The 144,179-nt window shown below is 39.2% G+C and overlaps 1 protein-coding gene across 4 annotated transcripts; it reads right to left on the minus strand.

Annotated features, from left to right (window-relative positions):
* Nucleotides 1-60,435: 60,435 nt before the first annotated feature.
* SREK1 (splicing regulatory glutamic acid and lysine rich protein 1) lies at nucleotides 60,436-98,668 on the minus strand. 4 transcript variants are annotated; one of them, XM_058563966.1, is made up of 12 exons: nucleotides 98,381-98,668; nucleotides 91,354-91,487; nucleotides 85,516-85,631; nucleotides 81,346-81,510; nucleotides 81,029-81,207; nucleotides 79,387-79,517; nucleotides 78,396-78,510; nucleotides 73,350-73,469; nucleotides 72,588-72,974; nucleotides 68,775-68,870; nucleotides 63,729-63,870; nucleotides 60,436-62,622 (listed from the first exon to the last, which is right to left on the minus strand). In XM_058563966.1, the coding sequence occupies exons 1-12, from the start codon at nucleotides 98,539-98,541 to the stop codon at nucleotides 62,473-62,475; spliced, it is 1,896 nt and encodes a 631-aa protein (XP_058419949.1). In that variant the 5' UTR covers nucleotides 98,542-98,668; the 3' UTR covers nucleotides 60,436-62,472. The 4 variants fall into 4 exon arrangements, with proteins under 4 accessions (XP_058419949.1, XP_058419947.1, XP_058419950.1 ...); XM_058563964.1 differs by having other exon boundaries at nucleotides 63,729-63,873; nucleotides 98,381-98,666; XM_058563967.1 differs by lacking the exons at nucleotides 91,354-91,487; nucleotides 98,381-98,668 and adding an exon at nucleotides 85,914-85,977 and having other exon boundaries at nucleotides 63,729-63,873.
* Nucleotides 98,669-144,179: the final 45,511 nt, after the last annotated feature.

A 144,179-nucleotide genomic window follows, 5' to 3' on the forward strand; every position in this document is an offset into this window, starting at 1 on the left:
CAATTCCCCAGACATGCTTTCTAACTGCTGTAGGTTTTCCCAGAAAGTAGAGAAGTGAGGAGAGGGGAAGAGGTCTATGTTTGCATACTTGAATATTATCAACTAGTAATTCTTAATTACTAATTTTCCCTTAACATTCTGCTAGAAGAAAATAAGTTACATAGTTTCCTGACTCTAAGAACTTGTAACCTAAAGTGGGCAACAGCAAACTAGGCAAATATAAATACACTTATTTAAACAAGATTTAGAGCAGAGATTGTACACCTAGAGGGACCAGGCTGGTGATGTAAAAGTGTGAAGCAATTTATGTCTGATGCAATAGGGGACAGTGGGGACTGTGGAAAACTAAAACATTTTGTTAGCCAAAATAAACATACCTGTAGGTGAAAACAGATATGCACGCCAGATGCAGTTTGCAACTCAGAATTAAATGCCAGGAGAAATGCTTCTTGAGTTATCCAGCTAGTTAAAGGCAGAACAAAAATTCAAATTTAGGCCTTTTAATTCTCAGACCAGTGTTTTCTCCACTATACCACACCTTCCTTTTGTCAAAGATCACGGTAAATTCCCTTCATAATAGATGTTGGCATCATCCTCTCCCATTACTCTCACTGCTGCCTGTCGGATCATGCTCCACATACCCCATCATCAGACTCCTTCTCTAAAACACCACTTTTATAACGACCTTCCCTGCTCAAGAAGCAACAGAGGCCCCACCTGCCTCAGCAGGCTATTGAGGACCTCTCTAATTAGGCCCCACTTAACCCAAATCAAACTGCCTTGGACCAGAATAGGTAGATTCCTGATGCTCACCTAGCCTCCTCGTTCATACTTTAACCCTTATTCTTCACATTTCTCCCTTCTGGAAAGTTCTCCCCACTCATTATCCAAATCTTTGGCAAATGAACCAATATCAGTCTCAGTTCTTCACTCTAAGACGAGGAACGTGCAAATGAGCTTCCTCCAACCCCTCTCACTTTCTCTTCTTGGCCTGGGATGATGCTAACCTTGAGGAAAGTCTACCCTTCAGAAGCCAGTGGTTCTTCCATTTCCCTAAAGAGCTCAGTGACAGAATAACCAGGGGACCCAAGAGAGAGGTAGGTGCTCAGCTGCAGAGGGACTTAGTTCACAAACAGGGAGAAGTTGCTCATGTAGGACATGAACCCGTTTCTCTGACTCATGGATCAATGTTCTCCGAAGGACAGCACTATCAGCCACGGATCATTCCCAGAAAGAGAAAAACAAGCGACTTGGTTGATGGATGGAGCGCCCTCCCATCACCCAAATCTGGCACCTCTTTTGTGGGTACACAGAGAAGGGGCTAGGAAGAGAACCCAAGGACACTGAAAGAGAAGTGGCATCTGGTGTCATTTTTCAAAAAACCACCAAAACATGCCTGGCATGCTTCATGCTTTAATGCCCAGAACATCACCTAGCGGTTAACTCTCCAGGTTTATGCTCCTTTTTACTACTTATATTTTATGGTACTTAACTTCTCTAATTTTCAAGTTGGCTCAGGTGTAATAATGAAATTGTAGGTCAGGAATAATTTTTACACATGATTAACAAGCTGAAAGAACAGTGCCTTTCCCAAAAACCAATTGTTCACCTAAAGCAATTAGCCAGTGGTTCCCAGTTTCTAAATATTCTCCTTACAACCTATCTCTCCCTGCCCAAACGGGGCCTGCTCTGGCATGTGGACCTCAGCGTGGGCACCGTCCGCATGTGCAGGTTTTGGAGCAAGCAGAGGTGCTCGCCTTTCATCTACCGTCCCCGAGACTCGGTTGTTGGACTGAGGCTTTCATCAGCCAGCCCGGCTGGAATCCTCTCCGTGCCAGCGCGAGCCTGCCAGACATTCATATCAAAACGCCACAGGCTTTATTTAACTCTCCCTGGAAAGAGGTATAAAGGTTACAAAATAATGAGGAAGAGCTCTGTTGAGCAGGGACCCAAGAGTCACAACCTCTTTGTTAAAACTGACAAAAGATGTGGGAGATAAACTCTACGAGGAACAGAACCAGAGCTATTTACCCTGCACAAGGGGAAGATAGACGGGAGCAAAATCGCAGGATTCGTACATATGAAGGGAGATTATAATAGGGGATGCTGAGCAGCTGTTCCTGATGCCTCTGAGGACAAGTCAGAAATGGCTTTAATAGCAGCAAAAGGGTTTGCAGGTATTTGAGTATGTTGGAAAGAATAGAAATTAAGACTTAGAAAATTCGAGTTCTAATTCCTGCTCCTCCCTTGACTAGTGGATCAGCCTCGGTACCTCTGTTTCCTGGGAAATTAGAATGGGATGGCCACCTCCCCACCTAGTGCCACGGGATTATTGTGAGAGTAAAAAGCAATGACAAGCACAAAACTGAGTTTAAAAAATGAAAAGTGTTGACAAAATTTAAGAAATTGTTACCTCAGCTTCAACAAAAAATAGGTGAGCAGTTTGATGTCATTTTCAGCAGTACTGCACTGACTTACCTGGTGACCTCATCAGGTAGGATATATTCAGCCCTGTACATATGTTTATTTCTCAAAAGAAAAACAGATAGAGTGTGTACATGAGTGAGTGTGCACATGTGTGTGTTTGTAGACACAAAGAGTCCTGATGATGTCACTTTTTACATTTTCTTTTAGAGGCTGCTTTATGCCTAAAATCCAAGTAACATCATAAGAAATGCTGAAGTGCGTGAGAGAACAACTTGGTTTATGGGTCTTGTTGCTGAGTACTAATGTCCAGAACTTCGTTATCATGGGACTTTCACAGTCCTTGCCAAAACCACCAAAATATAATATCCCAGCAGCTGATATTATTTTATATCTGGAAACCCCAAAAGAATCCATGGTAAAACTACTACAAATAATAGTAAAATAGCAGATTATAAAATTAATAGGTCAGAATGGAAGAGAATGCCCCATTTATGATATCAAAATATAAAATAAAATACCTAGGTGTGAACTTAATGAGAAATGCTCAAAACCTGTATGAGGAAGACTACAAAACACTCCTTTAAGTCCTAAATGTAGACTCCAAGAAATATAAAGACATACCATGTTTTGGCATGTCAGTTCTCATGAAGGTTATATATAAATTTAACACAAACTCAATACAAAATACTATCAGAATTATGGGGGGACACAAAGCAAGTTTACTATTAAGTTGATCTGGAAGAACAAACAAGCAAGATTAGCCAGGAAAAAAAAAAACGCCTAAAAAAGGAAAACAATGTGTGGAGTACAGGGGACTAGCTTATATAAAATAAAGCCTCTATAATTAAAAACAGTGTGGTATTGGTACACGACTACAGAAACCAATGGAACAGAGTAGAAAATTCAGACATAGACCTACTTTTGCTTGGAAATTTAGTTTGCAATACAGGGGCATCTCAAATCAATGAGAAAAGATAAGGAGTACTGAGAGTGCAGCTGGCTGGCTTTATGAAAAAGATAAAATTGAATCCATTTCTCATGTACTATGTTACAATCCAAGTGGACTAGAGATTTAAATGTAAAACACAAAGCTGTAAAAAGACCAGAAGAGGTCCAGCCCAATGGCGTAGTGGTTAAGTTCACGCTCTCCGCTTTGGGGACCCAGGGTTCACAGCCAGGGCATGGACCTACACACTGCTCATCAAGCCATGCTGTGGCAGTGTCCCACATACAAAAAAGAGAAAGATTGGTAACAGATGTTAGCTCAGGGATAATCTTCCTCATCAAAAAAAATATATATATACCAGAAAAAAACATAGGTAAATTGCTTCAGAATTAGAGAGAGGGGAAATTTTTCTCACTATGGTTGAAAAGCCAGAGATAAGTAAGAGAAAAGGTTAATAAATTTGAAAATGTAATAATCAAAAACTTTTGAATAGGTGAAAACACTACGAACAAAGTAAAATACCAAATGATGAACTGGGCAAAACTATTTGCAACTATGAACACAAAGCATTAACATCTCTAATATATAAAGAACTTCTAAGAATACAAGAATAAAGGTCCAACAACCCTGAAAGAAAAATAGGCTAGGTGATGTCAGAGAAATGGCAGAATAAGAAACTGCAAAGGTCCACTCCTCCGTAAAAGCAACCACAACACAGGCAAAAACTGTCAGAATCAACTTTTTTAAAAACTCTGGAAACAAATCAAAAGCTTTCTGCAACTTTAGGAGCACTTACTCAACAGAAAGAGCTGACTCTCAGTTACAACAGTGAGCTTCGTGGCATTCTAATTTACCCAAGGCCCACTGCCTGTTCCTCAGATTAACAGCAGCCTTGAAAGTAACAGCTCACATTCCCAGTTCCAGTACTGATATCAGAGCGAGCAGAACAGACCTCATTTGCAAAGAATTGTTCTTAATTCATCTGTCTGGTGGTTCCATGGAAGACCAGCTCAGAAGGCATGTTTTATCTCACCTAACTGGAACTCACCCAGCACTAGAACCACTACCCAAGGGGTATTTGTCAAAAACATTTACAGGCAAATGTTTTGGTTGTTGCTGTCTGCAGCAATGGGTAACAGTTGGAACAAACAATAGACTCACTAAAAAGCTTGGAGGAAAGACTGGGAAATGATACACTTTGGGGAATAAGGGCTTTAAGAAGCTACAATGTATTCCTGACTATCTAGAAGGCCACACACATTAATAGGACTGTGCGCATGTTAGGAAAGACCTGAGAAGGCCTTACACTCTCACTCCTGGCTGACCTTGACTCTCTACATAAGCAGGAAGTGAAGGCTAGGGCAGAGCTCTAAACTGCCTGGCTGAGTATTGAAGGTGTCCCCCAATACACACAGAGAGCACCTGGGCAAAAACTGAAAGATATCTTGTTTCCAAACATCTAAGGAAATCTGTATCCAGTCATTAACTGACCACTAAGCTAACAGAACAGAAACTTCAGTGGTCACAAGTGACAAAAATGGAGACTTTTAAAAATTGGTTCAGAAAAGTTACTAAAAAACAAACAACAATTAAAACAAGCAGAAAAAACAAACCCTGGGGAAGATGAAGAATTTTATTTCCAGAGTTACCACAATTAAAATATTCAAAATGTCCACTTTTCATCAAAAAATTATGAGATATTGAAAGAAACAAGAAAATAGGATGTGGAGAAAAGGGAAATCTCATACACTGCTAGTGGGAATATAAACTGGTGCAGCCACTATGGAAAACAGTACAGAGATTCCTCAAAAAGTTAGGAATAGAACTACCAATGATCCAGCTATTCCACTGCTGGGTATTTATCCAAAGAACACGAAAACATGAATGTGTAAAGATATATACACTCCTATGTTCATTGCAGCATTATTCACAATAGCCAAGACTTGGAAACAACCTAAGTGTTCATCAATGGATGAACGGATAAAGAAGGTGTGGTATATATCCACAATGGAATACTACTCAGCTATAAAAAAAAAAAAGATGAAATCTTGCCATTTGTGACAACATGGATGGACCTTGAGGGTATTTTGTATTATGCTAAGTGAAATAAGTCAGACAGAGAAAGTCAAACACTGTATGATCTCACTCATAAGTAGAAGATGAAAACAACAACAACAACAACAAACAAACAAACACATAGATACAGAGATTAGATTGGTGGTTACCAGAAGGGAAGAGGGGAGTGAGGGGGGTGAAAGGGGTGACAGGGCAAATGTGTATCATGATGGATGGTAATTAGTCTTTGGGTGGTGAACATGATATAGTCTACACAGAAATGGAAATATAGTTATGTACATTTGACATTTACATAATATTATAAACCAATGTTACCTCAATAAAAAATAAATAAATAAAACTGCAAAAGAAAAGGAAAATATGGTCCATACACAGGGGAATAAAACAATCAATAGAAACTATCCCTCATGTAGCCCAGACATTGGCGTTACTAGAAAAAGATTTTGAATCAGCTATTTTAAATATGTTCAAAGAGCTAAAGGAAGCTGTGCCTAAAGAACTAAGGGAAATCATGAGGACAATGTCTCACCAAATAAGAATATCAATAAAGAGAGAAATTATTAAAAGGAACCAAATAGAAATTCTGGAGTTGAAAAGTACAATAAATGAAATTAAAATTTTACTAGGGGCTTAACAGCAGATTACTGCAGACAAAAGAAAGAATCAGCAAACTTGAAGACAGGTTAGTTGAGGTCATCCAATCTGAGAAACAGAAAGAAAAAAGAATGAAGGGAAATGAAAGAATCTAAGAAACCTGGGGGACATCACCAATCATACCAACATATGCATAATGAGAGTCCCAGAAGAAGAAGAAAAATAACAAGGGAAAGAAAGAATATTTGAAGAAATAATGGCAAAAAATAATTGGCAAAGGTCCCCCCCCAAAATCTCTTAGCATCAAACAAAATATTTTTGTTAAATGCCTTTTGTTACTTAAAGACGTTAACTGTAACTGTTTCTTCATAGTTAGAAAAAGTATGTTTAGGAAGAAGTCAACAAAGAATTATTGCTTTGCAAAACCACATTGGAATCTAAGCCTTTTCTTCTAGAGATAAGTGTAGAATCACTGTCAATAGCTCATTACGCTGCTTCCTTTTGGCATCATCTTTCTGTTCTTGCTGACAGGAAACGTTTCTGTCATACCCCAAACTGGTGTGGAAAAATATCCCCAGGAGGATTCAGCTCTCAGAGTGAGTGTTCTTAGCTGATCACCAAAGCAGAATATTAACAGGAAGACAGAAATCAAACCACGGGCTGTCTCTACATGACAACAAAACAAACAGCTGAATACAGTCAGTCTAAGGGCTTTTCTCAATCTCATGAAACCTAGGGGGTTTTTCCACTGTATTGGTTTTTCTTCTCTGAATTGATAGAGCTGATGAGAGATCTGGTATCATGTGGCTGAGCCAGAGTATGTATTTATTTAGCATCTCAAATGGTTGGTCATATGATTTAGGTTCAAATGCCCTCTCAGTTCTTACTAAATCAGTGCAAGGAAACCTGGCATCGCTTCACAGTCAAAGAGCTGCCCGAGTTAGCCTCATGGCGGGAGGGAAAATTCAGCAGATACCACAGCGTTGAGAGGAGATTTGCTGCTTCACAACTCTTCCTTGTGTGTCTGCAGAGGCCGTCTTCCAGATGCAAGGAAATTGGCTCCATGTGTCTGGTCTTTTCTGCTTTGAAAAGGGTTCCTGGGAAGTCTTTAGCAATCAGAAATCTTTATGACACTTTCTAATTCATCTCTCTGTTTCTCCAGAAACAGGGTTGAGTTTTGCCAGAAGCACTGAAAACATATGTAAATTAAAGGTCACTCTAATCCTAAAACCGAACTTTTTTTCCATTTCAAATGACCACTTCATTTTTTTGTTACTGCCTTCCTGTTAGTTCTTCTTAAAAACAATTACTTTTTTCTTTTTAAAATTTTATTGCCTCTCGAAAATCCTAGAATTAGGCAGGGATGCAAATATATAACCAGATTCGGTTTGAATCACCCCGACTCCTGAATATATTCCCTGCACATGGGGCTTCCCTGCATCACCAGCCTACTACATGGAACAGAATCGTCTATTCACTTGTCTAGTTGTGTGAACATGGGCAACTCAACCTCTCTGTGCTTTGGTTTTCTCACCTGTAAAGTGGGGAAGAATCAGAGTATTTACCTCATGATATTGAGGAATGGCACATACTAAGCATTCTATAAATATTTTCTGATATTATTATTATTATTATTATTAGACTATAAACACCTTGAACAGGAGCACTAATTCTCCATGCCATGGTGCCTGGCTTATAGTAGGGGCTCAATAAATATCGGATGGGTGGTTGAATGAATGAATAAATGGACAACTATTTAAATGAGCAAGCAGCTGTGAGAACGACAAGAATGCAACCCGTAGTCCCACTGAGTGTAGGATGGGAACTTGCTAGATCTTTCTGGCAAGACATTCCTTGGTGCTTCTATGTCCAATGCAAAAGCCATGTATGTGAATAGGAATGGGGGTGATGGTGGGACTCCATGTTTTATTTGTTGATGTAGTTAATATAATAATGTATTTATTTGTATATTTGATGCTGAAAGAGGATGATGACTGTCCAGCTACAGATAGACCTGGTACCTGCTGGAGAAGTCTGAAGACACAGAAGAGATCCCAGGAACCTTGAAGAGGATTCTGGAAGCGATAGCTATTGAGAGCTGAAGGTGCTGTAACTGAAGCTACTGCTACTGACCAATTTGCCACGGGAGGAGTTTCCCCAGAAAGACATCAAGAACCACTGCGAGGGAATAAACTGTGCTGGGACATGCTGTCATTGGGAGAGCCTTGCCAAGAGCCACTGTGGTCCCCATTGGGAGCCACACACCGAGTGACAGGTAGGGAGACCGCTGTGCTTCAGGCTCCAGCCTCTCTGCCTTGCAACCCTTGACTTTCCTGTAGAGGGTAGAGATTGTGGGCATCTCAGTGACTTCCTTCTAAAAGAGAGAATGGTGGGATCCTGGGCCAGCCGGTCACAGAGGGCTCAGATTCTTGGGGAAGGATGTGAGTCCCTATCTCCACTTTTGTACTCCGTTGTAGGTGAGGGAAATTTCCTGATTACCAATTGCTATTTAATCCCTTACTTGTTTGCTTTTTCTCCTTAAGAATTAAAATTATAATACTAATTTAAAGAACAAATCATGAAAATTTGTTATATTTATTCCTTTTTTGCTAGAAGCTCACCCAGTAAGTATGGGCAAGTTATTGAACTTGGCCTTCTTCTAACGCAGTTTTTCTATCTATGAACTTAGACTCCCTTTCCGTTAAATATGGATAGTGTTGATCTCTACCTGCTGAGTCTCCCCTGTGTGCTGGTGTTTTATATTCATGGAAGCTCAGCAAGGAACAAAACATAGAATTCAGTACAGAGATTCTGTCCATTGGGTTTTCATTCAAAATTCAACAGGAAGACCAAACTCCTGCAAAAGAAAAGGATGAGGTGACTCAGGGGAGGCAAGTAAGGTCATACAGTAATGATGCTCGGATGTGGGCTGCCAGGGCTCTGAGGGCCAAAGGATGATCTTTTCAAAGAAGGCGAGTCTGGAAATGTGAACAGTGCACGCCAAGGTCACGCTGAGTGAGTTTTGCAGCCCCCAAGTCCATGGAGTCTGAGGTATGCAAACACAATCAACTCCCATTCGCCAGGAACCAGATTTGCATTTTTGTGCTCATCTTTATGAGATGGGGACAAATGGAGATTATACAACCGCATATGGGTTATTTATCCAAAAAGCAACTAAATCGACAGCATAATGTCAAGTGCTTCATGTGTGAAGATGATGCCAAGTATTGTCAGAGAGTGCAGAGCTTGCTAAACAAGCTCCCTGCCCTCACAGAGTTGCCCATATTGTTGGTGAAAGAGATTAACTAAAAACAAGGACAGAATTGAACAATAGTATAAAATAGGTGCTAAGGACCGGTATCAGCCAAAAAGACTGCAGGATTTATGGAAAGGAGGACCTGATGGTGCACTTGGAAGGTTTTGTATCAAGTTGGAATTTTGGCTGGACCTTGAAGACTGGGTTGAATTTGGGTCAGTGGAGAGGAGGAATGGTGCACAGGAGCCAGCTCATGCTGTCTCGTGAGGGCTGCTTGTCACATTCTTGGGGAATATTGTGAGCTGGTTGTTAAATGCAGCCGTTACTAAAAATGAAATTACAAAAACTTACAATTAGGCACCGGCCCGGTGGCGTAGTGGTTAAGTTCGCACTCTCCACTTTGGCATCCCAGGGTTTGCAGGGTTTGGATCCTGGGTGCAGACCTACCCACTGCTCATTAAGCCATGCTGTGGCGGCGACCCACATACAAAATAGAGGAGGATTGGCACAGATGTTAGCTCAGGGCCAGTCTTCCTCAAGCAAAAAGAGGACTGGCAACAGGTATTAGCTCAGGGCCAAACTTCCTCACCAAAAACAAAAACCTTACAATTAAATAAATTCTATTTTATTTATAAATTAATTTATATTTATAATGGATAACAATATTACATATTATTGAAATAAATACTCATAACTCATCATTTCTTAGTTATTTTTCTGTTATCTGTGCTCGTGAGGTTTTTCATATCTGTTGCACCCGTGTGGTGGAATGCTATTCAATAATGTGCTACTGCACATCTCTTCCTGACTCCACACTAGAAGCATTGACACAGCAGAAATCTGCAAACACTATGAATCAGGGCTTGAGTCATCGTTTTGTTGATCATTTAGACTTAAGAAAGTAACGGAAAAATATTAATAATGCAGATTAAACTTTAAAATATATCATGTTGGTAGTTGTTACATTGTGAATGACACCCCAAAAATTGAAGAAATCTTCTTCCAGCACTGGAAAATTATTATCCTATTCAGCAAACATGTCCCTCACGTCATTGATGAACAGTGACATCCCAACATGCTCATTAATGTAAATAAAAATATCAACAAACATTTATGTCAGAACTACAGTGAGAAAGTCAGTTATGAAACATTTACCAGCCTACTACTGCTGGAAAGCCCCATCATAAAGAAATAGCAGCATGTGCAAAATGGCAGAGGCTGAAACACTCATATTGAAGGAGTAGTGTGGTGCAGTAAGAATAACGTGGGCTATAGTCATGGGTTCAGATCCCAGTTCTGCTATTTACTACTTGTTCAAACTTGGGAGAGCTACATAATGTTACTGAGCCTAAGTTTCCTCATATGTAAGATAGATAACAAGCCAACCATACAGTATTCTTATGAGAACTAAAAGAACATAGTATTAAGTGCCTAGAACAGTGCCTGAAACAGATACATGTCACACACCCAATATTGATACTAACTATTATAGTGAAATATTCTAAAACCCATAGAAAATAGGTTGACTGAGAAGTGGGTTTGTTTAGGGGATGGGTGAAAGCATTGGGTCTTAAATTTCAGACAAGGGATGTGGAATTTATTATATTAACGTTGGGGGGGGGTCTCTAAAGGTTTCTGAACAGGACACTAATGTGAGTGAGATAGTATCCTAGGAAGATGGTGATGGCTGTAGTTTGTGATCCAACTCTTTCTCCTACATATGAACAGACATCTAGTGTAGCACCGAACAATAAACTTAGTTATATCCATAACAATGTCCTGGAGATACTGGCAGATCCCCAAATGCCTTCTGGATCAAAGAAAGCTTAAGTCATGCTTAATAGTATAATTTTGGCATTAAGTGTACCTCAGAATATTCTAATTCTTTAGAAATTTATAACGTATACCTGGTAGCTATAGTACAGTAGTCACCCTTCATCTGCAGGGAATATGTTCCAAGACCCCCAGTGGACGCCTGAAACCACGGATAGTACAGGACCCTATACATGCTGTGTTGTTTCCTATACATACATACCTCTGACAAAGTTTAATTGATAAATTAGGCACAGTAAGAGATTAAGAACAATAACTAATAATAAAATAGAACAATTATAATAATATACTGCAATAAAAGTTACCATAGATCTTAGCAACCTCAGCATATGATTTTTTTTTCCTTATTAAAAGTCCAGAACTTTCATCTTTTCACTTTATGGCTTCTCTTTGGCATATCCGAATTACCAGCATCACTACTCTTGCACTTTGGGGCCATTATTAAGTAAAATAAGGGTTACTTCAACACAAGCACTGTGACAGTAGATCTGATAACCGAGAGGGCTACTAAGTGACTAATGGGTAGGTAGCGTATATAGCATGGATATGCTGGACAAAGGGATGACTCACATCCCTGGTAGAATGAAGTGGGATGGCACAAGATTTCATCACGCTACTCAGAATAGCACACAATTTAAAACTTATGAGTTGTCCACTTCTGGAATTTTCCATTTAATATTTTCAGACCACAGTTGACCACGGATAACTGAAACCACAGAAAGCAAAACAGGGGATAAGGGGCGAGTACTGCAATACCCAATTAAGCAAGAACACCAGACTCATTCTCACTATTTTTCCTGCCCATCACTCTTTCAATGAATTGATGGCCAAGACCTGTGGTTCTACCTCCTTAATATCTCTTGACCCTACCTGCCATTGACCTTCCCCGTTGCCCTGCTGTAGGTCAATGTTCACAACCTTGGCCTCACATTGGAATCACCTAGAAAGCTTTAATAAAAATATACTGCGTCTGGGTTCTGCTTCCAGAGACTGTGGTTTACTTGATCTGAAGTGAGGCTTGAACATGAATATTTTGAAAGCTCTCGGGGCTTCTACTGTGCAGCCAAGCCTCAGTTCATGCTCTCGTTGATGCTCATCTGAGCCATTGTCATCTGCCTGGGCCCCCTCTCTCAGTTTTGATTTCTTCAAATCCCTTCTTCATCCTGCTTTCAGAATGATCTTTTAAAAACACTAATCTTATCATGCCACTCTTGCCTTCAAACTCTTCAGTACCTCCTCAGTACCTATCTAATAAAACCCACACTCATTAACAGCAACCTCCTTTGACAACACACACACACAAAGACCCTAACAAAGGGGTTACGACAAATCCAAGGGATAAGATTTGAACCAAAGAGTAATCTAGCTTTAGAAAAATGTTGCAGACTCAGATGTTTAAAGACATTTTCTAAAACCCTTGTTCAAATATACACCCCCATGTAACTGCTGTGCAATGCTGAATGCAATTGAGAGCTTTGGGAGGGAAACAAGTCCAGCTGTAAGAAGCAGCGCTCAGCCCCTGTGGTCCCCAGCAAGGTGTGGGGAAATGGGGAGAAATGATAGCTCAGCTAAATCCACTTCTGACTCTCAATACATTCTCTGATTTCCCTTCTGTTATGGGTTTAATCGTGTCCCCCCCGGAATTCACATGTTGAGGTCTTAACTCCCAGTAGCTCAGAATGTAACTTTATTTTTGAGGTACAGTCTTTACAGAGATAATCAAATTAAAATGAGGTCATTAGTGTGAGCCCTATTCCAATATGACTGGTGTCCTAAAAGGGGGAAATTTGGAGACAGACACACACTCAGGAGAACACCATGTGAAGATGGAGGCAGAGATTGGGGTGATGCTTCTACAAGCTAAGGACGCCCAAGACTGCCAGCAAACCACCCGAAGCTAGGGGAGAGGCATGGAACAGAGGCTTTCTTACATCTGTTGGAAGGAACCAATCCTGCCAAGACCTCAGTCTTGGACTTCTAGCCTCCAGAACTCTGAGACAATAAATTTCTGTCATTTAAGCCACCCAGTTTGTGGTATTCTATTGTGGCGGCCCCAGCAAACTTTACACCTCCCAAGGCAGCTTCTTGATCTGACCCCTGCCTCTGCCTCCAGCCATGTCCCACCTCCCATCCCCAGACATTACAATCCAGCAGTATCAATCTACTTCGTGCCTCTGGGCTTGTGTCCAGACTGCTCACTCTACCTGGAATGCCCACGTTCCAGCCTGTGTCCACCTGGAGAGTACAGATGAGTCCTGGAATACTCAGCTCAGCTCTCCCTTCTTCTGTTTCCCTAGTCCCTACATCCTACTCTCCCCCAGCCAAACTTCACAGAACTAACCATTCCTCCTTAGATCTACCACTACTGTTGTTTGTATCCAACATCCCTTCACATCGTCTCAGCCTCATCTCTTACTCCAGCTACTGCTGCAGCAAGTACTCCTGGGCAAGTACTCCACATCAACCAGCTTTGCTCAGGTCTGATCTGACTGTCCCTCTCCTCAGCCCTCTCATTTCCTGGTCCAGGCCTTCTCTGATACCAAGGTTGGAGCATCCATAGAAACCCACTGGACACGCGCATGGACCAACTGGAAGAAACGCAGGGGAGGTAACCCCTGTGGAGCCACTCATGGATAAAGTTTCCCCTTTCATCCCCTGTGCAGACAGTTCTGATTCATATTTCATAAAGCTCCTCAGAAGTTCCAGCAGATTGAACACCAATGGCTTGAGCAGCGGCCAACTGCAAAAGCATTCTCGTGTATTGGTTTTCTCTCCTTCCCTGTTTCACTCCCCTGGTCCCTCCCTTACTACTGCTCCCTGGAATCATTTCCAAATAAACTGCCTACATGCATGTGTTTGTCTCAGGCTCCATCAAGCTAGGACATTGTGTTTATTTTGGGTTGGATTGGATTAAACCATACGAAATTGCCAGTATTTGACCATTCTTGACCTATGGCAATTTCATATGATCTGACTAATGAGTATTTGTTTGTATTTAAGTCTTTTCCAACAAAATGTAAGCTTCTTGAGGTCAGGAGCAGTACCATTCATTTCTCATCCCCAGCATCAACCACTGTGCCTGGTACAGAGTGGTCCCTCAATAAATGTTGAATGAGTGTGTAATGACCTTCTCAGCACAGATAAGGAAAAGATTAAGGGAAGGATTCTTCTGTAAACGTTAGGACAATAAAGTTAGATTCCCCACCTCACATTTGTCACCAAAGTAAAATCAATATGAGTTCAAGATTTAAATGTAAAAAAAGAAACAATTTTTTAAAGTACTAAGAAAATAGTTTATAGCCTAGTGGGAAAGGTAGTTATACAAACCAAAGTTCCCATGTGGAGTAGGAAGGCCTCCACTAGCAGAAGCGTGGGGTGCTAGAAGAGCATCTGAGTCAGGCCCGGGGACTCCCAGGGGAAGTGAACTCTAAGCGGAGTTCTAAAAGACAAGTAGAAATTGGCCAGGAGAAGGGCTGATGAGAGCGGTGTTCCAGGCGTAGGGAAGAGCGGCATGGAGGTAAGAGAGACAACTGGAAGAAATGAAAGCAATTGTCTCAAAGCTCTCCATGGAGATACTAACTAATCCATGGCAATTATAATAGCCTGGCTTTGGGGAAGGCATGTCAAGTCTCACGTGAATGACAGCTGTTTTCTTGGGACAGGAACTCAGAGGTAGACTTGGAGTCCGTGTCGTCTTCTTGAGAGTGGACTGGGACCTTTGTGTGGGGCCAAATGGTTGCTGAATCCCTGGGGTTATTGCAGCCTTAGTCTGCACACTGGCACCAGCTTTCACAGGTACATGTACATAGTGGTCTGGCCCACTAGTAAAGGCGCATCCCAATTTCAGGGTTGGATCCTGCACCAAATATACATTTATAAACACTGTCCATTCCCTTCTGATGGCTTGTGAGGAAGCTGCTTAGTAAGTCACCCCGTTGTGGCCCAGGAGCTCTTTGAACTGCCGTGACCCAGCGTGGCTGAGAAACAGGATCCAACACAGGGCCAGAGACCAGGGAATAAAGCAGGCTCACTATTTTTCAGTTTAGAGTTGAGTTCATTGGAGACTCTGGGTGCTACGTTTAATGTCTGTGACAATCGAAATCTTTCCCCTACACAAAGTCCAATGCTTATGTCATGTTTACCCTAATGGATTGCTCTACACAATAAAAAGATGGCAAATGGAATCAATATACTTCACTTTATAATAACCATGCAATATTTCACAATGTATCTTTAAAATTCACTTGAAGTAATAAGGTCTGTATTTTGTCAAGAAATCCTTTAACACAAGACAGAGTGAAGTGACAAAATGCTATGATATTCTAAAGAGGACCAACCAGTATATTCCATACCCCCTTCAAGAGTAGATGTGATTGAGCACGAGTCCTGATAAGAGCTTTTATGGTAGGCTCATCATTTGTCATTCATAATAATGAGGAAAAGTCTCTTGGCTTAAGAAACTTGGTCTGTCACTAGAGGGTAAGCATAAAAACTCCAATATTTTTTAAATCTTCTATTTTAAAACACCTGTCTTTGGTCACTTATCTACTTTTCTCAGACATCTGATAGGATAAATTGGAAGAAACTGATCAAATACTATCCTTGGTAGAAGAATTTTACCCAAAGAATTTCTATGGTCGTATATTTTCCAAGTTACAACTGTGTGTTATTTACAACTCATGTCAAAAATGCCTTGGGGCTTTTGCTCCTCAATTCCACAGCAGTTTACTTCTTCAAAATTGTACGCATGTTTTACTGCAAGATCCATGGCAATAAAGCAAGAAACCAGAAAAATCGGCATTTGATATCAACAGTTTAGCATTCTCTGCTCTTGGGACAATCCAGAGGAGATCACAGAACGGATCTTGGTGACTTGCAGTAGCTACAAATCACTGTGATCTGAATGATAATAGTCTCCTCTTCAATAATACATTACAGACTCAGTACACTTGGGCCTCCTCAGGATTTCTCAGTAGGAACCAAATTAGGCCAGCACACACCACATTTTTCTTGTCACACAGCCTCCATCAACACGTTTATGATCTCTTTACAACACACAATGGAGGGCACACCTATGCATCATGCCCACATTTATCCACAAGTGCTCAGATAGACACATAAGCCAATACATTCCAAAAAACTAAGTAAAAGAACTAAGAAAAATTCTTATCCGAGGGGTGAATGCATGGCTGCTCACATTCAAGGTCTGTCCTAATAGAAACTGAGTGAAAAACAGACAAAAGCAAGCTAGTGCAGGTCAGCTGTGAAGGTCAGGGAGATGAAAGGGCTGCCGTAGCCGATAGTATCAAAAGAAGACCTACCGAGACTCTTGGCATTAACTGAGAATGAGTCCCCAGACCATCGGAGGACCCCGTATTCAAGCAGGTCTCTATAGGATAGGATTCCCCAATAAAAAGCAATAAAATACAAATAGAAATGCAATGCCCCTTCAGACCCAAGAAAAGGACAACAAAGCCACGCTGAAATGTCAATGCCGGTTGCTGGGAGTCCTGTTGGGGACCTAGCCAGACCCCACTGCGCCCATCCTGTCCAGCACACGCATGCCTTCTCCCCAACTTCCTGTATGATTCACATGCTGCAGGAACAATTCAAATTTGTCCCTCAGTACAAATACTAGACAAATACTAGATGGCGTGGTTATAAAAATAAAGGCTAACAGGTATGGAGTGCCAAATGGATACCAGGCAATGTGCTAAAAATTGTCTACATATGATCTCATTTAATCTTCATCTCAACTGAATGAGGCAAATACTATTATATTACCCCTTATTTTATAGATGAGAATCTTGTTTAGTGAATTAGACACTTCAGCAAGTGTCTGTCCAGTTCACGATCATTTTCCCATCTCTTTGAACTCTCCCACCTTCGTCCCACAATCCAGAGAGGTGCCTCCCCAGGAAATATGTTTGTACCACTTGATTCTGTCCATTGAGCCATTCAAATTTCAGATTTGAATGCAGAGCAAGAGAGACTGAAAGTTGGTTGCTGAGTCTTAGCAGCTGAGATCCAGGCAGCCCTTGGAGCCTGTGAGAGACCTTCCAGCAAGCTCCTTTTTCCTAAGCTAGACTGAGTTCTTTCTGCTCCTTGCTGTGGCCTCCGTGCCTCTGATGGCAGGAGACAAGGGGGAGGCCCCCCCACCTCCACTTCAGGAACTGAGAGAGAGCTCTACACCCCGAGGAAGACTTTATTCTCTCCAGCCTCAGCACTGTCATTAGCAGGAGCCAAGAGGGAGCCCCAGAACTCCGCATGCTCTGGCAAGACCCCCAGCCCTCCTCCCTCCCCCTGCTACTCACACCCTAGCTACCACCTTCTGCTTTGTGACCACTAGGTCCTTTATCTCCGCTACATCAGCAGCCACAAGAAGCCCAGGGCTCCAAAACATCTGTACATCTCCTTCTCTGACCCCCGTCTCCAGCCATCACCCACCCCCAGCTCTGAAATCCTCTACTACACCTGTGGGACCACACAACCAGCCCTCAGGGAAATCTCTGCTGTCCTCGGCCTCCCCAACTCATTTCCATCATCTCTGCTCTCACTGAAACCTGAGGAAACTGCTTCTCCTGCAGCTGTTTCAAGCAGCAGCCACTTTCTCCCTCACACCCCTTAAACCACTGGGCTGGAGATGGGGTAGCTGTCTTCTGCTCCTCACTGCCATTTCTAGACCTTTCTTCTTCCTAAACTCCCTGCTCCCAGGCTTTGTTTCTTATGTCATCACACTGTTCCCACCCACTGCCCCTCCTTGCTGTGATCACCTACCGAGCCCCCGGCCCAACATCACTCTCCTCATTCCGCTAAGATTTTGGCTCCTGGCTCACTGCCACTTTCTCCAACAGTACTCTAATAAAAATTCTTGGATATTTTAATATCCTCACAATGGTCTTGCCAATATGCTATCTTTTCAGGTCCTTAAGATCTTGTCCTCCACCCTACCTCAGCCACCCACTCCTATGGTCACACCCAGGACATACCATCGATTTCAAATATTTCATCTATATATCGAACTGCCGAGTTAATACCCCCATTTGTCTAGCGGCCATCTCAAACTTAGCACATCCAAAATCAAATTCCTGATCTTTCCCCCAGACCTGCTCCAACTGCTGTCTTCCCTTCTCAGTTAAGGGCTACCCCTTCTAGGTGTGCAACCAAAAACTTTCATTTTTCTCATGCCCCACATCCAGTCTGTCAAGAAATCCTGTTGGATCTACCTTCGAAATAGTTCCAGGGGCTGGCCAGGTGGCGTAGTGGTTAAGTTTGTGCACTCCGCCTCGGCATCCTGGGGTTTGTGGGTTCTGATCCTGGTCGCGGACATGCACACCGTTCATCAAGCCATGCTGTGGAGGCATCCCAAACACAAAATAGAGGAAGACGGGCACGGATGTTAGCTCAGGGCCAATCTTCCTCAAGCAAAAAGAGAAATATTGGCAGTAGATGTTAGCTCAAAGCCAATCTTCCTCACCAAAAAAAAAAAAAAAAAGATATTTCCAGAATCCAACCACATCTCACCAACTCACCACAACTGCCTTGATCTGAAGCACCATCATCTCTCACCTGGATTACTGCAGTAGCCTCCTAACCAGGCACACTGGTTCTACCCTCAGCCGCTCTCTCTGCCTCCAGTCTCGTCTCAATACTGTACCCAAAGGGCACCATTTAAGACATACATCAGGTTGTGTCCTTCTCTCCTCAAAAGCTCTCCAGTGGCCTTCCATCACATTAAAGTAAAAGCCAGTCTTTGAGGTAACTTATGAGACCTTAGATGTGGGTCCTCCAGCACCTCCCAGACCTCCTCTCCTGCTGTACCCCTTTGTCGATTCTGCTCCAGTCTTTCTGGCCTCCTTGCTGTTCCTTCAACATGCTGGACACACTTCTACCTCAGAGCCTTGCTCTTTCTCTCACCTCAAACTGGAATGTTCTTTCTTGCAGATTTTCACTATCTTTACTCAAACATCACCTTCTCCTTGAGGGCTTCCCTGACAACCCAACTTAAAATTGCAGCCTCTATGCCCTCTCTCCCTGTCTTGAAATTTCCTGTCCCCCTTTCTTACTTTATTTTTCTTCATGACACTTACTGTCATCTTCATGCTATAAACTTTTACTTCTTTTTTTAGTGTCTGCCTCCACCTGGTGGAATGCCAACTCCACCAAGGCAAGCGTTTTTGTGTTTTATTCACTGCTGGGTCCTCCACACACAGGACGATGTCTGGCATATAGTAGGTACTCAATAAATGTTTTTGAATTAATGAGTGAATAAATGAGGACAAGTAGATTTAGGCAGAGTAAGCAATTTCTCAAAGGCCCTGTTTATCTGAGCATGCGTTTCTCTGAGGCAATGCTCTCTCCACTAATGGACTCCTTGCCTCCCCTAACCGTGTGCGCTTAGGATGGACACAATCAGAAACACTAAATCCTCAAATGATAAGTTTGTTGTGCCCTTATTTGAAAGAAGAAGAATAAAAAAGAGTCTGCTTTGGGCCGCCCTGTGGCTTAGTGGTTAAGCGCGCGCACTCCGCTGCTGGCGGCCCGGGTTCGAATCCCGGGTGCGCACCGATGCACAGCTTCTCCGGCCATGCTGAGGCCGCGGCCCACATACAGCAACTAGAAGGATGTGCAGCTATGACATACAACTATCTACTGGGGCTTTGGGGGAAAAAAATAAATAAATAAAATTACAAATAAAGCCACTAGAAACATTTGTTTAAAAAAAAAAAAGTCTCCTTGGAATTGTTTAAATGTGGGCAAACTTTGTAACAGGTCAGATAGCAAATAATTCATGCTTTTCAGGCTGTTTGGTCTCTGTCTCAACTACTCCACTCTGCTATTGTAGCACAAAAGCATCCTTAGAAAATACAGGTAGATGTGGCTGTGCTCCAATGAAACTGTATTTACAAAAGACACATGATGGACTGGATCTGACCCCCAGCCCATAATTTACTAATCCCTGGTTTCAATCTATAAAAATGCAGTTAAGCTGAAGGTGTACTTGTGTTCCAAATCTTAGGCAATTACAGGAAGCAGTGCGATAAAGTGAAAAGAGCACCAACTTTGATTAGAACCAGTTCTGGGTTCAAATTCCAGCCCTGCCGTGTGCTGGCTGTGACATGGGCAAATGACCCAACCCCTTTGACATTCAGATTGCTCAGCTGTCCAAAGGGATAAAGAACCCTTATCTGGCAGGGCTGTTCTGAGGCATGATTGAGATGATGTGTGTATAGCAGCCACCAAATTGTACATAGCAGCTGCTCAATAGTGATGGTTATTATTATTAGGCGGCTCCTCTGAGTCCCCACTAGAATGTGCATTTCCTGGGGTCCAGGCATCTCTTTTTTCACTTTGAGGTCCCCTTAGCACCTAGTTCTGGCCTGGAGATGTTGGTACTGAGCATTTTGTGGAGGACACATCACTTTACACAATGCCTGGTAAACTACTGAACTCAAGAAGTAACACAGACTTTTAAAAAAAGAGTTCTAGAAGAGTTTAAACCCATGAGGATTCAGGACATGGTGGCTGTGGAATCATGATGATCACAGTATTGGGGGAATATTAAACCAACGCACTTTTCGTCCTTGTTCTGAGTCCTCGGTTGTCCCGTGGGAGATACTGCAGATCGTCTCTGGCATTTCCATTCCACCCCCCGGGAGCCTTGCTGCACCCACTAGAGGCTGGAAAACAAGGCTGCATTTCCCTGACTCCTCAGATCTCAGGCTCTCCTGTTACCTGGCTTCCACCAGGCAGACACATCACAGAGACTTGCAAATCCCCAGTGTGGTGGCTTTTCCGCTGGCAGAACACAGGGCACACATTGTGCTGGCTTGGATGCTGGCCGAGGCTGGATGGTCCTGCACTTGAGACAAGTTTCCTGATTTCCTGGCAGAGGCAGCAGCACCCGTGGTGGGCTAATTCTACAGTGTTGTTCTGGGAGTCACTTCTGGAAGCTCAGCCTAGAGCCTCTATCTCTAGCGTGTCCAACAAAACACATTCAATCTGTTTATGTTAAAACTAGCCAGAGTGATTGCTGCCAACTGGAGCTGATCCTACTCCTTTTTTTTTTTTTTAATTTTATTTATTTATTTTTTCCCCCAAAGCCCCAGTAGATAGTTGTATGTCATAGATGCACATCCTTCTAGTTGCTGTACGTGGGACGCGGCCTCAGCATGGCCGGAGAAGTGGTGCATCGATGAGGGCCCGGGATCCGAACCCGGGCCACCAGCAGCGGAGCACACGCACTTAACCACTAAGCCATGGGACCGGCACTGATCCTGCTCCTTTATCAGGAGCCTCGCTGGCCAATTCAGATCATCACGCTTCTTTCATAGTGTAGAATTCATTCGAGATATGACCCCAGACAGGTTCCTATTAAACAGGAAGAAGAAGATAGATTCATCCTTTCTAACGGGGTGTGAGAAGGACACAGGGAGGACAAGCAGGCAATGGGGCACGTGCCTTCTATCCATTCCTCTCTGGGCAACATCCAGAAGGAGAAGGCACACTAGACAGAGTGCAGCCCAGCCATAGCAGGGAGCCTTCACGCCCTGCTCCCCACTGGGAGTTCACCATGGATCAGAGCCCTGGCACATACCCCACATCAACATGGGGTGATCACAGAGCTGGCTCCCCTGTGGCCTTGAGGTTTTCAGAAATTTTCACATACCTGTAGAAGAATGAGCAGCAGTGAACAAGCTGGAGAACAATATGCAGGACACTATAATTTTTGTATTTAAAAATGGGCTGTCTAAAGTGTAATTTGGGTACAAAACTTTAGTTGTGTCAAAAAAAGGTCTGATGTTATATGTCAAATTGTGAGCAGTGGTTACATCCCACAGGAGATGGGAGGAAGTCGGAGGGGAGGAACCTTCACTTTTTTGGTTATAATGTTCAGTACTGTGTGAGTTTTAAAAAGTGAACATGGACTTCTTTTGTAATTAAAAAATTTCTTTTTGCCTTCTCTTTCTTCAGAGCTGTTAGCCAAATGGAAACAGGTAGGTGTGGGCAGCTAACGTCAGGAGGTGTTGAACGTGATCTGCTCAAGGGAACTTGGTATTCAAACTTGGCTGTTACACGGACACATTAATATTCTAAAAGTTTCCCCTCTGTATTTCTGGGAAAAAGTATATTGGTGACATTAGAATGATAAAGCAGGCCTGTACCCTAGACTAGAAGTTCTCAAACCGAAGCAAACATCAGAATCACCTGGCGGGCTTGTTAAAACACAGATTGCTGGGCCCACCTCTGGAGTTTCTGTTTCAGTAGTCTGGGGTCAAGCCCAAGAATGTGCATTTCCAGCAGGTTCCCAGGGGTGCTGAGGCTGCTAATGGGTGGAACACACTTTGAGACCCTCTGCTCTAGACCCTCACTACCCAACATGTAATCCCAGGGCCAGCTGTATTAGCATCACCTGGGAACTTGCTAGAAAGGCAGAATCTTTGGCTTCCTCCCAGACCTACTGAAGCAGAAGCTGCATTCTGACAAGAGCCCCGCTGGTTCACACGCACACGGCAGCTGGAGAGCCCTGCTCTAGACGTCCGGAGCCTTCAGCCCCAGCACTTTGAGATGTTTCCTCTAAGCACGAGCTTAGAGGGCTCCCCTCCAAGTCCTGGCCCTGTGGGGCTGAGGCAGGACAGTGCCCTCTCGGTGGCCTTGGGGACAGGGGAGAGGAGGAAGGAGATCCCGTCCATGACAGGAGAGACCTCGGCCACAGCCTCCGAGTGACATGTAGCAGGGAAACTCTTTCTCTTCTTAGGCACATTCCCGTAGCCCGTGTGGAGCTGTCTGCTCAACAGCGCTGCTGAGTTACATCCTCCTGACGACACAGAGAGGCAGAGGGCTGGACCCCATTCTGGCCGGAGCCCCCCAACAGCACCAGGCTGGCGACTCCACCTCGCTGGTCCTTCACCTCTGTCAGGCTCTCTCAGAAATGTGCGGTCTGCAAAACTACTCCTCAAACAGAATACAACTCAGCCAAACTGAAGGGCCTCTGGACATTTCAGAGACAAAACTAGCACGATTTCCACCACTTAATTTCATCCCAGAGCTCACATGACGAGATCAATGATGCAGGCCACGTCAGACCCAGTGTCATTGCCTTCTGGTGGTCAAGTGGGCTACGTGTGGATCGCCAACACCACCTGATTAGGCCAACCAGCTTCGTCACATACATACCTTGTTCCTACAGTCCCGGGAGACTCAAAGAGTAACTGCTGCCCTCTCACCCCCACCCAGACTTGCCTCCAACCCCCTCCTGCTGCAGAGATGGCCCCGCCTGTAGGATCCCATTCAACTCCGCAGGAGACAACCTCATCAAGTCTGACCTCTTCCCCTGGAAGACCAACCAGGAGAGGAAAATGGAAATTACGAACAAACAAAAAGGCTTTCAGCTGATTAGATCGGCTGTTTTTCTCTATTAATCTACAAAGATGCGTTTCTCCATAACTCATTTGAAAATGTCAATGCCATCCCACAGAGAAACGAGTGGTGTTGAGGGGCCTCCAAAGCGTGGTGTCAAGAATTGGATGGTGTGGTGAATGCACAAAAATCAACTTTAAAAGTGGAAAAAATGAAATAAAACTATAATTTGCAAGTGAATAAGCAGGTATAATCCTTCCATAAACTGTTCTAATTGTGGTTTAAAAAAATCCTAACCCTTATCGACAGTCTCACTTGTTGACGGTCTACTGTGCGCCAGGCATCATGCTAGACACTTTACAGGATTAACTCTCCTATTTTCATAATGATCCTCTGTGGTGGTAGGAGCTGCTTTTACTCATAACACTTCTGACACCAATATGTAGGCTTTTTCCACACCAACAACCAGTTCTCCCACCCTCCAACACCAACAGTGTCCTACAATTCAATTCAGTTCTGACACTAACTACCCAGAGTATCAGAGTCCACAGGTGTAAGGACTCAGGCCCCCAAGACTGCCTTCACTGCAGACACCAGTTGCAAGTATTGATTGCCCAGGGTACCCACACTTCTGTCTGACTTGGCTGCAAAGTCAGGGGTTCCCACAACCCCTGCTTTCGGGTTCAATAACTTGCTAGAACAGCTCACAGAACTTAGGAAGACACTTTACTTACTATCACCAGTTTATTATAAAGGATACACACGAACGGACAAATCAAGAGGTGCATGGGGCAATGTCCAGAAGGATCCCAAGCACAGGAGCTTCTGTCCCTGTGAAGTTGGGGTGTGCCACCATCCCAACATGTAGGTGTGTTCACCAACTCCAAAGCTCTCTGAACCCCATTGTTTAGAGATTTTTATGGAGGTTTAATTACATGGTAGTGATTGATTAAATCATTGGCCATTGGTGACTGAACTCAACCTCCAGCCCCTCTCTCCTTCTCAGAGGTCAGGGGATGGGGGTGAAATTTCCAACCCTCTAAAATTGGTCTTTCTGGAGACCGGTCCCCATCCTGAAGCTATCTAGGGGCCCATCAAGAGTCACCTCATTAGAATAAAAGATGCTCCAGCACCTTTATCAATCAGGAAACTACAAGGGTTTTGGGAGCTCTGTGTCAGGAACCTGGGACAAAGACCGAAGAGCTGTCTATGATGTCATTGGGTATTGTTCTCTTTTTCATACAGGTGGGAAAACTGAAGCTAAGAGAGGTTAATTAATTTGTGCAAGGTTGTACAGCTAGTAACCTGGGTAGGCTGATTTGAGCCCGTAGGCTTAATCATTAGTCTATACTGCCTTCCAATCTTATGGCCTAATGGAGCACCTCCCTTGAGAAAAAAATAAACACAATGATGGGGATAATATCCAAATGCTTCTGAAAATATTGGAGGGGACTTTGTGTAAAGTTAACCCGTGAGTAACAATCACCACACACTGATGGTGTAGCATATTTTGGGGTAGGGTAAGGAGGTCCAGATGGCTCATGTATTGTTTTGATGAATGGGGAGGTAGTCATTCTCATCACTGGAGGGAAAGAAAAGTTACGCCTCAGCTCTGGACCAGCGCATCATGGCTGCCAGCTGCAGAAGCACTTCATTCGGTCGTGACCCAAGCATTATTGCTGACTGCTTTGACGTGTGCGGAGGCCTCAGGTCATCAGCCCAGATTGACAGCACAAGGAGACTTTCTGCTTCTCAGTCCTCCTGCCTATGAGACTCATTCCTCATTGCCAGAATGACAGATTGCCTTGTGTCATGCTGGGGGGAAAACACACACACCAGCACGCACACAAGCAGGTGGTGCCTCAAAGGAGCTCAGCTTCGCCTAATAGGCACGAGGTAATGTGAATTTAAGGACTCTGCTTACTTTAGCTTCAAATGGGAAAAGGCAGTTGGTTTTGTGATTAAACCAAAGGATGCTTTAACACATGTTAGAGAGCTGGCAACTTCACCATGGATGGAATCATCTTTTTGTAAATGCCAGCGTTCAAAACTTTAAGTCAGACATAATTCACTGCAGTGGGGGTGGGAATCAATGCCATTCATATATAAAGTGGAGAAAACCCCCAAACTCCTCAGCGTACAAGAGAAATAGAAGGGCAGTGGAAGGGCAAATGGGAGTGTTATTGGAAAGAAAAGCCAGGTCAGTGTTTAAAACTGGCCTCAAAGCAATAATATATAGTAAAGTAATCACAAATTTCCTCAAATGTCTTGTTGAGAAAAAATAGAGCTAAGGAAATTGGAATTGTGAGCTGATTTGCGAGCAGTCATAATAATAAATACCATTTATTAAGGATCTACTATGTAACAGACAAGATAGATACTATTCCCATTTTACAGAAAGGGAAACTGAGGCTTAAAGAAGTTGAAAACCCTACAGCAGGTGCCACAGATGATAAAAAGCAGAGCCTGGAACCAAATCAAGGTTGAGCTGAATCCAAAGCCCACAATTTTTTTAGACCGCATGGGAAATGGCTACGAATTTTTTAAGACTACAAATTGGGAAATGGCATCCAATTTGAGGTACGCCTAGAAGGGCCTGAAGAGACCATTGTTGGTGACCTGTCCGACATCCTTTCCCCCTTTCCTCCTTCCTGTCCAAACCTCAACTATGTTATACATTTAATCATCCAATTTCCAGCTCCCAAAGGAGAACCTTGATTGAACCAAGAGAATCCTTGGTTGGCATTCTCCTAGCCATTGCTATTGATCTAGGGGTGAGCACACAACCTTAGATGGCCCATTTATACTGAAAGGAGGGGCACATATTCAATACTTGGGAGATACTCTTCTCTTTCCTCTGGATAGAACAAGGAAGAGTGCTGCCCTTTGGCTACTGGCAGCCATACTGTGACCACGAAGACAAAGCCAACACTCCAAGAATGGCATTGTGGTGAGATGAAAAAAAAACTGGGTCTGTGGGGAAAAAACCCAGTAACTTGCTGACTTAACCAATTTCTGAAACTGTCCTACTTCTGAATTTCTTGATATATGAAATAAAATGTCTTTATTTTTAACTAATTTGAGGCAGAGTCTCTGTCACTGGTATATAAAAGGATTCTAATTGATATCGGCTCCCTGCCCAAATTATCTTCTTTAATAGACTACCAAATCCCATGTTCCACAACTAGAGATTTATTCCTTTGAATATTTGTGTTCCCTAATAGATAATAGGTAAATAACTATATAACAGAGAGGGGACTATTTTTCTTAGTATTGCGTGAAAGGAAATGATTTATAAAGGAAAATATTAATACATTTAACTACATAAAAAGTTAAAACTTTTTAATATAGAAATACCATAAATTAACTTGAAAGGGAAACAATAAACTGGAGAACAATTTTTCTACATACAATACAAAGAGTTAATATACTTTCTATATAAAACGCTCGGCAAATGATGACTACCTCAAGAGAAAAGTTTGCAAAGGATATGAACAAGCAACAGCCGTTAAATATATTTTTTAATGTCCAATTTTACTAAGTAGTCAAAAGAATACAAATTAAAATATAATACCATGTCCATCTACCAAATTTGAATTGGTTATTTTTTCCTTAATATAGACTACCTTATTAAGGAAAGGACTACCTTATTATGTTGACTATCAGCTGAGGTTCCTCTGCTCTCCTCATTCTTCATCAGACTAGCCCGGGCTGTGATCATGGCAGAGGCAGGAGTCAAGAGAGAGAGTGAAAACACACAAGCGTTGCCGGCCCCGTGGCTTAGCGGTTAAGTGCACGCGCTCCGCTACTGGCGGCCCGGGTTAGGATCCCAGGTGGGCACCCACGCACTGCTTGTCCGGCCATGCTGAGGCCCCATCCCACATACAGCAACTGGAAGGATGTGCAACTGTGACATACAACATCTACTGGGGCTTTGGGGAAATAAAAAGGAGGAGGATTGGCAATAGATGTTAGCTCAGAGCCGGTCTTCCTCAGCAAAAAAAGAGGAGGATTAGCACGGATGTTAGCTCAGGGCTGATCTTCCTCATAAAAAAAAAAAAAAACGCACAGGCCTCTTGAGGCCTGGGCTCAGGACTGGCACGCCATCACCTCCACTGCATTCCATTAGCCAAAACAAGTCACAAACCCAGCATAGATTTTAGGGCAACTGACTCTGCCTCTTGATGGGAGGACTTGCAAAATCATATTGCAAAGGTTCTGAATACAGGGAGAGGTGGAGAATTGGGGCCAATTTTCAATCAATCTGTCACAAGCATGTACTATATTATCCCAATTATGCTTTACAAAAATTAAGTGCACCTACATATAATATATATATATGCACATGTATATGTGATATGTGGATAGATAGACCATCCATAGAAATCTATTCCCAATCGAACAGGCACTACACCGAAGAGAATACTCGAATGGCCAATAAGTCTACGAAAAGACGCTCAATAGCACTAGTCACCATGGAAATCCAAATTAAAGCCATGATGAGACACCATTACCTACCAGAATGGCTAAGATTAAAACAAACAAACAAACCAAAAAACAATACCACATACTGGTGAGGTACCGGAGTTACTAGGACTAACATACTGCTGGTAGGAATCTAAATTGGTAGAAGCACTTTGGAACTTGTCTCCATTATCAACTCAATTGAAAATATGCACACTCTATGACCCAATAATTCCACTCCAAGGTATATGCCCAAAGGAAATGCAGACGTGCATGAAAGGACATGTTTAAGAATATTCATAGAAGTATATTCATAGTAGCCAAAATCAACCCAATGTTCATCAACAATAGAATGGATAAATTGTGAGATTTTTTTCACAAAATGGAATACTATACAGCAATGAAAAAGAAAAATACTGTCACTAGCAACAGCATTGATAATTCTACAGACATAATGTTGTCTGTAGAACTACAGATCCAAAAAAAGTATATACCTTACAATGCCATTAAACACAAGTAAAACTAACCTGTGGTTATAGAAATCAGAATAGCAGTTATCTTTGACAACAGGGAGATCCAGATGCAGCACATATTAGTACTGCAAATGTACTAGTCTCAATGTGGGTTGCAAATTCACATTGTAAAAATTCAAGCTTGAAACTTGGGCGATTTGCTGTGTGTACTTTATAGTTTGGTAACAATATTTACAAAACAACAGTAAGAATTAGATTTGTTTTAAAAATATCCCTTTTAAAATGCAAATACCTCTTTGGGGGATTCCTCACTTTAACCCATCACAGAGCTCTCCTGAAAAGGGACTGTCTGGACACAGGCTGAGAGCCAGGTAAGAGCCTGCAGGATTGGTGGGTCTGAGAGGCCCAATCTCTCTGGGGGCGGAGGAGGGCTCTGAAGGCCCTCACTGGCAAGCAAGGAGCACTGCTAGTTGGCAGTAACAGCAGTGCAGACAGCAGGCCCTCCTTTATAGCAAAACCAGCTCTAGTGCCCTTGGCTCTAGACAGCTTCTTTGTCACCCACTCCTTCCTGCCCTGCTCCCCCCTCAATGAACATGCTCAGCTTTCAGGCTCTTTCTGGCCCTACTAAATCACCCAGCATACTGCAGAGCAGAGGCCATAATGCCCGCTTTAGTGCGAGTCGCTGCAAAAACGTCAGAAGTGACAGCAAGTGTAAAGGGACCCAGATACGCCCAGCTGAAACAGCTCTTCCCCACAGCTGTCTCCCATTTTCCCTCTCCTCTTCAACTTCAATTTTCTCCATCTAATCCCTCATTGTCAACACTTTTAGGACTTTCTAGTTGATAAAAATGAGATCCCTGTTCTCTAGGCTCGGGGCTGCTGAAGGGACACTCAGGACAAGCTGCTAGCGTGCACGGAAGGATGTAAGTGAGAAGACAGAGCTCGCTCAGGAGACTGTGCATACACATCATTGCATCTCCATGACAGCTGGGGAAATTTATCACCCATTTATCCAGACTTTGCTCAAGAATTTTTAAAATGTGCCACAGTTTGCCCCATAGAGGTCTTAAAATACCTATGATTTTAACCAGTGTGCTGTTCGAGTGTGTCTGGCCTCTATCAAGATAGGTGAATAATACAGTTAATTTACTAAATATAGCAAAGTAGGGCACTGTTGTCTACAAATATCTCTCACAAAAATCAAAGGAACACAGTGAGGAAATGATAGGAAACTATTTTCAGGTGGAAAATCAAACACTGTGCCTTCTCTGGGCAGCTAAAACCCATTGCAAAAGCACAGTGCTGATCTGCTTTCAGCCACAAGGACCCGTCCTAGCCGTGCGTGACCAAGTCCTCGGGGAACATGGATGAAATCAGAAGCCAGCTGGAGAGGAGAATCTCGAGACATCATTTTGACCTTGTCGTGTCCCACACCATGTAAGCCAACCAATGCCCCAGCGTAACCCCAACCCAAAGAGATGGGATTTTTATAGGCCAAAGTCACTTCCCAAGTACCTCCTGACCCGACACCAAGACCACCCACGTAACGAAGGAAGGACCATTACTAGGATGTCCTGCTCCCCTCACCTACAATCCTGAAAGATCTGATGTTCCAAATAGACAGCATGATCAAACTCCTCAGCACCCCAGAGCCAACCTCGAAGATGCTACATTCTAGATTTTATATGCCAGTTAAAGGAAAACATAAATTCTTCTTCTATCCAACTATAGCTACGTAACTGGGCCTGAGGCTAGATTGAGCAGATTTGTTTAATGGAGATATTCTAATGCAACAGCTGGGCATGAAAAGAAAACAGAAAAGCCACTGTGCAGATGTCTGTGGAATCTAATCTTGTTTTAATTTTCATAAGATCGTTAAGTTCCGAAAACACACAGCAGTTACAAATCTGCTTCCCCGATCCTTGTTCATTTACTCAACCAATGTGCCCTGACCACCAGCTGTGAGCTAGAAACTGTGCTGGGGTGGGGAAGACAGTGACTGTTAATACGATACAATTCCTGGCCTTGAGAAGCTCAGTTTAGAGGGGAGACCTGTGTGTGAACACACGCTCAGAAATAGGTTATGACGAGTGAGTGTACAAGTGCTACCAACAGGCGTGAACACTGTGCTAGAACACACATTTCTGAGCCCTCTAACAAGCGTGTGGCTGACTAACGGCCACCCAAAGATATCAGGTTCTTATCCCTGGAACCTGTAAATATCACCTTATAAGGAAAAGGGGTCTTTGCAGAAGAGATTAAGTTAAGGATCTTGACACAGGGATATTATCCCTGGATTATCCTGGTGCACCCTAAATCTGATCACAAGTGTCCCTGTAAGAGAGAGGCAGATGGAGATTTGACACAGACATACAGAAGAGAAGGCCACGTGAAGACAGAAGCAGAGATTGGAGTGATGCAGCCGCAGCCAAGGAAAGCCAGAAGCCACCAGAAGCGGGAAAAGTCAAGGAGCAGATTCTCCCCTAGAACCTTCAGAGGGAACGCAGCCCTGCGGACACCTTGATTCGGACTCTCACCTCCAGAACTGCAAGAAAATAAACTTCTGTTGTGTTAAGCCGCCAGGTTGGTGGCAATTTGTTCAGCAGGCACAGGAAATTAATATACCAAGAATTGGGAAAGACTTCCAGCAAAAAAAAAATGCATGAGCTGAGTTGTAGAGGGTGAGGGGATGGAAGGTGAGAAGTCAATGGTTGGTATGTAAAATGCAAAAGGGAGAGAGATGAGACTAACCATGGGCTAGATTGTGGATAGCCCAGTACGTTTTTGTTAAAGTTTTATTTTGTTTGACATTTATTCATGGTGAACGAGAGGGAGATATTGAGGGTTTAAAGTCATTTACATTCTAGAAAGTTCTCTCTATCTGCACTGTGGAGACTTTCTCTCACCACCCCAACATATCCAGCTATCAGGAAATCCCATGGGCTCTATATTCCAAATGCACCTAAATTCTTTCTTCTCTCCCTACAGCTACTGCTTCTATTCTAATCCAAATCACCATCATCTCTTCTAGATTTTGAAATAGCGTCCCATCTGGTCCTCTGCTTTTCTTCTTGCCTGTCTACACCTACTGTCAAAACAGCAGTCAGCATGACCTTTATAAAACTTAAGTCAGATCATGTCTCTCCTCTTCTTCCATTTCACTCATGTTCTTCACCACACTCCTGCCTCACACCCCGGCCTGACCTCCCCTCGCCTACCCTGCTGCAGCCGTCGGGGCCTCCTTGATGCATTCCTTGAACACACCAACACGGTCCTGCCTCAGGGCTTTCCATGGACTGTTCCCTTTGTCTGCAATGATCTGTCCCCCACGTATCCTTACCTCCTTCAAGTCTTTGCCTAAACGTCACTCTCAATGAGGCCTACCCTGACCACTGCATTTTACATTGCAACCCTCCCGAGATACTTCCTATTCCTCTTACCCTGCTTTTTTCTCTTTTTTCCATATCTTCTAACATATCTATAATTTACTTATTGTGTTTATTGTTTAATGTCTACCTCCCTCCCTAAATATAAGCTCCATGGGGAAAGGAATCTTTGCTCCATTCACTGCCATAACCCAAACATCCAGCACATAGTAGGTACTGACACATGGTAGGTGCTGAATAAATGTCTGAAGAATGACTAAGTGAACGAATGAATGGGGACTGAACTGGAGCAGAAGTCAGCCTATAGGCTGAGAAGACTGATGAACTCAGATAGAAGACTGCATAGAGATCTTGACTCTAAAATGATGTGTAATAAAATTACGTGATTAATGATGAGCCTTTGAAAGACAACTTGGAAGGATGGAGAAAAGAAATCTATGTTTCTGAAAGTAAACAAACCCAAGAAAGATTTGCTAATACAGGACCAGATTATGTCAAAGTTCAAATACATTTTGGTAAATATTCTTAGCATTGGGCTTAGAAGTCATTCAACAAATATTTACTAAGGTATTATGATATTCAAACATTAAATTTCAAAAACTTTACAGGCCGATAAGGGAAATAAGATATCTAACAGATCGTAACATATTCTACAGGGTTTTTTAAAGTAGGCTTTTACAAGAATGTTCCTAAGAGTACAGCAACTATAAACAAACAATGCAGAGAAAGCCATTCTCATATACTGCTTGCTTGAATATAAATTAAAGTAAGATTTCTGAAAAGCATTGGTAATACATACCAATTACCTTAAAAAACATTCATCCTCTGATCTAAACTAAGGAGAAAAAAATGCATAGGAAAAAAACTGAGAAAAAATACACCAAAATGTTAACAATGATTCTTTCTGAAGAATAAACCACCAGATTTCAGTGTCTTAACCCACTAGTTTCTTAACAGTGTATGCTACCCATGTAAGAGTGTAACCCAGTGTTCCTAGTCCACAGGTGGCTCTCCTCTATGCAGTGGTTAAGGGGTCCAGACTCCTTCCATCCTGTGGTTCTTCACATCCCCTAGGGCCTCATGACCAATTTCGTCCTTCCAGTAAAAGCAGGGAAAGATCATGGAGAAAGAAGACCTGTTTCTTCAAAGTCTTGGCCTGAACGTGATCCATTCACACACCAGTGGCCACACCTGTGCAGGAGGTGGGAGGTGGAGGATGGGAAGTGTATCCTCAGACTAATTATGGAAAAAAGAGCAAGACTTTTGGTGGAGGGTGAGCTATCCCTGCTATAGAGGGATTTTCTTCTTCTTTATACTTATCTTTATTTTCTAAATGTTCTATAATCAACAAGTACTGCTTTAATAATCAGAATATAATATATATATGTATGTGTGTGTATAGATATATATTTGCAAAAGGAAAAAACTTAATAATCTTTGACCCAGTAACCCCATTCTGTAAATCTATAGTAAAGAAATTGAGTTGTGGGAAAAGCTATGCCAAAGAGATGATTGTTAGATAGATAGATGATAGATAGGGACAGAGAAATATAATAATAGAAAGATAATGATAGAGGCATACATTTGTGGCAGAATTATGTAAAATAGCACAAAAAATTTCCAATAATAAAAGAATGCTCCATCCACACTGTGAAAAATTATTCAACAATAAAATATTTTCAATAGTATACACAAAATAGTAAGGATTTTTTAATGGCCTATTTTAATCTATCAGATTAGAATATATATTTTAAATGATGATAACTAATTTGGCATAAGTGTAGGGGTATGTTAATATTCTAAATAGGTACAATCTTTTTCAAAGGCAATTGGAAATAAATATAAAATGTCTGTCCCAGCAATTATGTGCTGGGATTTATCCTAAGAATAAAAGTAGAGATGTACAAAAAGAGTCACTTCTATAAACGTTAAGAAGTGGATTAAATTTTTCCCTGTAAAAAGAAAAATTATGAGTAACTTAAATTTACATGGGTCTGGCCAGTGGCGTAGCAGTTAAGTGTGCGCGCTCTGCTGTGGAGGCCTGGGGTTCGGATCCCAGGTGCACACCGATGCACCGCTTGTCAAGCCATGCTGTGGCGGCGTCCCATAGAAAGTAGAGGAAGATGGGCACGGATGTTAGCTCAAGGGCAGTCTTCCTCAGCAAAAAGAAGAAGATTGGCAACAGATGTTAGCTCTGGGCTAATCTTGCTCACACACGCAAAAAAAAAAATTTACAATTTCTGGTTATTTAAATATATGCTGATATATTCTGGTACATTCACATAATGGATTACAATGCAGCCTTTAAAAATGTGCTGTAGAAGATAAATAGTATGGAAAGTATTCACAATGTACCAAGTGAAAAAAAAAACAAGCTTCAAAGTAGTATGCACAGTAATTTATATATGTAAAATGTTTAGAAGACTGGAAGGGTATACAACAAAATGTTGAGTTATTTCTGGGTGGTGGGACTACACATCCTTTTTGTTTTATTGTTTCTGATTTTCTCCTTTTTCCAACATTTCAATGATAAATATATAACACTTTGAAATCAGATTCAAAATATTTTACTCATGTTTTAATAATAATTGGAGAAATTCTCACAATGATATTGGAAAAGTAAACTACTAAACTGTACATAGGATATGATTCCAATTGTGTGTATGTTTTCACAAAAAATATATACTAGAAGAAAGGACATCAAAATATTAGCAATGTTTATTTCTGAGTAGTAGGGTTGCCGTTCTGGGAAAAATGGAGTAAGCAGGTCACTCTGTCTCTCCCCCACTGAATGCAGTTATAAAACCTGGACAGAATGCAAGGAGCAGCAATTTAAGGACTGTGGAAAATAAAGAGTAGCAGGAGGGTTGAGAAGGAAGACCCGCATTTGAAGTCCCCTGAACCAGTGGAGAGTTGACCATGTTTTTAACTCCACTAGCCTTGCCTGGACTCGGGGGTGAAGGGGGCAAGTGGGGAGGAGGAGCCAGAAGTGGGCATCCACGCAGACAGACAGCTCCAGGAGAAACAACCCAGTTCTGGCTCCAGGAGCAGTAAACCGGTTTCTTGGTAGTGACAGTGCTGGCAAAGGGGGCCTGCAGACATCAAGAACTCTGAGGAAGGGGAAGCTTCTTCTCTAATCAGAGGAGCTGTAGTCCCAAAAGAATGGGACAAATCCCATTGCTTGTTTCTCCCATCCTCCCAGCACTTGGTCCTGTAGGCAGACATAGTTGAGGGAGTGCATGACAGAGCAGGGTAAATGAAGCCACAGCTTTCTGGGGGAAGTACCAAAAAAAAGACTTCCCAGGGACCTGGAAAGTAGAGAGAAATCACAGAGAGAAAGGAGCTTGGAAAATCAGTCCCATAAATTTGTTGATGAACCTCTGGGCTCACTGCCAAGCTGCACATGCATGGACATAATCCTAACCAGCAGGACAACAACTGTGAGAGCTGGACTAAGAGATAAATCACCACCCAAGTGTCAGACACACGTGGGACAGATCTGAATAAAGCCTTTGAAAGAGAACAGACATTGAAACCACAACCCACAAAAGGCTGGTTAAGAACTTGCAACCTGAACCCAAATGGGTCAATTGCCTTCTAAAAAAAAATGCCAACATACTCCACAGAATTTAAACAACAACCAAAGTCTCAAAATAATAGTCAAAATGTCTAATATACAATCCAAAATCACTTGGAACATGAAGAACCAGGAAAATCTCAACTTCCATGGGAAAAGACAAGGAACAGATGTTAACACAGAGATGACATAGATGCTGGAATTATCTGATTAAGACTTTAAAGCAGCTATTATAAAATTCCTCCACCAGGTAAGGGTAAGCATTCTTGAAATGAACAGAAAGGAAGTGTCAGCAAAGGAACAGAAGATAGAAAGAAGAGCCAAATGGAAAATTTAAAACAAACAAACAAAAAAAACCTCATTGAAGGGGCTTAACAGCAGAATGGAGACAAGAGATACAAGAGTCAGTGAACATACAGATTTATCAGTAGAAATTATACAGTTTGAGCAAGAGAAAAAAAAGATCAAAAAGAATGAATCTGGGGGGCCGGTCCCATGGCTTAGTGGTTAAGTGTGCACGCTCCGCTACTGGCCCGGGTTCGGATCCCAGGCACACACCAACGCACCGCATCTCTGGCCATGCTGAGGCGGCATCCCACATACAGCAACTGGAAGGATGTGCAGCTATGACATACAACTACCTACTGGGGCTTTGGGGGAAAAAAAGGAGGAGGACTGGCAATAGATGTTAGCTCAGAGCCAGTCTTCCTCAGCAAAAAAAAAAGGAGGATTGGCATGGATGTTAGCTCATGGCTGATCTCCCTTGGAAAAAAAAAAAAGAATGAATCTGTGAGTTACTTCAGAGGCCTGTGGGACAGTACCAGGAGGTCTAACATTCATGTCATCTGAGTCCCAGAAGGAGAGGAAAAAGGGCATGGTGTAAAAAAAATATTTGAAGAAATAATGACTGAAAACTTTCTGAATTTGGTGAAAGACACGAACCTATTGATTCAAGAACTCAGCAACTTCGACAGGATAAACCCAAAGAAATCCAGACCCGAACACATCATATCAAACTGTTGAAAACCAAAGACAGAGAAAAAAATCTTGAAAGCTGTAAGAGAAAAATAATGCACTACTTACAGGGAACAGCAATTTCAATAACTGCAGATTTCTCCTCAGAAGCCCTGGAGGCTGAAAAGAAGAGAGCAATATTTTTTAAGGCCGAGAGGAATGAACTACCAGAATTCTATATCCAGATTAATATTCCTCAAGATGGAAGACATTCTCAGATGAAGAAAAACTAACAGAATTCCTTGCTGGCAGAACTGCTTTCAAAGAATTGCTAAAGGAAGTTCTTCAGACGGTGGGGAAATGATTTCAGAAGGAAACTTGGATCTTCAGGAACAAAGGAAGAGAAACAAATATGGCAAATATCTGCCAAATATAAGAGACTATTATTCTCTTCTTGAGTTCTCTAAAATATGCATGACAGTTGAAAACAAAAATTGTAATGCTGTCTGATGGGGTTTTCGTTGCGTGTAGATGTTATAAGAGCCTTAGAGCATAAACAAAAGAGGGTAAAGGGCCCTAATGTGCTGGTGATGTTAGAATAAGAACTTAATTAATGCGGAAGACACACATGCCCTGGACATGAATTGGGAGCAGAGAGAATGTTCTCCAGACAAGAACAAGTCTTGTGACCAAATGCCTGTCCCCACTGTCACCTACCGAAACCCAGCTTTACCCATCCTTCCTTCCCTCTAAATCCATCAAGCCTTCCTGAAGTCTTTCTCACTTCCTTCCACAGCACCCCCTTAGCCTTTGGTTTATAACTATCTGAGGGTTCTTATAATAAACAATAACTGGTAATATTAATAATAATAGCAGCAACCGCCTATTAAGTACTTCCTCTCTACCAGATACAGCACTAAGTACTTTACAAGTATTATTTCTAATTCTTACCAAAAATCCTGTGAGGTAGATAACAGTATCCTCCACTTGACAAAAAAGGAAACAGACTCAATACGTTACTGTGATTTTTACGCTAGTTTTATTTACCATAATTAGACTCCCTAGGTTCTGCTAAGTTGTATCTCTCCTGGAGCATCTTCTGGCTTCATAGACTCTGAGCTGGAATGACCTTAGTAATGGGCTTCTACTTCAATCCTGTAAATCTGGAGCTGACAAAATTGGGCTGGTTTGGTTTACTTCAAAATTGAGTTCAACCCATAAACCCAAAAGAAGGACAGACCGATAAAAGATTTGGAAACTGGTAGAGCTGGACTATGGTTCTTAAGATGCAAGAAAAGGCTAAGATAGTTGGAGGGAGTTTTGTGCAAACCGCAGAGCCATTCTTGATTCTCACTGAGATCAGAATGAAACAATTTACATTTCTGAGCATCAATACCTTCCATTCACCTTGCTGCTGAATGCTTATTGTGATTTTTGTGCTGCGGCACATTCCAAGTTCAAAGTAAGATGGATATACTTAGTAACACGTGTTGGAGAAAAATCAATTTCTATGATAAATGATGTGATTCTTGTCTTGTCTTGTCTTGGGGCTGTGTGGGCAGCCCCGTCGGAGCACAGCATATCCACTCCCGGAAGACCACAGCTCTCTTTCTCTGAGCACCGTAAAGTGTTTGTTACCTTGGAATGTTTTAGGCCAAGCTGCAGTGTACAGGGAAAGAAACGGTGTCTAACCATTTAATTATGATATCAGCAATGGCTGAATGTGTCACTCCCAACTTCACATGTTGAAATTCTACCCCCCAAAGGTGATGGTATTAGGAGGTGGGACTCATGTCATGAGGGTGGAGCACTCATGAGTGGGATTAGTGCCCTTCTAAAAGAGGCTCAGAGAGCTCACTCTTCTTTTCCACCATGTAAGGACACAGTGAGAAGGCACCAGCTATGAACCAAGAGGAGGGCCTTCACCCGACCATGATGGCACCTTCCTCTTGGACTTCTCAGCCTCCAGAACTGTGAGCAATAAATTTCTATTGCTTATAAGCTGTGTGCCTAGTCTGTGGTATTTTGTAATGGCAGCCCATATGGACTAAGACAGTATCTGAGGGAACTTCTCATGGAGGAAGCCCATTGTGTTGGGCATTCAAGGGAAGTGGAATTTGGACTTATAGAAATGAGATTGGAGGGGATGGGGTATTCCAAGCTGAGAAGGCTAAGGCAGAAAAGGGGGCCAAGTAGTGGGGAGCAGAGTTTGACTAGAGTACAGAGAATATATTCCAAGGAAGAAAAAGGAACATAAAGTGGAAAGATGGAGGGGACCTGCATTAGGCAGGATTCTTCCAATGGAAGTAATTAAAACCCAGTTCAAATTACATGAGTCCAAAAAAAGGGAATTCATTTGTGCTCATAACTGGAACATCTAGGGATGCTGCCAGCCTCAGGCATGGTTGGATCCAAGCACTAAAAATATCCTCCATTTCTCTCTCCTCTTCCCTCAGCTGTCTCACCAATGGGTGTTGGCCTCACTCTCTCCCTCTGCAGGCCAACCTCCTCCAGGTAATTAAGGAAAATGACCATCAGCAGTTGCAGGTGCCCATCTGCTCAGCTGGTAACTCAGGCAGAAGAGCCCCTCTCTCTCCTACAGACATGGATCAGCCTATGGCCTTGTCCAAGATACTTGCCTCTCAGTGCACCAATCACTGGGTCCTGGTTAGTGGGGTGCAATGATTGGCCAGGCCTGACTTATATGCCCACCCTCTTGCCATCAATTAGGGTCTGTAACCAGAGGAAAGGAGATGGGAAAAGATGAGATAAAAACAACAGTTAACACAGTTCACCACAGGGCCAGATCATGGAGGGCCTTGAAAGTCAGAGTACTGGGTTGGCACTGTATTGTTTAGACAATGGCAGAGACAGTGAGTGCTTTTAGGGTGAGAAGCATAATCAGAAACATGAGCTAGAAAGAGTGGTCGAGTGGCAGTTCAGGATGGATGGCAGTGGTCGGGGGGCTCATGTCTGAGTTTTTACCCCCTAGTAGCCAGAGGACAGAGGACAGGTATTTGCCATGGCAGAAGAACAGGGGAGAGCAGAGCACTGGAAGAGAGCTGTTTTCGCCCCTTTACCTGAGAACCAACAATGACAGCAACAGAGAACAGGGGCCCTAGCCAAATGATCAGGGTTCAGTACTGTCAACTACGGCCACCCCTGAGCTTCTTGAAAATGACGACCCCCTCCTCGCCGGTGCACTCCTTATCACCTCAGTGAAGGGAGTGTCCTCTGGTTCTCTTGAGGAACACAGTCAGGTGGGAGGCTCTCTGGCCTCACCAAATAAATCCATTCTAACATCTCTGGCCTCCTGAGCTTCCAAGCCCTTCCTCAGCACTCTGCTCAGGCAGCTCTGCTCTCCACTTGGTTAACTGTAGGCCACCACTCTTTTTTTTTTTTCAGTTGAAAAGTATTTGTACATTTATCTATTTATTTATTTATTTGTTTATTTAGGTCATGTTGGTTTATAACATATGTAAATTTCAGGTGTGCATCATTGTATTTCAGCATCTGTGTAGACTACATCATGTTCACCACCAAAAGTCTAGTTACCATCCATCACCATACACATATACCCCTTTTGCCCTCCCCTCACCCCTTCCCCTCTGGTAACCACCAATCTGTTCTCTGTATCTATGTGTTTGTTTGTTTATCTTCCACATATGAGTGAATTCATATGGTAATTGTCTTTCTCCATCCGACTTCTTTCACTTAGCATAATACCTTCAAGGTCCATCCACGTTGTTGCAAATGGCAAGATTTCACCTCATCTTTTGTATGGCTGTGTAGTATTCTATTGTGTGTGTGTGTGTGTGTCTGTGTGTTTGTGTATATAGATACACATATATATACCACATCTTCTTTATCCATTCATCCGTTGATGGGCACTTAGGTTGCTTCCAAGTCTTGGCTATTGTGAATAATGCTGCAATGAACATAGGGGTCCATGTATCTAGAGCCAACAAGCACATGAAAAGATGTTCAGCATCACTAATTATTAGGGAAACGCAAATCAAAACTACAGTGAGATATCACCTCACACCATCAGAATGGCTATTATTAAAAAGATGAGAAATAACAAGTGTTGGAGAGGATGTGGAGAGAAAGGAACCCTTATATACTGCTGGGAATGTAAACTGGTTCAGTCACAATGGAAAACAGTATGGAAATTTCTCAAAAAATTAAAAATAGAAATACCATATGATCCAGCTATTCCACTTCTGGGTATTTATCCAAAGAACATGAAAACACTAATTTGAAAAGATATATCCACCACTCTTGTCCCTGTCTCAAAGAGCAACCAGCAGCCCGTCAGGACCAGCCCAGATGTCTTTGCCAGGAGGGCTCCCTTGTCAATAAATTCCCCCGTTCCCATCCTTATATTCTCCCCAACCCCAGTCCCAAACCCTCGTGATCCATCCGCACACAGCCTCCTAGGTCCTGCGGTCACCTCTGAGTTAGGTCCTGCAATTCTTTCAGCCTGTGCAATATTTCCCTGTGCGCTTGGGCCTTGCTCCACTCCAGCTCTGGTTCTGGTCTGCAGGCAGATCTTGGTGGGGCAGAGCTTGAAGAGGACAGAACCCTCTTGTGAGGCCATGCCTGCATAAGTGCCTGGCAGGTGCCACATGCCGTGGTCCAAGAGAATCTGAGCCAGGGCATAAGAGGCCTCTATTACCGAAAGGCGTTTGCTCAGCAATTTCAAACTTCAGTACAATCTTAAGATTGCTCAAGACTGCTTTGAATGTAGCCGTTGTTTGTGAGCATTTCCCCCCTCTCTGACCCGCCCTTTCACTTGCTCCTTCTTGCCCTCCTGACCTTCACGTCCCTCCTCCCCGGCTGAGAGCATTAGCAGACTTGACTCCCTGCCGCTGTTCTACTGGACTTGGTCTGGAAAATGAGGACGCTGAGGCCTGCTTAGAACATGAAGTGGGGAAGTTGGGCTCTGTGCAGCCCGAGAGCAGACTCAGTCATTTTAAAAGCTTGTTATTTTTGAGGCCTCAAGCTCAAGAAATGAATTCAGAAAGAAAATGAAAAAAATAACAAGACAGATAGAGGAATGCGGCCTCCGCTAACAAAGGCCACCAGCTGAAACCAATTTGGACAGCTCAGCTCAGTCTCAGCTCATGAACCTCGCTTTACCTCAGAAAAGCCCTTCAGCACAGCACACACACACACATGTGCACACACACGCTTACAGAAAGCAGACTGGGTTTTAGGGCTATTCAGCATGAAAAAAGCAAAGGAATTTTGCTTCCTTTGAAGTGATCATCTCTGTGGGTTTGACCTCCGTAGCCTAACATCTTCTGAGAGGTCTTAGGTGGAACTAGCCGCCCAGCCAACCTGGGCCTGCAAGATGCACTTTCCTAAAACACTTTGGGTTACAGAACCTCAGGAGAAAAGCAGAAAATTCCAGAAGCAGCTCCTGGTGCCCTTGTTTACGCTATCCAATTACCCCTGAAATACCTCATCTCTCTACCCACCTTTATTTTTCCAAACCTGGAAGTGAAGGATTTGAAGTTCTAAAATATGTCAAGTGCCCCAACCCAGAGTTTACCAGAGAGTTTCTAAATCTGAATCTCCTGGAAAGAAAGTGGCTTGTCTGCTCCTCAGAAAGATTAAAGGTCTTACCTTCCAGCTGGCCTCCATCACCTGGTGATGGGGAGGAAGACAAGGAAAGGCATGTTCTCTCCCCAGTTCCTTCAACACCCCAGCCTAGTCCCACTGTCTCCTTGGAACCTTGTGACAAACCAACCCAGTCCTCTCAGATTTTAGAATCCCTGCACCTGGTAACCCCCCATCCTGACCTAGGGCACAGCCCTGTTCACCTGGCGAAATCCTGGTGTGCACCCAGCAGCGAGGATGTGTTCCCTAGACGAGGAACACTCCTTCACCTTCGGTCTACGACAGAAACAAGGTACAGAAAAAGTTCACTCTAATATTAAGTGAAAAAAGCAGAGTTCAGAGCTCTGCATGGTTGGTAAGCTACTAATTGTATAAAAAGGGGAGAAAATGAATATAAATGAATTTGCCTGCATATAAATAAAATATCTCTGGTAGGATACACAAGAAACGAATCACATTGAACAATGTGAGGCTGAGGGAAACTGTATGCTTTTGTGGACTTTGAATTTTGAAACAATGAATGTACTGCCTATTCAGAACGAAGTAATTACAACACAATTTAAAATACACATATGTATTTTTTAGATATTTTTATTCACCAGAATTTCCACGTTGACTAGGGAAGGTAGGCCTAACAGAAGTGTACTTGTGACGGAGTATGGGTCGGCGGACTGCAGACAGAGGAAGGGTCAAATGTGAGGACGGTGGATCTTTGGGAGAAGGACGGAGCCAGAGAGGTGGGAAAAGTAGTGTGGTACTAAAGGTTCTAGTGCCAGTGTGGACTATGACTCCTTAAACCTTCAGTAGCATTTCTGAACTCAGAAAATCATGAGTATAACTGGACTTTCTTAAACAAAATGGGGACAAGGACAAGGCTAATGAACTGGCTAGTATGGTGCCAGGCTGAGGCAGCACTCTTGGATGGAGAAGCTGACTCCAGGAGACCTTCAGGAAAAAGGTCAGAAATTCACAGAAGTCACAGGGAAGGTATGGAATACACGCAGACCAGGGATTTGAGCCAAGTCCCCCCCAAGAGCACACCAAACCCCAACACAGAAGTTTATCTGAGTTCCTGCTTACCCTGAAACCAAGGTATTCTTTGAAGAAAAATTGCTTCTGAAACTCGGGAGGCAGCACCACTGTTGGCCCATACAGAGCCTTCATGTGATCGAGAAAATGGCACTCCTTTCTCAAGACACTGTCCTGACATCCGCCAGAAAATTGTCAAATCTATGATGACTGCCCTGTGAGTGGCTGTGCAGTCCACAAGAGGTTCAGATACATGTGGCTGCAGAGGACAACTCTGAGTAGGCGGCAGGGAGCCTGCTGGGACACGTTTGTGACTCTCAAATGGATGTAGGATTGCCTGTCTTCTAGAAAACCTTAGTAAAACAGACACACATACACACACACACATATACACACACTCACATCTTCTGCCTTTACAGAAACCTTAATGGGTAATTCACATTTCAAGAAACTATTTTATGAAAAAGACTTCTCTTAATAAGCTCTTTTTTAGGTTGAAAATGTAATTTGTTATTACTGTATTTCATTTCTGTATTTTCCTATATCGGAGATTTAATTTGTGCCAAATTTCCCTTGGTTCAAAAAGTTTTAGAAACTCGCCGTTGAAAGACTCAGAGTTGAAAGAGCAGAGGCAATCCACGTCCTAAGACGCACTTCACGTAGACCGTGCTCTGCTCGTCAGCCTCATTGAGTGATAATAGGTGATTGAATAAATTATTGTTTTAGTGATCTGATATGGCTAACAACTTTCTTTTCAGCATACAGAAATGGTTCTCAAATTCTAATGTGCATAAGAATCACCAGGAAGTTTGTTAAAATCAGATACCTACTTCCTTCCTTCCCACCTACAGTCCCCATCTCAATGGGTCCGCCATTTTGTTAAATCCCTGAGCAAGGACTCAGTTACTGTATGACCTTCACTCTCTAGTGTGAACTCAGTGGAGACCTGCCAAACAGGAACAGTAACGTGATCTATTTTCCTACTGCTGGCTTTTAAATAAATATGCAAAAATCGCAGGGCTCCATCAGATACTTGAGGCAAATAAAGCTCAAGTCCAGGATAGTCAAAATTGCCTTTAATGATATTGTCCCATTTGCAACAAGATGGATGGGCCTGGAGGGTATTATGTTAAGTGAAGTCAGCCAGAAAGAGAAAGACAAACACTGTATGATCTCACTCATATTTGGAATATAAACCAACACATGGACAGAGAAAACTATTGTGGTTACCAGGGGCAATGGGGGTGGGGGTTGGGCACAAGGAGTGAAGGGAGACATGTATATGGTGATGGACAAACAAAATTTTGGGATGTTCAACCCAAAATTTCACAATGTTAAAAACTAGTAAAACATCACTAAAAAAAAAAGTTGCCTTTAATGGCTGTTCCCTCAGTTAGGTCTCAGGTGAAGAAATTGACTTGCATTTAGGAGCTTTCTTAATGAGAAATAAATGTCATTAAACAGAATCCCGGCAAGCACACAGCACATAGAAATTGAGACTGACTCTGAAGGCAACAGATTGGGGTCTCCCAATTCACTCCAACAGAGAAATAAAGGGACACATTCTCTCAACAGAGGAAGTAAATAGGTATTAAATTAAATTAAATACCTATATAATGTGATTTTTGTTTGCATGGCTTTAAGCAAAGCACTAAATAAGTTCAAGTTGTTCTAAACCATCTTTTGTCCTCGCTCCTCCTCTGCATTGTACTAGCCTTGAAACACATGCCCATGAGGAAAGGGATAGGAAACCAACACTAACTGGGGCCCTGTGAAGTTGGTAGTATCACTCCCATTTTGCAGATGTGGAAACAGAAGCTCAGAGAGATTAAATGACTTGCTCTAGTCTTATAGCTAAGACAAAGCAGGGCTGGGATTCACGCGCTGGGCTGCGAGGATTCCAAGTCTTGACTCACTACACCGTGCACGTCTGTGCTCTGCAGTATGCTGTGCACAAGATAATGGTAACTAACACACTTAGTTTGTTTTCGGTTTCTTAAGGCTTGCCCCAGTGACACTCTCCTCCCTCTACTCCCTTTCTTCAAATCTCATCTATTTCCATGGCTTTAAATTCTATCTATATATAGTCATCAACTTCCAAATTTATACTGTCAGCCCAGATCTTGTCTCTGAGCTTCAGTGACATATCCACTAGGTGACATATCCACTTGGATGACTTATAAGTGTCTGCAGTTGAAGATGTCAAACACTGAACTGTTTATTTACAGCCCCTCCCTCTCCAACGAAATTATTTTCCTTCCCTAGGCTTCACCATATCACTTATTGGCCCTGCCTTCGACCCAATTGCTCAAGCCAAAACACTGAGCATCATCCTAAATTCCTTCATTCTCCCACACACAACACATTAGCATCCTGAGATGCTACCTCCCAAACGTGACTGGAAATCTAGCTACTACCCACTGTTCTTCTCTTTTACCATCCAGTTGCATATATATGCATCTATGCACCCGTATCTCTTAGCTGTAGCGTTGCAGTCAAAAAAGTTTGGAAGCCACTCATTGCCCATCCACCAGGTATGGCCCCTTCCTACATCTTTGATCTCATCTTCTACCATCTCCCCCACTTTGTTCCTTCGGTTGGAAGGAAAGTTGAGCTCTTTCCAACCTCAGAGACTTAGTATTTGCTGTTTCCTCCACCTGGAACATTCTTCTCCTTATCTTTCCCATGCCTGGCTCATTGTCATCCTTCAAGTCTCAGTTTAAACGTCATTTCCTCAGAGAGGCCTCCCCTAACCGCACCATGTAAACTGTGTCCTACACATATTCATTTTTTCTAATGAATACCTATCAATTGACTTATCATCAGTTTTTTCATGACACTATAATTTTTGCAAGGACAAGAAAGGTTTGTGTAAATGATGATTCCCTGCATCCCACTTTCACCTAACTCAAAGAGCCCCAAAGGAAGGAAGGGTTATTAATGACTGCCTGCAGTGTTTTTGTAGTCACAGAAATAGTAGGGTCGCATGCATGGTGGGTAGAATTGTGTCCCGCAAAAAGATATGTTGAAGTCCTAACCCCTGGCATCTGTGAATATGACCTTAGTTAGAAATAGGATTGTTGCAGACATAATTAGTTAAGATGAGGTCATACTGGAGTAAGATGGGCCCTTAAACCAGTATGACTGGTATACTTATGAGAGGAGAAGAGGGATACATATATGGAGAATATCATATGACAATGGAGGCAGAGACTGGAGTGATGCATCTCTAAGCCAAGGAACACCAAGGATTGCCAGCAGCACCAGAAGATAAAAGAAAGACATGGAACCAATTCTCCTCTAGAGCCTTCAGAGAGCATGGCCCTGCTAAAACCTCGATTTCAGACTTCTAGCCTCCAGAACTGTAAGAGAATGTGTTTCTGTTCTTTTAGCCTCCTAGTTTGTGGTCCTTTGTTATGGCAGCCCTGTTGTCTGCCACTTGGGTAAAATGAGAAGATGATAATAAATGATTTCTAAAAGGAAATCTAGTTCTGAGGTTTGTGGATTTTATGAGTTGTAACTAGTAAGGGAGCAAAGTTAAGCACAATATAGGATTTGGAGGACCTGGAGATGATTTCTAAGGCAGGTTTTATTCCTTGAAGGTAAAATGCTCTAACCAAAACTCTAATATTTCATCTGAACCAATGTTACCCCAACTGTTGGAGCAAAAAATAAGACATATTTGATTCATCAAGCAATTAAATTGCTCATTAAACTTTTGCCACCTGACCTGGAAGAACAGGAAATCATATTAGAGTGATAGATGATGTGCCCATTGTTTGTTTTAATAGCTGTAATACTTTTGAAAGTCATGTACTGATAATGAAGTTACATTGGCCTTTTAGGACATCTTTGAACACAAATTGCATTAACTCAGATGTCTCAGTTGGTTCATCAAGGGTAATGGAATTATTACTGCCAGAACCCATGATTCCATGGAAATTAAAACTGTATTTTTCCAAATATTATAATGATGATGCTTGGAAGTCCTGTAATCATTGAATCAGAGAACTTATCTTTTTTTTTTTTTTTTTTTTTTTTCCCCCAAAGCCCCAGTAGATAGTTGTATGTCATAGCTGCACATCCTTCTAGTTGCTGTATGTAGGACGCGGCCTCAGCATGGCCGGACAAGCGGTGCGTCGGTGCGCGCCCGGGATCCAAACCCAGGCCGCCAGCAGCGGAGCGCGCGCACTTAACCGCTAAGCCACAGGCCGGCCCAGAGAACTTATCTTTTTATCTGTATTTTTAAGATGGGTTGTAATGTAAGTAGCACTTTGGGAAAAATAAATCTATCCAAATTTTAATTTATAAAAATGGTAGTTAAATATTGGAAAGAAAATTGCTGATGGTCAAGTACCGGCTCATGGAAAGCACACAGCCTGGAATTGCAGCATCCAAGCCCTATCCAGACTCTGCTACTTCCTAGGGGTAAGACGTGGGGCTACTCACTTCCTCTTTGAGCTTTGGCATTCCTCATCTGGTAAAGAGCAGGAAGGGAAGAACTAGATAATTTCCAAAATCCTTTCAAGCTCTTTCAAAATACTGTTGCCTGTGGACATTTTATTCTTATTTCTCATATTTATATGAAGCAGCATATTTATATCGGCTCGGGATTTCATAGTTAGGCTTTCGTCCTTTTTTAAGCCAATAAATGTCTCACTAATCTCAGTCCCTCTACCTACCAAACAAGCCAGCCAGAGGCTGGGGCTGGAGGGAGGAGGCTTGTTGAAGCAACCTCCTGCCACTGGTGCCCCATGAACAATCATGTAGACTGTTTATTGCACAAAGATGCCCAGTCTGGGAGACAAGGGGCCCTGGACTCCAAACTGAGCTCCATTTGCTAAGCCATGCACCCATGAGGTTGCATCACCCAGAGGCAGCACCTTTTCCTAATTCACACGAAAGCACCAAAGAGGCTCAGAGCAGCCCCTGCTCCGACCTCCCTGGATTTCGTAGTTTCTTTGAGAGGCTGCCAGATTCCCTTCTTGTTTCAGAGAAAGCAGTTAAAGGATATATTTATTTTTTATTATTGCTATTAATTTATAACTGTTTATCATCACTGTTAAGAACTGATGAAGAGCCTACATGCACATGAACCCACAGAGCTCTCAAAACAGACAGACTGGCTATATAACTTCAAAATTCTGCTTGTCCTTATGTCACCATACTCTACATATGACATCAATCTAAGTTGCTAGTTGTAGTTTAAATAGTTTAGCTTAAATTGTTAGTTTTGTGATTTTTTCTAGTCACATTAGCATGATTAGGGTGTATCTCAGTTTAACACTCTATTCAAGTTTCTGATATTAGCTTGCTCGCACACCATGTAATTAGTAGGAGCTTGACACGCAGCACAGATTGAGCTCATGTTTACTGTAAAGTGAGACATCCCCCCCATGTGGAAGGAAAACCTCTTGGATGGATGGCCCCCACCTCACTCTGCTCCTGAGCCACCCGGACTCCAGCTGCCTGACCCTGGAAACAGGTAGATCCATTAGGCCCAAGCTTCTGGCTGAGTGGCTTCCCTATATCTTTAAGCAAATGAGTTTTTACTACCTGTCAAGAAATTGATCCTTGTAAACACTACCTCCTTCACTGGATGTCATTAGCCATGTTGTACTTGGGAAGAGTCTAATTAGGCTAGACTGAAGCCTCCATCCTGCCAGATTGTCCTTCCTCTTTTCTTAAAAATGCCCAAAGATGGATTTACTGTGAATATAAAAAAGTTTAAGCTTCAGAACCCATCATTTGCACTAGTCCTTTCTAAGACTGTGGTCAAATTTTTTTGTAGAGAGTAACATATATTATCAGCAAAAAGTATGTAACCAAAAAATGTAGGTTAAAAAATATTACAGGAGGGGGCTGGCCCTGTGGCTTAGCGGTTAAGTGCGTGCGCTCTGCTACTGGTAGCCCGAGTGCGGATTCCGGGCGTGCACCGATGTACTGCTTGTCAGGCCATGCTGAGGCAGTGTCCCACATACATCAACTAGCAGGATGTGCAACTATGACATACAACTATCTACTGGGGCTTAGGGGGAAAAAAAAGGAGGAGGATTGGCAATAGATGTTAGCTCAGGGCCAGTCTTCCTCAGCAAAAAGAGGAGGATTGGCATGGATGTTAGTACAGGGCTGATCTTCCTCACAAAAAAAAAAAAAAATTACAGGAGACATCCACTTTTGGCCAAGATGAAATCACATAAACTATGTTTACCATCTTGCTTGAAACAACAAAACACTGGAAAAAATAGTTATATATAACAATGCTTTTCAGGCATTGGACATCAGGCAGTGCAGGTCAGTGATCCCTGATCAACAAATGAGGTGAGTCCTGTGATTGCCCCAGTTTACCGCCTGGAAAAAGTTCACAGGCTGAAGCAGAGGAAGGGGGAACCAAGGTAGAACCCAGTGGTCTGAGTTGAGGAGATGAAGCTGGGGGTCCACTGAGGGCAAGATGGCCACAGATCACAGGGCAGACTATGGATTAAAGAGCTGCACAGAGAAAGAGCCCTAAAGATCTGCACAGGGGACATTTGTGTCTTCAGCTGAGTAATGACAAGCATATGCACGTGAAGAAACTACCCGAGGTCTAGGAAAAAAACATCAGAAAGGATCAAAAGGAAGAATCCCCAAAGCTTAAACAGGACTGGAAATTGTTTGTGTTTCCATGGGCCAGGGTAGGGGTGAGAGTGCATAATTCACAGGGCGTCTAGTACTCAGAAGAGTATCACTTCAGTAGTGGGGCAAAATTAGCCCTAGATAAACGGCTGATCTGGTCCTCCCTAACAGTTCCCTAGTAACTTAAGTGCATCTCAGAACAATGCTCGAGAATATCTATAGGATACAAAAATATTCAGTACCCAAAATATGTAAAATTCACAAATTATATTTCATATACTTAAATTACATTTACATTTTAACATGAAAAATAGAGAAATGGAAGACATAAAAAGGACTTAAATTGAACTCCTAAAGGTGCAAAATATCTGAGATTATTTTTAAAAAGACACACTGGATAAGATGAACAGATCAGACTCTACAAAAGAAAATATTAATAAACTCAGAGATATAGCAATAGAATTATCCAAGGTGAAACAAAGAAAAAAGCTGAAAAAATGAACAGAGCATCAGTGAGCTGTGGGACAACTTCAAGTGACAATATACATCTAACTGGAGACTATAAAGTGGGGAGGAGAAAAAAACATATTTGAAGAAAGAATGGTTGGAAGGTTTCCAAATTTAATAAGAACTCTAAACACACAGGCCTAAGAAGCTCAAGAACCACAGGCACATGAAACATGAATAAAACAACACTAAGACACATAACAGTCAAATTGATTAAAACCAATGCAAGAAGAAAAAATGTTTCAAGTGGCCACAAGAAAAAGGCCACATTCTGTATACAGGAACAGTGATAAGAATGATAGCAAACATCTTGTTGGAAACAAAGTAAACAGAGGACAGCAGAGCCACATCTTTATTGTACTGAAAGAAAAACAAACCAAACAATGTAGAAGTCTATATCCAGCAAAAATATCTTTTAAATATTAAGTTGAAATAAAAACTTCAGCATGCAAAAGGGGAAGGAATCCATTGCCAGCAGACCTGAACTATAAGAAATGTTGAAGGATATCTCCAGGCAGAAGAAAAGTAGTACCAAGTAGAAATCTGAATCTACACAAAGGAATGAAGAGTATCATAAATTGAAAATCTATGAGTAAATATAACAGACACTTTCTTCTTATTTAAAATTGACTGTTTAAAGCAAAAATAGATTAGAATGATGTCAGCAGCATGGTGGAGTGAGTTGCTCCCTTTGTCTTTCCCCTCTAAGTCACAAACAATAGGACATCCATAGACCAACAAAGGACTCTGCACAGCACACTAGAACACCTGAGAGATCCACACATCTACACATCTGAAGGTGGGTGGACTAGAGCTCCTGGAGATGGTGGAACCAAGGGATTAGCAGCAGCAGCTCCCAAGACCAGAAGCTCCAGGAACCGAGGTAACACCCACAAAAGGAGGTCCCAGGAATCCAGGCAGCCCACACTTCTGGAGGCACCAGGAATCACAGTGGGCCCACGACCAGGAGCTCTGGAGACCACAATGATACTTGTGACCCAGCTCCCTCCCCCTTCCCCTGTGGCGGAGGCATCCACCCTGGCCCTCCTAGCAGTGGGGGCTGCATCCAAGACCTGAATACCCCTGGCAGCATGGCAGTGCCTGCGACCTGAGGTTCCAGGAATCGTGCCAGCAGCAGAGACCAGAGTCTTCAGGAAACCTAGCACCACTCACAACCCACGTACTCCTGCCCCCGAGGCAGTGGTGATGTTGCCCATGACCCCAGCCCACCCGGCAGCAACAGTGACAACCACGAACCCAGTGCCCCTAGCAGCAGCGTGGCCGGGGCCACCAGATAACCTGGAGGCAGCAGCATAGGCAGTGCAAATGGCAGCAATGTCCGAGCCCATGGAGAACTAGGTAACAGCAACAGCAGAGCTCACAACCCCACTCCTGCCCAGTTGCAGGGGTACCCACAACTTTGGCTCCCCCATCCATAGCAGCAGCACTTACAGACCCAACAAACCTGGACGTGGTGAAGTTGCTCATGACCCTGGCTCCCGCCCCACTTTCCACCTCCCCACTGCCACAGTGGGGGAACGCACGACCCAGGCAACCCCAGAAGCAGCAGAAGTGCTGACCAGCCCAGTGATCCCAGTGGCGACACTCGTGACTACAGCAACATCATAAGCAGCAAGTCACCAGCAACCTAAGAGGCACAAGGAGCACAACAAGAGCACTGATGCCACCTCTGGCAGAGACAGTGGAGAGTGGAAAGCACAGGTTCTCAAATACAACCAGAAGCAGCTCAGAATCAAAGTAAACAATGCCTTACCCAAATAAGAAAGGTGTTTGCTATCACAAATGTGCCAGCAGAGGAACAATTCCTCAAGCACCATGAAAAACTACAGTAACACGGTATCACAAAAAGAAAATGACAACTCTCCAGAAACCAAACTTGAAGACATAGAAAATTGTAATCCTACAGAGAATTCAAAATAGCTCATGAAGAAACTCAATGAGTTACAAGAAAGCTCAGAAAGCCAGTTCAATGAGCTCAGGAATAAAATCAACGAACAGGAGTACTTCATCAAAGAGACTGAAACTCTAAAAAAGAACCAAATGGAAATTCTGGAGCTGAGGAACACAATAAATCAGATGAAGAATAAAGTAGAAAGCATTGGAAATAGAGCAGACCACACGGAAGAGGTAATTAGCAAGCTCGAAGATAGAAATCTAGAAATGATTCAGGTGGAAGAGGAAAGAGAACTAAGATTTTCTTTTTAATGGAGAAATTCTACAAAAATATTCAAATCAATTAGGAAAAGCAACATAAGGATAATGAGTATCCCAGAAGGAGAAGAGAGGGAGAAAAGAGCAGAAAGCTTATTTAAAATAAATAATAGCTGAGAACTTTCTAAACCTGGGGAAGCAACTGGATATACAAGTATAGGAAGCTAAAAGAACATCTAATTATCTCAACGTAAAAAGACCTTCTCCAAAGCACATTATATTAAAACTGTCAAAAGTCAATGACATGGGGCCAGCCCAGCGGCATAGTGGTGCAGTTTGCCTGCTTCACGTTGGCTGCCCGGGATTCATAGGTTCAGATTCCGGGCAGGGACCTACGCACTGCATGTCAAGCCATGCTGCAGCGCCGTCCCAGATATAGAGTAGAGGAAGAGGGCACGGATGTTAGGCCAGGGCCAGTGTCCCTCGGCAAAAAGAGGAGGATTGGCAATGGATGTTAGCTCAGGGCTAATCTTCCTCGCAAAAGAAAAAAAAAATATTGAAAGGAGTCCTACAACCTGAAACAAAAATGCAAAGGTATACAAAGCTTTGAGCAAAGTGATAAATAGACTCAGCAAATTGCAATTCCATATCAAAATAGGTTAATAAACACTGAATTATAACATAAGGGATAAAGGGAAAGAAAGCATTAAAAATAACTATAACCACTTCAATTTGGTAACAAACTTAACAATACAAAAAGGGATAATCTGTGACAACAAAAACATAGAAGGGGAAGAGGAAAAGGACAGAATCTGCATAGGCAAATGGAGATAAGATGCTATCAGCAGAAAAAGGACTATCTCATCTATGAGATCTTTTATACAAACCTCATGGCACCCACAAAACAAAAATTCAGAGCAAAGTCACAAAACATAAAGAGGAAACTGAGAAACACATTGCAGAAAACCACTACACTGAAATGGCAAACAGAAACACAAGGAACAAGAAATAATGGAAATATAGTACAACCAGCAAACAAAAGATAAAATGGCAGTATTAAGCCCTCACATATCAGTAATAACCCTAAATGTAAATGGATTGAATTCACCAATCAAAGGACAGAGTGGCTGGATGGATGAAAGAACAAGACCCAATCATATGCTGCCTAGAGGAGACCCACCTCGACTCTAAAGACAAACATAGGCTCAGAGTCAAGAGATGAAAGATGATACCCAACTAAACAGCAACCAAAAGAAAGAGAGTTTAGTCATACTTATATCAGCCAAAATAGAATTCAAGCCAAAAAAGATAACAAGAGACAAACATGGACATTATATAATGATAAAGGAGACACTCTACCCAGAAGACATAACATTTATTAATATATATGGACCTAACATAGGAGAATCAAAGTACATAAAGCAACTATTAACAAACCTAAAGGGAGAAACTGACAGAAATGCAATAATAGTAAGGGACTTTGATGCCCCACTTAAATCAATGACTAGATCAGAGTCAACAAGGTAACACTGGCTTTAAATGAAACAGTAGACCAGAAGGACTTGATAGATATACATATAGAACATTCCATCCAAAAACAGCAGAATACGCATTCTTCTCGAGTGCACATGGAACATTCTCAAAGATAGACCATATGTTGGGAAACAAGGCAAGCCTCAATAAATTTAAGAAGACTGAAATCATATCAAGCATCTTTTTCAACCACAATGCTATGAAACTAGAAATCAACTACAAGAAAAAAGTTGGGAAAATCACAAATATGTGGAGACTAAAGCACACGCTACTGAACAATCATTGGATCAATGAAGAAATCAAAGGAGAAATCAAAAAATACCTGGAGACAAATGAAAATGAAAATCATACCAACTCTTATGGGATGCAGCAAAAGTGGTTCTAAGAGGGAAATTCATAGCATAGAGGCCCACCTCAATAAACAAGAAAAATCTCAAATAAGTAATCTTGAACTACAACTAACAGAATTAGAAAAAGAACAAACAAAGCCAAAGTCACCAGAAGGAGGGAAATAATAAAAATTAGAGCAGAAATAAATGAAATAAGTAGAAAAGTAGAAAAAAACAGTAGAAAGGATCAATGAAAGTAAGAGCTGGTTCTTGGAAAAGATAAACAAAATTGACAAACCCTTAGCCAGACTCACTAAGAAAAAAAGAGAGAAGGCTCAAATATATAAAATTAGAAGTGAAAGAGAAGAAATTACAATGGATACCATAGAAATACAAAGGATTATAAGAGAATTCCATGAAAAACTATATGCCAACAAACTTGATAACCTAGAAGAAATGGATAAATTCTTAGACTCATAAAACCTCCCAAAACTGAATCAAGAAATAGACAACCTGAATAGACCAATCACAAGTAACAAGATTGAAACAGTAATCAAAAACCTCCCAAAAAATAAAGTCCAGGACCAGATGGCTTCTCTGGAGAATTCTACCAAACACTCAAAGGAGATTCAGTACCTATCCTTCTCAAACTATCCTAAAAAACTGAAGAGGACAGAATGCTTCCTAACTCATTCTATGAGGCCAACATCACCCTGATACCAAAACCAGACACGGACAAGACAAACAAGGAAAATTACAAGCCAGTACTGCCAATGAACACAGACGCAAAAATCCTCAACAAAATACTGGCAAACCAAATACAGCAATACATTAAAAGGACATACACCATGACCAAGTGGGATTTATACCAGGGACATAGGGATGGTTCAACAGCCACAAATCAATTAATGCGATACACCACATTAACAAAATGAGGAATTAACACGATCATCTCAACAGATGCATAGAAAGCATTTGACAAGATCCAACATCCATTTATGATAAAAACTCTCAATAAAATGGGTATAGAAGGGGGCCAGCCCAGTGGCGCAAGCAGTTAAGTGCGCACATTCCGCTGCAGCAGCCCGGGGTTTGCCAGTTCGGATCCCGGGCACGCACTGACACACCGCTTGGCAAGCCATGCTGTGGTGGCGTCCCATATAAAGTGGAGGAAGATGGGCATGGATGTTAGTCCAGGGCCAGTCTTTCTCAGCAAAAAGAAGAGGATTGGCAGATGTTAGCTCAGGGCTGATCTTCCTCACCAAAAAAAAAAAAAAAAAAAAGGGTATAGAAGGAAAGTACCTCAACATAACAAAGGCAATATATGACAAACCCACAGCCAACACCATACTCAATGGGGAAAAACTGAAAGCCATCCCTCTGAGAACAGAAACAAGATAACGGTGCCCACTCTCACCACTCCTATTCAGCACAGTGCTGGAGGTTTTGGGCAGAGCAATCAGGCAAGAAAAAGAAATAAAAGGTATCCAAATTGGAAAGGAAGAAACGAAACTTTCGCTGGCTGCGGATGACATGATCCTATATATAGAGAACCCTAAAGAATCCACCATAAAACTATTAAAAATAATCAACCACTACAGCAAAGTTGCAGGATACAAAATCAACTTACCAAATCAGTGGCATTTCTATACACTAATAACAAACTAGCAGAAAGAGAACTCAAGAATACAATCCTATTTACAACTGCAACAAAAATAATAGAACATCTAGGAATAAGTTTAACCAAGAAGGTGAAAGACCTATACAATGAAAACTATAAGACATTACTGAAAGAAATCAAAGGTGACATAAAGAAATGGAAAGATATTCCATTGGATATATCTTTGGATTGGAAGAACAAACATAGTTAAATTATGCATATTACCTAAAGCAATCTACAGATTCAACGCAATCCCAATCAGAATCCCAATGACAGTCACAGAAACAGAACAAAAAATCCTAATATTTATATGGAACAACAAAAGACCCTAGATGTCCAAAGCAATCCTGAGAAAAAAGAACAAAGCTGGGGGCATCACAATCCCTGACTTCAAAACATACTACAAAGCTATAGAAATCAAAAGACCACGGTACTGGCACAAAAAAAGACACACAGATCAATAAAACAGAAGTGAAACCCCAGAAATAAAACCACAAATCTATGGACAGCTAATCTTCAACGAAGGAGCCAAGAACATACAATGGAAAAAGGAAAGTCTCTTTAATAAATGGTGTTGGGAAAACTGGACAGCCACATGCAAAAGAATGAAAAGTGGACCATCTCCTATCCCCATTCACAAAAATTAACTCAAAACGGATCAAAGACCTGAAAGTGAGACCTGAAACTATAAAACTCATAGAAGAAAATATAGGCAACACACTATATGACATTGGTCATAAAGGAATCTTTTCGGATGCCATGCCTACTCAGGCTAGGGGAACTAAAGAAAAAATAAGCAAGTAGGACTTTATCAGATTAAAGAGTTTCTACAACAAAAATGAAACCAGAATCAAAATGAACAGACAACCCACCAGCTGGGAGAAAATATTTGCAAAACATATATCTGACAAGAGGTTAATCTCCATAATATATAGAACTCACACAACTGAACAACAACAACAAAAACAAACAACCCGGTCAAAAAATGGGCAAAGGAAATGAACGGACACTTCTCCAAAGAAGATATACAGATGGCCAATAGGCCCATGAAAAGATGTTTAACATCACTAATCATCAGGGAAATGCAAATCAAAACACTAAGATATCACCTCATGCCCATTAGAATGGCTATAATTACCAAGACAAAAAACAACAAATGTTGGAGAGGATGTGGAGAAACAGGAACCCTCATACACAGCTGGTGGGAATGCAAACTGGTGCAGCCTCTATGGAAAATGGTATGGAGATTCCTCAAAGAATTAAAAATAGAAATACTCTATGATCCAGCTATCCCACTACTGGGAATCTATCCAACGAACCTGAAATCCACAATCCAAAGAGGCTTATGCACCCCTATGTTCATTGCAGCATTATTCACTATAGTCAAGAAGTGGAAGCAACCCCAGTGTCCCTCGACGACGATTGGATCAAGATGATGTGGTATATATATACAATGGAATACTACTCAGCCATAAAAAAAAAAAGACAAAAGCGTCCTATTTGCAACAACATGGATGGACCTGGAGGGTATTATGTTAAGTGAAATAGGCCAGAAAGAGAAAGACAAACACCGTATGATCTCACTCATATGTGGAATATAAACCAACACATGGACAGAGAAAACTGTATTGTGGTTACCAGGGGCTATGAGAGTAGGGGGTGGGCACAAGGGGTGAAGGGAGACATGTATATGGTGATGGACAAACAAAAATGTACAACCAAAAATTTCACAATGTTATAAACTATTAAAACATCAATAAAAAAAAAAAACCTCTATTTTGGTAGTAACTGTAAACCCTGGAAGAGCCTATTACCACCTTTCAGTTATAAAACTAAGCTGTAAATACACAAATAAATGTCTCAGAAATAGGTGAAATTACTACTCAACAGTGGCAAGATTTTAAGATTTTTATTTTATTAAAAATATAGCAACACAATAGCAGCATCATTTGATAAATCTTTTCTAGTACCATTTAGAAGTAGTCCTACTCACATAAATATACACCACCTAAGCAGCACTTTTATGTTTACATTTTAACCTCTTCCCTTGATAATCCATAGCATTATGTAAAGAAGAGCACTACTATATTAACCTAATTAAGATTAAGGACAGTGATATTTAACTATTAAACTGAACTACCTATACAACTACATGGTATACCCAAATGCAATCTTCTGTGGAAATCAGAGAATTCTGTAGATTGTTTCCCAACAGTTTGTTGCATGCCAGTAACTGGTAAAACTCAATCTCTTCAACTCTAATTCTTTCAGTATGCTTGTCATGAATCTGAACTTACATACATAGTTAAGAAATTATCTATCTGGCAAATAAAAGTCAATCAAGAATGGAAGGAACTATTACTCCATTCCAATCCTGGGAAAATAAAATCTTAGTGGTAAAATATGTCAAGTTTCCCAAAAGTTCACAATTTTCAAAATTAAAATGTTAGCTAGACATAAAGTAAATTTACAAATCAGGCAACAGACCAAAAACTTGCTTTTAAAAACAATATATTAAGAAATGTTATATTAGATATAAACTAATAATTGTAACAAATTAATTGCTATAAACTATAAAAGTACCTTAAAGTTGAATAGAAAAATATCTAGTTATTAGTTATTAAATCCAACCTAATTGAATATGGGCCCAAAATCATTAATAGCTTTTATGTTTAAAATAATGTATCAACCTTCAGGCAGAATCACCAATAAAAGTATATTTAAGAAAAACAATTTCACCCACAAACCCAAGATTAAGTAGGGAAGTCAATTTTATTTTAAAAGATTATTTTATTACATTATACTTGACTCCTGCTTCCAGAAATATAACTTATCCTTTTAAGAGCACTAACTTTTGAAATTTGAAAATAAACAAATTTTAAATGAATATATTAGTAAATAAACATGAGAAAATATTAAGTATATAGGTAGTGAAAATTTAAAAAATGTTAAACACATAAGAAACATAATTAGTTTGTGGAAATGGCTCTACTTCATAACCCCCCCCCCATTAAAATCAGATACTATTTTTTAGTGAAAATATAAGAAATGACTCACTGGAAAGTAGTCATTCAATGTATCCCTCCCAAAGGATTTATTTTAATTGCTAATTCAACGACTAAAGAAAAATTCAAATCAAATCATATTATTTCTACTAAATTTTTTAAAACTTTTAAAAGCCTATTACTATATATTATAATCCTTAAATTCGAATAATATATTCAGTTGAGAGGTTTGGATCAAGGTTCTTTTTTTTGTTTAAGTTTTTTTTTTTTTTTTTTTTTTTTTTTTTTTTTTTTTTTTTTTTTTGGTGAGGAGATCAGCCCTGAGCTAACATCCGCCAATCCTCCTCTTTTTTTGCTGAGGAAGACGGCCCTGGGCTAACATCTGTGCCTATCTTCCTCCACTTTATATGGGACGCCGCCACAGCATGGCTTACCAAGCAGTGCGTCGGTGCGCGCCCGGGATCCGAACCAGCGAACCCCGGGCCGCCGCAGCGGAGCGCGCGCACTTAACCGCTTGCGCCACCGGGCCGGCCCCCTTGTTTAAGTTTTAAGATAAAGATGGCAACATATATACATGAACGAATGAGGGTCCTAAAAATGACTAATATCACACAAAAAAACTTCTTTTCTCGACAAAAAAAAATTGATTCTAAATGCCAGTTTTTATTTTTAATTGAGCATATCAAAATTTAAGCCTCTGACACTTTCTGAAGATCAACATAATATATATTAAACCTCTTGAGAAAAAGAATTCTAAACATAAAATCACAAGCTGACTAGTGTTTGTAATTATAAGTTAATTAGATTAAATGCAAAATAACTAAGCAGATAGTTGCAGAAGTTAACAAGTTGTTTTCTCACATGAAACTGGCTAGCTTATGAAGGACCGTCTTACACCACCAGGTCAGTGTGCAGTGCTGAAAAGCAAGAACAAGAGGACCAAGAGAATTTGTCTAGAATGATCAATAGCAACTACAATTTAAGGAACCGAGTGTACTCTCTGTACAAGCAAGCCAAAGAAAGATAATTACAGAAGGTTATCAAGTGTAAAATGGCTGTCTTCTTGGCCTTACCTCAATTTTTCCTGACATCATCTATGCAGGATAAAAGGAACAGTCAAAGAAAAAACAAAATACCTTGAAAGAAAATAACAGACAAATGGAAACATACCAGCTCAGTGAACAAAGAGAAAATGTCTCTCTCTCTCACACACACAGCTCCCCCAATATCTCTAGACCCTAGAAAAATTTGCCTTCATAAGCCCATTTAGGAAAATTATTTCACTTTCTCCAGAGCTCTTATATTCCTACTCATGCCCAACTTTTTTACAAGTCAGTGTCTTTTAACATTAGTATGATTATTTCAAAGGTGAATAAATATCATCAGCAAGAAAAATAATCAGCAGCAGGAACCAAATTAAATCTGTTAATTACCAACATAAAAAACATTTACTAGAGTCCAGAGTAGAAGAAAACACTCAAAGTTTAAATGATTGTTTTATAGACACCACACAAACATGCACTCTCCATGTCAAAACAATTTCTATGCCAACTAAAACAAGAACAGGATAAAACTAAGATGCTGTTTTGAAATGCATAAACAAATACTTTCCTCTAAAATACTTAGCTTTATTAGAGAATGGTACTAAAAATAACAAAGATTCAAACAACATTTGCTCTATTCTACTTACATATCATAAATAAGACAGCTGTTGATGTGAGACACACACTCCTTCACAATCTTCCCATATGCACCCAGGCATTCTTGTATCAGAATAAGCTGTTTACCAGCCAACCGTATGTGGTTGAATGATTAAAATGACCATCTATACTTTACATAGTAAAGCATTTTCAAAAATTTTAATGTACACAGTGACAAAAAGGAAAAAAAAAACAGTAATTCTGAAAACATGAAGAGTAATTAAGCAGCTTCATAATCAAACCAGGCTTCATTACTTGCAATAAGGGCAACTCTTTCCATTCTCCACCAAATACTTAAGTTTCAACAGTATTAACATTAAAAGAAAACTCAAATGATACCAAGTAACTGATGTGCTACTCAGCTTTTCAAATCTATAAGTAACTCTTCCCATGAGGTAAGGCAACTGAGTAATTTGATTGTATTAGATTGCATTAAAATAATTATACTTGATTTTTTTAATAACATGCTAATTAAAAGGTATAATTTTTTTGGAAATATAACAACAATGAAAGAGTTCTGAAACTATGAGTTACGGTTTTGGGCAAAAATATTAGCAATGTTGTCATTTTACTACTTATATACTTTCTGCAAAAAGTGAGCCTAAGAATGACGGATGACCTATATTTTAAACTCAAGTAAACATATCCTTAAACATAAAACAAATAACCTCATATATTCTCCTTTAAGTATAATTTCTGCACATCATTTATGAGAAGATGATTGAGAGGTAATAAGGCCATCCAATGTAGACAACTAAAGAGTTTGCTTTAAGTAAAATAAGAACATGCTTCATTTTCAATTATCACAGTATAAAACTGATGGTCCCAAAACTGCATTGTTGTTTTAAGCTCTAAAATCATTCCTGAAAATAGGACTTCCCTCTCATGTTAGGTGAACTAAGTAAGAAGCTCTTCTGACACACCACTTGCACATTTCTCTATGGGAGTGAATGGAATAACCATCTAAATTCCATAAGAATTGAGAAGGACTAGCACATATAAAATTCTAGAAAACAGTACACCACATTGTAGAAGGCACTAAAGCTTCAGCTTGTGCTCCCATAGCCCATTTTGAAAACCCAGTTTTCTTTTTATAATGTCACCTTTGCCACCTACAGCTGACAACACACATTGCAATATTATTCATAATAAGCTTGGAAATGTCAAGAAAGTTCAAAAAGAAATGCTTACTTTGTGGGGAGACCCAATGATTCTAAACACTGAATACTAATACATTATTATTAGTATTCAACACAGTTGCTCTTCCTTGTAAAAGAGAACAGTAGCATGCATTGTCAGTCTTTTTTAATCCACTTAGTTAAGCAATTTTAATCTGTAAAACTATTTTAAAGAAAAACTTCTGTCCTAAACAGTGAGCAAAAGAAAACACAATAGTGAGAATTTAACACAATCACTGTAAATCCTGTGAAGTAAATGTTAAAACTTCTTACATACTCTGCACTTACAAGGGTGTGTATATATTTGCACCAATTTCAAGCACATCATTCATCAATCTGTATATAATGAAATTTGGGGGGAAAAAAAAAGTAAAACAATATAAGATTCAGTAACTAGCATTTTTTTTTAAAGAGCCTCCAATGCTTATCTTCAGTCTTGAGGGACAGTACAAATTTGAATCTTCCATGTCCCATTTCTTTGTAATGGTTCTTGGCAAACACTAACAAACCACATGACAAGTGTGTCAGCCACCATGGAAATGCACAGATTTTAGAAGATGAGGAGTTTCGGTAACATCTGTTATTTTCATGATGTCCATGCTTTATTTTCTTACTCTGCAACAAGATGGCCACAAAGTCACCTAACAACTAGAAAAGTTGTTAGCTCGTATCTTTATGCTCAACTGGATTTCTTCACTGTTTAACGTCTTGTTGAGAGAATTAAAAGCTTTGGATTTTATTCCAGCGCATGTTTAGAGGTGTGTTTATCAGTCCTATACTGCTTCTGTTTTGGTAGAGAGGTTTTCTTCATTTGGCTGACAATTTCCATTTTGCTGTACTTTGTTTTCCTCAGTCCTTGCTGCATCTCTGTCATCTACTTCTTTGCCCGCACTTGAATCTGGTTCTTTATTGTGCTCTTTCTCCTACAATGAATATTATGGTATACGTTTAATATTTTTTTCAAGAGTTGCCTGCTATTACATCTGGTTATGGCTTAAATATGTAACTTTATCTTTTGTGAATTAATAGTTTTTTCTCCCATTACCTTTTCATATAAATAGGATATGCAAACACATATCAATATGTCCTTTGTACTTCTCATAAAAGATGGACAATCCATGGAAATTAAATGAGAATAGGTGAACAGAAATTCTAAGGAAGTGTTCAATGAATGCTGCTGACTTGAAAAAGTGGGACAGATCTGCTGAAAGAATAAAATAGTTCCCAAAGATGCCAGGATAGATTTGCAATCTGGACAGGAAGGGAAGGATTTGTAATCTGGTAGGAAAGGAAGTCACTATTCCTCCTAGCAAGAACTGTTCAAGAACAGTCCAAATTCGGCCCTCAGCTTAAGAGAGAATAAAATAAGGACACGTGGGACCAATGTCCGGCACATGGTTAAGTGTTCAAGAGATGTTATCAAAGTTGTTGGCAATGATGACAAATCTCTATCAGTATGAGAGGAAATAAAACTGTAAGATAAAAGCTCCAGAACTCATAATTGATTTCTGAATACAAATATACTTATCAGTATTAATAAGGGAATTAACATAATTCACAAGTACTTAAAATATTTAGCCAAAAAAAACCTTTCCTTGGTGGAATTTGGTTTTCCATTAATTATTCTAATTCCACAAACCTAATTTCAGTATATATCACAAAACCAATGATGACAGGACATTTGTCAAATTTGCTGAAACAAATATACTGAAAAAAATGGCATTAAAGTAGAAATCTTAGTATAAAATCAAATACATGTTACCTGTAGTCTAAAAATTTTCTCATTGTGTGCCATTCTATGATTCTCTAAAATAAGGAATGCAATTGTTTCAATTTTAATTAGCTCTTATCTCATCCCTTCAAAAATTTACTTTAAAAATATTATCAATTTAATAAAAATTAAAGAATACCAAAAACATACAAGACACTGTTGCCCTAAAGCAGCTTTCAGTCTAAAACTACTTCAATGCAATAAAGAAAAATCTCAATTAATTATTCAAAGCCTAAACACTGAACGACTGTTGCTTACTTTAAGTGAAGTATTGTTCTTCTCCAACTTTTCCTTCCCATCTCTGTCATTAGAACTCTTTCTTGTAGAGGTTGAACGTTCTCTCTCTCTTCTTTCACTGATGTGGTCCCTTTCTTTTTCTTTCTTTTTATCCTTCTTATTTCTGCTATAAGAATATTGATAATATATCAGTTAACTTCTAAGAAATTACAGACCTACTATATTGTTGACAAAAAATTCTTATCTAATGCTAATGCACTGTAAATAAGTTAATCAGTAACCTGATTTGACCAAGTTACATAAATGGGTCCTAGACCCCTCCTATTCCACCCATACCACAATTAATTTTTCAAAGATACACAAGTCATTTTTACAGAGGCCACCATGTGTTCACATAAAACACAATTTGGTACTATCAATTAGTTTTGAAACATTCAAGCTTTATTTATCTACCATAACTAGAATAAAATAAAACCAAATATAGCATTTTTTTACCCACCTTTTTCAAAGCAAAAAATGAGTAAGCAAAAAGGAAGGAAAAGGATAAACAATCAGATGTGGCTCCCAGGTAGGGCTGAATGACTACTGACAAAAATGGAACATCAAATAACCTATTGTGCCGTGTGTCTTCCTCATTCACTACTACAAAGAAGTCCCACCAATTCAAGAGCAAAAGTTAAGCAGAAGACAGAATGACCAAGTCCCATTTATAAAGACAACAAACCCTTAAAATTAGAGGGAAAAAACGATGAATTTCACATAAGAAGCATAACACAGCTTTTACTCAAAATAGCCATAATACAGAATTCTAAACTTTTTTCTCTTAATTATGAATAGTCTAAAAATAAACACAAAAACCAGTGAAACAAAGACACTTAGGAAACAGACCCAAGTACATACGAAAATTTAATATAACAAAGGCGGCATCTCAAATCACTGGGGAAGATATGGTCTCTTACAAATAAAAGGTTTGGAGACAATGGGACTATTATTTGGTTAAGTGATAAAATTGGATCCAGGGGCCGGCCCGGTGGCGCAAGCGGTTAAGTGCGCGCGCTCCGCTGCGGCGGCCCGGGGTTCGCTGGTTCGGATCCCGGGCGCGCACCGACGCACTGCTTGGTAAGCCATGCTGTGGCGGCGTCCCATATAAAGTGGAGGAAGATAGGCACCGATGTTAGCCCAGGGCCGTCTTCCTCAGCAAAAAAAGAGGAGGATTGGCGGATGTTAGCTTAGGGCTGATCTCCTCACAAAAAAAAAAAAAAAAAAAAAAAAAAATTGGATCCATATCTCATTCCACATATATAAATAAATCCAATGGATTAGAGACAAATTTTTTAAATGAAACCATACAAATAGAGGAAAACAGGTGAATTTCTTTATAACTTGGATGAAAGGAAAGATTTTTTAACCGTAACTAAAATTCAAGGTACAATAAAACAAAAGATTGATAAATATGCCTACATAAATTTTTGCAAGGCAAAAAACACCACATTATAGTCAAACGAAAAATGACAAACCGAGAAAAATATATTTTGAACATATTTGTGTGTATACATGTATCTTTTTTTGGTCTTTTTTTTTTTTTTTTTTTTTGCTGAGGAAGATTGGCCCAGAGCTAACATCTGGGCCAATCTTCTGTTTCGTATGTGGGCTGCTGCCACAGCATGGCTGACAAGTGGCATAGGTCTGCACCCGGGATCTGAACCTGTGAGCCCAAGCCGCCAAAGCAGAGCACGCCAAACTTAACCACTACACCACGGGGCTGGCCCCTGTGTACGTGTATCTTCACACATAACTCTTAAGGGAACAACCACATCAAACAGAACAAAATTCTTATGAATAAATTTAATGAAAGAGGCAAAAAATTTGCTGAAAGAAATAAACACAAATAAAGAGAAAGACATCCCATGTTCATGGATTGGAAGACTTAAATATTGTTAAGATGACAAGAGTACCCAAAGCAAACTACAGATTCAAAGCAATCCCTATCAAAATCCACTGGTACTGTTTTCAGACATAAAAACAACCCACCCTAAAATTCATATGGAATCTTAAGGAACATCAAATAACCAAAACAATCTTAAAAAGAACAAAGTTGGAAGATACCCAATTCCTGATTTCAAAACTTACTACAAAGCTACAGTAATAAAAACAGTGTGGTACTGGCATAAGGACAGACATATATACCAATGGAATAGAATAGAAAGCCCAGAGATAAACTCTCACAAATATGGTTCAAATGACTTTTCACAAAGGTGCCAAGATCCAATGAATGAGGAAAGAATAACCTTTTCAACAAATGGTGCTGAGAAAACTGGATATCCCCACATGTAAAAGAATGAAGATGGACCCTTATCTTACACCACATATAACAATTAACTCAAAATGAATTGAAGACCTAAACGTATAAAACTCTTAGAAGAAAACAAAGGGGAAAGTCTTCATGACATTGGATTTGGCCATGATTTCTCAGCTATGACACCAAAAGCACAGGCAACAAAAGAAAGAAAGAAATTTGGCTTCAACAAAATTAAAAACTTTTGTGCATCAAAGGATAGTATCAAGAAAGTGAAAAGACAACCCACAGAATGGGAGAAAATATTTGCAAATCATGTATCAGGTAAGGGATTAATATCTAGAATATAAAGAACTCCTACAACTTAACACCAGAAAAACAAATAACCCAATCCAAAATGGGCAAAAGACTTACAGAGACATTTCTCCAAAGAAGACACACAAATGGTCAATAAGCACATGAAAAGATGCTCAACATCCTTAATCATTAGAGAAATGCAAATCAAAACCACAATGAGATATCACTACACACTCACTAGAATGGCTACATCAGAGACAGGCAATGACAAGTGTAAGTGAACATGTGGAGAAATTAGAACCCTCGTACATTGCTGATGAGAATGTAAAATGGCACAGCCACTTCGAAAAACAGTTTGGAAGTTCCTCAAAAAGATAAAGAGAAAGTTAACTAATTGACTCAGCAATTACACTCCCAAGTATATACCCAAAGGAAATGAAAACACATGTCGACACAAAAACTTACACAAGAATATTTGTAGCAGCATTATTCATAATAGCCAAAAAATGGAAACAATACTAAATGTCCACCAACTAATGAATAAACAAATAAAATGTGGTTTTATCCATACAATAGTATTGACCCATAAAAAGGAATGAAGTACCAGATTCATACTACAACATGAATGAACCTTGAAAACATTATATTTAGTCAAAGAAGCCAGATAACAAAAGATCACACATATTATATGAGTCCATATATGAAATGTCCAGACCAGGCAAATCCAGAGAGATAGCAAATAGATTAGCGGCTGGCAGGAGCTATGGGGAGTAAATGCTAATGAGTACAGACTTTCTTTTAAAGTGACAAAAAATGTTCCAAAATTAAGTAGCAGTGATGGTTGCACAACACTGTGAATATACTAAAAACCACTAAATTGCACATTTAAAAGGGTGAATTTTATACACAAATCATCAATAGGTTTCACTTCTAGAACACAGACAACTGACTCTTACGTTCAAATGGAAAAATAAACAAGAATGGTCAGAAAAGCCCAAAAAAAGAGGAATGGAGGGGTGTAGGGGAGAATAGTCCTTACTAGACATTAAAAAATACTACACAATCTGAATAATTAAAAGGATGGGGCACTGGTACATGAATCATCAGTCAAACCAATCTAACAGCACAGAAGGCCCATAAATAGGCCCAAACAAAAAAAAAATTTAGTATATGACAAAGGCAACATATCAAATTAGAGTTAAAAAACACTGCATTTTTAATAAATGGTACTGAAACAACAGAGAAGCATTTGAAAAAATAAAATCAGAACCATATGCCATATTGTACATAAGGATAAACTCCTAATGGATCAAAGACTAAAATGCAAAAAATAAAACCATTAAAAGTACAAGAAGAAACAATGGGGGAATTCTATTATAACCTTGGAATAAGAAAGACCCTTCTAACCTTATGACTCAAAATCTGGAAGTCATAAAAGAAAATAATCAAGAAATTATATAAAAATCAAAAACCTTTGTAAAATCACGTCTCATAAACAATTTCCATAAAGAAACAACAAACTAGGAATGATACTTGAAACCAAATCACTAAATAATCTCCCTAACACAAAAAGAACTCCTGGAAACAAATTTAAAAAAAAAAAAAAAAACAGATCCCACAGAAAAATAGGCAAAGTATACAGAAAATCCACAGAAAAGGAAATACAAATGACCTTCAAATATATGAAGAGATGGTCACCTTCACTCTTAAGAGAAATGCAACTAAAATTACTATGTACTGGTACCATTTCTCATCTATCAGATGGACAAAAATCCACAACTTTGATAACATAGTCTGTTGTGGCTGTGGGGAAACAGGCACTCTCGTACACAGCTGCTTGAAGTACAAGCTGCTGCCAATCCTTATGGAGGGCAATATGGAAATATCTCTCAAAATTATTAATACACTTACCCTCTGACCCAACAATACTATTTCTGGAAAATTTTCCTACATACTTGCACACTACAAAATGACATAAGTCCAAAGCTATTCATTACAGCATTGTATAACAGGAAAATTAAGAAAACCTATTCTACTGCAGGCTGGTTAAATAAATCAAGGCACTGCCATACAATGCAAGTCCACACAGTTGTAAAAAAGAATGAAGCAGCACTTTGACGAATACGGAAAGATCTCTTGGTAGTTAAGTGACAAAAGCAAATACACAGTATATATTTTGTGCTACCTTTTGCATAAAAAAATGAAAAAAAAAATTATGTATTTGCATCTTGTATCTATATACAAAATCTGAAGGACATACTAAAAAACTAATAGTCATTACTTAAGGGGACAGAGTGGATGGGCACATGGGTGGAAGTTAAAACCTAGCGACGTATAACTTTTTATGCTGTTTTGACTTCTGAACCATGCAAATGTATTACATATTACTCATTCAAAATATAAAGTTTAAAAAACTGAAGAGAGAATATTTTTTCCCCTGCTTCCTCAAGTTTAATCACACGCTTTCAACCTACCTCCTAGGGGATGGAGACCTAGAAGATTTCCTTTTTATGGTTTTTGATGTTCTTGGAGATCTGGAAGAACTCCTGCTCCTTCTCCTACGCCTTTCCCTGCAAGTCAAAGATACGGCATCTAAACAAAGAGCAATTCAAATATACAAAAGCAAAAAGGGTCCTTAACGCTCTCAAGTGAAGAGTACTCTTTAGAGGCCAATTTAAACTCATGTCTTTTATGAGTATGTTCTGTTATCTAATTTCAGTGCGGGTCAAATTATGAACCATAAATTTTACAGACTGATGAAAACATCTTCTAAGATTTCATATTAGAAAAGGTAGAGGAACTCCTTTTCATCAGATTTATTTAAACAATAATTTGAGTAGAAAAAATATTAACAGATGTTTCAGATTCTCTCAAGTTAAATATGTTCTTCCTCAGCATCTAAAACATATTTTGCTTCTCAGAGCCTTTGTCATGCATCTGGCTGCTTACTGCCCCACCGTGGATTATTTTCTAACAAGATAACAGGCCCTTTTCAAGAACTGAAAGATAAGTTTGCTTGCAAAATGTGAACTTCCTGGAGTCAAGTATTTAGAACGTCTCTAAAAAAAAGTACTACCATTAATTCATTTTACAGAAAAATTCCTTTACCCTCCAACCTCCTACCATTCCATTATTGTTGTTCTATTCATTTAAAATTGAGCACACAAGTTGCTTAGATATAAGCAGAATAGTTAAAACCTAAAATTTAAATATGACAGAGTAAAAAATAATTACTAAATAGATTAACAATGTTTATTATTATTAAAAATTATTTTGCTTAACATATTAGCAAATGATGCATAATCTAAATTACTTCATTTGTAAGGGTGGTCAACTTGGAAACAACGAATTTCAAGATGTCCATAATTCAGGAGATGAGGTATGAGAATACATTTATCAAATGATTAATGTATCCAATGATCTGTCTCACAAGGAGCTCTAATAACTAGTGGCCACATACCTTAAAAAACCGAATCCTCTAGAATTCAAGTTCTCCTTACCATCTCAGTAAGTTGACTCTAGGTTAATGAAACATTCTGTTTTTCATTTATAAAATAAAAAACTAGATAATGCTCAGATGTGGTATATATGGTAGATGTTAAGACCAAAAAAGCTCAAGAACATTGAGAACACAAATCAATTCCAAGCCTACCTAAGGCTCTCTCCTCCATTATCTAATTTTATTTCCAAGACACCCCAAAATTATACTTCTGGACTAATGTGGAAATTAGATAATGATATTCCATTCAATCAATGCCATTCTGTAACAGCTCAGCCCAAGAACTCCAAGTATTTTTTTCACAGCATGGGGAGAACGTCAGTGTATCCCAGACTTTAAGTCTGCAGAAAATCTCTCCACCTGGATCAGTGTAACTCTCTACTTTTTGTTCAGAAAGCACTACGTACAGATGGACATCTAATAACTACCAGCTGACGATAATGAAAGCCAAGGCTGGATAAACAGCCATCTACACCGTTAATTAGCTGAGAAAGAAGACGTCAGCTGTAGTATAAAAGAACCGGAGTTGGTTAGACTTAGATTTAAATTTCAGTTCCACACTTTATCAGCTGCACGACTGGGTCATATGACTTAATCTGAGTCTCAGTTTTTCCAAATGGAAAATGGAGATAATGACTCAAGCCTTGGAGCCTTAGGACAATACCTATAAAGTATCAAGCACAGTGCCTGGCACACAGTAGGCGCTCAATAAATATTTTCTCTTTCCCTTTCTTGGTCTCATCTTTACTGATAGTAACTTTTAAGTATTAAAAGTTTTTTAAATATCAACATTTTCTTTAAAAATGTAGATTAGGAAACAATGCTGGAAATAAAAATATTAAGTAGACTATTTTTCTCAGCAGTTAAAACATTTCCCATTTACTAAACAAATCAGAGCACTTGAAAAGCAGAAAAATGCTAAAAGATGAGAAGCTGTAATTCTTCACACCAAGCTTTTCTGAAAGCATGAAACATTCCAAACTGCTGAACCTTTAGAGACTAATGTTAGTCAGCATTCATTCTCTAGGCCCCAGAGGTTATTTAAGAATATATTTAGGACTGAATGTGAACACCTGAACTTTCTTAAGTATCAAGCGACTTAAAATGGCCCATTAAAAAATTAAACATTCCGGGCCGGCCCTGTGGCTTAACGGTTAAGTGCACGCACTCCGCTGCTGGCGGCCCGGGTTCAGATCCCGGGGGCGCACCGACACACCACTTTTCCGGCCATGCTGAGGCCGTGTCCCACATACAGCAACTAGAAGGATGTGCAGCTATGACATACAACTATCTGCTGGGGCTTTGGAGGGAAAAATAAATAAATAAATAAAATTAAAAAAAAAAATTTAAACATTCCCAAGTCATCAGAAAAAATAAATTCGACTGAATTTAAAAGGAATCAAACATCATTTGGTGTTGTGAAGGGCAATGTCTAAATGATCACACAAACTCAAAGGAATGTTATGAGACACAACCAATGAAATCACTGTGCAGTAAAGTGCAGTCACAAGGCTCAGCTGAAACCCAGTGCAAATGAGGTTAAATTCTTCAGTTTTTGGTTCAAAGTGCTGAAATACAGCAGTGATCTGTTTATTTTAAGCCCCATTTAACCTATGCTGTTGCCTTCAACTTTACGCTTCTCAGGCAGTTTTTTAAAACAGGTACCAAGTACCAGTTAGAGAATTCTCAATTAAACCTAATCTCTAAAAAGAAGAGAAAGAGCCATGACACTTTTGAAACTAAAGGGCAGAGCCGACGGAAAATTTCCTCTAAGCTTCAGTTTGCTAATGATTTAACACCGTGGTAATAATCAGTCTTCTCATAGGCTTACTGTGAGGACTAAATAAGGTTCATGAAAAACTCTGCAGAGACATAAAATCCAACATACAGTAAAGCACTCAATAAATGCTTGCAATATCTTGTATTACGTAACCAAAGACTAGTATTAAGAACAAGCTATTAAAACATAAAGTTAAAAAAACAGGAAATATACATCCCTTTGTCTCAGAAATTATTTTCTATAAAAAATCATGTTTAAACATCTTTAAAATTTGCTGAAATACATGTAATTTTTTAAGATATAGTTTAACACAAACTAGAAACTTCCATTTAGTTATAGTCACAGTATCATCTGGAGTAATGGATGTAGGTTTAGATAATCTTGAATCAAGAAGGTCCTCCTTTTGCAGCTGTTACTATGGCAACCTGCTGCCACCTGGTGGCAGTGTACCTATTAATAAATTGAGGGAACAGTCCTAAGAAAAAAGCAAAACCTTAAAATTGACAAAACCAAAATTTAAACATCATGCACCCAACAAAATACAGCAGTAAATATTAACTTAGATGACAAAAAGGGTTAACATGCAAGTTTGGAAATCATTTTGCATATTAAAATTTACCACAGTATTCCAAAAAAATATAGAAGCCTAAGAGATCAATTCTTCTATACCAAAAAAAAAAAAAAAAAAATACTTGCCCCTGCTACCCCACCCTCCAAAAATAGCAGCAGTAGTACAAGCAGTCACCAGGTTAAAATAGTGGATTACAAAGATAGTTAAAACTTTCCAAATAATTTTGCCCAATATCATCTCTTCCTCCTCACAGGTTCAAAACTGTGGCAATCCCTCTGCTAGAGAAATGTTTACTCTGCAATTAGAGGGAATGTTCTGATGTTATTGTATTGATTCCACTCGCATAGAATAATCTTTTCCCCCCTCAGCTAAAATTTAGGTTTTCATTTGTCACCAGTAAACAAACCCCTTGGTAAAAATCATAAGCATTATCAAACCTGCTGGAACTACGAGATCTTCTTGACGCATTGTAACTTCTGGGTGGTGTTCTGGACTTTTTATCCTTCTTTCTTTTCTCATCTGTCTCTTTGGATCTGTCCTTTTCTCGTTCCTTTTCTTTGTCCTGCTCCTTTTCCTTCTCTTTGTCTCGCTCCTTTTCATGCTCTTTGTCCCGCTCTCTCTCTCTGTCCTTCTCCTTGTCTTTATCCCGATCCTTGTCCTTTTCCCGATCCTTATCTCGCTCTTTATCTTTGTTTTTACCCCGTTCCTTTTCTTTTTCACGTTCCTTTTCCCTGTCTCTCTCTTTATCCCTTTCCTTTTCTCTATCTTTTTCTTTCACTCTTTCCTTTTCCTTGATCTTTTCTCGGGTGTCTTTTCTCTTGTCCCTTTAAAAACAAAAATAAATAGGTAAATTCACAACTAAAATAATTCTACTCCCCAAAAAGGACCTCCTTCTCTTTCCTCAACAATTACCAACACAAAACAACTTATAATAGCTATAAGGCATTACATACAAATTTCTATATAACTCGGTGTACATAAAGCTGCAAAATTAAACAATTACCAGGCTGAATTAAGTAGTTTGGAAACATCACGAGTCATAGTGACCGTCATCAGATTCAAATCAATGGCCATCAATATTAATCATTACTAAAACAATCTGGAAAAAGTTTAATTTCTCTCATTAAAAACCTAAACCACAACAGATTTCTAAGAAATGAAGCCATGAAAAAATTACCCTTAATTTCCCAAAAGCTCACCGTGAACGCGAACGACTCCTTGACTTCCGTCTCTCCCTTGATTTAGAGCGTTTTTTATGTGGGCTCTTAGATCTACGTCTATCTTTTTGTCTCGAACGTGATCTATTATGGGATCTACTCCTAAAGAAAGTCAAATTTGTTAGAATGTCAAAACTTACACTTAGAATTTCAAATTTTTAAAAATGTAATATGTTTTTCACATAAGAATTTTAAAACCTATCCCGACAAGGGGCCGGCCCGGTGGCGCGAGCGGTTAAGTGCGCACACTCCACTGCGGCGGCCCGGGGTTCACCGGTTCGGATCCCGGGCGCGCACCAATGCACCGTTTGTCAAGCCATGTTGTGGCGGCGTCCCATATAAACTGGAGGAAGATGGGCACAGATGTCAGCCCAGGGCCATGCTTCCTCAGCAAAAAAAGAGGAGGATTGGATTGGCAGATGTTAGCTCAGGGCCGATCTTCCCCACAAAAAAAAAAAAAAAATACTTCTTTGGGGCCGGCCCCGTGGCACAAGTGGTTAAGCACACGTGCTCCGCTGCGGCAGCCCGGGGTTCGCTGGTTTGGATCCTGGGCGCGCACCGACGCACTGCTTGGCAAGCCATGCTGTGGTGGCGTCCCATATAAAGTGGAGGAAGATGGGCACAGATGTTAGCACAGGGCCAGTCTTCCCCAACAACAAAAAAAAAAAAAAAAAAAAGAGGAGGATTGGCAGATGTTAGCACAGGGCTGGCTGATCTTCCTCACCAAAAAAAAAAAAACCTATCCCTACAGTATTTATCAATATTTATGTAAGGCTTCAGTTAGATAATCTAAAACAAATTTATTGTAAACTTTACCAGATAGTTCTTGTCCAAAACACAAAGATAGAAACAGAGAAAGAATGTAAGTTATTTCCTATGTCAGACTTAAGTTGTATTTTCAGGTGTGGCTTTCTTTTGGCAATTATTACATGTGTCAAGTAGTATAGACAACTTCTCCCATGGTCCAAATTTTCATACTATAAATTGTCTTTAACTCTTGACTTGCATGTATATGACTACTTGTGGTTTTAACTTATCTTGACAGGGAGTAGTAGTTATATAGTTCAATAGTTTCTATAAATGGCTGTGTGCTGTTTATTATAACAAATATTAAGAATTCTATAAGCACAATGCTAGTGTGACAGAAAAATAAACATCATTACTCATGATTTAAAGCTATAAAGTTATAAAGTTATAATCAAATGCTGATTTGTAAGGCCTTTGTTTTACAATTATATAAACACAGCTATTAAAAGAAACCTTTATTACTGGAATTCTTACAGGAAAAATAACTGTTATCCCAATTCTAAAATTCTCTAAGCTCCTTTGCTCCACTGAAATACTTACTTATATAATGTGATTTTTTTCATAATGAGATATCCCAGGAACTATTTATATAACAAAATTGAATGCACACAACTTAAATAACAAAGTGATGAAACTCACCCGCTTTGGCTCTGCCATTCAGCTCTGCCACACACTAGCTGTGAGAGCTCGGGCTAGTCACTTAACCTCTCTAAGCCTGAGTTTCTTCATCTATAAAGTGGAGTAAGAATCATACCTATATCTCCTAGGGCTGTCATGAGGATTAAATCAGATGATGCATGGAAAATTGCCTAGCAGTCTCTGGCACAGAGCGAATGCTTAAAACTCTCAACTTTCATCATCATCATCACCAATTAACATAAATGAAAACTTTAAATCATATCTATCTTTATTCCAAGGAGGTCAAATGAACTTCCACAAGTATGCTTTATTATAATTAAAACTCATCTTGACAGTGATGTTTAAATGAATTAAGTTAAAATAAATATAAAACAAATACATATAGTTAAATGCTTGTGGTATGCTATGAAACCAGAAAAATCTTCAGATAATCCTCAATTAATAATGAAATCTTTTGTTTTTTAACCACACTTTTCAGTTGGTTAAAATTTGTTTTCCAACAGCTAATTTTCAACTGAACCACTCATCTATTATATGGCTTTAAAAATTACACATTTATCTTCATAGCACATTTTTAAGAGGATAATTCATAGTTTGCTGAAAATTTTATTACTAACAACCTAAGAGACAAGGGTCAAGTAGTAGGTATTAAGGCAAAACTGCAAAACTTAGAACATTTTTAATCCATTTACAGACATCCACATACAGTAATATTTTAAAGGGCCTTTGCTTCTATGTACTTAATAAAAAGTCTTAAGATTTCTGTTTTAATTAACCTTGCTAAAAATATAAATAATAATTGTTTTCCTCAAACAGGGCTTTCCAACCTTAATTAAGCAAAGAAACTCCGTTTAAAAAATTAAGCATAGCCCTAATAAATAAACGTTAACAATAAAAAATCACTGATCATTTGGCTTCCCACCTTACCCTGTGGGTCTTCAGAGTTTGAAAGTCACTGCCCAGAAGTAATTACTGTATTTTAATTTTGACATTAAATATTTTCATGTCTCAATCTCACCCACTAGTCGCCTACAAGTTTTCTGATTAGGAATGCTAAAATCTTCAAGTCAAGAGCAAATCTAGTCCAACCAAAGATAAAGATTTGAGTTATCATTAGTAGTTCTCACTTTAGTATATAATGTGCAAAGCTGCATTTATAAATTAAACCATAAATAAAAGGCAACTTGTTGTATCAAAGTTCATTTGTAAGTCAGTTATTTCCCATTAAATATTACAAAATGTCTTAATAGTTCCTATGCTGGTCTGTAAAGGTTACTTAACTTTAAAATATAATAATTCTAGTACCACCCACCTTTTCTAACACTGTCCCTATGGGAAAAAAAATCATAAAAACTTGGACAAAGTGGAAACATCTCTCCATTCCTAGCCAAGGTCACAATAACAAGAAACTCCTTCCTCCCTCCCTCCATAAGAAGGGTACAGAATAGGGAAAAGGTGCAGGGAAGGCTCTAGAAGCATCTGAGAACGCTGAGAAGGTAGAAGAGGGTGGGACTTCAAGAGCAACGGCCCCTGCAACCCACACTCCTGCTAAGTCTACTGGGTCAGAGCCAGAGTGGAGGGCATCAGACCCCACTAGCAGCAGGGGAGAAGCCAAGAAATGCCTGCCACCCCTCCCCTACTGGAGGGGTGAAGTAGGGGAGTTCCTTCCATGGCAGGATCCTTAAGTCAAATGGTTTTGGGTAAGGAATTTTTTTTTTCCTTTAAACAGAACTCATCCTCTTTTGTATTTCTTTATGAACTTACTAAAGGCTACATGTGTTTCTATAAACCATGTATAGAAATAGTGTATGCTTACAAAAAAGATATATATATGTGTGTGTATATATTCGTAAATACATATATACCTGTGTATATATATATGCCAAGAACAAGTAATTTCTAATGCTACATAGTTACATAGACCTACATGAAAGCACTGCCACGAAAAGAACAATAATTAACAAATTGCATTTTAGCCTAAATAATCCTTCCCCCACTAATAACCTTTGGAAGGGGAAAATATCCAAACATACTTAAAATAAGAACAAAAACCTTAAAATGAAGAGTTAAATTGTTTGCTCTAAAAGATAAAGCTTCACAGAGATTATCAAGGAAACAATGATATTAATCATCAAGTTTTGCTTTTTTCCAGCCTTAGACAACCACTAAGGTATTAGACTTGGAGCATGGCTCTTGTAATCAACACAAAATAAGATTCAGGTCACTGGTCTTTTTTTCCCCTTAGAAAAGAAGTTATTACTCTTTAGCTCAATTCTGTATTTCCTTGATCTCCTTTACCTTCACCACATCCTGTCAACTTACAGAATATCCGTAATCTAGTACCACTGCTTCTACATCACTTTCCTCCTCCAATTCTGGCTTCTGCTGCACTGCCTTATTCCTTGTACATGAAACAACTTCCTTCACTTGGATCTAAACTTGCCTGACTGTAAGGCCCCGGATGGAGATAGACAGTAAAACCATATTCCAAAAGAGATTTTGCAAACTAAGAATAAGAGAGACATAGACACCAGTAAATAGTTAGAAGTATAGTTTACTGGAGTCAAAAAAAGAATGCCATATTTTCCTATCTCATTGCTTCAATGTCCTTGATCATCACAGAAAAATAGACTAAACCGAGCTTGCTGATAAGGTTGAACTTACAGCACACTGGTTCCTTTTTCCCTCCTTCTCTAATACCTCCACACCATGCACACACACTTTTCTCTACCTCCTCTCTTTAGACATTAAGTATGAGTATGTGTGTACATATAATACGTAGCTAGGATCTACTATACACATTTTCACATTTCAGTAACAGCCCCCTCCACATCTTAAAGAAGACAATAAAACTTATCACTTTAGACCTGATTCTCAGAGCATTTCCAATCAAGATGGTGTTGCAAATTTATATTTTGAGGTACCAAACACAGAGGAGATTTTAAAAAATAAATAAAATTAAAATGACAGCGCTATGCTCAAAAATAAGATAAAAGAGAAACAAAGCTTAAACACAATACAATATTGTATTGTGGAGCTAAAGTTGCAAGTTACTCCTGTGTTTCAGGTCCCAAAATGGGTGGAGGAGGCTCTTATCACCGAGAGTACCAAGGACTTAAAGTGCCCCATTTGACTTATGGTCCTGGAGATAGGTAATTACCTGAAACCAAGATCTGGGGGTGGTACTCCCCACCCCTTGAGTGGACTGGGGGAAAACAAAAACAAAAAAGCTGCAACTTCAGCAATATTTTCAGTATCACCATACATATGCTCCCTTTTCCCAACAGGCAGGAAAGTTTCTACCAGTTCTGTATCAAGACTAGTTTACTCTTAGAAAGCATCTTAAGATAGAAAATCAACTTCTAAAACTGAAAATTAGTTGAAATAAAAATTATATATTAATTAGATAAAATTTCATTCTTAACTAAACCATTATAATTAAAGCAATATTTACTGGTAACCATACTTCCTGGTAAACTCCACTGAAATTTCTAAATTCTGCTATTTAGACAAAAACTCAGAAAATCTTAACTATTTTAAACACAAAACCGAAGAAATTTAAAATATGATAGAAATTCTCACCTGTGTTTTGACTGTGATCTTTTCCTTCTAGAATGGGATTTTGAGCTAGACCTGGATTTTGAACGAGTGTGGGAACGAGATCGACCGCCTTTTCTTTCATTGCTCTTTCCAGACTCTGGGAGGAAAAAACCACTTTGCAGTGTAAGCTCAGAACAATTAAAGATCCCAGTTAATAATCAGGCACAAGTGGAATGTACCACATATAGTGTAAGGGGCCTACTCTCTGTACATCCTCCTCCTGTGCAATTATCCTTCAGAAACATCCAAGAAAGTCATTGCATAAACTCGTTGAGTGCAGCCACCCTGCAGCAGTACATATAAACCAGATGATTATAAACAGCTGTTCGTAATATTTTGTTGCTGCCATAATGTACGATTATAACATGTCTGTAATTCCTAAAACAGTGATTTCAAATCCTTTCTTCATTTATTTTGCTAGAATTGAAGCTTAAATTCTGAGTGCTAATTTAGAAAATTTGCTCAAATGTAAACCACGTAGATACTTTTAGGTTAGATTTTTAAATTGTAGTTCGCAATGCAAAAGTTTGAATAGGTGTTCCTTTACCTTGCTAAAATAGTCTCTGAATTTTTCCTAAATCATGGGCTTTTTTTTCTATTTTTAAAATTAAAGTTTTGAAGGAAACTGAATCTGCTCAATCATAACGTTTTATATATCTTTATTCGTTTTTAGCCTCACAGTAACATTTATACTTTGCTTTAAGCAAATCAGTTTTGTACACTAACTTTGCTATTAACATACAAAGAACTGACTAACTCAGGCTAATGGGCCTCAATTCAGTATCACAGGAAAAGACATTTACGCTAAGTAGTTCTTTGACCTTTGACACCAGTAAGTCACTTACTCTTCTTGAGTGTCAATCTTCTTGTTTGTAAAATGAAGGGACTGAACAAGATAACTTCTAAAGTTCCTTCCAGTTCTAAGATTCTACGATCTTAAACTATGACCTCTGTAAAAACACCATGGCCTTACCTGGTTCAATAGCTGCTGAGATAAAGGACTGAGCCTCTCGTACTCGCTTCATTACTTCTTCTAACTCCTTAGCTGCAGCCTGAGGTGTCATCTCAGGGGGTTTTACTATTGCATTGTTGGAGTGATTTATTCTAAATTAAAAATATTGGCATATCACAAAAACACACCATATTTTACAAAACATGAAAATTAAATGTTTATATGATACACACATTTACAAATCTGAGGACATCTTGAAAGCACATTAAAATGATATAGCTAAATACAGAATAACCAACACTAACCTCAAAACCGTAATTAATCTCATTCCCACCTGCCACCATCTCTTGCTAACAAAGCCAAAAGCAAGGAAAAAAGAAGGAAAAACTGAACCCTGACTTCTTTAACAACTTGAATAGACCAGGATAAGCACTTTTCCACACAGCTTAGAAATACAATAAATTAAAATATTGACACCAATACTAAAATGAATAATTTCTATTCTTAGATTATGAGATCTTGTTGATAACCTCTGCACCTGGGAGGATGAAGGGGAAGCTGTGTATTATCTGCACCATTTTAATCAACCCTGGACCACGGCTGAGTCAGACACAACTTCGAATGTGGGAGGCATCTAATAAAATTGTTCCCCTACTGAGTAAGAGCGGTTTCTCTGATGCACGTAAGTGAATTTGGTGTCTCACTTTACCCCTTCTATATTAAGACAGGCATTCACTAAGAACAGTTATTTATCCTTTAATAGCAGAATCCTCATCAAACTGTATAACTAAGGCAATTACCTATGAAATTCAGATAAAACTGTTGCCTCTTTAGCGGTTAAGTGCGTGCACTCCACTACTGGCGGCCCGGGTGCGGATCCCCGGGCGCGCACCGCCGCACCGCTTGTCCGGGCATGCTGAGGCGGCGTCCCACATACAGCAACTAGCAGGATGTGCGACTACAACATACAACTATCTACTGCAGCTTTGGGGAGAAAAGGGGGAAAAAAGGAGGAAGATTGGCAATAGATGTTAGCTCAGGGCCGGTCTTCCTCAGCAAAAAGAGGACGAATGGCACGGATGTTAGCTCAGGGCTGATCTTCCCCACACACACCAAAAAAAAAACAACTGTTGCCTCAATAATCTGCACAAAGCAGAGTTTCCGGTCTCGAGTATTTCCAAGACTACATCAATTTTTTCATTTTGCAAACAAGGATATGAGCAAACCTTAAAACTCAAAATGTATGATTTAAAACACTTCTAGGTACTTAATATTATTTTCTTCTGGGATTTTGGATTTACCAAAATTCTTATTACTATATTACTGGAAGTTCAACCCGTATGTTAAATTGTCCATTAGTCTAGTCATAATGCAAAACCAACCTGACTTCTTAAAGCTTATGGAAAAAGACCTAGAATCATATAAATAACATTAACATAAAATTAGACCTTATAAAATAGAAAATAAGGTGTCTTCAAATATAACTTTAGTTTAAAGGCTAAAATGGGAAGTGTCTCGTGTATTTCATTTATACTTAACACAAAGTCTTCCTTTCCACATATTGCCAATTACTATTAAAAAGAAAAAAAAAAGCCTTAATTACATGAAACATACTTTAAATTTTTTCAAAATTATTAAAATTTCTTTGTTTAGGGTTTCTTACTTCAGTGGCCTGTCTCCAAACATAACTCCATTAAAAGCAAGGGCCCTTGGTACAGAATTTTGGTCTGCAAATTCCACAAAAGCAAACCGAGTTGGCTGAGTCTCATCACCTGCCATCCGCACAAACTTCACTTCTCCAACTTGTTTAAAAAATTCAAGTAGTTGATCAGCTGTTGTTGTCTGAAGAAACAAAGTAACACTTTAATAAAGTATATTGTTTTTAAAAAAACAGGTAAATATTTTTTCAATCAATATGATTTTTAAGAAGGGGAAAAGAATAAGAGGTCCTACCACTCAGTTTCTTCCTAAATTAGTTACCTGGGAATTCAAATTGCCAACATAGACTGTTCTCCTAATTTCATCGATTTTGGAAGGATCCACATTTCCCATAAGTGGTGGCTGTGGTATCTCTCCGAGTGTTGCAATGTTGGGGTCTAGTGCTGCTGCCGGTATAGCTCCCAAACTACTAAGGGAAACACCCAGCTATAAAAACAAAAACAAAAACAAAAAAACACAGAGCACATATTTTCTATTAGCATCAAAAATTACCATTCTCTAATTTTGAAAAGAATTGATGAACTCAACAAGAATGGGAAGAGACTACGGACTCGGAACTTTAAGCCAGGTATATGTCTAAATTATTGAGAGTAAGGTCACAGCAGTTCTAATGTAATTAGAAATACAATGTATTTCTTAACTATCTGGGCATTTTAACACTTTTAATCTTAGCACTAAAAACAGACAGTCAATTCTCGTTATTTGCAGTAGTTATGTCCTATAAAGTTGCCACAAACACTGAATTATCAAATACTGAATCAATGCTCCTAGGGAAAATACAGTGCTAGGTTCCTGCGAGCCTCTAATCACAACATTGTCAGCAACGGATAAAGACATAACCTTGTTTTACGTGTGTTTCTGTGTAAAGACACCTTATTTAATATATATCCTTGATTTATTAAGATTGAACTCATGGCCAGTGACACTATCAACTCATGCCTGAATGAACTTTATCTAACACGTGTATTTTCTATGTAAGGCACATCAGAGCCTTTCAGCCCTTAGGAACACTAGACAACACTTTAGCACTACACATGGGGGCTAATTCAAACAGCAAAATCACCAACAAAAAGCACAAAAATGTGAAAAACATGGCACTGAGCAGACCACAAAAAACACTTATTTAGCATGAGAGCTAAAGCAAGACAGCAAAGTGTTGCTCTGTTTGACCTCATCTGGGAACATCAAGCAACTCCAATTTTTCATCATTCTGTGTGTGTCAATGGATGACCACAAAAGCACAACAATTATTGACTTTGAGGTTTCAAACAAATTTTAGCTAGTAGGTGAATTCACAAATAATGATAATTGACTGTACCTTGGGCATTCAATGACACTGATTGTGTATGTGAGTTCCTAACAGGTAATAATCATAGCACCTAAGTTTTGATGGGTTATTAACTTAATTCTCATATCAATCCAAAGAGACAAGTATTATTATTATGCCAATTCCACAGATAAAGAAAAAGACTTAAAGAAATTAGTAATTTTCCGAAACCTACTCAACTACCAAGTGGTAAAAGCAAGGTACCACCACATGCAAGACTAAAACTGAAACAGGGACAAAGTTTCCTAACAAAAGAAACCTAAAATAGTAAACCCTTATTCATACTCTGGTAGTTAAAGGACAAACCTTTGAATGATCTTTCATAACCTTACTAAATTCAGTTTTTAGTTCAAGCATTAAGGAACATGTTCTTAATGTGAATTTAAACTAGAAAAGATAAAAGATCTCAGAATTTGATAACGGGAAATTTTGCAGAATTAACAAAGACTTTTCAAAGAAAAAAACAACACTGCAATTTTCATTTCCATTTATGCAATTTAAGAAAAGTTTGAGCACCAACTACATATTATGTTGTTGCAAAACTACTAAGATTTAACAACTGTTAAGTAACAACTTCCCAAAGGTGAAAATACAAGTTTACGAAACGAGTATCACTTAGGCTTGTCATAGCAGCCAGTGTGTGATCTTTTTAAAACATGCCAAATCATGTCTTACTCCTACTTAAAACTCATAAATGGCTTCTAATTACCTTTAGAATAAAACTCAAACCCCTTTCCATGGCCTAAAAAGAACTACATAATCAGTGCCTGTCTATCCCTCCAATCTCAAAACACACACCACCCTCTCCCTCACTCACTAGGCTTCAACCACACTGACTCCCATTCTGTACCATGAACACCCAAGTTTTTCCCACCTTAGCACTTTTCACTTGGCATTGCTTCTGCGTAGAAAGCTTCAGCTTCTGCCAGCTGAATCCTTCAAGCATCAGGTCAATCACCCCCTCCAAGAGGCTTTCCCTGACCTTACATAAAGCCTCATTTACTCTCTACCACACATTGTTTTATTCCTTCCTAGTATTTATTATAATCTGTGGTATCTTGCTAACAGATCTTAGATTTGTGGCTCACTATCAGCATTCCAAGTTATCTAAGTTGTAGAAAATATCTTAGTTCCCAGACGGGTGAGTGATCTCTGAGTCAAGGCTACCACCCTCGGAGCCTAGCCTCTCTCCATGTGTTGCTCCTGTAATCACACTCCTCTTTCCCTTACCTTGTCTTCTATGGGCTAAGGTACACAGATGAGTGAGGGTCATACCTTATATTTTTTTACACTGTGCAAGAGAATTATTAGATACAGTCGAGCTAAATCATAAATATGAGTCTTATTGTTAGTTTTGCATGGATTTAAAGCATTAAACTGGTCTTTCCAGGTATTCCCAGCTGTCAATCCCTTTGACTTGCAAATTTCTCCACTGGGACATATAATTATAGATGTGGAATGGGCTTTTCCAATCCTCTAATCCAAGCCCTTTGTTTTTCAAACGTAAAGATCCTTCAGTTCTTTTTTAGACACTTTTCCCTGTCTCTCTCTCCTTTTCACTATAGCATTCTTCCATACCTGTGCTATTTAATATGGTACTCACTGATCACATGCAGCTATTTGAATTTTAATTATTAAATTCAATGCCTCAGTCACCCTAGCTACATTTCAAGTGCTCAACAGCAAAATGTTGCTAGTGGCTACCCTACTTGATAGTACAGATATAGACATTTCCATTATAGCAGAAAGTTCTATTGGATGTGGCTGCTCTGTAACAATACAATTACCCTTCTTTAGATTAGTCTATTTTGGTCTGAGGGACCTAAGTATTTAGTTGCCCTATCAGTCACTGATGAGTTAAAGATGATCTCGACTCCAGATGTAACATTTTTGCCTTCTGACATAGAAAACTTGGGCTCCTTGAAGATGTGACTTTTAAGGAGAAACCTTATGGAAGAGTGAACCTTTTTATTTTGTTTTTTTGTTTTGTTTTTTTTGAGGAAGATTAGCCTGGAGCTAACATCTGTTGCCAATCCTCCTCTTTTTTGCTGAGGAAGACTGGTCCCAGGCTAACACCCGTGCCCATCTTCCTCTACTTTACGTGGGACGCTGCTACAGCATGGCTTGATAAGTGATGCGTAGGTCCGTGCCTGGGATGCGAACCTCTGAACCCCAGGCCACCAAAGGGGAGCGTGCACACTTAACCGCTATGCCACCAGGCCAGCCCCACAGTGAACCTTTTTAATGTCTGGAAAAGAAATGTTCTAGGCAGAGGATGAATAAGCACAAAAGCTCTAAGGCAGAAATATGATTGGCATGTCCAAGAAACAACAAAGCCAATACGGCTGAAGTAGAGTGAGCCAGGGAAACAAGTAGAAAAAAAGGTCAGAGAGGGAACCAAGAGCCAAATGACAATGGGCCACCTTTCCCAAGTTTTCTGACATTATTCTTCATAAATTATGTTTTGTCTTGGGTTTATTTTTGAAGAAAAATAATCCTTCTTAGGTTTATTTTTGAAGGAAAATGACCCTTCTTTTAAAACAAAACATGACCAGAATCTTTTACATACAAACCAAGAGCCCAGTAACAGCAAAATCTTTTTTTAATCCCACTTGGAAACCACAAAGGAGGCATTAAATTACTACTTAATTCCATAGTTAATGAAAAAATATTTTTGCCATGTTTTTATCTTGTTACATTTTCTCAGTATCAGACAAATGCTTCTGTGAGATATTTTTTCCTATTACCAAGGCTGTGGATCATTTCACATTTTTTAAATGTATTTAGTCCTCATGAACTTGGAAATATAGTTACCTAGATTCTCCAATTCTCCATGCTATCTAAAACACAGAGTTTCAATAACTGATTTTCTAATGAATAATCTAGTCTAGTTCTCAAATTTAAATGAATCCCCAACTACTTCAGAAGTAATTCCAAAACGCAGTTTAAGTCAGTGATAATATGGGGGGAAAAAATTTAGTAGACATTTCTAATCCTCTCCATTAAAAAAAAGATTCAAAATGGAAATAATTTTCTAAGCTCTTTCTTCAACTGACTACACAGTTGAACATTCACCCTTTTAGAAGAGGGTGTACAGTACTTACTGTAGTCAAGGGGTTTGGGGTCGGTATGGGAAGCAAGCCTGCACCAGGCATCAGACTTGTCATGGTTGGAGCAGGAGCCAATAAAGAGAGGGCTTTAGATTCCTCTGGGATTTTACCTGCAGAGGCAAGTTTCAAACATTACAGAAAGCAGAAACACCACACAAACTTTACACTATGATTTTACAATTACCCTTGCACTTAAAAAATAATAATAATAAATGAATCTATCAGATCCATATAAAGAAATAATTAAGAACTTAAGTCTTTCCTTTTATCCTGCTCTACTAGGAAAAACAAAAGTGAGCAAAACTTCAAAGACTAACAATCTCATTAATGGAATATTATTTTAAAAACTGAATAATGTAGACAATTATTTAACACTTTGAGCTATGGGTCACCTGTACTGGAAACTTAATGTTCATGAACCAAACGATATCAAGCATGGACGCTTTCCCAGGACGGTGTTTTCGCGGTGATCGAAAGTTGTGTTACACATGACAACCGTTCGTGTTGGCTGCATCACTAATAGCACACAGAACATCAGATACAGAAAAGAAGAACATTTTTTAAAGTTTAATCCCCAGAAATGGCAAATAACCAAATTAGTCAAAAAAAAGAAAAAGAGAAAACAAATATGTGCGAATTGAAATTTGTTCCTTACTAAGTGCCCCTATCCTGCTACTGAAACTACCTACTTGTGATGCAAACAATTTTGATAACCTTCCAATAGATTCCATTCAACTTTAAGCAGACAGAAAAACACAAAGGCCCACTGCTTGTAATCAGCTTCAATTTAAAAGGAAGCCTCTACCCACTCAATTAATAAGGAATCTCACCAACACTGGAGATGCCTAAAAGAATCTAGTTCCAAAGAATATGCCTCGGGAAACTTAAAATTTTTGAGAATGACTAACAAAAAAGTTTCCTACTCTCAGGAAACTTCTTAAACTATTGACTTTTAGAACCAATTTATGTATACTTATCTGAAGAAGGGTGGTTAATGCCTAAATGTCTTGCTTATAAACATCTTAACTGCCTAATAACAATAATGGCAACAATACTAAAATAATCTTAGACACTAAGAAGAAAAAAAATCTCTACAACTAAAAAATGAAAAATTTACTCTGAAATAAGTACATCAATTTGCCATATTTAATTACTGAACTCTAAGCAATTGATTTTGATGAGGACTGCAACTTTCATGCATTTTTCCTGGTCGTCTCTCTCCTCCATCCAAAAAAAATATTAAAAAGTTCACTACATACAGTTATTTTAAAAGAACTACTCATAATTATGTGGTAGTTGCCTACATATTTCCATAAGAATTCTTCAAAAGTAATTTAAAACACAGTGTACGAAGTCAAGCTAAATTGAAAATAGCATATGGAGTAAATTTTCAAAAGCACCATGCTAGGTTTTAGTGGTAAAAATTCTATTTAAAACAACCAGATGTGCGGGGATAAATCTCTAAACAACATTATCTGAATATATCTCTAAACATGGATGGAATTCAAGACAATCTGAAAACTTGCTTTAAATAATGATTATGCCTGACTTAAAGGAACAGAAAAACTACATTTTATTAGCTTTAGCAAATGCCTACTTTTTTCTAAGCTTCGCAACATCTAAGTCTATACTACCTTAATGTACTAATTTCAAAAACAAAGTTATTTTATTATTTCGTGTAAATTCTGCATAAGCACAGATTTTTTAACATGCATAAAGATAAATAAAAGGTAACTAGGCCTTACTGAAAACATCAAAAAACAATAATTTGTTTTATATTTATTAGTTACTAGTATTAACACACATGTATCTGTATACCCACATATATACTATACTATTTATATTGCTATCAGACCTGTTTTATCATAAATAGGTATTACTTTTAAAATGTTTGTAAAAACTGAACACATCTTGATAAATCAATTGAGGTTCTGAGGTGCAAACTCTATACTTCACTACCCTAATTTATGCATCTAAAAAACAAATTAAGAGTTCCAGTCTAATAATGTCCCCAATTTAACATTACTTATCAATTAAATAAGCAAAACTATCCATATAAGACAGTATAGAAAGACTACACAAACAAAAAGGGTATTCAACACAAGCCAAAAGTTGATCACTTAATATTATAAAGACTTTTACTTTTGGCTTAAAAAAACTATCAGCATAATTGTCTGACCCTCACTGCCTCTAACAGTAGTAACAAACTATTATAAATATTAAGTCTAACTGTAAGCAAAATATTGTTTTCTTATTCTAATTACCAATAAAAATACTTTAAGAAAAAAGTTCCATCCCTTAATGTCCACGATAGAATTCTATCAAATTTACACTCCAAATACTATCAGTGTACAAAAGTATAAAACCAGTAAGCATTCAGCATTTTTCCCAAACTATACTCCTCAAAAACAACTGAGAGGAAAAACATCTCTCACAGTATTAAAGTATTAATCCTAATCTTAGAATCCATTCAGAAGCTAGTAACCTCTGAAAATTTTTCAACAAAAAATTCAAGCAAGCAGAGAAACACACACACAAGTAAGTACTCCAGTTTCTCAAATATCCATTCCCCACACAGGAAACTAAAAGTCTTTATACGTCAAGGAAATGTTATTTTCTACGAACTATCATAAAAGTGAAAGTCTGTTCTTGTCCTCTACCCCCCAATTTTTATAAGAAATTTACTTATTTTCCTTGATGATTTTGTATGCCTAAAATTCTAGGGGGAAGGATGAAAACTAAAAGCTATCAGTTGGTTTTTATGAGAGATGCAGACTTGGGAGAAAAGCTGCAAAAATGTTGCATTGAGATCAAAAAGTGTTCCTAAGAATCTGACCAGTGTTTTAGTGTTTCAAGAACAAAAAGTGCTTGATCAGCCTATCAACACCAGTTAAGACTCACTCTAAGCTTCACAACACTGTATCCTAATTTACTGTGAAAATTTATTTTATCTTAAGGTTGACTCTGCTAATCATCTCCCAACATAATTTGCAACACAACGTTATGAACTCTTAATGGAATACCATTTACAAAGAACTGGAAAACCAGCTCACAAGTTAAAGTGAAAGAGATTTAACAAAACAAAAACAAAAACAAAAACAAAAAAAAGGGACAAAATAAAGAAAATGAAATAAAAGTAAAACAATAAAAAACAGAGACAGGGCGTCCATCTTCTGCGGTTCAGACTCCGATCTCATTTCCCCAATGAAGGTTTCACTTGACGGCAGGTTTAGTGGCATGGCAAACAATGCCTAACTCAGGCAAGTGTAACAGGTCTGCCTTGGCCAGTCTAGTCATCTAATAATGCACAAATATCACATAGAGAAAACATACAAAACCAAATTAATAGTCAAAATCCATCTACCAGAAAATGTGGACATAAAGTTACGACTGATGATTAGGCTGACACCCTTGTTATGTTTGACCTTATCTTTTTCTAAGTGTTAACATTTATAAAAAGAAATCTGAGATGCACGCAACAACAAAAAGAGGTCATATTTGGATGAGTATAATGAAAAGTATATTTTATTTTGAAATGGCATGTTTTATTAACAATAGCTAATGCTTACTATATATGAAACTACTACACATCAAACATGACTTATACAGCTTAGGATCCTCTCATATTACTGTCTGCACTGAAAAAACAGCAAATTGAAAGAAACTGAAAAAACTTTTCTTAAAATTGTTTCTATGGTTTTCTTATTTCTTTCATACTGCTGTTTCTATAACATCAAGGAAAGAATGCAAGCAGTGAAGTAAACAGGAGACTGCTTACAGCACCACAGTATATCTCCTCTTACAGAACTTACTCCACTGGAACTCTTTCCTTTGGTTTATTTCAAACTCACTTTGCTATCTTTTTTAGTAAAATAATACAGTATTACTTCGCTTATAGTGCATAATCAGATCTTTAACAGCTCACTGTGACATTCTTCAGGTTCTATAAATTCATCTCTATTGTATTTAGTTTAACTAATGAAAAAACGTACATATGAAAGTTTTTCCAATACCAATTATTTCCTAGGTTAGAGTTCTAAAATACTTATAACTAAATTGCAATAAAAATATGCTTAAATTTTCATGTTCAAAAATAGTGAAACTTTGTCTCCAAATGGTAATATTAAAAACATTCAAAAGCTATTATAATACATGTGCATTTATTCACGTCTATCAAGTAAAACAAACAAAAAAGGGAACCTCTACACGCCCATAACCTTGAACGTTTATGAAAAATCACGGTCAGGGCTTCTCACATAAATGAAAAATTCTATGGGACTACAGCAAGGTTCCAACAAAGCAAGACTGATAAAATTATTTCTTCCAATTCAGTAATAAGCCAACATAACACAAGATCCTGTGCTGCTGGTGGCATAATTTTCTGATATAATTAATATTCCCATTTAATAAACCTTCTACCTGATTGCTTTTTTCCCATGCAGTTCATTTGGTGTGAAATTGATATGAACTTGATGTGCAGAACTAAACCATTACCAGCTCTTTTCTCACCTTGCTCTCCAATTTTGGGCTCACTGTCCCCTTAAGGATCAGTAGATAAGCACAGATTTAGGAAATAATTAATTTTCATCTATTTTTATTCTCCCTACCCCACTCTAACCCCCAGGCATGGGAAAAATACTTTCAAATTTATCTGAAAAAATTCAGAATGTCCTATTCTGGAACTTCAAAAATAACAGAATGGTACTCACTGTATCTGACTGTAATGTTTTTGACATCCCAGAATAGGTATTCTGAAATAAGCATAAAGTCTTGAAAGTGTAGCAAACTTTATTATACATTAAGTTATTTTAATGTTAGCTTGGTTTCTAAAAGATGTTTTAAAACATTACATACGAAAGCTCAGTAAACTGTTTCAGATAAATTTTTTATGTTGCAGTTAGCACCAGTCACCAGTGAAAATATATTTTAAAGACATTTAAATCATAATAACCCAATTCTAAAATCCATGTACACATGCCATAGTCAGTGTTCTGAATACAAGTTAATTACACACCAGAACTGTCAAATTCAGCACAGCCTATTACATGTGAGTGGCTCTGTAAACAGAAGTTACTAAAAAAATAAATATTAGTAATAATTAGCTCTTAAAGCAGGTCAAGTCATAAATTTAACAAATAAATAAAAGGCCTTTGGCCTTGTTCCCATCTTCAACAACTACTTCCTTGATTGAGGCTTTGGAAAATTGCTTTCTGTGATTTTTCTTCAACTGCCTCCTCCCCCAAAAAAAGCCAGTAAAAGAAAAAAGTAAATTCCAGTTGCAAAGCAAACAATTACAATGAATATGAAATAATGGTCTCAGTAACAACTAAGGTAAATTACCTTAAGAGGATACTTAAAGCTTAAATTATGAAAATTTTTTCTTATAAACAAATATCATTTAACTCTAATTTGGCAAAATGTGTACACTAGTTTAATTTATGTAATATCATTAATACTATATACACAGGGGCAAATGCTTGCTTACTTACACATTTAAAATAATTTTCCCTACTTAATACTTTTTTTAATTTGAAAAAGCTTTCTTTACAACTTGCAAATTGACTAGAGAAAGCCAAAGCAAACCAGAAAAGCCAAGTAATTTATGAAGTTTTTAAATGTTTAGCTATAAAATCTCAAACATACATTAAGTAATAAATTAACCATTTTAATATATTTCATTATTAGATAAAACTTCCTTCATTCTCCAAATTTCATTCTTAAACACACACACACCCCCGAGTACTATCTACTTGCCAATTTCCAGGAAAACCAAAGTTAGTAACAGACAGGACAGAGATTTAAATAATAGAAAAAAACATGTGAGATACCAACCTTCAGCACAAGGAACAACTATGAGAGCTCTGTCAATAAAAACCGTGTTAGTTAGATGCTGGGCCACGCCAACACTTGATGGGTCACGAAACTTAACATAACATACTTTGGAAGAAAAAGCAAGAGGCGCGTTGCTGCAAGATAAAAAGAAAAACGATTGGACTAATAAACACTTGGTTTTTGTCACTTTCATTTAAAATTTCTTTCTTACATCTTTACATCATATTACATAATCAAGGCAAGAATTTTTGGTGCTAAGTATCATTAAGACATGAATTAGCAAAATTTAGTATTTTAATGGTGATTTGTTTGCAAAGACTGAGGCAATCTAGGCAGGCCTAGAGCCTTATTTGTGAAAACCTGAAATTTAAATAAATGAATTCTTAATCTGAATGAAATGTGTAAACAGCTGATTTAACCCAAAGATGTTCAACCAGTGTATCATCATCAGTAGGCAAAATCCCTTTATAAAAGCCCCAATTCTCAAGACTCCAAGTTTTTTTTTTTTTTTTTTTTTTTTGTGAGGAGATCAGCCCTGTGCTAACATCCGCCAATCCTCCTCTTTTTTTTTTTTTTTTTTTTGCTGAGGAAGACGGCCCTGGGCTAACATCTGTGCCCATCTTCCTCCACTTTATATGGGACGCCGCCACAGCATGGCTTGCCAAGCAGTGAGTCGGTGCGCGCCCCGGATCCGAACCAGCGAACCCCGGGCCGCCGCAGCGGAGCGCGCGCACTTAACCGCTTGCGCCACCGGGCCGGCCCCAAGACTCCAAGTTTTGTAACCACTTGCAACCCTTCCTAATGTGACTCCCTGGCATTTAAATCACTAAAAACTTCACAACAGTCTTTGAAACAATCAGATAACATGGAACCTAAAATTAAGGTCTTTTTCATATACTTACTAGGCTATTTTAGGCTAGGTAGCCTTGTGATTTTCCAGACAAAAGATTTTGCAAACAAAATTTTACATATTTCATATGCAAAAGAGCATAGACTCTTACAAGTCCCTCTAGATTCAGTTCAATCTAGGCAGGCCTATAGTAAAAAGGAACTAGACACAGCACAGATGAAAGCAATTTTTCCATAATATGACTCCATCTTGTTAGATTCCAAAATATCCTATCCTCATGGATGATCATTTTGTCAATCTGTCCATAATTATTTTCAGTTGAAGTCTATAAGTGTCTTAGCAAGAAAGAAAAGACCCAAACTAAATATATATCTAATAAATAAGATAAATGCTCAATCCTTGAAAACATTATGATTTTTCACACTAAAAAAGAAGAGAGATCATTTGAAAAATATCACATATGCCTTGTGCAATAACAGTAGTTTACTTTACAAAACAAGTCAAGGAAGTTGATCATAATCCTAGACCTGGCAAATGGCAAAGATGGGACTTAAAGTCTAATCAACTAATTAAATATCTCATGCAACCTTAATCATTCAACTAATCGAGAATTTTTAAACTATTTTAATGTAGTATTTAATTAGTAATTCCACAAATATTCATCATTTTTAAAATAAAAAAATCTTTCACATATAACAACAAATCCATCTTGATAATGGTTAAATATACATAATTATGCTATTGACCAAACACTGTGATGATAAATTATATTTGCGTTTAGAACTTTAAACTATTTTTATTATTATTAACATTAAAGTAGTCAGGCTAATTAAAGTTGCAAAAATGAAAATAAGACCCTACCTCTTTCTCACTCAGCTCAACTCAATTCACTCCTGCCTAAGGTCATCCACTTCAGGCTTCAGGCCAGCCCATTCCAACAACCCTCCTCTCCTCAACATTTAAGTCAAGTACTTTATGCATCTGTCACTGAGGTAAACATATTCGCATCCGGATTTAACTCACCTTTACGTTACCAAATCTCCAATTTAGACCTCTCCTGAGCTCTAGACTCCTAGATCCAAGCGCCTGCTGCAACAGTACACCTTGATAGTCATGGGGCCCACCCCTTAATTTAGTGAGTCTAAAATAAATTCATCATCCTCCTTCCTGTCAATGTTGCCCTTTGTCCTATACTTTATATCTCAGTTAAAGATACATTACCCAACTCAAAATCTGGGAGTCACTAATGTTCACTAAATTATTAGTGAATTAATCTGTTCACCAAATATTTCCAAATCTCCTTCTGACTACATGGTAAAATTCCATTTCATTGTTCCTTGAAGTTTAAAAGTGGCCATGCAACTTGCTTTGGCTAATTAAATAGGAGCAAAACTGACATGTGTCACTATTTAGTAGCTTTAAGCGGCACTGCTCGGCTCTTTTCCTCTGCCACAGAGACCAGCAACACTTGAGAGACGGGTGGCTGCCACAGCAGCTTCAACCCAGCGTGAGTGACCACAATGGGTAGCGTTCCCCACCCCACCAGTTTAGTATAAGTAATCATCTGTTTTTACCAAACTACAATTTGAGGGTTGTTTCCATCTTTGACTCTTCTCTCTTTATTCAGACAACTGGTCATTAAATCATGTGAAGACTGCCTCCCAAGTACCTGTCACATTAATTCTTTCATCATCCTCATTATCAATGTCTTAATTCAGGCCCTCATCATCTCTCACCTGGATTACTACAATGGCTCCTAACCAATCCTCCAATCTCAACTCCTTATTAATGGTCTTCCACAAAAGCTGCCAGAGTAATCTTTCTAAACCCTAAATTTCATCATATCACTCCACTCCTTAAATTTCCTCAAAGCCACCCTTCCGTTCTTGGTTCGTCATCTAAATGCACCAAAATACCTGTGGTTCACAGAACACATCCTGAACATCTGGGCCATCTTTGGACATGTTGTTCCATTTGGCTATGATGTCCTCTCTAACTCCCTTTTTGAATGGTAATTCCACTTTTCTTCAAGGGTCAGGTTTACAAGTCTTCTGGAAAGCCATTTTAAGATACCAAAGTGATTTAGGTACCCCTCCTATACATGCTACCAAGACATTCTACATACTTTCAGCATAGACCTTTATCCGTTTCCTGTCGTGAAACCCTCAACATATCTTGTAAACACGTCCAGCTACAACTCATTAGCCACATGACACAAGGGCCCATTTCACTGGCTAACCAGCAACCCATAATTTGCGTGGCTTGACTAAAGGGACTTGGAACAATCAGATAATTTCTCTTGGTCTGGAAAATCACTTAGAGACAGGGCCTGGGTCAGATGCCAGATGAGTGAGTACAGAATAAGACTTCAAAGAAACTGAACAGATACACAGAAACAAACTGAGCCAACAATAAAGCCTGTGAGAAGACGCAGATAGTCACCTTAGATGCTGATACCTTTCTGCGTCCCAGTCCCAGTTCCCACAAGGCCTAACTGTACTACAGTCTTTATTCTTCAATTTAGGGAAATCTCCATCTTTTTAGTAATGTCTCTTTTTGAGCTAGATTGGTAGCATTGTTTCTGTCCTTTGCCACCAAAAAAATCTGTAATTAAACTGAGCTACTACAGCCCTAGCAATTGCAACAATATACTCTCTTTTATCACTGAAATTTTCAAGAACCTCACAAGCCACCACTCAAAGTACATTTCCTAAATTGACAGATCCTTTTGTGAAAGAATGGAAACCTAAATAATCACTGTTGAAAATAAAAACACATTTCCAAATACTCCTACTTGAAACCCACATCTTTTCAAATTTAAAACATCCACAGGAATAGGAAATATGAGCATGGTTAGTAAAGCAACTACATGTTAAGACATGCCCCCAACATTTGAGAAGCCCCACCGACTGGTTAAAATAGACTGGTCTGCTCTGAACAGCATCATCATAGGAGCATGGATACTAGACACGTCTACACCACTGCTTTAAGCAATTTTCTTCACCTTCATCTCTAATCACCTTCCTTAAAATGGAGAGTAAAGATCAATTTACATTTACTTTATAAAAATGTAAACATTTGCGCTTTTCAGGAGAGGTAATAACACTTTTATTTTGAACATTATAGGCTAAAATATGATACAGCGGCAAGCCTAAAGAGCAATGATGAATATCTCAGCACACAAATGTATTAGTTTATGCATAAATCAGTATGTTTCCAAGTCTTATATTTAGATCTCTCTAGTATATCTAAACTAATGAATAGATTTACTTTTTTTTTAATTAAATAGCATTATCATTTTAAAGTGTAATTTTGACCTACAGTTTTAATTTTTAGAAGGGGGCTACATACTCCATCTGGTCTAAAGAAAGTAGCGGTTCCCAAAGCAGCACCCAAATAAAGCAGATTTTACTTTGACCACATTTGTTGAATCAAGTTTCACTTTTTTTAATATAAAACTTCCTACAATCATTTTCCCAAAATCAGAATTTCTCAGTGGGAATTTAATGCAGAAATCACAGAACCAACTTTTTGAGCATCAGTTAAATTTCCTGGGTCCTAACTGGTTATTTTGTTTTTCATTAAATATGGTGACAGCACTGTACAATGTTTTAAAAAGTCAATGTGGTAATAATATATCCAGTATTTTATTATATTAATATACATCCTTTGAGGATCAATCAAAAAGGATATAATCCAAAACATGGACAAAGTATACAGTTTATGTACGAAAACATTAATCATAACAGGGTTTCTCAGTAGGGCTCCAGTGACACTCTGGATGGCACAATTCTTCCTTGTGTAAGACTTTCTTATGAATTACTAACACCCACTAAATGCCAGCAGGCCTCATTCATGGTTGACAATCAGAAATACACATTTTCAAATGCTTCTAGCTAAAATCCACTGACTTATAACACACACACACACAAGCAACCAAATATCCAATGACAGAATTTCAAAAACACATTAACACTTAAGACATATTACAGTCTTTAAATATTATTACCATAAATAAAATGCAGCAATATGAAAAATGCTTATTACAGGGTGAATGAAAAAAGTTTACAATCACAGTGTATAAATCCTTGGATTACACTATATTAAAATAAACACACATATCAAAAGGACTAGAGGGAATTACATGAAAATGGACAGAGGTTTTGAGAGGGTGGTATCACATGTGGTGTTTCTTTTTCTCCATTTCTCAAAGTGACTATACTGGTTATATTAATTTTTTTAACAAAATAAACTTAAATAAGTAGTTGACAGATTTTACCTTTCTTATTAGTACTTTTTAAGACCAGAGCAGTGAAGAAACCCAGCGAGCATAAAATCAACACAGGTGTTGATGTTAGAAATGGTGTTAGAAATAGGACAAGATTACCCTTCAGGGGTTAGTCACTTGACAGGGGGCACAGGGGAATTTACAGGGTGCAGATAATCCTTATCTGGGTGCTGGTTACACAGGTATTTTCACTTTGTGAAAATTCATGATGCTGTACACTTATCCATGCACTTTTCCGTATGCACATTATACCTCAATAATAAGCTTACTGAAAAAAAAAAAAAAGATTTCCTACTACTGTAAAAAGGTTTCCATGACATATGAGATTCATTTATTTTGCAAAAAGTTAAAACAGAAATTCTGGTTACTTATCATCTGGCAGCATAAAAAAGATGACAAATAAGAATTTTTAACGTTTACAATGAATGTCTACACTAATCCTTAATGTTTAAAAACTAAAAAGCACCTGAATCACTGCCTCATGCCAAAAGAATAAAATTTAAAATCTGAATTTTCATATTACCAACCGAATTCTTACAAAGTTAACGAGAAATTATTTTCACATTCTATTAAAGATATATATTCCCAAATTTAAAACAAATGAATTTCTACTCAGCTCCCAAAGATGTCCATGACACCACAAAACAATTACGTCTTCAATACAACTACTATTATTGCATTTTTATCCATTTCTGCCCAAATCTGCAAACACATCTTTAACATAAGAACCAGGTTATGACAACTTCATTACAGAGCAGAAAACGTGCTGTTAGTAAAGCATGTCAATATTTTTGAAAAACAGGAATAAGGGATTGCACTTATGGAAAAACCGGTTAAGGATTTTGCCTGGCCCATGTGTTTTATTTCTGTTACAGTCTTGCAAAATGTATTACAGTTTGTGACACACTAACTCCACATTAATGCACCATGTTTAAGTAAAGAGCTTTTTATTCTCTTTGACTTGTAAAACCCCAATCATCCCTTCTTTCAAAGGATTTTGACACAACAAAATACTGATGATTTTAAGATTCCAAGATCTAAAAGAAAAAAACACAGTTTATGCGTGTAAGAATGTGAACTACCTGCAAACCCCTTACAAATTTTGTGAGTAGATAGTATTATCCAAGGGAAATCTCACTTCAAAATACACTACTTAGGAAGTGTCTGCGACCTGTGAACGCCAGTCGAGATCTGGACTTCTAGAAGTACACAGCAGGGATAATCCCGCACCGACTGATACTTTCTCTTAAAGGTTCAGGACCGTGTCACCTTCCAGGAGGAAATTTTAATCTGTTGCCAAAGGATGAATAGACATGATCTTCATCAACATGGATGGGCTCGGTTAGGGTAACCAAGAAGATGCTAAGTTTGTGAACACCGCCCTGGGGACAAACAGAGCCCTGATTCCACCTTGTCAGCCGCAGGCTTTCTCGCCAGCAATAACGGCCTGACACTGAGGCCCTAAGAACTGGACAGTTTCTCAGGCGCAGTCTCCGCGCTTTTCACGTTGCAAAACGCTATCAGGCGTCTGCCATGAGGACTATTCCGGGCCCATCCGCGGCCATCTTAAGTTCGGGAAAAAAAAGGGGGAGGAGGCATGAATTCGAGGACCCGGCGGCGACCACAAGTCCAAGAAGCAAGAAAAAGGCAACCTGTCTAAAGCCTCTCTAAGGGCCCGGTGCAGGGGTTAACCCTCCAAGTCCCACTAACAAGGAGGGCAGGCCTGCGGAGCCCCAGGCCCCCGCGCCCTCATGAAACATGGGCACCAAGGGAAGCCCGGCGTCACGTGACGGGCACCGCGCGCCCCCGTCCGCGCTCTCCCCCACGCCTCGGTTCCCGAGGTCTCTATGGCGCCCGCGCCCCTCCCCCAGCCGAGCTCGAGCACTTACTCCGGGGGGTAGAGCCGCAGCTCCTCGATTTCTCCTAGGAAAGAAAAAAGCGTCCGCATCTGCTCGCTGGTCACCGCCGACGACAGATTCGTCACCTGAATCACCGCCGTAGGGGTGAGGCCGAAGCCCAAGCCCAAACCGAAGCCGCCGCCGCTGTTCATCCCGACCCCGCTGCCGCTGCCTCCCGCTCCCCAACGTCTACGACGCGTCAGCGACGGAGCCGGGAAAGCAGAGAACGCGCGGCCGCGAGCGCGCTCCTGCTGGCGAATTCACGGCGACGGGCAGGTCTAGCCGCCCGTTTCACGACTCCCCTGCTCCCAGGGCTGCGCGCGCCAGCCGGAAGCGTCGCCTCGGTAACCCGGCGGCTATCGCGAGGCCGAGGCCTGGTGCTGTCGGTCCGGGAAGCTGTGGCTTCAGCTTCTCTGCTCTCCAAGATTTTTATCGATTGTTTTTCCCGGCCACAACTCGAGCAAATTCTCGTGCTCCTGTAAACGTGGGAGACCCAGCTCTTTCCGGTCTTTACTCTAGCTACGGCTGGGGAACCAAGAGGCCTGGCCTGCTGGTGCCGGCTGTGCAGGAGGAATGACTCTCGGGCGTCGCAGATAAATACTTGACCAGACTCTAAATGTCACTGTTATACACAGACAGCTCCCCCGCCACAGCTCTTTAAGTAATTGGCCGGCGTCCTAATTGAGAAAAAACTTGGAAAATTTTACAGAACGTGTAAGTTCAGATTGAATTAAGAAAGAGGCAGTAAGATGAAGGCTATGCGGTCGTTGTCTATAACTTGTCATTTATTTTCTCATTCCGCAGATGTGAATATTTATTGAGTGTTATGTACTAGACACTGTTAGACAAGGGCACATAAAAGACAGTTACAGACGGTCCACATCGAACTTGCAACTTAATGAGCGACAAGTAACAGTCGTATGTGAAATTAGGGCAGCTGTTCCCAAAGTGCCATCCGCAGAACCTTGAGGGTCCTGGAGGCCCTTTCAGGGGGTCTGCAAGGTCAAAACAATTTTCACAATAATATAAGACTTGTTTACTTTTTTCACTTTGTTGACATTTGCACTAGTGGTGTAAAAGCAATAGGAGATTAAACTGCTGGCCCCTTAGCAGGAATCAAGGCAGTGGTGCCAAACTGCACTAATGGTGGTATTTTGTATTCTTCACCTCCTTGCACTCATAGCATACAAAATTTAAGATTTTTAAAATAAGCTAGTTTGACTTAAGAATGCCCTTGATGGAGGAGTAAAAATTATTTTTATTAAACCTTCACCCTAGCATACACATCTTTTTAATATGTGTGAAGAGATGGTAAGTACTTCTGCTGCAAGCCCCAGTAGCATGGTTGTCTCCAGAAAAAGCACTTGTGTGGTTGAGTTTTCACGCAAAAATCCAAATTTTGTAAAACTCGTATCCACCACCTTGAGCTTGACAGCTTTCCACTACTTAAAGACACTTCTGCTAAAAATACCAGTGATATTAACAAGTGTATTTTTTCGACATTATATAATGAAACATGAACATTTGGAAGATCTCTACAACTCAGTGAACAGCTGTTTTCAAAATAACCAATGCATGCTTTTACAAAATCAGAGCCGTCGAAGTGTAAGACCCATAGATTTTAATATAGCAGAATATGAAAAGTTAATTGACGTGGTTTCAGATTCAGTCCACATGGCAACTACACTCTAAGAAACTACCCCATGTCAAGTTTGGTGTAATATCAAAGAAGAATATCTAGAATTATCTAGAAAGGCTATGAAAATAGTTTTTGCTTTTCCAACTCCTTATCTGTGTGAGACCAGATTTTCTTCATATGTTTCAACCAAAATATCACAGCAGGTTGAATGAACAAACAGATGTGAGCATACAGCTTTCTTCTATTAAACTAGACATTAAAAAGGCTTGAAAAATATAAAACAATCCCACTCTTCTCAAAATTTCTTTTTGAAAAATATCATAAAAATACATCATTTATATTTTATTAACACAATGGGTCTGTGATTATTTTTAAATGAGTTTTTAAATATTAAATTTAACAGATTTGATTTCTAATGTGGTAAATATGGATAGATATCCTATAAATCTCTTAGGGTCCTCAATAGTTTGTAAGAGTGTAAAGGGGTCCCAAAACCAAAATGTTGAGAACTACTGCCAGAGGGATAATCACAGGGAGAATTGGGAGCATATAGGAGGGCCACTTAAACTTAGTCCTCAAGGAAGACTTCCCAGAAGAGGTATTGCTGGCACTGAATCTTGAACAAATAGGAGTTAGCCAGACAAGGAGAGAGGAACAGTGAAGGACCTCCCAGACAGAGCATGCAGAATATACAAAGGCAGGGAGGTATGAGAGCCCCAGCGAAGTCCAGAATATTCAAAGTTTATTATTGCTAGACCAAAGGCTGAGAATGACTAGCGATGCATGTGAAAGAATCAGCTTTGATGAAAGGTGTTGTTTGTCGTGCTGAGAGGTTACGTTCTCATAAGCTGTAGGGAGCCATTGAAGGCCTTTGAGCAGGAGAGTGACCATGATCAGATTCTTGTTTTAGAATGATCATTGTCACTGCAACGTGGAGATACATTGAAAAGGGTGGAAACTGGAGGGCAAAGGGACTAGATCAAAGGGTAAGTGGTGGTAGTAACGGAAAGCAAGGAACAGTCCCAAATTTAGAAGTTGTTGAACCCATTTGAAGATAAAAGGAATAAAAGCAATCCACTTAGAAAAATATATATGGACATACACTTGGTTTTAGATACAATTACAGGTGCTTTTTGGTCCTCCTGAAGCCCAAGCATGGCTCCCTAGGATTAACAACCACTAGTTTAGAATACTGGTCCTCAGACTTGAGTATGCCTCAGAATACCTAGAGGGCATGTTAACACAGATTGCTGGATCCATCCCCAGAGTCCCAGAGTGTCTGATTTCGTTGGTCTGGAGTGGGGCCTGAAATTTTAAGTTTCTAACAAGTTCCCCAGTGATGCTGCTGCTGATGATCTGAGAACCCTACTTTGAGAACCACTGGTTCAGAAGATTGTAAAAGCAGTACTTAGTATATTTAGTAGTCTACTGTTGATGGTAAAGCAGAGGAGGAAATTATGTTCTGGCCTGAGGGATTGTGTAATAGCACTAATATAGGACCAAATATATTTAGGACCGAATAATAATTTAGGACCAAAAATAAGACGGAAGAGCAGCCTTGTGAGGAAGGAGCAGAAAATATTGAGATCCATTATGGACAAGTTCCTGAAATTGAATTTAGGGAAAATGTCTAGAACTAAGATATAGTATGTGATTTAAGCTTGAAGGTTGCTATAGTTATGCCAGGCACATGTGCAGCAGAAGTGCAGTGGGTAACATTGAAGGGACAAATACAACCAACAGCCAAAACCAAAATGAAGCCAGGAGGAAAACCAGGAGGAAGGACAGTACAAAAGTTAAGGGAGGAAAAAGTTTTAATAAGGAAAAAGTGAAGAGTGGGGAGGAAAGAATGATGAAAAGTATGAAAATTCTTCAAAGATGACAAAGTCAGGGATAAAATGTTAGTAGATATAATGTGACTATTGATACAAAAGCTACATGAACCAGTTTGGAGAATCAAAGGCCACAGCGTCACTTGCATGGATTCCTCATGAATCTCCCAGCAAAATTTCCCAGCCCTGGGCCTGCCCCTCTGGCCAATGTCAGACTGCTCCACCCTGGCGCTCTGACATACATTTTAGAATTCCAACCTCCATGCCACGTTGTCTCCAACCTCTGTAATCATTCTCATGGCCCCAGTTTGCAGATATTACTTCATCACTAGGCCTCTTGATTTCATCTGCCTACTGACCCAACATCTTCTAAAACAGTAAGACAGGCAGTGACGTTTCAGTGCAGAAAGAGAGGGCTCCTCACGAGTAGGTTCGGGCCCATGAGAGCAAACCAGAAACCAAAAGTAAGAAAGATAAACTCCAGTAAATAAATTAACAAAAAAAAGGGAAAGATATACATTAAAATTTTATGCATTTATTGGATGTAGAACCAACAGGTGACTTTGGAGAGAGCAGTTGCAGGGAGTACTGCAACAGGAAGAGAACACTTGAGCTGTGAAGGTGTGCAGATGGGTGTAGGCTGGACTTACAAGAAGAGGCTTTGGTGCCTTCGTTTAGTCTTCTTGTTTTGCTTTTTGAACAAGTGAGATCTGCAATGAATCTATTCTGTGGAATTTTAAAGGAAATTTCAACAGTAAGAGAATAATTTAGAACCAATTTCAGGTAACAAAGGATCTATAAGTAGCCCCGTCTTTGAAGAAGGAGTCCTGATTATAGTCTTAAGACAGTAGGAAAGCACTGGAAGAAAGGTTAACAGGTTGTACTAGAAAGGATCAGAAAAGGAGCAAGAACTGTGCATACATGAGTGCAGCTGTGTGTGTGTGTATATGCGTGCGTGTGTGTAGTGTGTTTTGAAATAAGACTGTTCCAGAAATGAAGCAGAAACTCTCTTAGTCTTTTTTTGTGCTAAACCACGGGCCCTCTTCTTTCAGTATCCAGAACTCTCAATTAGTTCATGATGTCTCTCGTGGGCTAGCTCTGGAACCTTATCATTGGCATATCTTTTTTTTTTTTCTTGTTTTTTTTTTTGATTACTGAAAATTGCTCTAGCTAACTTAAACAGAAAGGAAAGTGTAGACAATGATGGCAATGTTATTTCATGGAGTGGAAGAAATAATTGCACAACCAAATCTTGAGAAGGGTGTGACTAGGGCATATTTAGAACAGACTTTGGCTACTCTAAAGAAAACAAAATATGCAAGAAGATAACTTAGGTATTTAATGGAATAGCAGGAAGAATTGCACAAAGAAATCTCAGGAAGGGAAGTGACCTGGGCAGCTCTGGGAACTTGAGCAGCAGATATTCACAGACCATCTCAAGAGTGTTGCCAATAAGGCCAATAATTCTCCAGCTCCTGGCAACCACTGATTTGCTTTCCATCTTTATATGTTTGTCTTTTTTGGAAATTATATATAAATGTAGTTATATAATACACAGTCTTTAGTGTCTGGCCTCTGTTACTGAGCATAATGTTTTTGAGGTTCATTCGCGTTGGAGTATGTATTAGTTTATTCCTTTTTAATGCTGAATAGTAGACCATTGTATGAATATTCAGCATTTTGTTTATTTGCTCAACAGTTGATGGACACTTGGATTGTTTCCTGTTTGGGGCTATTATGAGTAATGCTACTATGAACGTTCATGTACAAGTCTCATTTCTCTTGAGTAGATACCTAGGAGTAGAAATGCTAGGTCATATGGTAGGTTTATTTAACTTTTTATGAAACTGCCAAACTGTTTTCCAAAGAGGCTGTACCATTTTACATAGCCACCAGCAATGTGTGAGAGTTATGTTGCTCCATATCAACACTTAGGATTGTCAACCTTTTTGATTATAGCCATTCTAGTGGGTATGTAATACTATCTCATCATGGTTTTTTTTTTTTAATTTTTTTTCCCCAAAGCCCCAGTAGATAGTTGTACGTCATAGTTGCACATCCTTCTAGTTGCTGTATGTGGGACGCCGCCTCAGCATGGCCAGACAAGCGGTGCGTCGGTGTGCGCCCGAGATCCGAACCCAGGCCACCAGTAGCAGAGCGCACGCACTTAACCGCTAAGCCATGGGGCCGGCCCTCATTATGGTTTTAATTTCCATTTCCGTAATGGCTATAATATTGAGCAACTTTTCATGTGCTTATTAGCCATTCAGATATCATCTCTGTTGAATTGTCTATTCAAATATTCAAATCTTTTGTCATTTTTTTAGTTGGGTTGTCTCTTTTTATAGAGTGGTAAGAGTTCTTTATCATTTTGTATACAAATCTGTTATCAGACATATAACTTGCAAATATTTCTTCCCAATCTGTAACTTGTCTTTTCTTTTCTCTTTCTTTCTTGTTTTTTTTGGACATGCATCGATGTTTGTCTTTTCATTTTAGTTGTTTCCACCTCTTGGCTATTGTAAGTAACGCTGCTATGAACACTGATGTACAAGTATCTGTTTAAGTCCCTGCTTTCAATTCTTTTAGTTGTATACCTAGGTATGGGATTGCTGGATCATATGCTCAATCTATGTTTAATTTTTTGAGGAACCACTAAACTGGTTTTCCACAGCAGTTGCACCATTTTACATTCCCACCAGCAAAGCACAAGGGTTTCCATTTCTCCGCATCCTTGCCAAAACTTGTTTTCCATTTTTTTAATAATAGCCTCCTAATGGGTGTGAAGTGGTATTGTATAAAGCTTTTTGCCCAATGTTCCTCCCTCCACCATTTCCTCTCAGTAGATTACAAGCTCCATAAAAGCAAGTATTTTGCTTATTCACTGCTTTATCCCCAGCTGGGCCAAGCAAATAGTCTTTGTCCAATACACATGTATTGATTGAATGAATGAATTTTAAATGTTCAATAAGTGATAGTTAATTCACTCCTTTAATAAATGATAGTTTTAATAGTGTCTTTCAAAGAGTAAAAGTTTTTTATCTTGTTGAAATCCAGATTATCAATGTTTTCTTTTATGGATCATGTTTCTGTTGTCACATCTAAGAAATCTTTGCCTAACCCAAGGTCACAAAGACTTTCTCCTGCGTTTTTTCTAGAAAATGTTAGTTTTAGCTCTTACATTTAGGGCTCTGATCCATCCTTAGTTACATTTATGTGTGGTGTGAGGTAAAGGTCTACGCTGTGGTGGTGGTGGTGGTGGTTCTTCTCCTTCTCCTCTTCCTTCCCCTGCTTCCCCTCCTTCTCCTCCTACTTCTGCTCCTCCTCCTTCTCCTTCCTTCTTCTCCTTCTTCTTCTTCCTCCTTCTTCTTCCTCCTCCTTTCTTCTTCTTCTTCGTCCTCTTCCTCCTCCTCTTCTTCCTCTTCTTCTTCTTCCTCTTCTTTGTGTGATATCAAATTGTTCTAGCACCATTTGTTGAAAAGACTATACATTCCCCATTGAATTGTCTGAGCACCTTTGTAAAAATTCAATTGACCATAAGTTGAAGATTTTATTTCTGGACTCCCAATTCTGTTCTACTAATCTATATATTTATCCTTATACCAATCCCACACTGTTTTATTACTGTATATTCATAATAAGTTTTGAAATTGGATAGTGTAAACCATACAAGTTTATTCCTCTTTTTCAAAATTGTTTTAGCTATTATAGGTTCTTTTCATTTCCTTATAAACTTTAGTATCAGCTTATACATCCTACAAAAACAAAAAAACAAAAACCTCCTGGGATTGTGATAGGGATTACGGTAATCTATGGGTCAATTTGGGAACGATTGTCATCTTAATAATACTAAGACTTCCAATCCATGAATATGGAATTTCTTTCCATTTATTTCACTCTTCATTACTTTCTCTCAGCAGTGTTTTTACATGTCATTGTTAAATATATCCCAAAATATTTTATTCTTTTTGATGTTTTGGGGAATGGGATTGTTTCCTTAATTTTATTTTTGGACTGCTCTTTGCTAGCATATAGAAATAAAATTATTTTTGTATATTGATCTTGTATCCTGAGATCTTCCTAAATTAGTTCTATTAGCTTTTTTTGTTGATTCCTTTGGATTTTCTACATACAAGATCATGTCATCTGTTAATAGGAGCAGTTTTATTTCTTTTTTTCCTTCTAATATGCATGCCTTTAATTTATTTTTTCTTTTCTTATTGCACTGACTAGAACCTCCAGTATAAAGCTGAATAGAATGGATGAAAACAAACATCCTTGTCTTGTTCCCAATCCTCAGGAGAAGCAGTCAGTCGTTCACCATTAAGCATGAGGTTAGCTCTAGGTTTTTACAAGAGAGTCCTGAGCCAGCCCTGATGGTCTAGTGGTTAAAGTTTGGCGCTCTCACTGCTTCAGTGGCCCGGGTTCGTTTCCCGGTTGCGAAACCACGCTACCTGTCTGTCAGTTGCCGTGCTGTGGCAGCAGCTCACATAGAAGAACTAGAAGGACTTACAAATAGGATATACAACCATGCACTGGGGCTTTAGGGGGAAAAAAAAAAAAGAGATTCCTTACTAGGTGAAGAAAGTTTCATTATATTCCTAGATTGTTGAGTTTTCATTGTGAATGGATGTTGGATTTTTCAAATGCTTTTTCTGCATCTATTGAGATGATCATGTGATATTTCTAGGAAAAATTCCACTTGGTCATGATGTTTAATCCTTTTTGTATGTTGTTGGATTTGGCTTGCTAATATTTTGTTAAGGATTTTTGTATTTCTTTTCGTGAGGGATAATTGTTTATAGTTTTCTTTTTTCACAATGTCTTTATCTGGCTTTGGTGTCAGGATGCTATGGCCTCATTGAATGAGTTGGGAAGTGTTCCCTCTTCCTTTATTTTGTGAAGGAGTTATGTAGGATTGTTATTATTTCTTCTTCAACTATTTCATAGAATTTGCCTGTGAAGCCATCTGGCTTAGGATTTTCTTTATGGGAAGATTCTTCATTACCAAGCTAAATTTTTACTTCTAATAGATCTATTAAGACTTTCTACTTCTTAAACTAGTTTTGGTAGTTCTTGTCTTTCTGGGAATTTATCCATTTCATCTAAGTTCTATAATTTGTTAACAAAAAAGATGTTCAAATAAGACCTTATTTTCTTTTCAATTTCTATAGGGTCAGTAGTAATGTTCTCTCTGTCAATCCTGATATTGGTAATTTGTGCATTCTTTTTTTTTCTTGGTTGGTCTAGCTAAAGGTTTATCAATTTTGCTGATTTTTCAAAGAAGTGTTTTTTAGTTTCATTGATTTTCTCTATCATTTTTCTGTTTTCTATTTTATTGATTTCCTCTCTGATTTTATTATTTCCTTGCTTTTGCTTGCTTTGGGTTTAATTTCCTCTTCTTTTCTAGTCTCTTAAGGTGAAAGCTTACATTATTGATTTGAGACTTTTTGTTTTCTAATATTACCATTTAATGCTATATGTTTTTGTCTAAGCACTGTGGGGAATTCTCCCTGTAGAGTATTGGGGAAAGCTATTCAGAGGTAGATGTTCACCAAAAGCACTATGCTACAAATCCAAATTTCTTTTTGTTATTGATTTATAATTTAATTGTTGTGGTTAGAAAACATACTATGAATGATTTCAATTCTTTTAGATTTATTGAGACATTTTTTATGGCCTAGCATATGTTCTGTCCTGGAAAATGTTCTGTGTGCACTTGAAAAGAATATGTATTCTGCTATTGTTGAGTGGAGTGTTCTGTAAATATCATTTAGGTCAAGTTGGTTGATAGTGTTGTTCAAGACTTTTATATGCTTATGTGACATGCTGTGCAGGATCCCAGTACTGGAGAAGCTGCCCATGCTGCAGAAGCATGGTGGTGGCCGATCATGTACACTGTAGGAGCTGGACTCGGGTGAAACCATGTACCCTGCAGGAGCTGCCCAGCAAAAGCACACCAGAATCAGGAAGAAAAATTCTTTCCTGTTGCAGTGATTCTGCATCACCCTCTACTGAAAAAGTTTAACATTGTGCCATCTGGCAAAGGAAAAATATTAAAAAGCTCAGATTCTTTTCCACAGAGCTGACAATCAAGGGTAAATTTGGAGCCAAGAGACAATAGACATATCTCTCCTGTGGTGTATGGCCATTAATGTCCCTACTCAGTTTTTTTTTTTAATTCTTACTTTTATGTTTTAGCTTTCTTCCTAGATGTTGCCGCTCTGTCTACATAACCTGGTAGTCAGCCACTGATTGGTCCAAGGCTGTGCTAAAACACCTCAAACTTGTAAGGTTTCCAACCCTTGCCAGTGGATTTGTATGTGGGTTTATGAGTACATTCAAAATTCAGGAATTTTAAGGTCTGTCCCAGGTTTTACTTCTTACTAGATCTCCCCTGGACATGCTTGCAGCCTAACAGTTAGCTAGAGATGTGTGGAGCATGTCTCTAGTCTCCCTATGGCTCTCTCATTGCCAGGATATATTCCTATTATATTTCTTGCTAGCTACTCCCCCCAACCAGAACCATAACCTAAGATTAGCAGAATCATGGACTCTGCATATTCATTTCCCATCAGGTTCGATACTCTTATTGACCACAGTACTAGGTGGTATTTTCTGCCCTTTGTTCCAAATCAAGACACCCACCTCTGGCAGTGAAGCTGCTACTTTCCACAGCTAGCTCCATCCTGGAAGAACATCTGTGCCACTGGAGCAGGGGGTGGGATGGGAATGGGAGCAGCCCCAGATGAGGACCCCACAGACTCACACTGCTCTTACCTGAGGTTCAGCAGTTTTTCATAATAAGCACTTCTTAATTTGTTTACCTTTAGTCAATTTTTCACAACCTTGTAATGGCTGGTTCTGACAAGTTGGTCCAGGTGTTTGTGGCGTAGAGCATTTGCCCATCTCTTTATTCCACCACAGCCAGGAGTCTCTGCCAGTAGATTTTAAAATGGACATTTATTCACCTCTGGGAATAATTTCATGATAAATACCTGTCATTACTGTGAGGCTCCTAAGGAGGCAGCCACCATATAACCAAGCTCTAAAAAGTGGAATTGTGGATTTAAATAACACATTTCTCTAGTTACCTAGCAAATTTTCCATGATTTGCAAATGAAGAAACTAAAGCACAGAGAGGTCCACTCAGAAAACATTGTTGAGCACTGACTTTATGTGAGACACTATTCTAGGTGCTGAGGACACAGCAGTGAACAAGAGTCCCTACCCTCATGGTAGCATGCCAGTGAATCAAATTCTGGAGACTAAGAAACTTGTCCAAGATCACATAACCGGTGAATTATGTGGATTCCAGTCTCTTTGGCTCCCAAGGTCTTTCCACATCTCCACATTACCCCTTGTCTTAGCCATAGACTGGATGGCTTAAACAAGAAAGTTATTTCTCACAGTTCTGGAGTCTGGGAAGTCCAAGATCAAGGTGCTGGCAGATTCAGTGTCTCGTAAAGACCTGCTTTCCTTGTTCATAGATGACCATCTTCTCACCGTGTCTTCATAGGGTAGAAGGGAGCTCTCTGTGGTCCCTTTTTTAAGGGCACTAATCCCATTCATAAGGGCTCCACCTTCATGACCTAATCATTCCCAAAGGCCCACTTCCCAATACCATCACATTGGAGGTTAGGGTTTTAACATATGAATTTTGGAGAAACACCAACATTCAGTCCCTAACACTCCTCAGCAATAACTTAGGTGTGAATAATGCTTTTTAGTGTAAAGTGAACTTTCAAAAATTTTACTCTGTTTGATCTTCATAATAAATCCATGAAGTAGAAATTTTAGTGAAGATTAAACTGAAGCATAAAAGGAGTGTTTAAAAGAAAAAGCATACCCAAGACTTAAACGCAGTCTTTCTAATACCTAATTATTTCCCTTATTTATTAATCCATAATTTTTTAGAACAAAAACTTTATTAGATGAAAATAATTTTGTAGTATAGGTAATACATGCACATAATTCAAAAGGTGCAAAAGGGTATATCACTAAAAGTCTCTCCCGACCCCTGTTTCCCAGCCACCCATTTTCCCTTTCGTGGGAGAATAAATTGTACGGCTTGTTTAACAGCCCTCTTGACCAGACACTCAACTAGGTGCCTAATAGGTCCTAACAATATAAAGACGGTTGGATTTTTTTTTTTGGATTAAAACAGTACATATTTATTTCTCAGTCAAGCTATACATCCAACGTGGGTGCCAGGGAGTTCTGCTCATTGTAGTCCACATTGTATAGGAATAGAATCTGACATGCAAGGTAGAATAGGTGCAATTTCTTAGCCTGGTGTAGAGTGTGGTCTTCTAATGAACTGAAACAAATTGAAGAAAAATCTTTTCCTAACCTATTTCAGTAAGTTTTGGAGGAAACATCAAAAAAACATTCATTAAAACCTCTAAGGAATAAACATTTATATCTAATTTATTCCCGCAGAGATGCATAGGAAAATTTGCAAATTTTAAGAGAAGAAATTTTATATTCTTCCCCTAGTTGACCATTTAGACCTAGCTGTCCTTCTTAACAACTTAACAAAATAATAAAAATTGAAGCAGAATTTTCCACTATGAAATGCTCAAAGCTCTTCATTCTACCCTCAAGAAAGAGAAGTATTGCTAGAGATGGGTTCAGTACAAGGAAATGCATTGGTCCAACATGTTAGGCAATGAAATTTTTAATGTAATAAGCACAAAAGTCAAAATTTGTCCTTCTTTAGCAATAGTCTATTTGTATTCACAGCTTGCCACTCTCCCCAAATCTCCACATGCTCACCAACTGAGAAGCTCTCTGAACCTCATCCCCTTGGGTTTTTATGGAGGCTTTATTACATAGTCACGATTGATTAAATCATTGGCCATTGGCAATTGATTCAACCTCCAGACCCTCTTGAATGCCCCAGAGGTGTGTTGGGGGGAGAGGGGAGGTGGAATTGAAAGTTCTAATCCTCTAATCAGGGCCAGCCCAGTGGCATAGAGGTTAAGTTCTTGCCCTTCACTTCAGTTAAGTTCTTGCCCTCTGCTTCGGTGGCCTGGGGTTCTGCGGGTTCATATCCCAGGTGCAGACCAACGTACTGCTCATCAAGCCATGCTGTGGTGGCATCCCGCATACAAAATAGAGGAAGATTGGCCCAGATGTTAGCTCTGGGCCAATCTTCCTCAGCAAAAAGAGGAAGATTGGCAACACATTGTTAGCTCAGAGCCAGTCTTCCTCACCAAAAAAAAAAAAAAAAAACCACATCTCTGCTAATCCTCTAATCACACAGTTGGGTTCCCTAGCAAGCAGCTCCCATCCTTAGGTTACCTAGATGCTTCTAAAAGTCACTTAATTAACATAACAAAAGATACCTTTATGGCTCTCATCAACGGTCATCCCTTGGTAAATGGGAGTGGAGTTGGGGTGTGGGGGTGGTACCCAAATCCTTGGATGCTCAAGTGCCTTAGTCTGCCCTCTTTATCCACAGGTTCCGCATCCACAGATACAAAGGTACGACAGTATTTCTTAGTATAAATCACAATATCACACCTACCCTAAGCTAGAGATTTGTATATCTAACTGCCTCCTGATCTTCTTGAATGCCCCAAAAGCTGTTCAAACTCAAAATGTCCAAAAGTGATCCATTATTATTCCCTGATCCCCATATCAAACCTGCTGCTCTTTTGCACTTGTCAACCTCTCCAGTTGTACATATCTCTTCAAACCTTCACCTGCCATGCATTCTATACTCCAGCCTTGTTAGGCGACATCCAGGTCTTCCAAGGTACCATACTGTTATTCACATTTGTTGCAGAAGGGCTTTTGCACCATATAAGTGACTTAATGCTATCCACAGTTCACTGTCCCTAACCCATTCCTAAGAGTCAATTAATGCTTGGCACTTACTGCTGCATGCACACAAATGAAAAGATTGATAGCACCCAGCACTCAGCCCCCATTCTCTCACTCCTGAATCCTGGCTAGAAGGCTATGTGGGGTCTGACCATTCTTCCTTTGCAAGAGATGTGGCTTTTACTGGTGTCCTCTGGACTCTGATTTGACCTCTCAGATCCCGGTCTGGCCCATCCCAGTGATAATTGGAGGAGTGAGGTTGGACCTTAGGGTACCATCCTACTGGGATGAATATAATTCCAGCTGCAGCCATCCAGTGTGTGACTCCTACCCCAGCTCCTGTTCATGAACCCTCTCCCTCAAAGTTGACACATCAGAAATAGGAAATATAGTTCTCATACATATATTTCCTCATATGATCTATGCAGGGAATTGTTGGGGAGGGTCTTATTACTAATAGTATAACTAATTTATGTAGGGAGACAAGTTTAATAAAAAATTTCTTCTGACTTATGATGACCACTAACATTTATTTTTTGATTCATGATACATTTTAGCAGAAATACACTCCCAATTTCACCACAAACATTATTACAGCCTTGGCTTTTTTTTTCCCCTGAGAGTAGAAAAACATTTGTAAAAGAAATTGTCATACTCCAGCTGATGCTTGCTTTATTTTTTTCCTTCTAAAATTCCTGGGTTAGGTAACCACAAAACAGAACTTTAATAAATATCTTCCACAGCTTATTTGCCTTGCTTCACAATACTGCTTCCTGGATCAGGAATGCTGCATTAGTTTGATAGGACTGCTGTAACAAAGTACCACAAACTAAATCCATAAACTGCATTGCAATTATGTATTTACTAATCTTTCTTCCCCAACTTGACTGTAAGTTGCTTGTGGGCAGGGACCTGTCTTGCTCATTTTTCACTCATTAGCATCTAGCAGAGTGCCTAGCACATAATTAATGATAAATAAATATTTGCCAATTGAATGAATGAATGGATGAATTGGGTATAGGCCAAATTAAATTGGCGAGGAAAACAAGCTAAATCTTCAGCATCTGTTTCAAAAAAGGAGAGAAGAACACAGGGAACTTGCCCAATCGGGCTCAGCATTTGAGAGAACACAAATAAAATTTTGTGGATCTAGATCTGTACTATCCGATATAGTTACCAGTAGCCACATGTGGCTATTTAAATTTAAATAAATTAAAATTTGGGGCCGGCCCAGTGGTGTAGTGGTTAAGTTCAGCATGCTCCGCATCGGCACCCCAAGTCTGCAGGTTCAGATCCTGGGCGCAGACATGCACCACTCATCAAGCCATGCTGTGGTGGTGACCCACGTATTAAGTAGTGGAAAATTGGCACAGATGTTAGCTCAGGGACAATCTTCCTCAAGCAAAAAGAGGAAGATTGGCAATGGATGTTAGCTCAGGGCCAATCTTACTCGCCAAAAAGTAAATTAATTAATTAATTAAAATTAAATACAACCTTAGTCACACTAGCCTTATTTCAATGTTCAATAGCCACCTGATGCTATTGGCTACCACACTGCACAGCACAGATATAAAATATGTTCATCATGTTTTCAGTAGGTCCTATTAGACAGTGCTGATCTAAACAATAAAATACTTTTAAGGAGACAATCCTTTCTCAAAGACAGAATTCAATTTAACAGTATTAATCCACCCTTTCATATGAGACAAATACCATGTTTGGTGCCGGCAAGAAACAAAAAGTGGATAAGATAACTCTCTGATCTTAAGGGACACACCATTTATTAGTTTAGTACATTTGTTTAAAAATCTTTTGCTAAGGAGAAATTTGTTACATTTGAAAAATCATCTACCAAAGTGAACAAAAGTAAGGAAAGCTCACAAAATGTTTTACCAATGACACACTAGGAAGTAGTGGTCACTGTCTCTCTCATTATTGGATTATGAAATTAACAACTTAAAAATAAAAATGAAAAAGACTCCATATACTCTATACACTTGTGAAGGTTATGGCTGTTGTGCACATGTGCTGATCACTGTGTCAGAGATGGACTAGGGCCACATTTTGATTGAACACGCGGGCATTCAACCTGAGACTTCTTAAAATCAGTTTAGTATTTAGCTGTGTTCTAGAATCTTATGAAGCACAATTAAACCAAACTAAATTACATTTTCTTGTAGTTTAGAAACTGCCTCAGAAACATCTTTCCTACAAATAATCAGGTCAGATAGGACCTGGGATCTAGTGGAAATCTAGGGGAAAACAACTTTCCGATGACATATGGCAGAGCCCCCTCAGGCTTATAATTAGACCGTAATAGACCAAAGGTCACCTTATATGTCAAAGAGGGTGTTTGTGCAAACATTCAAGATGATCAAGTTGAATTCCAAAATGGATATATTGATTACCTTATAGTAAACTAAAAATATAAAGAACATTGGAGAAATTAAGAGAAACCATTTAGTATGGAAAATAACTTTCTTGCATAGTAAATTCAAAAGCATATTTATAGAAATATTTCAATCCTTTTCAAAAGAACTTTACCTTAAATATAATATTTGGTTTTGAATTATATACAATGCCTGATTTCATTTTTTACAGTTTATTGAGATATAATTGACATAAAACACTGTATAGGTTTAAGATGTACAAGGTGTTGATTTGATACACGTATATATTGCAAAATGATTACCACCATAGCGTTAGCTAACACCTCCATCACATCACACAATTACCATTTATTTTTGTGGTGAGAACGTTTAAGATCTACTCACTTTATCATGAGGTGTTTTTTTCTGTTTTTGTTTTTTTAAATAACTACATGTTCTAAGTGTGCATTTTTGTCAAACTTTGGAACAGTTATTTCATACAGATGCTTAATACTTAAGTTATTGTGCTTTTGTCTGATAAGTATTCTGATTTTCAAGGATTACTTTTTTGTATTATCAAAAAATACATTTGAACTTAGCATTAAAAAACACTTGGCAACTTTAAAGTACATAATACAGTATTATTAACCATAATCACCATGCCGTACATTAGATCCCCACAACTTATTTTTCTTATAACTGGAAGTCTGTACCCTTTCACCTACATCTCTCCATTTCCCCCACCCTCTTACCTCCTGGTAACCACCATTCTTTCCATTTCTATGTGTTCAGCTTTTTTGTTTGTTCATTTGTTTTTTTGAGGAAGATTGGCCCTGAGCTAACATCTGCCAATCCTCCTCTTTTTTTTTTTTTTTCTTTTTGGTGAGGAAGACTGGCCCTGGGCTAACATCCATGCCCATCTTCCTCCACTTTATATGGGATGCCGCCACAGCATGGCTCGACAAGCGGTGTGTCAGTGCGTGCCCGGGATCCAAACCGGCAAACCCCGGGCCACCACAGCGGAGCGCATGCACTTAACCGCTTGCACCACTGGGCCGGCCCCTGTGTTCAGCTTTTTTATATTACATATATAAGTGATATCATACAGTATTTGTCTTTATATGACTTATTTCACTTAGCACAATGCCCTCAAGGTCTATCCATATTGTCACAAATGGCAGGATTTTCTTCTTTCTCAGGGCTGAATAATATTTAGTTATATATATATATATATATATATATATATATATATATATATATCTCACATCTTTATCCATTCATCCATTAACAGACACTTATGTTATTTTCATATCTTTGCTATTGTGAATAATGCTGCAATGAACATGGGAGTGCAGATATCTTTTCAACATCATGATTTCATTTCCTTTGGGTATATACCTAAAAGTGGGATTGCTAGATCATATGGTAGTTCTACTTTTAATTTTTTGAGGAACCTCCTTACTGTTTTCCATAGTGGCTGTGCCAATTTACATTCCCACTAATGGTGCACAGGGTTCCCTTTTCTCCATACCCTTGCCAACACTACTTATCTCTCTCTTTATTTATTTATTTATTTATTTATTTATTTTTTCCCCCAAAGCCCCAGTAGATAGTTGTATGTCATAGCTGCACATTCTTCTAGTTGCTGTATGTGGGACGTGGCCTCAGCATGGCCAGAGAAGCGGTGCGTCACTGCGCGCCCGGGATCTGAACCCGGGCCGCCAGCAGCGGAGCACGCGCATTTAACCGCTAAGCCACAGGGCCGGCCCATAGTTATCTCTTTTTGATGACAGCCATTCTAACATGTGTGAGGTGATATCTCATTGTGGTTTTGATTTGCATTTCCCTGATTACTGCTAATGTTGTGCACATTTTCATGAACCTGTTGGCCATTTGAATATCTTCTTTAGAAAAATGTCTGTTCAGTTCTTCTGCTTTTTTTTTTTTTTTTTGCTGAGGAAGATTCTCCCTGAGCTAACATCTGTTGCCAGTCTTCCTCTGTTTTGTATGTGGGTCCCCGCCACAGCATGGCCGCTGACGAGTGGTGTCAGGTCCGTGCCTGGGGAACCAAACCTGGGCCACCAAAATGGAGCATGCCAAACATAACCACTAGGCCACAGGGCTGGCCCCTCCTCTGCTCATTTTTTAATCAGTTTGGTTTTTTTTTTCTTTTTGCTATTGAGTTGTATGAATTCCTTATATATTTTGGATATTAACCCCTTATCAGATATATGATTTGCAAATATTTTCTCCCATTCTGTAGGTTACCTTTTCATTTTGTTAATCATTTCTTTTGCTATGCAAAACCTTTTTAGTTTGATGCACTCCCATGTGTTTATTTTTTAGTTCGTTGCTTGTGTTTAGGTGTCATAGCCTAAAAATCATTTCCAAGACCAATGTCAAGGAGCTTTTTCCCTATGTTTTCTTCTAGGAACTTTGTGGTTTCAGGTCTTGTGTTTAAGTCTTTAATCCATTTCAAGTTAATTTTTGTGACTGATATAAGATGGGGTCCAATTTCATTCTTCTGCATGTAGTTATCCAGTTTTCCCAACACCATTATTGAAGAGAGTGTCCTTTCCCTATTGAATATTCTTGGCTCCCTTGCTAAATTTTAGTGGACCGCATATGAAAGGGTTTGTTTTTGGACTCATGATTCTGTTCAATTGGTCTATGTGTCTATTTTTATGAGTACCGTACTGTTTTTATCACTATAGCTTTGTAATATAGTTTGAAGTCAGGAAGTGTGATGCCTCCAGCTTTGTTCTTCTTTCTCAGGATTGCTTTGGCTATTTGGGGTCTTTTATACTTCCATACAAGTTTTAGGATTGGTTGTCCTACTTCTGTGAAAAAATGCGATTAGAATTTTGATAGGGATCACATTGAATCTATAGATGGCTTTGGGTAGTTTGGACATTTTAACAATATTAATTTTTCTGATCGATGAACACAAGATATCTTTCTATTTTTGTGTGTCTTCAATTTCTTTCATCACAATCTTGTAGTTTTCAGTGTACAGATTTTTCAACTCCTTGGTTAAAATTATCGCTAAGTATTTTACTATTTTTGATGCTATTGTGAATAGGATTGCTCTCTTTATTTCTAAGATGTTTTGTTGTTAGTATATAGAAATGCAATTGATTTCTGTATGTTATTTTGTATGCTGCAACTTTACTGAATTTGTTGATTTGATCTAAGATTTTTTTCTTTACTTTTATTGAGTTCATAATAGTTTATAACATTGTGAAATTTCCATTGTACATTATCATTTGTCAGTCACCATATATATGTGCCCCTTTACCACTTTATGCCCACCCCCCAACCCCCTCCCCTCTGGTAACCACTAATCTGTCCCCTTTTCCATGTGTTAGTTTATCTTCCACATATGAGTGAAATCATACAGTGTTTTGTGTTTCTCTGTCTGGCTTAATTCGCTTAAGATAAAGCCTCAAAGTCCATCTATGTTGCAAATGGGACGATTTTGTCTTTTTATGGCTGAGTAGTATTCCATTGTGTGTGTGTGTGTGTGTGTGTGTGTATCATATCTTTTTTATCCAATCATCAGTCATTGGGCACTTGGGTTGCTTCCACATCTCGGCTATTGTGAATAATGCTGCAATGAACGTAGGGGTGCATAAGTCTCTTTGAATTTTTGAGTTCAAGTTCTTTGGATAAATACCCAGTAGTGGGATAGCTGGGTTGTATGGTATTTCTATTTTTAATTTTTTGAGAAATCTCCATACTGTTTTCCATAGTGGTTGTACCAGTTTGCATTCCCACCAGCAGTGTAAGAGGGTTCCCTTTTCTCCACATAGTCTCCAACATTTGTTGTTTTTTTGTCTTGGTAATTATAGCCATTCTAACAGGTGTAAGATGATATCTCATTGTGGTTTTGATTTGCATTTCCCTGATGACTAGTGATGTTGAACATCTTTTCATGTGCCTATTGGCCATCTGTATATCTTCTTTGGAAAAATGTCTGTTCCTATGCTCTGCCCATTTTTTGATCGGATTGTTTGTTTTTTTGTTGTGTGAGTTTTTTATATTTTTTGGAGATTAACCTCTTGTCAGATATATGATTTGCAAATATCTTCTCCCAGTTGGTGGATTGTCTTTTCATTTTGTTCCTGGTTTCCTTTGCCTTGCAGAGCTCTTTAGTCTGATGAAGTCCTATTTGTTTATTTTTTCTTTTGTTTCCCTTGTCCAAGTAGACATGGTATTTGAAAAGATCCTTCTAAGACTGATGTCAAAGACTGTACTGCCTATATTTTCTTCTAGGAGTTAATGGTTTCAGGTCTTACATTCAAGTCTTTCATCCATTTTGACTTAATTTTTGTGTATGGCAAAAGATAATGGTCTACTTTCATTCTTTTGCATGTGGCTGTACAGTTTTCCCAACACCATTTATTGAAGGGACTTTCCTTTCTCTGTTATATATTCTCAGCTCCTTTGTCGAAGATTAGCTGTCCTTAGATGTGAGGTTTTATTTCTGGGCTTTCAATTCTGTTCTATTAATCCATGTGTCTGTTTTTGTACCAGTACCATGCTGTTTTGATTATTATAGCTTTGTGGTATATTTTGAAGTCAGGGATTGTGATGCCTCCAGCTTTGTTCTTTTTTCTCAGGATTGCTTTAGCTATTTGGGGTCTTTTGTTGCCCCAGATGAATTTTAGGATTCTCTGTTCTATTTCCATGAAGAATGTCATTGGGATTCTGATTCGGATTGCATTGAATCTGTAGATTGCTTTAGTTAGTATAGACATTTTAACTATATTTATTCTTCCAATCCATGTGCATGGAATATCTTTCCATTTCTTTATGTCATCATCGATTTCTTTCAATAATGTCTTATAGTTTTCATTGTATAGGTCTTTCACCTCCTTGGTTAAATTTATTCCTAGACATTTTTTTGTTGTTGTTGCGATTGTAAATGGGGTTGTATTCTTGAGTTCTCTTTCTGTTAGTTTGTTATTTGAGTATAGAAACGCAACTGATTTTTGTAAGTTGATTTTTTTTTTTTGAGGAAGACTAGCCCTGAGCTAACATCTGTTGCCAATCATCCTCTTTTTTGCTGAGGAAGATTGGCCTTAGGCTAACATCCATGCCCATCTTCCTTTATTTTATATGGGACGCTGCCACAGCATGGCTTTGATAAGCAGTGCGTATGTGTGCACCCAGGATCCGAACCTGCAAACCCCAGGCTGCCAAAGTGGAGCATGTGAACTTAACCACTACGCCACTGGGCTGGCTGCCTGTAAGTTGATTTTTTACCCTGCAACTTTGCTGTAGTTGTTGGTCTTCTCTAATAGTTTTTTTATTTATTCTTTAGAGTTTTCTGTATATAAAATAAGGTCATCTGCAAACAGCAAGAGTTTCACTTCTTCATTGTCAATTTGGATACTTTTTATTTCATTTCTTGCCTAATTGCTCTGGCCAAACCCTCCAGTACTATGGAAGCCAAAAACTCCCAACTATCCAGTACTGTGTTCAATAAGAGTGGCAAAAGTGGGCACCCTTCTCTGGTTCCTGTTCTCAGAGGGATGGCTTTCAGTTTTTCCCCTTTGAGTATGATGTTGGCTGTGGGTTTTTCATATGTGGCCTTTATTATGTTGAGGTACTTTCCTTCTATTGCCATTTCATTGAGAGTTTTTATCATAAATGGATGTTGGAACTTGTCAAATGCTTTCTCTGTGTCTATTGAGATGATCACATGGTTTTTATTCCTCATTTATTAATGTGGTGTATCACATTCATTGATTTGTGGATGTTGAACCATCCCTGCATCCCTGGTATAAATCCCACTTGATCATGGTGTATGATCCTTTTAATGATTTTTTGTTGTTGTTGAGGAAGATTGGCCCTGAGCTAACATCTGTGCCAATCTTCTTCTACTTTGTATATGGGACGCCACCACCGCATGGCTTGATGAGGGATGTGTAGGTCCATGCCTGTGATCTGAACCTGCCAACCCTGGGCCGCTGAAGCAGAGCATGTGAACTTAACCACTATGCCACCTGGCTAGACCCCGTATGATCCTTTTAATGTATTGCTGTATTCAGTTTGCCAATATTTTGTTGAGGATTTTTTGCATCAATGTTCATCAGCGATATTGGCCTGTAATTTTCCTTCTTTGTGTTGTCCTTGTCTGGCTTTGGGATCAGGGTGATGTTGACCTCGTAAAATGTGTTAGGAAGTATTCCGTCTTCTTCAATTTTTTGGAATAGTTTGAGAATGATAGGTATTAAATCTTCTTTGAATGTTTGGTAGAATTCTCGAGAGAAGCCATCTGCTCCTGGACTTTAATTTTTTGGGAAGTTTTTGATTACTGTTTCAATCTCTTTACTTGTGATTGGTCTATTCAACTTCTTTATTTCTTCTTGATTCAGTTTTGGGAGGTTGTATGAGTCTCAGAATTTATCCATTTCTTCTAGATTGTCCAATTTGTTAGCATATAGTTTTTCATAGTATTCTCTTATAATCCTTTGTATTTATGTGGTATCTGTTGTAAATTTCTCCGCTTTCATTTCCAATTTTAAATATTTGAGCCTTCTCTCTTTTTGTCTTAGTAAGTCTGGCTAAGGGTTTGTCAATTTTGTTTATCTTCTCAAAGAACCAGCTCTTAGTTTCATTGAATCTTTCTACTTTTTTTTTTTTTTTTTTGGTCTCTATTTCATTTATTTCTGCTGTAATTTTTCTTATTTTGCTCCTTCAGCTGACTTTGGGCTTTGTTTGTTGTTCTTTTTCTAACTCTGTTAGGTGTAGTTTAAGATTGCTTATTTGAGATTTTTCTTGTTTTTTGAGGTGGGCTTGTGTTGCTATGAATTTCCCTCTTAGGACTGCTTTTTGCTGCATCTCATATGAGTTGATATGGTGTATTTTCATTTTCATTTGTCTCCAGATCTTTTTTGATTTCTCCTTTAATTTCTTCAATGATCCATTGGTTGTTCAGTAGCATGTTGTTTAATCTCCACATATTTGTGACTTTCCCAGCTTTTTTCCTGTAGTTGATTTCTAGTTTCATAGCACTATGCTCAGAAAAGATGCTTGATGTGATTTCAATCTGCTTAAATGTATTGAGGATTGCTTTGTTTCCTAACATTTTGTCTGTCTTTGAGAATGTTCCGTGTGCACTTGAGAAGAATGTGTATTCTGCTGTTTTTGGATGGAGTGTTCTATATATGTATCTATTAAGTCCATCTGGTCTAGTTTTTCATTTAATTCCACTATTTCCTTGTTGACTTTCTGTCTGGATGATCTATCCATTGATGTAAGTGGGGTGTTACGATCCCCTACTATTATTATGTTGCTGTTAATATCTCATTTTAGGTCAGTGAATAGTTGCTTTATGTACTTTGGTGCTCCTGTGTTAGGTGCATATATATTTATAAGTGTTATGTCCTCTTGATTGAGTGTCCTTTTTATCATTATATACTGCCCCTCTTTGTCTCTCATTGCTTTTTCACTTTAAGTCTACTTTGTCTGATATAATTATGGCCACACCTGCTTTCTTTTGTTTGCCATTAACGTGGAGTATCGTCTTCCATCCCTTTACTTTGAGTCTGTGTTTGTCTTTAGAACTAAGATGTGTTTTCTGGAGGCAGCATATTCTTGTGTCTTGTTTTAATCCATCCAGCCACTTTTTTGATTGGAGAATTCAATCCATTTACATTTTGAGTGATTATTGATGTGAGGGTTTAATGCTGCCATTTTATCACTTGTTTTCCATTTGTTCCATATTTCCCTTGTTTCTTGTCCCATGTTTTGGACTGCCAATGATGGTTTTCTCAGTTTTCTCTTCATTTATCATTTGTGTCTCTGTTCTGATTTTTTGTTTAGTGGTTATCGTGAGGTTTGTATAAAAGATCTCATAGATGAGATAGTCCATTTTCTGATAGCCTCTAATTTCCTAAGTCTATGCAAGTTCCATCCCATGCCTCTTCCCCATCTAAGTTATTGCTGTCACAACTTATTCCATCTCATGCTATGAGTTTGTGATATGAAGTGATTATAGTTATTCTTGATGTTTTCCTTCCCTTTAACTTTAATGTTATAATTTATTTATTTATTTATTTCCCCCAAAGCCCCAGTAGATAGTTGTATGGCATAGCTGCACATCCTTCTAGTTGCTGTATGTTGGACGCAGCCTCAGCATGGCCGGAGAAGCAGTGCGTTGGTGCGTGCCCGGGATCTGAACCCGGGCTGCCAGCAGCAGAGAGTGCGCACTTAACCGCTAAGCCAAAGGGCTGGCCCTAATGTTATAATTAAGTGTTTGCTAACCTGTTCTGATAGAGAGCTGCAATTTCCTGATTTTGTCTGCCTATTTATTTCCTTGCTCAAAGAATTGTAAACCTTTATTTATTTTTTTTTTTCCAGGTATGAGGGCCATCTTGATGATTTCTTGTTGTGGGTGGGGTTGGTCTTGTGGTAATGAACTCCTTCAGCTTTTGTTTATCTGGGGAAGTTTTTGTTTTTGTTTTTTTTAATTGATGTTTTAATAGTTTATAACATTGAGAAATTTTTGGTTGTACATTTTTGTTTGTCCATCACCATATATATGTCTCCCTTCATCCCTTGTGCCCACCCCCCACCCCCATTGCCCCTGGTAACCACAATACAGTTTTCTCTGTCCATGTGTTGGTTTATATTCCACGTATGAGTGAGATCATACAATGTTTGTCTTTCTCTTTCTGGCTTACTTCACTTAATATAATACCCTCCAGGTCCATCCACGTTGTTGCAAATGGACGATTTTGTCTTTTTTTATGGCTGAGTAGTATTCCGTTGTATACATATACCACATCTTCTTGATCCAATCATCAGTCGAGGGACACTGGGGTTGCCTCTACTTCTTGGCTATAGTGAATAATGCTGCAATGAACATAGGGGTGCATAAGCCTCTTTGGATTGTTGATTTCAGGTTCATTGGATCGATTTCCGGTAGTGGGATAGCTGGATCATAGGGCATCTCTATTTTTAATTCTTTGAGGAATCTCCATACCGTTTTCCATGGAGGCTGCACCAGTTTGCATTCCCACCAGCTGTGTGTGAGGGTTGCTGTTTCTCCACATCCTCTCCAACATTTGTTGTTTTTTGTCTTGGTGATTATAGCCATTCTAACGGGCCTCAGGTGATATCTTAGTGTTGTTTTGATTTGCATTTCCCTGATGATTAGTGATGTTGAACATCTTTTCATGTGCCTATTGGCCATCTGTATATCTTCTTTGGAGAAGTGTTTGTTCATTTCCTCTGCCCATTTTTTGACCAGGTTGTTTGTTTTTTTGTTGTTCAGTGGTGTGAGTTCTTTATATATTACAGAGATATATAAAGGGTATGACAAGATACCCCTTGTCAGATATATGTTTTGCAAACATTCTCTCCCAGCTGGTGGGTTGTCTGTTCATCTTGATTCTGGTTTCATTTGTCTTGTAGAAGCTCTTTGGTCTGATAAAGTCCCACTTGCTTATTTTTTCTTTAGTTTCCCTAGTCTTGGTAGGCATGTCATCCAAAAAGATTCCTTTATGACCAATGTCAAATAGTGTGTTGCCTATATTTTCTTCTATGAGTTTTATAGTTTCAGGTCTCACCTTCAGGTCTTTGATCCACTTTGAGTTAATTTTTGTGAATGGCGATAGCAGATAGTCCACTTTCATTCTTTTGCATGGTGTTCCCAACACCATTTATTTTTTTTTTTTTATTTATTTTTTTTTTTTGTGAGGAGATCAGCCCTGAGCTAACATCCGCCAATCCTCCTCTTTTTTTTGCTGAGGAAGACGGCCCTGGGCTAACATCAGTGCCCATCTTCCTCCACTTTATATGGGACGCCGCCACAGCATGGCTTACCAAGCAGTGCGTCGGTGCGCGCCCGGGATCCGAACCAGAGAACCCCGGGCCGCCGCAGCGGAGCGCGCGCACTTAACCACTTGCGCCACCGGGCCAGCCCCACCCCAACACCATTTATTGATGAGACTTTCCTTTCTCCATTGTTTGTTCTTAGCTCCTTTGTCAAAAATTAGCCGTCCGTATATGTGTGGTTTTATTTCTGGGCTTTCAATTCTGTTCCATTGATCTGTGTGTCTGTTTTTGTACTAGTACCATGCTGTTTTGATTACTATCACTTTGTAGCATGTTTTGAAGTTAGGGATTGTGATGCCTCCAGCTTTGTTCTTTTTTCTTAGGATTGCTTTAGCTATTAGGGGTCTTTTGGTTGCCCCATATGAATTTTAGTATTCTTTTTTCTATTTCGGTGAAGAATGTCATTGAGATTCTGATTGGGATTGCATTGAATCTGTAGATTACTTTAGGTAATATAGACATTTTAACTATGTTTATTCTTCCAATCCATGTGCATGGGATGTCTTTCCATTTCTTTATGTTATCATCGATTTCTTTCAATAATGTCTTGTAGTTTTCATTGTATAGGTCTTTCACCTCCTTGGTAAGATTTATTCCTAGATATTTTATTCTTTTTGATGCAATTGTAAATGGTATTATCTTTTTGAGCTCTATTTCTGTTAGTTCGTTATTAGCATATAGAAATGCAACTGATTTTTGTAGATTGATTTTGTACCCTGCAACTTTGCTGTAGTTGTTGATTATTTCTAATAGTTTTCCAATGGATTCTTTAGGGTTTTCTATATATAAAATCATGTCATCTGCAAATAGTGAGAGTTACACTTCTTCATTGCTTATTTGGATTTCTTTTATTCCTTTTTCTTGCCTAATTGCTCTGGCCAAAACCTCCAGTACTATGTTGAATAGGAGTGGTGAGAGTGGGCATCCCTGCCTCGTTCCTGTTCTCAGAGGAATGGCTTTCAGTCTTTCTCCGTTGAGTATGATGTTGGCCGTGGGTTTGTCATAAATAGCCTTTATTATGTTGATGTACTTTCCTTCTATCCCATTTTGTTGAGAGTTTTTATCATAAATGGATGTTGTATCTTGTCAAATGCCCTCTCTGAGTCTAGTGAGATGACCACATGGTTTTTATTCTTTGTTTTGTTGATGTGGTATATCATGTTGATTGATTTGCAGATGTTGAACCATCTCTGCATCCCTGGTATAAATCCCACTTGATCATGGTGTATGATCTTTTTAATGTATTGCTGTATTTGGTTTGCCAATATTTTGTTGAGGATTTTTGCATCTATGTTCATCAGCGATATTGGCCTGTAATTTTCTTTCTTTGTATTGTCTTTGTCTGGCTTTGGTATCAGGGTGATGTTGGCCTTGTAGAATGATTTAGGAAGAGTTCCATCTTCCTCTATTCTTTAGAATAGTTTGAGAAGGATGGGTATTAAATCTTCTTTGAATGTTTGGCAAAATTTACCAAAGAAGCCAATCTGGGAAAGTTTTTATTTCTCCATCATAGCTGAAGGATATGCTGGATTTGCTGGATAGAGTATTCTTGGCTGAATGTTTTTGTCTTTCAGAATTTTGAATATCATTCCACTCTCTCCTAGCCTGTAACGTTTCTGCTGAGAAATCTGCTCAAAGCCTGATAGGGGTTCCTTTGTAGGTTATTTTCTTCTGCCTTGCTTCCCTTAATATTTTTTCTTTGTCATTGACTTTTGCCAGTTCTATGACTATATATGTCTTGGAGAAGGTCTTTTTACATTGATGTATTAGGAGTTCTATTAGCTTCTTTTACTTGTAATTCCAGCTCCTCCCCCAGGTTTGGTACATTCTCAGCTATTATTTCTTTGAACAAGCTCTCTGCACCCTTTCTCCCTCTCTTCTCCTGGAATACCTATAATCTTTATGTTGCATTTCCTAATTGGGTCAGATATTTCTTGGAGAATTTCTTCATTTCTTGTCTTCAAGTCTTCAAGACTTGTCCGTCTTAGTTCTCTCTCCTTCTCCATCTGAAGCATTTATATATTTCTGTCCTCTAAATTGCTAATTCTGTCCTCCATAATATCAGCTCTGTTATTTAAGGACTCCAGATTTTTCTTTATTTCATTCATTGTGTTTTTCATCTCCAACATTTCTGATTGGTTTTTCTTTATAGTTTCGATCTCTTTTGTGAAGAATTCCCTCTGTTCATTAATTTTATTCCTGATTTCATTGAACAGTCTTTCTGAGTTTTATTCTAACTCATTGAGGGGTTTTTTTGATAGATATTTTGAATTCTCTGTCATTTAGATTGTAAATTTCTGTGCCTTCAGGATTGATTTCTAGGTGTTTGTCTTTTTCCTTCTGGTTTGGAGTATTAATATACCTCTTCATCCTATTTGATGGCATGGATTTGTGCCTTTGCATAGTGATAGTATCTGGTCACAGATTCCACCTGCCACCACTGGGCGGGGCAGGACTGTGTAGTCTGGGCCTGCTGAGATCCCTGGCAGCTATGCCTGTCCAAGCATGTGCAACTCCTTGGGACTGCAGCAGCACTGTGGGCTCTCCCATCAAATGGGAAAGCATTCATGCAGGGGTTCAGGGCTGCCACGAACTGCTCCCACTGTCCCACTGAGGCATGCTCCCACCTTCAGGGCTGCAGAGGTACTATGGGCATTCATGGCAGCCAGGAACTCATTCGCCCAGGTGCACAGATTCACCTCTGCCTGTTTCTAGGTTGCACCAGCCATTTTGCTTGGTGGGTGGAGCCTCCCCACTGTGTCCAAGACTTGGCCACTCCCTGGGACCACGGCAGCACTGTGGTCTCTCCCACTGCATAGGAAAGCGATCATGCTGGGCTCAGGGCTGCTGTCATCTGTTCCCACAGTCGTGCTGAGGCATGCTTTCACACTTGGGCTGCAGTGGTACTATGGGCACTCCATCCAGGGGAGCAGTCTCACACATACACAGGGCTGCAGGGGAGCTGGAGACTGCTCACCTATCTCCACTACCTCTCTGGGGATAGTCCATCCACCTTCAGATGTATAGCTCTGCGGGTCTCTCAGGCATCCTGTTGGGCTGTGTGGGCATCCTCCATTGATCCATGAATGTCCGTTTAGTTGTAGTTATAAGGGGGAGAGATAAAGGGAACAGCTCACTCTGCCATGTTGCTGATGTCACTCTCCCAGAAATTGGAATTTTTTGACATGAATTTTAAAGTAGTCATCATAAAAATGTTTCAGTGAGTAAATACAAACATGCTAAAGTGTCCCAATGATGGGACATTGATCTCTTCACTCTTGCTCCAGGCACCTGTCTAGCAGAGTCAACATCACACTTGGTTCTTCTCTATCAGCTCCTGTTTCTGGGGCTCAGAGGCCACACCCTTCTCTGATGGTCCACTATGACATAGCCAGGGCACTGAGTCCCAAAGCAGGAAAGAGACCATTTGGATCTGGGTCCCTTTGTCTCCCCACACCCCAGGGCATCTCAGTCCCCACTGTGGGGACCCATACCCTCAGCTGAGTCCCAAACACCTGAGGGCAAGACCTGCTCTTCTCGCCAGGCTATGTCTGTCTCTTTATTTCCCTTTTGATTTCTTCCTTGACTTATTAGTTGTTCAGGAGTGTGTTGTTTAATGTCCACACATTTGTAATTTCCCAGTTTTTCTCCTGTTATTGACGTCTAGTTTCATACCATTGTGGTCAGAAAAGATACTTAGTATGATTTCAATCTTAAATTTGCTAAGAATTGTTTTGTGACCTATCATATGATCTATCCTGGAGAATGTTTTGTGTGTACTTGAGAAGAATGTGTATTCTGCTGCTGTAGGATGGAATATTCTGTATATGTCTTTTAGGTCCACTTTCTCTATAGTATGGTTCTATTCCAACATTTTCTTGTTGATTTTCTGTCTGGATGTCCCTACTGTTATTGTATCATAGTCTATTTCTCCCTTCAGATCTGTTAATATTTGCTTTGTATATTTAGGTACTCTGGTGTTGGGTGCATATATATTTGTGATTTTATATCTTCTTGATGAATTTACCTCCTTATCATTATATAACGACCTTCTTTGTCTCTGGTTACCATTTTTGGCTTAGAGTCTATTTTGTCTGATATATATATAGCTATCTCTCCTTTCTCCACTTGCATGGAATAACTTTTTCCATCCCTTCACTTTGAGCCTATGTGTGTCCTGAAAGCTGAAGTGAGCCTTTTGTAGGCAGCATATAGTTGGATCTTATTTTTTTACCCATCCAGCCACTCTGTGTCTTTTGATTGGAGAATTTAATCATTTTACATTTAAGATAATTATTGATAGGTAAGGACTTACTAATGCCATCTTATGAATTGTTTTCTGGCTGTTTTGTACTTCCTTTGTACCTTTCTTCCTCTCTTTCTGCCTTCCTTTGTGAATTGATTATTTTCCATAGTGGTATGCTTTTATTCCCTGCTCTTTACATTTGTGAATCTACTGTAGTTTTTGCTTTGTGATTACCACAAGGCTTACATAAAACATAGCTATAACAGTTTATTTTATGCTAACAACAATTTAGCTTTGATTACATACAAAAACTCTACCCTTTTCCTCCCCACCTTATGATTTTGAATTACAATTTACCTCTTTTTATATTGTATAACCATTAACAAATTGTTGTAGCTACAGCTATTTTTAACACTTTTGTCCTTTAACCTTTATACTATAGTTAAGTAGTTAACAAACCACCATATCACAGTATTAGGGTATTCTGAATCTGACTATATGCTTACCTTTACCAGTGTGTTATATATTTTCATATGTTTTCATGTTACTAATTAACATCCTTTCATTTCAACCTGAACTCCTTTCAGCATTTCTTGTAAGTCAGGTTTAGTGGATAATGAATTCCCTCAGCTTTTGTTTGTTTTAGAGATTCTTTTTTTTTTTCTCCCCAAAGCCCCAGTACATAGTTGTATATTTCAGTTGTAAGTCCTTCTAGTTCTTCTTTGTGAGCCACTGCCACAGGATGGCCACTGACAGACGAGTGGTGTGGTTCCAAGCCTGGAGACTGAATCCAGGCCACTGAAGCAGAGTGCACCAAACTTTAACCATTAGGCCATCAGGGCTGGCTCTGGAAATTCTTTATCTCTCCTTCATTTCTGAAGGACAACCTTATTGGGTAAAGTATTCTTGGTGGGCAGTTTCTTTCTTTCAGCACTTTGAATATACCATCCTATTCTCTCCTGACCTGCAAGATCTCTGCTGAGAAATTCACTGGTAGGGATATGGGGATTGCCATGTATAAAAGAAATTTTTTTTCTTCTGCTGATTTGAAAATTCTCTCTGTCTTTGATTTTAGACAGTTTTACTATAATGTGTCTTGGAGAAGATCATTGGATTGAAATTGTAGGGTGACCTATTAGCTTCATAAACTTGGATGTCCAAATCTCTCCAAATGATTTGGGCAGTTCCCAGCCATTATTTCTATAAATAAGCTTTCTACCTTCTTTTCTCCTTCTCTTCTCCTTCTGGGACTCCAATAACACGTACATTGTTTCTCTTGTTGGTATCCATAAGTCTATTGGATTTATTCATTCCTTTTCATTCTTTTTTTGTTTGTTTGCTCCTCTGATTGTTATCATTTCAATTGATCTGTCTTCTAGCTCACTCATTCTTTCTTCGGTCAAGACCGCTGTTGAAGCTTCCTATTGAATTCTTCAGTTCACTCACTGAGTTCTTCAGCTCCAAAATATTTTTTTTTAATTTTATTTATTTATTTATTTTTTCCCCCCAAAGCCCCAGTAGATAGTTGTATGTCATAGCTGCACATCCTTCTAGCTGCTGTATGTGGGACGTGGCCTCAGCATGGCCAGAGAAGCGGTGGGTCAGTGCGCGCTCAGGATCCGAACCCTGGCCGCCAGCAGCGGAGCGCACGCACTCAACCGCCAAGCCACGGGGCCGGCCCGCTCCAAAATATTTTTGATTCTACTTTATGTTCCATCTCTTTGTTGAACTTCTCATTTTGTTCTTGTGTTATTTTCCTTATTTTATTTATTTATTTTTTTGCTGAGGAAGATTCGCCCTGAGCTAACATCTGTTGCCAATCTTCCTCTTTTGGTATGTGAGCCACCACCACAGCATGGCCACTGACAGATGAGTGGTGTAGGTCCATGCCTGGGAACCGAACCCCAGGCCACCAAAGCAGAGTGCACTGAACTTAACCATTAGGCCACCAGGAGTGGCCCATTAAATTTTTTATCTGTATTCTCTTGTAGCTCTCTGAACATCTTGAGAATAATTATTTTGAATTTTTTGTCAGGCAATTCCTGTATCTCCATTTATTTGAGACCAGCTACCGGAGGTTTACTATAGTCCTTTGGTGGAGTCATGTTTCCCTGATTCTTCATGATCTCTGTAGCTTTGCATAGTTGTCTGTGCATTTGAAGAAGCAGTTACCTCTTCTGGACTTCATGGACTGAGTTGAGTAAGAGAAGACATCCATCTATGGATGGGGGCATGCTGGAGCATGCTGTCACCCCAGGCCTACTGGTGCAGGGCACCAAGACAGAAGTGTGTGGCAATACTGGGTTTGGGGTGGGGGGACATGAGTCTTTTCAGCTTGGCTGCTGGCGTCCACAGCAACTATGTGGTCCTTAGTGAGCACTGTGGGGGATCTGCAAGGGCTTTTGGGGTGTTCAGTGGTGCCTCCAGATCCAGTGGCTAGGGACCAGGGAAGGTAGCAGTGGTGGCCGGAGTTGGTGGTGTGTACACACTTGGCTGTGGGGGCCAGCTGCAGACACACACATGGTGGTAGAGACCAGGGCAGGTAACAAGGGCCAGGGCCAACTATGCACTTACTGGCAGCTGCAGGGACCCTGGCTGTTGATGCGCTCTCCCTTGGCTACACAATCTCCCCCTGGGGTGTGTGCACTGCAGTGGAGGCTGCTGACAGGGATTGGGTCAGTGGCATGCAGGTACACAGCAGGAGGGGCTAGCCTCAGGTGAACATGGTGGTACAGGCCAGTGACAGAAGACAGGGCCTGATCCCGGCCCACAAGCAGCTGCCAGGGCCTTGGTTGTTGGCGTTCTCACTTGTGTCTGTATGGTCTTCCCTTAGGCATGCACACTGCAGTGGAGGCTGGTGACAGATGTCAGGTCAGCATAATACAAATGCAAAGCTGGAGGGGCTAGCCCTGAGCAGGCACACAGTGGTGGGGTTCAGCCATAGGGCTCTATGCTTGTGTCTTGCACTTGCAAAGCCATACAGGCCTGAGATGGCTTCCAATGCAGTTCCCAGGCTCTGATAGACGGTCTCAGGCAGGGTCTCAGGAGGCTGATGTCACCAAATGCAAATACCTGTGGAGTGAAAACTAGTAAAATCTTTAGGGTGTCCCCAGAGGATGTCCTGGCTGTTAGTTTCTTCAGAGGCAAACTATGCTGTTTATCTGCAGAGCAGGTCACTGTACACTGCAATTGCTCCCACTGTGTGGCTGCACTGGTAGTCCCTACTTTTCTTCCTTGTTCCTAGCCATCTCTATGTTCCTAGCCTCCTATGTCTCTGTTTGCTCTTCTGGGTGGAGTAAAACCAAAGCAGGACCTTCATGCAGTGCCTGGAAAGGCTGGAGAAGCTGGTCGCTCACCCTGCTCTGCCTTTTGTGGTGAGAGGAACTCGTTCGAGCTGGGAAACTCCCTCTTGGCACTGAGCAGTGACGGCTTGGGGGATGAGATGATGCAGGCAAAATAAGGCTGTCTTCCTTCTCTTCTTATGTGGTTATTCTCAGGTCTTTTGTTCAATTGTATTGCTAAAATTTCTTGAGTGGACTCTAGAGCTCTCCCAGAGCTGTTCTTGTTCACAGACAGCTGTCCAATTGTTGATCTTTGGTGGAAGGGGTGGCGGTTGGGGTCTCCTACACACCATTTTTGTCTACAATGCCTGCTTTCAAACTTCTCTGCTAGTTGCTAGTAGCCAAATATTTGCTACCATTTTTGATGACAATTGACCCAAGATCACTTTTTTCCTTTAAAATTTCAAAGGACAAGATAACAATTACAGAAAGTTTTTTTTCTTTTAATTTTTGTGTGTGTGTGTGTGAGGAAGATTAGCCCTGAGCTAACATCTGTTGCCATTCCTTCTCTTTTCGCTGAGGAAGACTGGCCCTGGGCTAACATCTCTGCCCATCTTCCTCTACTCTATATGTGGGATGCCTGCCACAGCATGGCTTGATAAGCAGTGCGTAGGTTCTTGCCCGGGATCCAAACCTGCAAACCCTGGGCCCCCTAAGTGGAGCGTGCAAACTTAACTGCTACTGCCACTGGCCAGCCCCAAAAAGTTTTGATAATAGGGTAAGAACTTTCCATTATGCTATTGTTCCAGTCTTTACATAACATTTCTGTAGTGGCAATCATGGGGTACCTATAATTTTATAAATTGCCTTTTCTACTTAACATTATGTTTATCTATGTTGCCTTTCTATTTTTCTATGTTGCCTTATCTTCCTAATTATCATTTTAATAATTTATACAGCAGACCAAGTACCTGGTTTATTTAATTAATTATTCTCATATTATTGCCTATTTGAGTGGCTACCAGTTTTTTGCTTTTACATATAGTACCACCATGAACACCAAAATAACTTTGTAAAGTTCAATGACATCAGGAATCCCATTTTGTCTGACCACAACCAATTCAAAAGTCAATATTCTAATTTTTGCCCTCTTTTATATCAAGCACAGGTTAAAGCAAACTCAATAATACAAGCTTTTAGAAATTGTCTAGAATGAAATAATATCCAGATTATTTTTTATTGTTATAGAAGTCACCTTTTTCTGGATTTTCATAGTGATGGAAAAATTTGGTAGATTTTTTTTGTTACTGACCAATATAAAAGATGCCCAGGGACTATTAAATACAAATAATGGAACATTTGACTTTTCCTAATGTACTAATCCAGTGGAATCCTTCCCTCTTTTTAAATGTTTCAATACAAATTGACTTTTGGTAGTATATTTTATAATATAATAAATGCTTGATAAATGAAATTCTTAGCGTATTAGTAGTATCTCCAAAGCAGTAGCACAAATAATTTTTAAAAATGGAAGATTATGTACAGCTGTATACCATTTTCTTAACAGAGTAGCAAGAAGGTTTTCAAAAATATTAAGGTAAAAAAGCTCATGTTCTATACCCTGTCATCTGTACAGTGCCTGATGTATCAATAAATAATACTTGAAAAACTTAACCAGTTAAATCCAATTCATTTTTAAACCATGATTCAAGTAGAGAGGATTTTGCCTTTGTTCCTAAAGATAACGAACATGCTGTTGGGTTGTGAAGAAACTGAGGATGGAGAGCAGATGGGATTTTTGGCAAAGAGTAGGCTCGTCTGACTGTTGGCAGCAGGAGCTGGCTAACGCTCCAGCAGACGGTGCTGATAATACCTAAGTCAATTAAAGAAGTGCCATCCAGGATTTGCCAGTCAGAAGACATCTTAACTACTTTTTCTTAAAGCCAAGAGCAGCTTCATTATAACCTCCTATGGGCTAAGCAGCCAACTGAGGATTCACTTTTGACAGTCAGCTGATGTCAGTTTTCTAATGAATATATGTTCATGCCTGGAAATGCTGCTAATGTGAAATGTTGCTATTTGTATAATATCATGTCACCATCTGAACAGCACATGCATAATTTATTCATCATCCACAAATATTTATTGAACTCAAATGTTGAGTGCTTTAATATGTACATAACAAATCTTTTGTTTTCAAAGCTGCTTATGCTGCCAGTCAGCATGGGGCTTCCCTGTGAATGCCCAGAGCTCCTCCTCCTGCACCTCTCTTCATGGCATGTATTACTTTCTTTTTATACTCTTTCCCTCAAAGTAGAAGCCAGAGTCATCCTTAGAATGGCCTGACAGACCCTACTCAAACTTCCCTTATCTGTCTAACCTCTTGACCTCTCTCTCTCTCTCTCTCTCTCTCTCTCTTTCTCTTCATGTGTGGATGAAGTGTGAAATCCCATTGTAGAGAAACAAATGGTCCTTTCCGATGTGTCGAGTACCTATTGCATACTCAGTACACGAGTTTGGATCTAAAAGATTCTTCCAACAAGGAGTTTCTAATAATTTTGGGAATGAGACTAAATAATACACATGACAATATGAGAATAAATAAATTGTTACTAAATTATGTGGTACAAATTTTAAATACCAAAGAATGGGCAAGTTCAGAGTTCAGAAAGGGACCTGAATCCAGTTGTATCCAGTGATCATCGTGACAATGATAAATTGAAGGCCTCCAAATCTTTCTCTCTCCCACTACTTTCTTCTGAACACCAGGTGAGCATTTCTAAATGCTCCAAACTAAGCAAGTGCAAGACAGAATTTATTATTCCTGATCTCAATTAGTGCCCTTACCACCTACCCTCCAACTCCAGCCAGAACCGGAAGTCACCCTTAATTCCTTCCTCCTAACTGCCTCCTCACCCCATCTGCATCTTATTAGCCTGGCATTTCCTAAGTATGTCCTATAGATAGATCCCCTTCTCTAAACTTCCATTTCTAGGACCTTGGCTGATGCCAATCTCATCTCTATTCTGGGTTTTACAACAACCTTCTAAACACGTCACTAACTCTAAGCTTTTTCCCTAGCTATTGCTACCGCATCCATTTTATATACAGCAGAGTAATCTTTCTAAAATTCAAATCAAATCATTAATGTCACTCACTATTGTCCGCAGAATAAAATCCTTTGCATGACATCAATGGTCCTGCTTGTTGTGTATCCTTTCCAGATAACATTCTGGATGCTCTCCTGGAAGAACATCCAGGTCTGACGGAAGGGAATGGGGTGCTCTCCCTATCAAGAAACCCAACAAGTCCCACTAGAGCCAATATTAATCCAGGTGGTCTGATCCAAGGGAGTGGAGTTTGGGGGAGGGACTTTGGAAACGTGGTTCTAGGCACAAAGCCAAGGCCAAGGCTCTAGGCTCTCGGAGAGGCTCCACTCCAGCTCTGTTGGATAGAGTTAGAGGGGTCATGGGGAGCGGAAGTAGCAACTGAACTATGGCTAGTATTAGTTTTCTATTGCTGTGACGACAAACTTAGCAGTTTAAAACAACACACATATTACCTCACAGTTTCTGTGGGTCAGGAGTCCGGGCACGGCTCAGCTGGGACCTCTGCTCAGCTGGGCTGCATTCTCATCTGGAGCTTGGGTCCTCTTCCAAGCTCATTCGGGTTGTTAGCAGAATTCAGTTCCTTGCAGTTGTAGAACTATGGACCTCAACTCCTAGAGGTTGCCCATCTCCATAGGCAGTTCACAATATGGCTGCTTCTTCAAGGTCAACAGGAGAGTATCTCTTGCTTCAAGTCTTTCTTTTAGAGAAGGCCTGATGTCTGTCTGTCTGTCTCTTTCTGTCTCCTGTCTCTCTATAAACATATCTCTTTAATTCTGTAGCCCTTCCATTTTATTATTCCTTCCTCTCTGATACTAGCTATAAAAATATGTTACAAAAAGGGAATTTTTCTTCTTTCTTTTTTTTTTGATAACTTGTTGAATGGTTACTGTCATCCATTAACTTATTTACTAGGTACTATTACTATCCCTATTTCACAGATTGGGAAATGAGGCATAGAAATGTTAAAGAACTTCACACAACCAGTACTAGCTAAATGGTAGATCTGGAATTCAAGACATCTGGGAGGGGACAACTGGGTAACCTACGTCCTGCTCACACCATGACCCTGAATGAAAAGAATGCAGGAGGAGGATTAGCTAGAGACAGAAGTTGACTTTCTTTGTAGAGGTGGATATGTAGGGGTCAGGAGAGAGGGCTTTGACAGTAATGATGTCAACCTGAGGTTTCCTCAGAAATGGGACTAAACCTCACTGGTGCCTGCCCTTCAAACAGGGTCTACATGACGGAGACAATGAGAACACATTTAGTGTGAGGCTTTTGTTAAAATGGAGGACCTGTGGGGCCGGCCCCGTGGCTTAGTGGTTAAGTGCGCGCGCTCCACTGCTGGCGGCCTGGGTTCGGATCCCGGGCGCGCACCTACGCGCCGCTTCTCCGGCCATGCTGAGGCCCTGTCCCACATACAGCAACTAGAAGGATGTGCAGCTATGACATACAACTGTCTACCGGGTCTTTGGGGGGAAAATAAATAAATAAATAAAATCTTTAAAAACAAAAAAAAATGGAGGACCTGTGAATGCCACCCTTTGGAATGAAAGAGGGATTATGAAGGACAAAACTCAGTGCATTTTTCCAATGAACTAAATGAAAAAAAATGCATGCATACCATATTTGTGGAGTGCAAGGAATTAGAAGGAATAGTAACTTCATCAGCTTGCAGAATAAGGATTCAGAAAGATCCCAATAGGTACAAATAATAAACCTCAGCTTACAAATTCAATACTAATAAATTCAGTAGTAATAAAAGGTTCTGCCTTTGGACTTGACCCCTTTTGTTTATTGTGATAAAAAACACATAACACTAAATTTACCATCTTAACCGTTTTTTTTGTGTGTGTGTGAGGAAGATCAGCCCTGAGCTAACATCTGCCAATCCCCCTCTTTTTGCTGAGGAAGACTGGCCCTGGGCTAACATCCATGCCCATCTTCCTCCAGTTTATATGGGACGCCGCCACAGCACGGCTTGACAAGCGGTGTGTTGGTGTGCGCCTGGGATCCGAACTGGTGAACCCTGGGCTGCCGCAGCAGAGTGCACGCACTTAACCGCTTGCGCCACTGGGCCAGCCCCCATCTTAACCATTTTTAAGTTGTACAGTTCAGTAGTAAGTATATTTACATTGTTGTGCAACAGATCTCTAGAACTTTTTCATCTTGTAACACTGAAACTCTATACGCACTAAACACTAATTACCCCTCCTCCCTTCCTGCAGCCCTTGGTAACTACCTTTATACTTTCTGTTTCTGTGATTTTGACTACTTTAGACACTTCATATGAGTGGAATCATACAGTATTTGTCCTTTTGTGACTGGCTTATTTCTCTTAGCATAAAGTCCTCGAGGTTCATCGATGGTATAGCATGTGACAGGATTTCCTTTTTTTAAAAGGCTGCATAATATTCCATCGTGTATATATACCACATTTCTCTATCTATTCATCTGTCGATGGACATTTGGGTTGCTTCCATATTTTGGCTGTTATGAATAACGCTGCGATGAACACAGGTGTGCAAATATCTCTTTGAGATCCTGCTTTGAATTCTTTTGGATATATACCCGGAAGTGGGATTGCTGGATCATATGGTAATTTTTAGCTTTTTGAGGAACCTCCATACTGTTTTCCATAATGGCCGCACCATTTTATATTCCAACTAACAATACAATGGAGCTCCAACTTCTCCACATCTTTGCCAACATGTGTTATTTTCTATTCTTTTTTTAGTGGCCACCTGGTTGATGTGAGGTGGTATTTCATTGTGGTTTTGATTTGCATTTCCCTAATGATTAGTGATGCATCATTTCATATGCTTATTGACCATTGTAATGACTTTGATAAATTAACATTTTTTAAGTGGAGCACAGAATGGTGAGCCAAAGTTCAATGACAGATCACAAGAGAAATTGAAACAGAGAAGTTAAGTCCTAAGTCCTGGAGGAAGTACACCATACTCCTTGAGGGCTCACACAGGGAGATCAAGACAGAGTACAAAAGGAGAGACAGGCAGAACCTGGGGCACATGAGTCCATGGTGGAGTGCTTTGGGGTTCTGGGCTAAGGCCAGATTGATTGGTCAATTCAAACCAAAAGAGTGAGGTTTTGATAAGCCCCATAGGGGTCTTTTCTAAGGGGCACATAAGGCATACAGGTGCTGGGAGGCAGGGAGACGATCACAAGAGCTGTTGGGGAAGTCATATCAGGACTTACCTTTGCTTGTGGCTCTGCAGCTGTTATCTAGGGCATGCATGAGGGGGCTAGTGTCAGTTTAAGGTCCCTGCAGGCCACTTGGCCAAACAAAATGAACGTGGAGGCAGCAATACCATGGAATAGCTTAACTAAACTCTCAATAGCCATTTGTATATCTTCTTTCGAGAAATGTCAATTCAAGTCCTTTGCCCATTTTTAATTGTATTGTTTTTATTGTTGTCGTTCAGTTGTAGAATTTCCTTATATATTCTGAATATTAACCCCTTGTCAGATATATGATTTGCAATTATTTCCTCCCTTTCATATATTGCCTTTTCACTCTGTTGGTTGTTTCCTTTGATGTGGAGAAACTTTTAAGTTTGATGTAGTCCCATTTATCTATTTTTTATTTTGTTGCCTGTGCTTTTGGTGTCATATCCAAGAAATCATTTTCAAATCTAATGCCCTGAAGCTTTCCCCTATGTTTTCTTCTAAGAGTTTTATAGTTTTAGGTCTTACATTTAGGTCTTTAATTAATTTTGAGTTAATTTTTGTATATGGTATTAGATAAATGGTCCAAATTCATTCTTTTGTATGTGAATATCCAGTTTTCCTGCCACCATTTGTTGAGGAGAATATCCTTTCCCCATGTGTACTCTTGGTACCCTTGTCAAAAATCACTTTTCCCTATATGCAAGGGCTTATTTCTGGCCTCTTTACCCTGATCCATTGGTTTATATATCTATCTTTATGCCAGTAACACACTGTCTTAATTACTATTGCTTTGTAGTATGTTTTGAAATCAGGACATCTGAGGCCTCCAACTTTGTTCTTCTTTCTGAAGACTATTTTGATTATTCAGGGTCCCTTAAGATTCTGTATGAATTTTAGGATGGTTTTTCCTATTTCTGTGAAAAATGCCATTGGGTTTTTTTTTTTTTTTTTTGGTGAGGAAGATTGGCCCTGAGCTAAAATCTGTTGCCAATCTTCCTCTTTTCGCTTGAGGAAGATTGTCCCTGAGCTAACATCTGTGCCAATCTTCCTCTATTTTGTATGTGGGATGCTGCCACAGCATTGCTTGATGAGCAGTGGGTAGGTCAGCGCCTGAGATCTGAACCTGCGAACCCCAGGCTGCCGAAGTGGAGAGTGTGAGCTTAACCACTACGCCACTGGTCCAGCCCCGCCACTGGGATTTTGATAGGGCTTGCATAGAGTCTGTAGATTGTTTTGGGTAGTATGGACATTTTAACAATATTACGTCTTCCAAGCCACAAGCACAAGCTGTCTTAATTGTATCTTCTTTGACTTCTTTCCGCAATGTTTTGCACTTTTCAGTGTACAAGTCTTTCACTTCCTTACTTAAGTCTATTCCTCGGTATTTTATCCTTTTTGATGCTTTAGTAAATGGGATTGATCTTTGGACCCTGCACTATACTGAAATTCTTGGTTGTAATAGTTTTTTTGTGTGTGTGGAATCTTTAGAGTTTTCGATATATATGATTATGTCATCTGCAGAGATAATTTTATTTCTTTTCTAATTTGGATGCCTTTTATATCTTTTTCTTGTCTAATTGCTCTGGCTAGAACTTTTAGTACTATACAGAATAGCAGTAGCGCGAATAGGCATCCCTGTCTTGTTCTTGATCTTAGGTGAAAGCTTTCACGTCTTTCACCACTGAGTATGCTGTTAACTGTGGGCTTTTTATATATGGCCTTTATTATGTTGAGATAGTTTCCTCTGTTCCTAGTTTGTTGAATGTTTTTATCATGAAAGGACATTGAATTTTGTCAAATGCTTTTTCTGCATCTATTGAGATGATCATGTGGTTTTGGTCCCTTTTGTTAATGTGGTGCATTATATTGACTATTTTCATATGTTCAACCATCCTTCATTTCAGTTATATATCCCACTTGGTCATGGTATGTAATCCTTACATATGTTGTTGAATTTAGTTTGCTGGTCTTTTGTTTAGGACTTTTGCATCAATATTCATGAGGGATATTGGTTTGTAGTTTTCTTTTCTCGTGATGTCTTTGGTTTTGGTATAAAGATAATACTGGCCTCATGGAATGAGTTTGGAAGTATTCTCTCCTCTTCAGTAGTTTGGAAGAATTTGAGAAGAATTGGCATTAATTCTTCTTTAAACGATTGGTAGAATTTTCTAGTGAAACCATCTGGTTCTGGGCTTTACTTTGCTGGGAGGTTTTTCATTACTGGTTCAGTCTTCTTACTAGTTATAGGTCTGTTCAGATTTTCTATTTCTTCATGATTCAGTCGTGGTAGGTTGTATGTTTCTAGGAATTTACCTATTTCTTCTAGGTTATCTAATTTGTTGGCATATAATTGTTCATAGTAATCTTACGATCCTTTGTATTTCTCTGGCATCAGTTGTAATGTCTCCTCTTGCATTTCTAATTTGAGCTATTTGACACTTCTCTCTCCTTTTCTTAGTCTAGCTAAAGTTTGTCAATTTTGTTGATGTTTTTAAAAAACCAACCCTTGGTTTCATTGATTTTTTTTCTATTGTTTTTCTATTCTCTGTTTCATTTATCTCTGCTCTAATCGTAACTATTTCCTTCCTTCTGCTAATTTTGGGTTTACTTTGTTCTTTTTCTAGTGTAAGAAAGGTGTAAGTTTAGGTTGTTGATTGGAGAGCTTTTTTTTTTTTTTTTTACCATCCTAACCATTTTATTTTTATTGATGTTTTAATGGTTTCTAACATTGTGAAATTTTGGGTTGTACATTTTTGTTTGTCCATCACCCCATATATGACTCCCTTCACCACTTGTGCCCACCCCCCACCCCCACTTCCTGGGTAACCACAGTCCAGTTTTCTCTGTCCATGTGTTGGTTTATATTCCACATATGAGTGAGATCATACAGTGTTTGTCTTTCTCTTTCTGGCTTATTTCACTTAACATAATACGCTCCAGGCCCATCCATGTTGTTGCAAATGGGACGATTTTGTCTTTTTTTATGGCTGAGTAGTATTCCATTGTATATATATACCACATTTTCTTAATCCAGTCGTCAGTCGAGGGACACTTAGGTTGCTTCCACTTCTTGGCTATGGTGAATAATGCTGCAATGAACATAGGGGTGCATAAGCCTCTTTGGATTGTTGATTTCAGGTGCGTTGGATAGATTCCCAGTAGTGGGATGGCTGGATCATAGGGCATCTCTATTTTTAATTCTTTGAGGAATCTCCATACCGTTTTCCATAGAGGCTGCACCAATTTGCATTCCCACCAGCTGTGTATGAGGGTTCCTGTTTCTCCACATCCTCTCCAACATTTGTTGTTTTTTGTCTTGGTGATTATAGCCATTCTAACGGGCGTGAGGTGGTATCTTAGTGTTGTTTTGATTTGCATTTCCCTGATGATTAGTGATGTTGAGCATCTTTTCATGTGCCTATTGGCCATCTGTATATCTTCCTTGGAGAAGTGTCTGTTCATTTCCTCTGCCCATTTTTTGATCGGGTTGTTTGTTTTTTTGTTGTTCAATTGTGTGAGTTCTTTATATATTACGGAGATCAACCCCTTGTCAGATGTATGTTTTGCAAATATTCTCTCCCAGCTGGTTGGTTGTTTGTTCATCTTGATTCTGGTTTCATTTGTCTTATAAAAGCTCTTTAATCTGATAAAGTCCCACTTGTTTATTTTTTCTTTAGTTTCCCTAGTCTGGGTAGGCATGTCATCCGAAAAGATTCCTTTAAAACCAATGTCAAATAGTGTGTTGCCTATATTTTCTTCTATGAGTTTTATAGTTTCAGGTCTCACCTTCAGGTCTTTGATCCATTTTGAGTTAATTTTTGTGAATGGCGATAGCACATGGTCCACTTTCATTCTTTTGCATGTGGCTGTCCAGTTTTCCCAACACCATTTATTGAAGAGACTTTCCTTTCTCCATTGCATGTTCTTAGCACCTTTGTCGAAAATTAGCTGTCCGTATATGTGTGGTTTTATTTCTGGGCTTTCAATTCTGTTCCATTTATCTGTGTGTCTGTTTTTGTACCAGTACCATGCTGTTTTGATTACTATTGCTTTGTAGTATGTTTTGAGGTCAGGAATTGTGATGCCTCCTGCTTTGTTCTTTTTCTTTAGGATTTCTTTAGCTATTCGGGGTCTTTTGTTGCCCCATATAAATTTTAGTATTCTTTTTTCTATTTCTGTGAAGAATGTCATTGGGATTCTGATTGGGATTGCATTGAATCTGTAGATTGCTTTAGGTAATATAGACATTTTAACTATGTTTATTCTTCCAATCCACGTGCATGGGATATCTTTCCATTTCTTTATGTCATCGTGGATTTCCCTCAATAATGTCTTGTAGTTCTCATTGTATAGGTCCTTCACCTCCTTGGTAAGATTTATTCCTAGATATTTTATTCTTTTTGATGCAATTGTAAATGGTATTATCTTTTTGAGCTCTCTTTCTGTTAGTTCATTATTAGCATATAGAAATGCAACTGATTTTTGTAGATTGATTTTTACCCTGCAACTTTGCTGTAGTTGTTGATTGTTTCTAACAGTTTTCCAACAGATTCTTTAGGGTTTTCTATATATACAATCATGTCATCTGCAAATAGTGAGAGTTTCACTTCTTCGTTACCTATTTGGATTCCTTTTATTCCTTTTTCTTGCCTAATTGCTCTGGCCAAAACCTCCAGTACTATGTTGAACAGGAGTGGTGAGAGTGGGCAGCCCTGCCTCGTTCCTGTTCTCAGAGGAATGGCTTTCAGTCTTTCCCCGTTGAGTATGATGTTAGCTGTGGGTTTGTCATATATGGCCTTTATTGTGTTGAGGTACTTTCCTTCTATTCCCATTTTATTGAGAGTTTTTATCATAAATGGATGTTGTATCTTGTCAAATGCCTTCTCTGCGTCTATTGAGACGATCATGTGGTTTTTATTCTTTGTTTTGTTGATGTGATGTATCACGTTGATTGATTTGCGGATGTTGAACCATCCCTGCGTCTCTGGTATAAATCCCACTTGATCATGGTGTATGATCTTTTTAATATATTGTTGTATTCGGTTTGCCAATATTTTGTTGAGGATTTTTGCATCAATGTTCATCAGCGATATTGGCCTGTAATTTTCTTTCTTTGTATTGTCTTTGTCTGGTTTTGGTATCAGGGTGATGTTGGCCTCATAGAATGATTCAGGAAGTGTTCCATCTTCCTCTATTTTTTGGAATAGTTTGAGGAGGATGGGTATTAAATCTTCTTTGAATGTTTGGTAAAATTCACTGGAGAAGCCATCTGGTCCTGGACGTTTATTTTTTGGGAGGTTTTTGATTACTATTTCAATCTCTTTACTTGTTATTGGTCTATTCAGATTCTCCATTTCTTCTTGGTTCAATTTTGGGAGGTTGTATAAGTCTAAGAATTTATCCATTTCTTCTAGATTGTCCAATTTGTTGGCATATAATTTCTCATAGTATTCTCTTATAATCCTCTGTATTTCCATGGTATCTGTTGTAATTTCTCCTCTTTCATTTCTAATTTTATTTACTTGAGCCTTTTCTCTTTTTTTCTTAGTAAGCCTGGCTAAGGGTTTGTCTATTTTGTTTATCTTCTCGAAGAACCAACTCTTTGTTTCATTAATCCTTTCTACTGTTTTTTTGGTCTCAATATCATTTATTTCTGCTCTGATTTTTATTATTTCTCTCCTTCTGCTGGCTTTGGGCTTTGTTTGTTCTTCTTTTTCTAGTTCTGTTAGGTGTAATTTAAGGTTGCCTATTAGGGCTTTTTCTTGTTTGTTAAGGTGGGCTTGTATCGCTATGAGTTTCCCTCTCAGGACCGCTTTTGCTGCATCCCATATGGTTTGATATGGCATGTTATCATTTTCGTTTGTTTCCAGATAGTTTTTGATTTCTCCTTTAATTTCATCAATGATCCATTGGTTGTTCAGTAGCATGTTGTTTAATCTCCACAATTTTGTCACTTTCCCAGTTTTTTTTTCATGGTTCATATCCAGTTTCATAGCCTTATGGTCTGAAAAGATGCTTGTTATGATTTCAATCTTCTTAAATTTATTGAGGCTTGCTTTGTTTCCCAACATATGGTCTATCCTTGAGCATGTTCCATGCGCGCTTGAGAAGAATGTGTAGTCAGCTGTTTTTGGGTGGAGTGCTCTGCATATGTCTACTAGGTCCATCTCGTCCAGTTTTTCATTTAAGTCTAATATTTCTTTATTAACTTTTTGTCTGGATGATCTATCCATTGCTGTAAGTGGGGTGTTAAGATCCCCTACTATTATTGTGTTGTTGTTGATTTCTCCTTTTAGGTTTGTTAATAGTTGTTTTATGTACATTGGTGCTCCTATGTTGGGTGCATATATATTTATAAGTGATATGTCTTCTTGATGGAGTGTCCCTTTTATCATTATATATTTCCCTTCTTTGTCTTTCTTAACCTGTTTTATCTTGAAG

The sequence above is a fragment of the Diceros bicornis genome, chromosome 20 (genome assembly GCF_020826845.1).
Source record: "Diceros bicornis minor isolate mBicDic1 chromosome 20, mDicBic1.mat.cur, whole genome shotgun sequence".
Taxonomy (NCBI): domain Eukaryota; kingdom Metazoa; phylum Chordata; class Mammalia; order Perissodactyla; family Rhinocerotidae; genus Diceros; species Diceros bicornis.

What these genes read in the sequence shown, in the direction of transcription:
- SREK1 (XM_058563964.1), bottom strand. Translation starts at nt 98,541, where the DNA reads ATGAACAGCGGCGGCGGCTTCGGTTTGGGCTTGGGCTTCGGCCTCACC. An exon ending in AGATCACAGTCAAAACACAG is followed by an intron (nt 73,470 to 78,395) that starts GTGAGAATTTCT and finishes GACTTTCTTTAG; the next exon opens with GAGTAGATCCCATAATAGAT. An exon ending in AGATCTCGTAGTTCCAGCAG is followed by an intron (nt 68,871 to 72,587) that starts GTTTGATAATGC and finishes TTTGACTTGCAG; the next exon opens with GGAAAGGCGTAGGAGAAGGA.